The following is a 144179-nucleotide window of genomic DNA, read 5'->3' on the forward strand; positions in this document are numbered from 1 at the left end:
AGCTTGCAAAGTGCGCAGTCTCTCGCTACGGCTTTCACTATCGGTCGTAGATGCAAAATCCAATAATCTTGACGTAACTGATTTATCACGGCTTCGTTGTGTATGTGCGCTGATCGTCTGTGGGCTCTCTGAATCAGCAATCGAGTAAATGAGTCTCTGCCGTCCAGTATTATCGGATGTAGTGACGTGTAGAGTACTGGAGCGTTGCCCAATCTCGTTTTCATACGTAGCACGCCGTCGTCGCATAACTCTGGTGCTAGCGTATATAGCTTCGATTTCCTGTCGATTTCGCGTCCGATGTGCAGAGTACGTATTTCGTCTGGAAAGCTTCTCCGTTGACTATTCTGTATCCACATATGCTCTGCTCGCTTAATGTGTTGCACTTGTAGCTGTAGTCCCCTATTCTTGGATTTCAGCTTATCGATGAAAAGTAGCACGTAGGCTGTAGAATTAATCAATCGATCGTAATTACTGAAGCGACGTATATTGGGTAATACGCTTGATGGCTCCATTTTCGATGTCGTAGTCGATAAAACGATTCCTGACTTAACTTTCAGCTTCCTTTCAGGAAGATCTTCGGTGCGGTTTACTGTGATATCTCGGCTCGGCCACTCCACCTCGTCTAGGTAGAGAAACTGCGGTCCTCTGTACCAATCGTCCTGTATGTCGATCCTCCTTGTAGGCTTGCCTCGTGTAGCATGGTCTGCCGGATTAAGATCGGTCGGTACATATCTCCATGCTTGACGATTCGATTTCTCGGTGATCTCGGCTAATCGATGTGATACGAATGGCTTGTAGTTTCGTGCGTCGTCTTTAATCCATCCTAGTAGGACTCTTGAATCCGTCCAATAAATCACTTCGTCGATGTCGTATCGTTGCTCGTTGCAGATTGTTTCTGCTAACCGTACTCCGATGACTGCCGCCGTTAGCTCCAATTTCGGTACGGATAGCACCTTCAGTGGACAAACTCTGCTTTTGCCCGCTGCTAAACTTACTCGAACCTCTTGCTCTGAGTTTTCTATGCGCCAATATGCTGCAGCGCAATATGCTTCCGTTGACGCGTCGGTGAAAATATGCAGAGTATATTTCGTAGCAGCTCTCGGTGTCTCGTACTGTCGCGGTATGCGTAGCGTAGCTACATGTTTCAGTGCATTCAGCCACTGAAAAAAGTCTTCACCCTCTTGGTGCGGTAACGGTGCGTCCCAATCCGTTCCTTTTGACCAAACTCGCTGAAATATTATCTTCGCGCTTATCACGAATTGAGCGATAAGTCCCATCGGGTCGTAAATTGACATTATCGCGCTGAGTAACTCTCGTTTCGTCGGTGATCGCTCGTGATTCTTTACTGCGTCCGGTACGCGCAGCATCTTCGTATTGTATCCTAGAGTATCGGTGCTAGGATCCCAAGTCATTCCTAGAACGGTCTGTTGCTTCTCGCCTAGATGCGTCGGTTCTTGTGCGTGAAGCTCTGGCTCGATGCTCGCTAACAGTCGCTCGCTGTTGCTCGCGTAGCCTCGTAGGTGAAAGTTTCCCTCGGCGTGAGAGTCTCGTACCTGTGATGACACTCTCAGTAGCTCATCTTCAGTCTTGTAGGACGCCACATAATCATCCATATAATGATTATTGTGTATATCGTAGACCGCCTCTGGATACTTGTCCTCGTTGTCGGTTGCGTTACGATTGCGCACTGAATGCGCGAGAAACGGTGACGATACGTTTCCGAAACAAACTCTGTTTAGTTTGTAGACTTGCGGCTCCATGTCTCTTCTCGTACCTCGCTGGCTCTGCTGGTCTTCGGCTCGAATCTGGATTTGCAGAAACATCTCCTGTATATCTGCTACTACTGCGAAGCTCCATTCGCGAAACCTCAGTAGTATACCCAGCAGGCTTTTTAGCAGGTCTGGTCCCGCTAAAATATAGTCGTTCAGACTATTTCCTTGACTTTTCGCGGCACAATCGAATACGGCTCTTCCTTTGCCTTTATTTAAATTAAAAACACTAAAGTGCGGCAAAAACCAAGTCTTGTCGGTTTGCGGTGGTTCCATAATACGCTCGGCATATCCTTTTTTCAGCAACTTCTGAATCTGGGCTTCGTAGTCCTCCGCGAAGTCCTTGTCGCGACGCATTCTCGCTTCCAAGCTATGTAATCTTGAACGCGCCATAGCGTAGCTCGGTGGTAGCTTCACGTCGTCTGACGCCCATAGCTGGCCAACCTCGTAGCGATTTCCGACTTTTCTCACGGTTTTATTAAATATGTCGATGGCTCGTTGATCGCTCGGACTCACGTTCTCCTTTTGCGTTACGCCTAACGCCTCGATCGACCAATGTTTCTTCACTTGCTCGTTGAGATCTTCATTCCCCATACGGCAGTGTAGCACGGTTTGCTCGTTCGTACGAATGATGCGTGGCATTCTACCGAAAAACGCCCAACCTAGTGGTGTTTTCATAGCGCACGGCTCGTTCTCGCCGCCCTGCCTGATTTCCGTCGGTGTAATCAAGTGACTATAATCACCTCCGATTAACATCTGTGGTACGCCTGTTCCGACGTAGCATTCGTCGCCTAAGTCCGCCAGATGTTTATATTTGAGTAGTTGCTCCTTATTGAGCGACTGTGACCTGATTCCTAGGCCATCTACGGTCTTGACGGTAATCTCGTGTTCGGTACCTCCTTTCGCCGGTCTCACGGTGGCCTTAACAGTCTGTGTTATCGACGTGTGCTTGAGATTCCTTATTCCTCGAATACATAACGGCTCGTCTTGACCCACTGCACCTATCTCATCAGCAACGTCTTGATCGATCATCGACAATGTCGATCCGTCGTCGATAAAAGCGAAAATATGCGCTGTTCCTTGCGGGCCTGTTACCGTTACAGGCAACACTTTCAACAACACGTTGTAGTTCGGGGTCGATGACACGTAGACTCGTGGGTCGTTGTCCTCTCGTGGCGTAACTTGCGTAGATTGCGTCTCTTGTGCCGCCGTCGGCTCGATCGATGCCGTAGTAACTCGCGCTACGGCCGCTCGTTGCGTAGCATGAGTCATCGCCATCGCGGTATTATCACGGAGCTCCTGCGTCGTCTCCGCGTGGAGCAGACGATGATGCACGTGCGGACAGCCTGCCACACCGCACCCTTTCGCCTTGCACTGTATTTTGAGGTGCTTCGCGTCCATGCACCTATAGCATATTCGGTTGAGTTTTGCCCACTCCCATCTTGCGCCTATGCTTTGTGCGGCTAGCTTGCGACATTCCGGCGTTGAATGATTGCCGCCGCAATACAGGCACGTCGACTTCGATGTACTGGCTTGACGCGTCGCATACGTCACCTTCTGTGCTGTGGCGTATCGACCTCCGGTTGTGGTAGCGGGAATCGGATAACGCGGCGCGGATGTATTCGTACGAGTGCCGGTCGCGCGCGCGTTCGGTGCTGCTGACGGTACCTGCGCACGCCTCGGGGCTACGCGGGCATGACAAAACGCCATTTCTTGTTCACTTTCCTCCATCAGAAAGTCAGCAAGTTGCAGGATCTCGGGTTCGTCGGTATCACGATGATTGCGTGCGTAGTCGCACCACCTGCTTCGAATATGGGGCGATAACCGGTCCGTTACTTCGCGAATCAGCAACGGGTTGTCGGCGTAGTGTCTCCGATCTATATCCATAATAGTGGACACTATGTTCATAATTTTGATTGCGAAGCTGTTGAGATCGTTCGCTGTAGGTCCCAACGCTGGCAGCTTGCGCAAATCTTCGATTGCTCTGTCTAGCAATACTTCGCTCCGACCAAATTGCTTTTTCAGTATTCGTATAATCATATCTGGACGAGTTGCGGTCGATAGGACGTGTGACACACATGTCTTCGCGTCCCCGCGTAGCGCCATACGCAGTCTAGCGACGTTCTCGTAGTCGGTAAACTTGTATCTTCTCGACGTCTCGGTGTACGTGTTGTAGAAACTTCGCCACTCACTCACATCTCCGTAGAAGTGAGGTAGTTCGAAGATATCCTTCGGTGCCGGTCGAGCCGCCATTTGCATCTTCTCGAATAACTGCAACATAGACTCCGCTACGGTTCCTTCCTGAGTGAGCTGTGTACGCTCCGTGTGCGGCGTACATGGCTCGATCGGTGGCGATAACGATCGCCGACGGTCCTCGCGGCTCGGTGAGCGACGTCGAATATGCCTCTCTTCCCGCGTGGAGCGCCTTGGAGTCTCGTAATCCGGTGGGGGCTCGTTGGCTAACCTCTTCTTGGACTTGACGGGCTCGGTTAGCGTCTTGTCCTGCGATTCGTCCATCCATGTCAGGATGCGCTGGTGTTGCGGTCCGGTTTCGCTCCTATCGGATGCCGCGTCGGATTCACTGGCTTCTGCACGAATTTGCAGCTTCTGGGCTTCCAACCTCTTCTTCACTAACTCGGCTTCTAACTGCAGCTCCTTCTTCTGTATCTCCGCTAGCCGCTCGCTCGCCTCCAGCTCGGCTTGCGAGAGTCTGGCCTCGATGACGGTACTCGCTTGTGAGCGCACGGACTGCGCACGGGTGTGCACGTGCGGAGTGCTCGCTTCCTTTGGAGTATCCTTCGGTCGTTGCGATGTGGTAACGTCTTTAACCACTGTCTTCGAATGACGTAACGGGATCGGTGTAGGTCTCGCAAGACGTCGCAGGCGTTGGTTCAGGTCCCTCCGCCATAGCAACATCGTATCTTGCGAGGGAGACCTCGGTGGCCTCTGGTAGACGTCGTCGATCGATAATGTAGCCGCTGCGCCTAACGGTTCCGCACTAGCAGCTCGATGGGTGACCGCTGCTGCGTCGGCCGACTCGCCAGGGGGGAGGGGAGGGCGCTCCGCGTCGGCGTCCTCAGTCCTCTCAGCGTGTTCGCGGGCAACCTCACGATGTTGGGCCGCCGCCGCGCCTTCTTCTAGGAAACGCTGCCTGTCTTCGTCGCTCTGTACCGACGTAGCCTTCTTGGTCCGAATTATCGGCATCTTGACGATGTCGCACGATGGGGTTCTTCACGCAGAGTAGAAGCTGATCTCGACGGTCTTGATGGGCTGACAGTTAATCCGGCTCGAAGGACCAGGAAAATATAGCAGCCCGCGGCGCTATATCAGCCGACGATAGCTCAATGGAGAAGGCACCGGGCTGTCGCCACCACTCCTACTGCCAAGACCGTGACCACGGCCCTCTACGTCGCCGCGTGAAGAGGAGCGAATACGATGCGCGAGGAGATAGCTAAATAAACTACTGTTACGCACAAACTCACTTTTATTAAACGCGATACAAAGGTATAAAAATACTCCTACAATCCCTACTACGCGATTGAACCGCTTCTGGTTCTCTTCCGGTTGGCTTCTTCTTGGTTTTCTTGAGGCTTCTTGTTGCTGGATCACTCGACGACTGACTACCATTTCACTCCGTTCCTTCCTCGCTTATATACGAATTTCGTAGAAAAGGAACACCCTTACGATAAGGAGATAAGACGCGTTTCGATTCGTTCTGAATCAAGCCCTCTGATTGGTCGGTTACTTGATTCGGCTTTGTTCGGGTTAAATCGTGTTATCTCGTTATCGTTTACATAACTATAATTCTCACAAATATCTAATTATTGACTTAAATATTGCATAACACGCTAACTCGGTTTCTAGGTCAGTGAAACAAAACAATAACACCTGTCCGACTTGCTTACTTCACGAATACAAAGCCTATTGTTCGCCCGCGCTCGGAACAATAGCCCGTTTCTCGACGGTTTACGGCATGCTATTATCTAATAGCTAGGATTACGATAATATGACCTATATTAGGGTGTTAAGCAATTCACGCTCTACGATTATATGTAACATTCATTAGTCTAATTAAAGTAATTACTGCGATAATAACCTAAATATGTGCGTCTCATAGTACAACTGAGCGTAATCGAATTCTGTTCGGGAAATTGACTGACCAATCACGATCGAGATTTTCTGTCTCGCTGTTTCTTACCTTTCCTTGTCTTTATTTACGTGTGATTGGCTATAATTATGAACCAATGAATAAGTTTTCTTTATTTTCTTATTCCTTCGTCCATCTCGCTCTTCGAATAAGGATTTGGGATTTAGGGTTTGCGTGACCTAAATATCGAATAATATCTGATATACCTAACGATTACATACTCTTATGTCTAATAACAATCTAATTTTCTGCTTGCCCTACCTAACGGATAAAATCTTTATTTCGAATACAGCCTTAATCGTATTTCAACTTAATTAATCTTAGCGTCATCTAAGGTTTTTCAGTCGCGTCGCTAACAGTAGTCTTGGTGGAATAAAGTCGCATGTGGTTATATGGAGTGTTTTAATTAGGAAAAAAGACACGGGGAAATAAACAATTTGAATGTCAGACATTGTGATATACATTTAATCAATGAGGTATTTAATCAACTAGCTTCCCAAGTCCTAGGATGTTTTTGAATCCAAAACGGTATATCTAAGTAAGTCAAAATTTTCGTCAAATGTGTGCGTGTATGTGAAGGCACATTTGTGACATTTTTTCTTGGCCGTCTATATCTGCTTATTTCAGGTGGTTGTTAATTTAAAGGTCTTCTTCAGAATTTATCGTCATCGGGTGTCCTAAACATATTTAGTCCTTAGTCTCTTATAGTTTTAAATTTCTCTATGAAATACCTCTGTGACCACTATTCCACTCTGAATCCCCCTGTAGACTGAAGTACCACGCGATATTATTCTCGAGCTGAACCGCATTTACCTCGCTGTTGGGTGAAAGGTTTTCGTGTTTAAGAAATTTTAGAGCCATGTTGGTGCTTTGTAAGATACCTCATTTAAACAATACAATTTTATAATAGGTCAGTACAACGAATAATGCTTTTTAACCACTTAACAGATTGTCACTACTTAATTTATCGATAAGCCAAAGCCCTTAAAGTGTTTATTTATAGAATATTCACCGAATATGCCACAAGATATGTATGTGTGCGCTTGTTCTTTTTCATCTGCATCAAAAATGTTTAAAGATAAGATAACTAAGTATTTATTGCATAATTATAGGCATACAGAAAGGTTACATACTTGTATAATATTAGGCGTTTAATAGAATCACTATAATTTACCAGTTAGGCGTAGGTGCAGTATTAGTTCATTCAAATTTATAATTTATATTTTTTAAATTTATATTAATATTACTTTATTTCACTTTATTAACAATTATATTTTTTCCTGGAAATCTGTGCTTATGAATTGACTTTAAATATTGATTCGTTTCGTGATTGAACAATACCTACTCATAGAACAAATCAATATGCTTGTATTCCGTTAAAGCATTCTTCTCGAAATCCCAAAATCAATTTTCAGAAATTAATTCCTTCAATGAATATAAAGAAGCGGCCAGTATTTACGGTCGGAAATAAATCGGTTTGTTTTTCGGGTCACGTCGGGCACACACCACATCATATTACAGAAAGTCGCATGTGTACACGCGCTTACACGCACTTGTGACTTTTCGAAAAGGGTTGCATCAGAGTCGTGACAGACTGTACATCAAGTTGAGATAAAGCTCGTCTTGTTGGCTGAACGTAGGCCCACTCACGCTTTGCGGTTAAAAAAAGTTAAGCCTCTTTAGCACTTAGCTCGGCCGTGATTGAACGCTGTGAACTTTTGTTGTTCTCGTAGCCAGTAATGGAAACGAATGTTATTTATTTTCTTTATACTAAATATCTTGTGTAGGTATGGCACGGTTCCATGAAATCTATGTAGATGAGCTAGTTTTTTCTTCACGAAATTCGGGTCGCCCCCTACCTACCTACTCATGTAAATGTCGAAATTTTATGTCTTATCTTATAATATGCCAGTCAGAATTCGCCACTATTCTAACAAATAATAAGTCCCCAATAATATCATACCAACTGACATGAAGACCATGAACTTAGAGTGTATTTTCTTAAACTGCAAGATCTGTCCACATGTTGTTTGTTCTGAAGACTTTACGATTTTTCCCTCATAGAGGTGATATATTGTTGTCTGAACTGACATCATCTACAATACAATTAAATTTATACACCTACAAAAGTAACAAGACACTCATCGCGACGGTATCTTACAAAATCGTGCTCCGTTCTTTCGTAGGACTTATCTTCGTTCGCTTTTAAACTAAATCTTTCACAGCCGCTCTATCTCTTTCTCCGCCACCGTCTCGGGCGCAAGATATCAGCCGTATAACTCAGTGTCCGATAGTCCCCATCCCCCGCCCACATAAACTCTAAGCTCTAACTCACACTTGAATAACTTATTGTCTATCGGGTTTTATCTATGGCTTTTGAAAATGGACACCTATTTTCAAGTCTACAGGTAGTAGATTTACTAATGTGTAAATTATTTCTTTTAGATCATTTGTTTTCTCCTGGAGATAAATGTAGGGTATGTTGTACCCGCAGTCCGCAGACCAACCCAGATAATCCTAGATGGAGCACATAAGGCAATCGAGGTTACCACACATAAGCGCTCCAGTGCCTACAAATTGAGTATGGTCAATTTTTTTTATAAAAAATAAGATTTAGGGTTGTAGAATACAACTCAGTAGAAATGATCAAATCGTAACATTTTGTAAGTAAAATTGCTCTAATATGATGTAAGAGCGAGATGCATAGAAAGTAAGTTATTACGTACACCTTAGTGTATTGTAGTTATATGTCAGTGTTGACACTATCAGTGACTCGTCGTAAGGGTATTCGTATATATTATACTATTCTTTGGTACTCGTGCTCTTTGGCTATACCTAAGTAAATGATACACCGAAAACTAGAAAATGATACAGCCAGGAAGGAAGTATCATTTTCTAGTTTTATTTGTCCGTAATATGCTACTGCATCTTATCTTTGGTATCTTATATTTTAACGAATTTGCCATAAACGCCCTTGTATTGCTATATTTGGTTTACTCTTTCGATGTAAATAAGCTTTGTATCGACTTTTGGAAGGTATATGAGTTAATCAGGTGTCATACATCATACATCACACGCCTACATGAATAGGCATCAGACACAAACACATTTGAATGTATAATCCGTAGATAAGCATATCACCGATCGCATGATTAAAATTCCATGTGGTCAATCCGTTATTCCTTTGCTTACAAATCAAATTTAATTTTTGTTTCAATATATATACCTATACATAATAAGATACAGCCTTGTAGGTACTGTATTTTATTAATTTGTATCGAGTTTAGTCACATTGAACTTTCTCGGATCTATGCATTCACTAAAGAAGGAAGCCATATGTATCAGTAGTAATATGGAGTGCAAATGTTTGAAAAGCGCGCCATCGCCAGGCCGCAGAGTCGGTGCCAAACTGCCAAATATCTGCAGATGAATGATCTGGCAACTGCGCTGAAGAATACTTTACGTATGACCCACTCTAAAACTCTTAATAGCTAGTTGGTACAACATTAATATCATGTAATGCTAATTATCAACAAAATTTAGTTACACATTTTAAACAAATTTTGGAGGTAAAATAATAAGTGACAAAATTATAAATATAGTACATGATAACCAAACAATACAGATCGTTTCTTTGTCCACTTACCTATTACTGCATTTAAAACATTTTGTAGCCGACATTTACAAAGGTATATATTAAGCCTATCTAACCTCACCTAACCTATCACTTTAGATATATTAGATAAGTAACCTATGTATCTTATACCTTTAAACGAGCAATTCTTGTATATATATATGTATATATATTTCTGTGATCTCGGAAACGGCTCTAACGATTTCGCTGAAATTTGGTATATGGGGGTTTTTGGGGGTATACAATCTATCTAGATTAGTCTTATGTTTGGGAAAACGCGTGTTTTCGAGTTTTCATGCGTTTTTCTTTCGACGCAGAATATGGTCGCTAATTTCGTATTGCCGGCCACTGTCCGTCTGGTCCAGCGGGTTAAGACGCGGACTGCTAAACGAGTGTTCCGAGTTTGAATCTCGCCTGGTGACTAATTTTTGTTTTTTTTTAATATGTTCAAGTTTATATATCATTTTTTAATTTTTATTGTTTTAGACAAGTTTAATTTAGTAAAAAAATGTAGTTAAGATTATCACCACCATATTACAATAAATAGTTATAACCGAGCAAAGCTCGGTCGCCCAGGTACTATAAAGCTAATTCTGTCTAATAACCCGCTCGGCCGACACTTCACAATCTAGAATGCTCGAAGCCTAGACACAGTCTAGCCAGTATCAGGCAATCTGAGATAATTCCATCCACGATACATTGGGCGATTACGGAGATTGTGAGGCGTCAGTTATTAGAACACTTACCTTAGGAATTTCTTAGATAACAGGCATATCACTGGCAACACTTTGTAACGTATCACAGTTTTTTTAGCTTAGTTTTACACACATGTTTCGCCTATGACTCTAAACTCGGGCGTACGCTAGAAGGATTTTTTCAAGACTAAATTCCCGACAACAACTCAGCTCTAACACAATAGCCTCCAAACGTATATTTAGGTTCGATAAAATAAAACAAAAACCCAAAACAAAACCGTTCAAGCTTTTGTGTTGCCGCGTTCGCAGAAGATCGGTTAAAAAACGTAAGTTTTTGTTGAGAAAAACATTAAGCACAACCCTTACGGGCTCGGACAATGGATTTTTAAAAACTGTTGTTAAATGGGTTAACTTGCGCAAGCGAGATAATAAAATCTTTCCGAGATAATAGCACCTTTATATACGTGTTGCAAATGTTCGGAGTAAATCGCAAGGACCGCAATGTTTGGCTTGTCCGAGCAATTTTATTGCATCGTAAACCACTAAAAAGCACCTCACAAAAGACGTAGAAAGGTGTTCTGGCCCATTAGCGGCATTAAAGAAATTTAGACAAATAATTACACCTGAGTTAAAGAAAGTCTTTCGCCCATTGTTTGGTTTGTTTTGCACAAATATTAATAATCGCTCATAAATGTTTTGTCACGAAATTTCGCAGGTGAAATGGGACAATGGTCGTCTTTTGAAATATGTTTTTAGATTTTTTCAAAGCAAATGTGCTTTCTCGGTCAGTTTAAATGTGATAGTTGCACAGTTAGCATGATTTTGAAAAAGTTCTGCATAGTTTGAGACATTGAAGATATTATTATCTACTCATAATGTAATCGTTCAATTACCTACAATCTTCTCGCACTCTAATCAATTAATTAGAGTTTTTTTTTGTCGCGCCTCTCTTGGTGTTGAATACCCTTTATTGGTACCTCTACCACCCCGTCCACCACCGAAGGATTAAATCTAAAGATTGGTAAGTTATCTAACAGTTTTCTAATTTTGTTCTAAAACCTATTTGATTCATTTACATTTTATTCTATTATTTTAATAACCTTGATAGCCTAGTGGGGTAAAAAGTTTTCAGAAGAGCTTATGAACTTACTAAGTTACTACTGACTGATAGGTAGCTATGTACCTACTAGGTACTACAAATCTATTGAACAAATAAAACACTTATTCTTGAATATAGGTACCTAAGTAATACCATGCGATATAAATTCCACGCCAGCTTTAATAAATGATCCAGTGCATAACTACTTAAACGTTGTCACAAATTCTCTAATCAAACATATCCACTTACATAGAATCTCAGTCCATCGCACATACACATTGACCGTGTATGTGTGTAGGCGCGTCGCGAGCCCACAAAGCCGCCTAATGGAGCGACAATCGGCGCCACATTTCATAATTATCGCCTATTTTGACTGGACTATATCGGCTCTAGTGTGGTTCTCCTGGTTCTGTTGCTGCATTAGACGCTTCTCGCGTAGCATTGAAATGACACAATTGTCATTTGCGTTTTTATATACAGTCGATTTTTCTTGAGGAAAACATTTACTTTCTTTTGACCATATAACAACTCACATACAAATTAAGTATCTCGCATAAGTGAGTAGTAAAGTGTGTCTGTGGGCCTTCACATGTGGGCCTGTTTACAGATTGATTACTGTTTATTGCGAGTTCATATTTGCTACTTGTGTTTAAGTGGTCCAAAACTCGCAATATTAATATAGCTAAAAGTAGAAACCGATCTCTTGCATGCAGCCTTTATGCGGTTATCATACTGGACGTAATTCGCACGTCGCGTCGCTCCGATGTTTGTGCGAGATCACGCGCGTATTATTTAGCGACATTCCGCTCGCACATCGGAGTACGAATCGCTTGTGATAATCGCCTTAGGTGATTTAATGCGACATAAACAATATTTTCTCTAAATCTGCGGTAGTGAGTATCAAATACTCTCGCTTTAATGAGAGCGTCGCAAAGCCATCATTACGCCGGGTTTGTTCGACATATCGGGATCACAATGCCCTGCCAAATGCGTCGCGACTTACCGCCGCGTCACTTTTAACGGGCGCGTTACGCCCGCAATAGACCCGGCGGCGTACTGAAATATCATGTGGGAAGTTTGCTTCCGGGTTGAATATTAAGAGGGATCTGTACAATGATCATCAAGATTATAATGTTTGCTTAGGATGTTAAACAAAGTTACCAAATTTTTGTTTTGGAGCGATAACTGGAAGTCTGAAACTATGGAAAATACAAAGATGTATTTCAATGTTATGAAAACCCTAAAATAAGGCACATGCAATGCATTTAAAGGGTAAAAACACCTCATAATCTTGGAAACCTAATCCAGGCAAAGGAAAAATCGGGCTTCGTATTTACAGAAATTAATATACTTATTCATAGAGTCTGTTCGGAAAGAGAAGAGTCGTGGAATGTATTAGGCCACATACATTCCACGACACTTCTATGGGCCGTATGTCTGAACTAGGTACCTACTAGGGTTGCCACCTTTTTGCGCCCCAAATAAAGTATTTCTCGTCTGACGGTACAAAAATAAAAAGTACACGGCATAAAAATAAAGTATTTTATTATATTTTTTTAAATAAATATTTTTTGTTCGATTTTGCGATGGCTAACAGTTTCTTATCAGCTTGAAATATGTTTATAGCTTCTAAGCATGGCATGCACAAATTTAAATAAACTAGTAGTTCATTTCTGATAAGCTTAATGGAAGCTTTGTTTCTGTCATCCCGCCATTTCGCATTCATTACGGAAAACACCCTTTCTGTAAATGCTGAGGTGGCGGGAACTGACAGTAAACGTGATACCACTTTAAATATATTGGGAAACACTGTTTCCTGAGAAAAGATGGATTCCCATTTTTTGGCCGTGCAAAAATCCTTAAAACTACTGTTGTAAATTTTTTCCCTCACATCATTTAGAAGGTTTACTTCTGTATAAAGGCAATCCATATCTAATTTTGATTGCATATTCAACATTTCAACTATTTTAAAAATCTGTTGAAAGGATAATGCCGAATTTAAGTCAAAGTGACTTATGATGGCTAACCAGTTGTCATTATCAAAGTTAAACCATGTTTCTAGATAACTTACAGCTTTGTCTATAAATAAATCAAAGTTTTTACAGATTTTATTTTTCTGTCCAGGTGAAGATTGTTCCAGTGATTCTATTTTCTGTATTGTCATAAATCCATAAAATTTATCCTCTTTTCTTTTCAGTAAATCTTTTTTTATATTTGTCATTATATTGAAAACATCTAAGACTGTAATAGAATCACCCTCCAGGCTCTTAATAGTTTTACTGAATACATTTAATATATGGCTGCAAAAATTTAAATACACTTCTATTAAATCTTCACTACTATTCAATAATAATAAATTTTGTATTATCATTGGGCAATCTTCACCTAGACTTACAAAATAATTTCTTATCGCTGTCCAGTTTATCAAAACTGTGTCCACACAAGGTAAAAGTGAAAGCCAGCGTGTTCCCACATGTCGTTTCAATTCATGAAAATTACCATCAACTGCTTCAACAAATTTTTTTAATTCTTCTCTCCTTACTGCTGAATGTGCAAAGTGACTGTAAATTTTTAAAATCACGTTTTCAACATCATAAGAAAGGAAGTCCATGGCACGCTTCACACAATTGTGAATAATATGTGCATGGCAGTTGCCTTTTAACACATCCGGGACCTCATCTCTAATATTTGTAAATAGAGAGTGTCGAGCACCAAAGTTTGCATTTGTATTATCAGCACTAAATCCACAAACATTTTCAAAAGTCAAACTAAGATTTTCCAATGACTCCTTTACTGCATTAAACATGCCATCTGCAGTTTCATTACTATTTTCATAGAAATCAAGCAACTTTGTTTGAAGACCATTTTTTGCAGAGAAATATTGCACAACAAGAGGAAACAGCTTAATATTTTTTTTGTTAGATGCATCTGTTTGAAGGCTGAAGTATTGGTCTTCATTTTTTAAATCATCTATAACACCCTGAAGAGAATATGGCCCCAACACCTCAGTTACTAAAGCCTCCATTTTGGTTCGGCCTAGTCGAATGCTGGTTGCTGTGCTGGAATCTACATAGATAATTTTATTTAATTTCACTAAACAGTCCATACTGTTATATGAAAGATTGTGCTTTATGGCATGATATGTTAAGGTAAGCTCAGCAGCTGTAACATTCTCTGTGTTATTGTTAAGACATGCAGTTGCAGAAGTAGATGGAGTTGCAAGAAATTTATTTAAAATCCCTGATGTTTTTTTAATATTCATTTTAATTTTGTGTTGCTTTGAATCTTGGTGTTGTTTTATCTGAAAATTAAAATAACAAACCTTGTTACCTCCACCTCCTATCCACTTTATTCTATCACCAATACTAGTTAGTACATTACACACACACACAAATCAGGTCACAAACATATAAACAACACAAAAACACACATACAATGCAATTTATACAATACAGACAGTATAATAAAGTTATTAATTTTTTGGTAAGGAAATTTTAATATAATTTATTTATTTAGACTAATAATAGTTTGATCAAAACCAATAACGATATCAAAACTGTACCTATATGCTACAAAAACCAAAGATGAAAGGTTGTTTACAATGCATTGAAATCTGTACTGAACAAATGAATTAAACTGACTAATTTGGTTGATTTGATACATAAAGTGGAATATTTTTTACTGTTAAGTCAAGGCAATCAATGTAGCCAGTTGTTTTGTTGGTACTTGGCTTTGAAGTCATCTCGTTTATTATAAAAAGCAAGCAATAGGTTTTATTAGTTCAAAGCAATCTAGTTGAAGGTAATAGAATATGCTGTGATGTGATGTGATATAAATAAAATAATGCTCACTCGTCCTAAGCCACCTGATGCAATTGTGAACACAACGCCACATACGGTGCATTTTCCATTGAACTCATTGTTTGGATCGCCTTTCATCCATGGAAAATCAGCTTCCCAAGTAGTTTTATATTTCTGTATGCGTTTTTGCACTTTACGTTTTTTAGGCGTATTGTAGTTGTAGCTGTTCACACTAGGACTTGCCACCGAATCTTCGTCACTCAAGTCACTTTCCATTTTAATTTAAAGAAACTTCGACTGCTTCACACGATTCAAAGAAAACTAACAATTCAACGCAAAACTTTTATACTTAGCATTTACCCGCCGAGTTAAACCGCCAACGAAAACTTTATTGACAGCTGTCAATGTCAACCGTTGACTTGTCAAGTTCGAAGCGTATGATTAAGGTTGCGTTCAGGAACATTGTCAAATGTATTTTCCTGGTGAATATAGATATGAAATTTCCAAAATTTGCATGTTTCGCTTAAAAAAATATAATTAATGAATAAAGGTCGTAAATAAAGTATTTTGGCGTACTTTTAGTGCTTCGTAAAATATAAAGTACACAAAGCTAAAATAGAGTACAATACTTTTTATAAAAGTACGGGTGGCAACCCTAGTACCTACTGCACTGTGCCAAACAGTCGGGCTGTATGTCTGAACCACTCCACTATTTCAGTTTTGAAGATTCAGGAAGTCATTATTTGAAATTTAACATTGCTGTAACTGCAACGTTACAAGAAATCCGTTCAGCATCCCTCGCAAGGATCGTTAGCTCCCCGCAGTACCCGGTACCCGCCACGGGCACGCAGGTACCCATGTAACGGGCCATTACTCTTAATTGGGGGTCATTCGCGGACGAGGCCAGTAAAACGTGAATACACCGTTATTGTCGGTATTTTACTGTCTGTTTAGTTTTCTAAAACATATCGGTTTAAAATAAAATTGTAAAAGTTCAATAAACGGCCAAAGTGGAACTCGAATACGAGATCTTTGGAACTATGAATATCGTTCTAGCACCTCAAGCATTACTTCTCTATTCTATATCGCGCTAGACTGATCTTTCTTTTGAGTGTTTTTTTATTCCACACATATCATATCAACTATAGTTCGTGTCATCCGCGATGACACGCAGATTTGTCAAATGTAACCTTTAATAACTTTGCAATACGAGTCAAGGCACGCGTCTTCGTGAATGACACGATCTATACAAAAAGAAAATTTTATAATTCTGCCTGCATTTATCAGTTAAATATCAAAAATATTATCATTTTTCTTAAATGTCTCATAATTGGTACCATACATTTCTTTTTTACAAATCTAAAAATAAATAAAATGCAGGTACCCTTTTTGTGTACTTCTTTTCGTTTTGAAACCAGCCCGTTTTATTTTTAGCAATTTTCTTAAGACAGAAGTTAAGTTAAACTTAAGAATTTACAAGCAGTAACCTAATGTATGAATCATAATACTCTGTTACCCGTAAAATTAGAAAAGGCAATTTCTCGCGTACTTAACGATGAATCTGAAAACATGCATCCAATGTAATACAATTCCTAGATTAATCTTACACGTGTTATATAGCTGTCTCTACTTTTTGCCTTAGTAAGAAAGGGACTGCAATACTTTTCGCCCCCTCAAGTCGTTATTACATAAAGTCGCCATACAACCTTTGTTTCCAAGAAAATATACATTTTTCATAATAATGCAGCAGAGTGCCGCGCGGCGGAAAATTGCCTGTAATGTGTATGGTATAACGGTCATAATTGTTTGAATTATAATATTAAAGGGTAACCATGTAAGACGCAAAATGGACACCTTTTAGAGCAATTTACGACGATTTAGCAGATCGTGCCCTTTAGTGTACCTTACTAACGCCAAAGGATTAGGTGCTGATATTACAAGGAAATAATTAAATTTTTTTGGTTAAGGTATTATTGTATTTTAATTTTTAACATAAGTTTAGTTTAATGTTTGGAGGTAAACCTAGTATACCGGTAAAATTAATATGAGCATATTTACAAAAGGGTTGTATGACTTTTAAAAAATTTTGAAAATTAAAAAAAATTACTATTGTCCTTTTCTCTAAACTCTTTAAAGATTTCACTGATATAGGTAATACTTTTTTTATAACAATACAATATCAGAGCCGTGGTGCGAATGTGAGAGTCAATTCGCGGGCATAAACCAATCAGTAGTTTATTTACAAAGACCCGCACCAGAATTAAAACCCGGCACGGTATCACAATTGGCAATAAGCAATCTCTTATCAGCACATCTCTACAGCCGCTTAACATGAACCGAGAGCCGCGGCCGCGGGCGCGGACTAATCTCCATAACTTTAATCCTTTCCCCTCGTGCCAGGAATCCAATCAAACAGTACAAGGATCCCCCCAAATCCCCCCCACCCCTAGCCCACGCAGCCTGTCCCGGAGTAATTATCAAAGCTTTAATGACGTCATAAATCGAGTGTATAATCTAATCTGGAAAAGCCCCGGGCTCCAGCGCACGGCTTAATGGTGTGAAAGCTGCCTTATCTCCCTCCATGTGTGAATAGAGCTTTATACGGCTGAAAGCGGCGGGAAACTTTGGAAAAATATGTCGTAGAACGTTCTAGATAAGAATGTGGGCCGAGAACGCTTTCAAGTTTAATAGAAAATCGAACATTATCGTGCGTTATGTGTTTGCTAACAAATTCTTTGAAAGCCTGGCGCGAGTGCGGCGAACATGAGTGCTTCCTGAAGATGCCGTCAATAAAGCTGTAAACCTCGATTGGTTAGTGGAACTTCTTCCTGCGCATAACCCTTCGTTGGAGCGCTTTTCTTCTATTTGAGGGAATAAGAATTTTCCGAGGTGAATTTGACTTTCAGGATAGTTTTTACATTTTGAATTACCTTATACTTATTTTGCTAGGCAGTTACCGTTAGTCACTGAAAACTATAATAGCGAAGTCATCTAACGCCTCACCCATAAAATTTTGAAAGTAACTATCAAAACTTATCAAATTACCGACACTTCCTCAACGTCCCATCTAATGCTTCGCAATTTCTCGCGAGATTTCTCAGCGAGAGGTCAAACTCTCTGGAACCAATCGCTGATTACAGATAATAGTTGAAGCCAGTCTGTTAGTGCCGCCGGTCTTCCGACCCTATTATTGAATTACACGCCAAATCCAATTTATTACTTTTGTGAAACTGCTTTTATAAAATTAAGTACAATTTTATTACCATCAATCTGCTCTACTCGCTCAGACTAAACAAAATCTTAACCGAAGAGTTGTAAACTCCATGTTTCTCGGTTTTCAATGGCTATATAATTTTAGTCTGTGGCGATGTTTGTAGCAGAGTTGTTATAGGTAAGAGTTTCTCAGACGATTTGTTTTATATCGATCGTGTCGAATCAAGAGACTATTTTAACAAGGATTCGAATGCACCAAATCGAATTGTCGCATTGTGTGGTTCTCACGTTTTTGTTTCTTTAGCATTTCGTGTTCGTTTCGGTAAATTGATTTGTCATCGGTAGATTTCATGGAGATAGACTAGTGAGGTGAATATTGATAGAATTTCCTGATATGAGGTCAATTCAATTTAGATACCTGCGATCTTTATTAATTGTTTTGAACTGATATCATTAAATATTGCTGTTCAGAAATTCACTGAATCAAACGACAAATGGGAAACCTATAGTGAATTAAGCAAAGTGATTATTTAAAAAAATGCAGTTGCAACCTTCACATGTATTTATATTTTTTAGGATCATATTAGGCAAAGTTAAGTAGAGAACAAATATGTTGTCTTAAAAAATCTTCCTATTTTCATTGCTATTGATAGCCGCCAGGTCAAGTCTCAAGTGGTCATTAAAGCCGAATCCGTTCCCCAAAATATGACAAGGAAAGAAAACTTGGTAATGGAAAGCATCGATTCCCATACAAAAATGTGAGCAATATCCCAAAAAAAATCAGTAATCGCGACGTCTCCCGTGCCTACCGAGTTAATGACACAAAAATCCGCTCCTGGAGCGCACGGCGCCACCTAACGGCACTACACGATCCGACCATTATCCTAAAATTCATCTCAGCCCTCGCTCTTAATGAACGAATAAATAAATCGGCCCTCCGTGTAAACAACGATAGTACCCCTGCAAGGGGTAAGTGGGTTTCGGTGTACAATACGTATGTGTATGTAATGTATGTGTGGCATTAGCAATGTTTATATCTCCTGCTGTCACGGCTGAAGGGTTAGGTGAGAGTAGTTTCTATTTGAAGAAGGTTTCATGATACGGTTGAACTTCAATAGCGGAGTTGTACCGAGAATATTTTTTTCTTGCACATTCGTGCTATATAGTTAAAGTGTAATTGATAATTATGCAGTTAACTAACCTGCAGCTAATGAAGAAGTCTTGGAACGCCTTTAACCATTATTTAATAAACACCGCAATCCATCGTAGCTATTTGTAAAGTCCAGGACTTATAGAACTTTACTAAAAGCAACTACCGAACACGAGCCTACTTAGCACCTATGCTAACATAAACTGCCTATAGTTTGGACATTGGCGAATTCATAATAAATTTGATGGAAATCATTGTTTGAAACACAAGGTTTTATACATTGAATAAATTAAACCATTTTCTTCACTTTGTTTTGTAGTAGGTATTTGTGAGAGATCCCTGAAGTAACTATCATACTAAATAGGTATATACAACAGATCTTATTAGCACCCAAACAAGCAGACTGAGTAGGTATGTTCCCCACAGCTGGTACATATTTAGGTATATTTTATTGCTTATTACGCCTATAGTAAATAAATGTTTTTGATGTAAGTATTTACCCCGAGCATTTTGTGCAGATATACTGCCGCAACTTTTTTTAAAACATACCTTTGTATAAATATCATAGAAATTATATGCAACCGCAAACATAAAAAAAAACCTTTCTGTCATTTAAACTGAAGGAACATATACAACGTGTCCCAAAACTCAACGATAAGCCGGCACCAGAGGATGGAGCTGCTTATGATTAGTCGAGAAAAAATAAGGAAAAAAATATATCTCAATTATTTTAGAAATTACAGAAAAAAAATGAAATTCATCGAAAATCGACATCCCTAATGGTATTTTTAACGACCATGTCACAAATATTCAAATATTACTGTTTTTTTTTTTGTTTTTGGAAACTTAAGTAGCCCTGCTATCTAACACAGTTCTTAAAAATACCATAATACATGTAGTTTTTACACAAAAAATAATCAAAATTCATTTTGTCCCTACAATTTTGAAAGATTTTTTCTTACAGTCCACTTTCAATCATCATGGTGTAAAAAAAATAGTATCGACACCACTATGGCAATTATTTTCAAAAGTTGACGCAACTAACCAAGATTCCAAAATGGTATAATACTTTAGGAAACCTAGTCACAAAAAAAAACAACGAATTTTTAAACAAGAATCGACATTATTTAATGTTGGCGGTAATCACTTTTACTGTACCCAAAAAAGGATTTTTGTTGTTGAAAAATGTTGAATAAATGCAAAGAAATGGTCCAGAATACGGAAAAAGTCCAATACACAAAACACAATCACAGTCCAAAATAATGCCAGGTCAGTACAGTTTGCAGATCACCAGTCCAAAAAGCAAAGCCAAGAGTTGTTAGTATGAGAGCCACATCAATTAATACGGAACGGTGCACAGCGAACAAAGGATCAGAGTGTACTGACTTGAAAATTGTATTAACTACCCACATTTTCCATTGAAATTTTAAAACTTGCAACAACAACCCTTTTCAAAAGTGATTAATATCAACATTTAAAAATGTCGGTTCTTGTTTAAAAATTCGTTGTTTTTTGTTGTGACTAGGTTTCCCAAAGTATTATACCATTTTGGAATCTTGGTTAGTTGCGTCAACTTTTGAAAATAATTGCCATAGTGGTGTCGATACTATTTTTTTACACCATGATGATTGAAAGTGGACTGTAAGAAACAATCTTTCAAAATTGTAGGGACAAAATGAATTTTGATTATTTTTTGTGTAAAAACTACATGTATTTTGGTATTTTTAAGAACTGTGTTAGATAGCAGGGCTACTGAAGTTTCCAAAAACAAAATAAAAAACAGTAATATTTGAATATTTGTAGACATGGTCGTTAAAAATACCATTAGGGATGTCGATTTTCAATGAATTTCATTTTTTTTTCTGTAATTTCTAAAATAATTGAGATATATTTTTTTCCTTATTTTTTCTCGACTAATCATAAGCAGCTCCATCCTCTGGTGCCGGCTTATCGTTGAGTTTTGGGACACGTTGTATGTAAACTATAGACATATACTGGCGTCATAAACTCATCACCACCATGTAACGCGCACTCCACAAATTCTGTTGGCCTCGATATTTTTCACAACGCGATGGCTGGCCACTGTCTGTATTGCGTCAGTCGAAAAAGCTATCACCAAAAAACTCTTGTGTTTATGACACATTTCCAATAATACCTACGCGCTGCACTTTTCCCGCGTTTTTAATTAAGAGGGCTTACGCAAAATCATAGTTTTTATATAAAATGTTTATAGGTTTTAATCAAAGGCCATGAGTGAATTCACACGAAAACTAGACTACATTAGCGAAGACAAACTCCGACCAAAATCTTTAAAGGTTAAAGTTGGCTTGACAGAAAAAAAAATCACCAAAACACATCTAATTTTCATTCATTTTCAAATGTACATGTACCCTATAATATAGTAGTATAAAATACTTAGCTAGTTTATGCCCCCTCTCAAACAGAAATTCTGTCCATCCTCAATATTTTTCACAACACCGGTCAATTACGTCGGAGGGAAAAATATCAAAAAAAACCATCTGTATGTGTACGTACGTAACTTATACCATGAGGCATATTCTGATTATAATAACAGATTTTTAATTTGATCTATATTTGCTATTGGGTATGATCTGTCAGTTTCAAAAGTGACGTTTCTTCAACCAGAAATGTCATTTAAGACACTGACAGATCGTATTCATAATAAATCCAGGTCAAATTAATAACCAGTTGTTACAATCAGAATACGCCTCTTTGATTCAATAATATTCGCTGAATTTTTTCCTGCGTTTTCTGTTATGTTGGTATAGTGATAGCAATCCGTTGCTATTAATTAATTTTATTAACTCTATCTATTACTTACGAGTTACGAGAACGTGTAATAGAGCGTAACAGAGCGCGGTGATAAAACTATAAAACCCTGGTCTAAACGAGGCGTTTGTAGATGTAGAGTCGGAGCAAGAGAACTCTGTATGGTTGCAACATCGATGTAATATATATACATCGATGGGTATATTACATCGATGGGTTGCAATAACAAAGTGGGGCAGGGTCATTGTTAATGTATTTTTTTTAGACGACTGGTTGGCTTAACGGGTAGTGTGTAGAGGGTAGTAGGTTCGAATACTTCGAATCCCGATAGGTAAGGGCATTTATTTGTGTGATGAGCGGAGGATGTCATGTCATGGATGTTTTCTATATTTGAGTATTTTTATATTATATACATATATCGTTGTCTATGTACCCACAACACAAGCCTTTTTGAGCTTACTGTGAGACTTGGTCAATTTGTCTAAGAATGTCCCTATCATATTTATTTAATTTTCTTTGAAAATATGACGTTTATAATGCGTCACTTTCTATTGAAATAGGTGCAAAGTTAATGGTAACGACCTGATTCGAACTTTAAGATACGTCATAAATTTCCTAAAGATGTGATATGGATTGGATATGTCAGTGTGAAACGTGACGTTTTTCTTTGAAGAAACGTCATTTTTGATGCTTGCATATCTAATCCATATCGTATCTTTAGCAAATGTTTGACATAAGTATGTTAAAGTTCGAATCGGGGAGTCAGTAAGTTAGCTTAAACGGAATTAATGTAATAGGTACCCATCTCCTGTGAAATTATAAATCTTAACAATTTAAAATCCTTATTTAGGTATTGGTTAATTGAACCTGTATTTAACTAAGTGTCAAATATTGGCGTATTAGGTATGATGATTAGGCGTAACAGATTATTATATATGAAATTTGACACACTCTGTATACATACAATTTATAGCGTTACAATATGAAATAAGGCTTAATTTATAGTTGAATAGTGTAATATGTAAGTGCTTTGGTCTAGTACCTACTGTAAACTTGCATATATTGCTCAATAAATAAATAAATTGTAATTATGAATTTGAGATGGATTTATTATGATATGATCTGTCAGTGTCAAAAGTAACGTTTCTGGTTGAAGAACTGTCACTTTTGACAGAAATGTCCAGACAAGACCAGATCTAATTCATAATCTGTTAACAATCAGAATACGCCTTCTGGTTAGAAATTAATATGATAAAAAGCATTCTTGAAAAGAAATAAAAGAAAAATAGATTATGCTCTCAGAAAGAATTTAATATGACTGAATTTCATATGTTGTCTCTACACGCGGGAACGAATGCGAAAAGGGAAATAATGTGTGACGTCACAGTCAAGACAAATGCAACGAACGTGGCCAAAATCAGGTTCTTCTCATTTTAATGATGTTATAATAAAATCTGTATCTGATTTCAATTTAGTATCTTGCCCATTATTTCCAATCGAAGCTTTACGTCTATATTCACCCATCTCATCCAGAAAATTTAAACTTTACGACGGTCTTCCTTGCTGACTGTACTGTGTGGTCCTGGTCAATCATTCGGACTTTGTTGTTGATTTTTGACCGACTAGGTTCTTGGTTTGTTTGCTCGCTTGGACCTGTGGTGATAGTGCCGCCCACGACAAACCATGACTGTCTGTAACCTATTTTTAGAAATGATATATGGAAGTTACTCTACTATAAATACACTGCTATTATATTGCATACTACTGTAAAAGTATCCACCACACTGATTGTTGTTCTATTTTTTATTTTATTTTTTATTTACTACGTCGGTGGCAAACAAGCATACGCCTGATGGTAAGCAGTATCCGTAGCCTATCTACGCCTGCAACTCCAGAGGAGTTACATGCGCGTTGCCGACCCTAACCCCCTCCAACCCCTCGTTGAGCTCTGGCAACCTTACTTACCGGCGGCAACACAACACTATGAGTAGAGTCTAGTGTTATTTGGCCGCGATTTTCTGTAAGGTGGAGGTACTTCCCCAGTTGGGCTCTGCTCTAGATCTGGAATGACATCCGCCGTGCTGTGCCCTACCACACTGAGCGAGATGACATTCACAATGCCCATACCACTCTTGTGGACGTAGTTAAGGATCCTTTTTGTTGACCTAAGTAGTGTAGCTATACAACAGGACGGGCAACGTACAAGGCCTAAAAGCGGTATCCCCAAATTAGACTGTCTGTCTGTTGGCATGCGTCAAGCGTGAGGCCAATTTGAACTCGCATTCCGATGTCAAAATGATGCCATTTTGTTATCATTCGCCCGTGCTGCTTGCTCGCGCGAATACATTGTAATTTTTACTATCGATTACCTCTTTTAAGGACAAGCACTAAAAGTATCTAACCCAACAAAAAAATTCTAAGTGGACATATACAGTGAATTTGTAGGTAAGATTAACAGCCAGGCTGTTCTGTATAAACCTTTAACTATCTTTTAAACTAAATTGTTAATGTCAGTGAACTCGGATGAACTCTCTCTCTTCCTCATTCTTAGAAGTAACATATGTTCTGTTTTAGTTTTAGTTTTAATTTTCTATTTTCCTGGGTACCCTGAAAACCAGTGTCGTGTCTATGACATCCAATTTGGTGTATTGTGTATCTGTCATTAATTTATTTGCTGTGTTTTTTTGTATGTTTTACGCCAAATAAATATTTTCAATTTCTATTTCTACATGCACAAACAAGTACGAGCGAAATGCACGCGCGAATGATAACAAAATGCTATTTTGATATCGGAATGTAAGTTCGAATTGGCCTCCCTATCTGAAACGGAGATCCCAAGGTTGTTTATTTCAACTCGCTGAATCAGCGGAGAGTTGTTTTGACAGCGACTCTCGTACGAATGTAAAGAAATGTGTTTCCCTTACTATAGGAGATTTTAACATTTGGGATTTTTAAAAGGTTTGTTTGCTGAAATACAATGCAAGTCGACGGATAAGGACAAGTGATTATCAAGGGCTTAAACTTACCAGGCGTTTATGTATAACGCCATCATCCCCGTACTAATCTCGTATTTTTTTTTAATGTGCTACCTATGTAAGTGCCTACACTGAATCTTGTAGGCAAGTAAACAGAAATCGCAACTGAGCTTAACAACCAAATTATATAAAGCCTCGTTCATCTCCCAAAGTACGGACTATCTTAATGGAACGAAAAGTTTAGATTACGCAAGACACCCAATATACGTATCCAAACAAGCCGACCAGATAACGTGCGCCCGGGTATTTACTCATCTATTTAAAGAACCAGGGCCATTAATTTTCGGCCAGGCATTATTTACAGAGCTAAAGGGTGATGTTTCGATGGCCCATCAAGCGCTGGTGAGTGTGATCGCTGGGCCAACCTGTATAAAGAGATCCCTGGTCACGCATAGTTGTTACACGGATCCAGAGAGCGCGATATACTGGGAAGTTAAACAAGTCGGCTCACCCGCAATCGCAGTCAGTGAAAATACTCGGCAAGTAGACACGAAGCGAGTTCTTGTAACGCGAGAGTCGAAAGCTTCCAATAAATCTCCTGGAAACACGATAAGAATCGATGTCTCACGCAACGTAGGTTTTTATTTATAACGCCCTGTATATACGTACGGCAGGAAGAGTGGGTGTACGGTATTAATGCTTTCACTCGAAATATAAATCGAGCTTCGACGTTTTCGGCGATACGCACCAGGTTTTTTGACTGTCGAAAGTTGATTCGAAATTTGAGGGGGTAAAGCTTGGTCTCCACTTGCGAAAACTCCGAAAGTTTATTTTCATTATCTTTTTGACATAATAGTTACATAAAGTTAATGTAACTATTTTTTGTACCTTACGTAGATTCAAAATCGTAAAGCACTTTAAATCTTTAAAGCAAAAAAAGGGTATCAAAAAAGCTATAGTCCTTTGTATCTTAAATGAAGACACAGCATTATGTCGGCAGAGCGAGGCGAAATGAATGCGACTGAAATTTATCGAATGTGAAAAAATGCACCTCTACATGAGTGTAAATCTGATTAAACTTGAGTTAAGATAAGTACAAATGCAAAAGGATTTATTACTCGAAACTACATATTACAGGACCATATACAACTCTACCCTCGTTCCTCGTTACATAATTATTTTCTTATCATAAGATTGAGTTTCCGTCATAAAATGAAAAAGAATGAAAACTCATCATGGAGAAACGGAGACGGGTAGGTATCTATTTATGTAACAATAAAAAAAATATTAAACAGTTTATGCTTAGGTACTTAATACCTATCTTTTTATATATACCACGATGTGGCAAACAAACAGAACTACTCTATATAGGTATTTTACCACTGAGAAACTGAAACTTTACTTCATGTGTTTAACTAAAAAGAATTAAATAGGTTAAAAAAACAAATAAGTAACCTAGAATGACAATAAATAATTTTGTTATTACATTAAAAATAACCCTAAGCTGGTTTAGGTTTGATTTAGCATCTAAGCTCAGTTCGTGTTTATAAAAATAATGAATTACATAATTACAAAAGAGTGCCACATACGTCTATAATCTCTCCGCATTGAGTGATTGTGATAAGACACATGTTCAAAATGGCGGTCGTCGAACTCCGGCAGTGTGTCGGTTGGTCGAGGCCGCGCGTACATCATCTAACATATATCATCGTAGTATCTTCAATAAAACACTTGATTCACTTCTTGTTGTATTTATTTTAGTTGTAAGTGGCTTCTTAATATTAATTATAATTAAATTGATGTACAGCATATCCGTCCATATATGCAAGGGGTGAGTCAGAGAGAGCTGTCAAAGTGACAGTCATAGATAACATATTTTAAGGAGTGCGTTCACAAACGTCACTCCGCTACATCATCCCCTTTTTCAAAGAAAGTTAAAAGTTATACAGAACTACAAGATCATCTTAGCTTAACACAGAAGTACAATTTCCTAAACTAAATATTTATAACAAGGCCCAAGGCACTGAGATCCACATTATATATTTGCACTTATTTCACTTACATTACTAAACTCTCTTCATCCCCTTTTTAAAGGAATGCATCTCCACATAATACAAAATTATCACAAAGTATTCATAGAATGAATGCACAAACTCCACATTCGACCGATGGTGGTCCCAACTGTTAGAGTCCGGTGAGGCACCCAGCCCAGCTAAGGCGGTCTAATATGAAATGAGGTTCGGTGATAGATTACATTGTTCTTATCAGCTACACTATATGCTCTATTACCATTACAGGAAACAATTTTTCCTTCAAGCCAAACATTCTTATTAGGATCTTTCTTAAACCAAATGGATTGGCCAACTACAAATGGGCTTTTAAACCTACTTGTTTTATTATAATTATTAATATTCCTAATCCTAATCCTGTCAAACTCTTGCTGTACATCAGTATTCATTTTTGGCTGTAAATATTGGGTATTTACTATTAACTTTGTCTTTAAATTTCTATTTAACATTAGCTCCGATGGGGACAAGTTTGTACCAGATACAGGTGAGGCCCGGTAATTAAGTAGTGCTAATCTATAATCCGTGTTATCTTCATGACACTTAGTTAAAATCTTTTTTGCTATTTGTACCCCTTTTTCCACCATACCGTTCGATTGGGGATACCTGGGGCTGGCATACGTGAAAACAAATCCATTATCACGAGCGAAGTCTCTACATTCTTTGGAGTCAAAAGGTACATGATCGGAAACTATTTCCTTAGGAAAACCAAAGTTGGAAAATATGTCTGTTAAGGCCTCAATAATGTTCTTCGCGCTTTTACTACGTATGTATTTAATGTCCAGCCATTTAGAGTAATAATCATAAACTACGAGGTAACTTTTGGTTTTATAATCCATAATGTCTGTGGCTATCTTTGCAAAAGGCAATGAAGGTATTTTATGTGGGAGTAAAGGCTCCTTTATATTATTATTCTGATGTGTCTGACAAGGGAAACATCGTTTCACAAACTCCTCAATGTGTGAATCGATATGTGGCCAGTAATACAATTTCCTAGCAAGTTGTTTCATTTTTGTCATACCAATGTGGCCATCATGTAATGTTTTAATAAATGATAATCTTAAATTCTTTGGAACAATTAATCTGTCATTAAAGAATACTAAACTGTTATCTGCTGAAAGTTCACCTCTTAATTTATGATAGTCATGCAACCCATTAGGGATATTTTTATTATTAGTAGGCCAACCATTTTTTATAAAGTTCCTTAACATATCTAATTCACTATCAGCAGAGCTTTCATTAATTAACATTGTTTTTTGTTCTTCAGTACATTCTAAATTTTGTGCTAGGCCGACACTATGAATAACCTCATACATGTAAGATTCATCTGTGTCGTCATTGGAAGTCAAATACGAGCGTGATAAAAGATCAGCTATAAACATTAATTTTCCTTGCAAATATTTGAAATCCAAGTCATATTTTAAGAGTTTAAGTTTTAACCTTTGCAGTCTGGGTGAAGGGACTTCATGAATATGTTTTTTTAATAGGCTTTCAAGAGGTTTGTGATCATTTAAGACTGTGACTTTACGACCATAGATAAAGTAATGATACTTATGTGTGCTCCATACCACGCTCAGTAATTCCTTTTCTATTTGTGAAAAATTACGTTCGGCTGGTGTCAAGCTTCTTGAAGCAAAGCAAACAGGTTTGCCTTGCTGCAATAAGCAGCATCCAAGGCCATCTTTTGATGAATCACATTGGATAGTAATTGGGAGCTTATCATCAAAATTTTGTAATACTGGGGCTTTACTAATTTTTCTTTTAATGTTAGCATATACATTTTCATGAACCTCCGTCCAGATCCATTCCACATCTTTTTTTAATAACAACTGCAGTGGAGATGCAATATCAGCCAAGTGTGGTATGAATTTTCTTAAGTAATTAACCATGCCAAGAAATACTTGTAATTCTTTTTTATTATTAGGACTTTTCATATTAATTATGGCAGTGACTCTATCCGGATCAATTTGCATGCCTTTATCTGAGAAAATATGGCCAAAATATTTGACTTGTTTCAGTTTATACTGGAATTTCTCCTTGTTAAAACGAACATTATGTTCTCTAGCTCTGCTAAATACCTTGTCTAATATTGCATCATGTTCCTGCTCTGTGTCCGCACATATTAAGAGGTCATCGCAATAAACAATAACACCAGGAATGTCACCAAATGCAGTCTCGCTGTATCTTTGGAAGACTTCCGGGGCTACTGAAATGCCAAAAGGGCACCTTAGAAACTTGTAACAACCAAATGGACTGTTAAATGTACATAAATCACTCGAACTCTCTGTTAATTTAATATTGTAGAAGCCATCCGATAAGTCTAATACAGAAAATATTTTTTTATTACTTAATCTTGAAACAATATCCTCCAAAGTTGGTATTAGATGGTGATCTCTTATAAGTACTTGATTTAAGTCTTTTGGGTCAAGACAAATTCTGAGTGAGCCGTTCTTTTTCTCAATTACAACTAAATTACTAACAAAACTTTTCGGATGATCCACCTTAGCAATGACTTTGTGCCTCACCAGCGCCTCCAGCTTCTCCGCAAGACGTGATAGGAGCGCTTTAGGCACTCTGCGCGGGGGTCTCACCACAGGCTCCACTCCCGGTCGAATGCGTAGCTGCAGCTCTTTTTTAAACTCTCCAACACCCTGGAAAAGTTCGATATGTTTATTAATTACATGTTCTTTATTATTAATATTAGTTTTAGCACTGACACTTAAATCATTTACTTTTTTACTATTAATCGCCTCAATATTTATTAATTCAAGTTGGACCATGGAGGGTAAACCCAAAATAGGGCGTACGTTTTTGTTAATAATTATAAATTTAGTTTCAAAATAATTTTCTTCATTTTTAGAATATAATTTCAGTGTGACTTTGCCTAATGGTACTAACTTGCCACCTCCGTACACCTCAAGTAAAGCTCTTGTCTCAGACATTTTAATATTAGTATCATCATTGACAATTTTCTTAAGTGTGTTTAAGCTCATCACATTAATTTGGGCACCTGTGTCACATTTAAAGGAAACTCTCTTATTTTCTACTCTAAAAGATTCTGACCACTCAATATTATCGTCAAGATTGATTGAGTATACTTTATATACTAGTCACAAATTCTGAACATCATTGCAGGCAACATCGCCTCCATCCTGAGTTACATAATGAACCTTTCGTTTAATATAGGTACAACCAACACTAAAGTGATTTAGTCTGTTACATTTAGAGCAAATTTTGCCAAAAGCTGGGCACTGCCGTGGCCCATGTTCAGTATTGCACTTTCTACATTTATAGAAAAACTTGTTATAGTTAGTGTTACTATTATGTTTAACATTTGCTGATTGAGACCAAGTGCTATTGTTATTATTAAAATACTTAGCTTTATTGTGTTGTTGCTCGTGGAACACAGGCCTGCTAGACTGGACCGCATTCACCTCCGGGTTGTTGAGAGTCTTGACAAACTCCCTAGACAGCTCTGTAGACCGACAGATATCCACCGCCTTGTCCAGTGTGAGGTCCTTAACTTCCAACAGCTTCTGTTGTACCCTTTGGTCCCGCACTCCGATGACAATCTTGTCCCTTAGCATCCTGTCCTTCTTGTCTTCAAAGTTGCAGTTCTCTGCTAATTTTCTTATTGCCGTATAGTACGCGTCGAAAGATTCGCCCTCTTCTTGGTTCCGTTTATTCAAATTGTATGTGTTAATGACTTCATTCTGCTTTGGCCTAAAGTAATCATCGAAGATTGTAATGACGTCTTCCAACTTGTCCTTATCTTCTTTTTTTAACACGTTGAAATACAGCTCCTGAGCTTGTTGTCCTATGCAATTTATTAAAATAGCTGCTTTCCTGGCCTCCGACAACTTGTCAAAGCCCGCTGCTAGCACAAAGTTCCTGAACGATAATTTGAATCTTTGCCATTGAGACCAACAATTTTCGATATTGTCAAGATTTAAACTCGGTGGCATTTTATACTCTACCGCACACATGTTGTCCACTTTTAATTGTATAAGTTCTTCTTCTACAACCTTATCTTTTTCTCCCATGATGTCCGATGTACCAGTAAATGGGGAACCGGTAAAACGTGTACCTTATTAATCTACTTTAATCTTCGCAAGTTCGTCTTCGTTGCGGCTGCGCCATGTAGTATCTTCAATAAAACACTTGATTCACTTCTTGTTGTATTTATTTTAGTTGTAAGTGGCTTCTTAATATTAATTATAATTAAATTGATGTACAGCATATCCGTCCATATATGCAAGGGGTGAGTCAGAGAGAGCTGTCAAAGTGACAGTCATAGATAACATATTTTAAGGAGTGCGTTCACAAACGTCACTCCGCTACAGTCTATGCCCCCGGGGTTCTTATGTCGTATTCATTACGTTGATGAAAACATTTTTTCGTGTACGTTTTTACGACTCAGCAGGAAAACAACTTTTTATCAGACTCCTCTTATTCTTGAAATGTTTATTTTGTTTTCTTTAGATAATTCAAGTCGGAGGAAAGTGTTAAAATAGTATTTACAGTACATATGGGGCTACTTTATAGCACTAGTGCGAGAAGTAGCATATTACGTTACTGTGTCGAACATTTAAAGGGCTATATGTACTGTAAAACGTTGTACGATACATGTGCGAATAGGTAATTCGCAACTCGTGTCGATTTAAAACACTCCCTTCGGTCGTGTTTTAATTTATCGCCACTCGTTTCGAATTTCCTATTTTTCGCACTTGTATCGTAATGTACTATTTCAGCAAATGCCTAATAATAGTAGATAAAAGGGATTTTTTTTGTGTTGGTCGGGCGAGGCCGCGCGAAGGTACAATCATCGTCTATGCCGCGGGTTATTCGCTCGCAGTCATTTATTCGCTGATAAAAATATTTTTTCGGGTACGTTTTTTCGACGTATCAGCAGGAAAAAATTTAACTTTTTATCAGACGCCTCTTATATTCTTGAAATGTTTATTTTGTGTTACTTTAAAGTAAAGTAAAAGTAAAGTAAAAAAGACATTTATTCATTTTTTATTTTTTTTTTATTTTTTTTTTATTTATTTTTTATTTTTTTTATTTTTTTATTTATTTATTTATTTATTTTTTATTTTTTTATGTTATTTTAGATAATTGAAGTCGGAGGTCAGTGCTAATACAGTATTTTCAGCAAAAGGCTAGGTCAAATGTAGTTTGTAACAGGACAAAAAATGGCGGGCTGAGTTATTTATTTTAACTAAGTACCTACTTCACTGCATGTAGTATCTAATAAAAAACCGTTAAACCACTATATTAAAATATGAAATTGTGAATTTAATTTACTTCTATTAAAATGCCGATATCCGACCTGGCCATACCAGTAAAAGTCGTATTACGAATAGTGTTTGTAAATCTAGTAATAAATTTCGAAAAGTGTTTGTAATGTTACGTGCTGAACTAGAAATTCAGTCACTAATGATCCTGTAATACATCTATTAGTTAATAGCCTCCTAATTATACATGTAAATTTATGCAGATGAGCGCAGTTATCTTCAATCTAGATCAACCTATAGTATCAACCACACGGTATTTTTGAGCATTTTTCCCAGTGTAAGCATTTTGCTTTTTAATGTCCGACATTTAGATACTTGGCCTTTTGCCATTTCGGGTGCGGTGCGTGAGGTGAGATACGGGAGGGGCGACTGGAAATCAATACCAACTGCACACTACTCCACTGCTGCATTGCTCCAACATAAATCAGCCCCTCTGCCACCCCGTTCTAGTTTGCCAAACTAAGCGCATTTAAATTTCAATCTAATCGCTGTTTGGTAAAGTTGAATTTAGCATGAACGGAATAGAAGAATGGACGCGAATGTATTTAAAATATATTATAAAAATTGTTTGAGCTTTTATAACAATTGGCTTTTTGGCTACGTTTCTGAAGTTACTTTGAGGTTTTAAAATATGCAGAATTTTATGTTCAGTGATATCATGAAATTTAATTTTAACTGAAAAGTATCATTACCTTTTTCATTACGTAGGTATGACTACGCATTTGCATTTTCTTGAAATTATGTTTCCGTTGTTAATTCATTCGAAGGGTTTTTTTATGTTTTCATTAGCGTGGTTATATAAGATCTGTTTTATAAATTATTTTAATCAAAGTCGGACCTCTAAGAGGGAAACATAATTGACCGGTAGCTTTTTTGTTTATTTACCTAAGGGCCACTTGCGCATTCCAGGGTTAACCGTTTATACAGTGAAGTATGTAATTTCTAACTCTTTTCTCTATATATACTAATTACCACAAATCTCAAAGCGTCCGTCAATGTTTAATGTTTCAATGATTGATTAATTACGGTATAATTGTGTCAACATTGCGTAGGGGTCGCTTATTAATAACTTTGAAACAATTTTTTTGTTGGTATTAGTTAGGGGAACGTTCGTTTTTATTTTTCATTCTGTTACAGACGAGGGCCGGCCTGAGAATTATTGCTTTTCCTGAAAATATTCGCTCAACCCCTCCTATCTTCTGCTGGAAACAACCGAAGAACAGTATTCCAGTAAAACAAAATAAAAGTCCCATCTACCAATCCCTTTCTTTGTACTTTTAGGGCGCCTAGCCAATCTAATCTTTATATACAAGCAGCACATAGCATCGGACAGATAAGGAACAAGCTTTGCCAGCGGCGTGCACTAACTCTCTGCCTTTATTTATGAAGCGCTACGTGCCCCGAGCGAGCAATCCTTATACCAACTTACAAATACCATTATTAATAGCATCTTCCCTCTAAAGACGTCCTTATGGCTTTCAAATAAAGAGTAAAAATTTTCTGTCAAGCAGCAAAAGTAAGCTTGCCAAGGATGTCTAATTGATAACGCGCACTGTATCTGGTATTGGCATGATTTAGCTCTGCCTTTGGATTCCGAGGCGCGATTTATTTGGTGTGTGTCGGTACACGAACGCTTCTAGATGTTTTTTAGTCTCACGCCGAGACCAAGAGTATTTGCGCGGTAAATTCATTGAAAAATTCTTGCTGTATATGAAAGTTGGAAGAGTTAGATACATAATCAGTTTTTTTTTGCACCATTAAATACGAAAAAAAAAACTATTATCAAGAAATGCTATCAAAAATGTCTCGTAAAGCAATTCATACTTCTGTGCCGGAGGCGTCGAAGCCAGGCAGCACTACAATTTCGTTATAAATTATTAATAACCAACAAGCACACGTAAAATATTTAAAATTCATGCCATGCAAATTAGTCAAGTCCGAAGGCGAAGCAATTACGGGCTGAGACTTTTAACTTATACCTAAGTTATAAATCGAAAAATGTTTTATGTGGCAACAAGTTAAGAAATAAATAAAAGTTACGCGGCCGGTTTTTGGGGCCACCGCATGCATCCCTGTCTGGCTCGTGGGATAATACAGTGAGTAAAAGAGTAGGAAGACGTGATGAATTGCTATTCGGGCTCGGAAACCAGTTTATCATGGCAAAAGTAGTTTTTTTGCGATGCGGTAGGCGTCGATGGCTGCTCTGTGTTCGGCGAATTCGACGATGATGAGGTATCTTTTATTTCGTAATAGCTGTCCTTGGACGTAGCGCTGTGGCAATAAATAATATTGAACAAATACCTATTGCTAAAAGTTTGTTGATGTGAATAGAAGGATGGATTCCTGATTTTTAATAGTTTATCATGATCAAGTTATACCTACCGATAAGTGGTTATACCGATGTTGGTACTACATACTTACCTGTTTTTTTAAGTACCTATATTGGAAATGTGACCATTATATATCTTTAAAAGTAGACAAAATATTAAATACCTGTTGCAGAGGTTTCCTTTATTATTTCATTCCTTTACTGTAATTTTAAATTTATATAAATGGGTTTTGAACTTATGATCTACTTATTTCTAATGAAACATTTTGTACAAAATTACCACTTATATTATTACAAGAAATTGAAGGCTATTTTAAATTCCTAAATAAAGGACGCCCAAAGCTAAGCAGAGTTTGGCCTCCTAAAATTTCGGAGTAATACCTAACATTAAAACGATCGGGAACAATTTGAAAACTTTTTAAAGAATGAAGTTGGCCGGGCGTCAAGCGCTGCTAACACAGTGTAGTCTGCGACAGTGCGCCATCGTTATCAAACATGAAACCAAACAATAAATATTAATAACTTAAATTTTAATAAGAATAAATATTATATAATTATGATGTGATTATACCATACCTATCTACTTTACTTAATAATTACCTACTTAGTTGGGTCATAAGTTCTGTCACAAAGGTTTTGACTGATGTAATACAAACCTTTTAATAAAAAAAGTTTGCCATGAATTGAAAGCTTGTTTTATACTGATCAAAACGTAATTTAATTAGTTTAAAATTTAAATCGCGTCTTATTTTACTACTTGTTTACTCTGGGACGTTAGACGCAAATACGCGGCTAGATTGTGAAAAATTATACTTTACCAAAGCGAGTAAAAATCAGTGTCACATAAATAAAATAGGTACAATCGATTATTTCTATGAACCTACTTTAATAGAACGTTATTTTATCACCTGCAATTAGTTTTCCGACAAGTCTGTACTTCAGCTTATACCATTCAAACTTAGGATATTTTTCAGTGATACGCAAATTTTTGACTGCCTTCCTACGAGTACGACTGCCATCCTAAAACACTTACAGTTGCAGATTGGCAATACCAATACACATGAATTATATATTTTAAGGAAGATAAAAGATCCAGCTACAATTTCATGTAAGATTCGACCATGTAAACAAGAAAAATAAATAACTAGGGATCAAAATCACCTCGAATAAGTCGCGTATTTTTTGTATGTCTTTTTAATAACATTTTTATGAATATTACACAGAATTATGCAAAACTGAGGCAGCAAAAAACTTTAATTATGATGTAAGTAATTCAGCATTAAATAAGCTTTCAACCCCTATATATGAATAATAAGGAAGCGTAACCTATAGCGTTTTTATCAGTCAAAACCTTTTTGACAGAACTTATGACCCAACGAAGTACAGTAGATAGGTAGTACGGTATAAACATATTATAATATTTACTAGTATAGTAGTACTACTGGTAATAATTACTAGTACGTAAAAAAATTGCCTAGGCGTGATAATTAGTGGCCACTAATGTTTATTTACAGGAACAACCTACTTAACATTGCATAGGTATGGTTAACTGCACTAGCAGATGGCCAAGATACAGGCTCAGCCTATTTGGAAATAATAACGTGACTATTCGTAGCATCTACGATATTTAAGTTTCGATTACCGTTTTCTACGTAGTTTACAACGATTGTCATCTTAGCTGGACCCCTAGTCTCAATCAAATCACTTGCCTACTGTACGCTTCAGGCGACTGCGTGTTGTGCAATAAAGCAGGCGTCCGGTGGAATTTACTAGCGTTGAAAGTTGTCCGGGCGGACTTGCCCGCGCGGGTGAATTACGGCAAATGGAGACGAAAATTAAAAACCTATATAATTACAAAACGCTACGTTACGTATTCGTAAGTATTTTTAATTATCGTAGAAACTGAAAAATAGCAAATAATTTGATCCGAAACCGATTTTTATAACTGGAACATAGCCGCTCACTGGTACTACCTAGAAATTTAATTCGGCACCATAATAATTTACAGTACATATGGTGCTACTTTACCGCCCTAGTGCGGTAGCTAGCACTATACGTTCCTATGTCGAAAATTTTGGCCATATGTACCTATTGTAAAACGTTGTACAATACACGTGCGAAAATTTTCTAATTTTCGCACTCATATCGTAATACTACCTACGAACAACCAATCATGCACGCGCATGCACTATTAAACACTATTAAAGACGAACTTTATAATAATGTATTTATTTACATTATTACTTCTCATTTCTTTGAATAAAATTATACCTTTTTTTTTTTTTAACGTTGGGGAAATGCTTTTACGCATGCCACCTAGTCCGGGGGAAACTAGGGGCGATGACGGACTAACCAGTAAAGGACTACCGTCTAAAACCACCAACGAATGCCGGCTCCGCCTTAGATTGGGTGCCGCAGGGTCGCTATCAGCATTCGACCGCGTGCGCCCCGGCGGGCGGCCTGTAGGCCGCAGACATTTTGGGAGCCAATTGGTCAGGCACCCCAGTCCTGTGGGCTTTTAACCGCAAAGACTCCCCCGGAGCCCTGCGCAGCCCACTACGGCGGAGGCAGCAAGCGCGCATAGCGCCTGGCTCTGCCCCCAGCCCGTCGTCGGCGGAGTGGATGCGCGTCAGGGTCATTCTCGCGCGCACGCTCCGCTGCCTCCTTCTGCGACATAATTTCGTCACAAAAGGTGGCCATCGCCTTCCATGCCTCCTCGCTGTCCAGCATGATATTCACTATGCTCGGCAACGAAAGGTCTACTCCTAATTTTGCCTGAAGGGTGGCCCGTTGGAGCTCCCATGTAGGGCACTCCTCGAGAGTATGACGCGCCGTGTCCACCGGTGCGCCACACTCATGGCACATGGAGGATTCCTCCCTCTGTCTGCGGTGCAGGTACTTACCAAAGCATCCATGGTCAGTAAGTATCTGCACCATGTGGAAAGTTAGCGTACCTTGCCTCCTTCCCACCCAGCGTTCCAGATGCGGCAGTACGGCGTCCACCGTCGTTAGCCCATATTTTGCAGCGTCGAGCTCTGCCCTCCATCGGCGAAGTGTTTCCACTTGGGCTGTTTCCCGGATGTTCTGAACTTCTTCTCCGTCTGGGAACTCTGCCGCCGCTCTTCTTCCAGCTTTGTAGCGGTGAACCTCCGCAAGAATATGAGCTTGAAGGTCCCAGGGTGGGTCTGCAGCCAAGATCGTTGCCGCCGTAAACGATACCGTACGATATCCGCGCACAGCTCTCAAAGATATTGCCCTCTGTGGTCTGCGAAGAAGAGCCCTATTTTCGGCAGAAAGGGCATCTACCCATATGGGAGCGCCATATAGGGCCTGAATAAAATTATACCTAAGAGCTACGAGTGTGCCTTTGTGTATTTGGTTAATTACATTTAATAGTTGCAATAAAATACCTGATTATAAATAGGTATATTGTTGTTTTTAATTTACTTTTAGCTATCCAAAGACCATAATTTATAACTTTTTATCAATTCAATTAGCTGTAGGGGTACCTACTATTATAATAACTAGACACTAATAAATATCATCGATACAATGGAGTGCTGATCACTGGGTATGGGATCCTGGATGAAATGTGGCCAAGTGTTAAATTTATGTTCCAATCAATGGAATACCAACACGGTACCAGTGTCCCTTGTATGGTGGCCGGTATTACGTCTGCAGCTCTGGGAGCTTTTTATAAAATGTCACTAAATGCTTTTATGGCTTTACGACGCATTTCTGATAATTATCAACCAATTTGCATAACCAATTTACTGCATGAAGGTGAAGACACATTTGAACAAGCGATAGTTCCAAAATAAGGTTCAAATAAGCTAATTTTACGGTTTGATTCGCGTGTTTTAAGCACTCGCTCGACAGGTACCTATCGGAGAGCATAGGTCTCCCTTTTTTTTTTATACTACGTCGGTGGCAAACAAGCATACTGCCCGCGTGATGGTAAGCAGTTTGCGTAGCCTATGTACGCCTGCAACTCTAGAGGAGTTACATGCGCGTTGCCGACCCTAAACCTCGTTGAGCTCTGGCAACCTTACTCACCGGCAGGAACACAACACTATGAGTTGGGTCTAGTGTTATTTGGCTGCTGTTTTCTGTAAGGTGGAGGTACTTCCCCAGTTGGACTCTGCTCTAGATCTGGAATGACATCCACTGGCTGTGCCCTACCACACAAAGCGAGATGACATTCACAATGCCCATACCTCTCTTTTGGACATAGTTTAAGGACGTACCCGGGTCCAAGTTTAAGGACGCCCCTAGTTTAAGGTTCTCTCTTATTCAAGCACGTGCGTGAATACCGTTCAAGATGGCCGCGCGCCGAAACATGTCGCGCCAATGACTAAAAACATGCGAGTCAAACCGTAAAATCATCTTAATGTTACCCGATTCGAACTTACAATTGCCCACTTAAGTACACCTGGGTTACGGCGTTTGATACGATTTTATACTGTAACTCTACCGTGATTGTATTAGAAAAAAGGATACTTACGTCACACATTTGCTTAAGATACGATATGGATTAGGTATTATGACATTTATGACAGTGTCAAGAGTGACGTTTATTCAAACAAAACGTCACTTTTAGCGTATCCTTTTTTCTATCGTAATTCATATCGTAATATTAGGAATTTTTTGACGTATCTTAAAGTCCGAATCGGGCCGTTTGTGTCACGATCAATTTGTCGCAATTTGTAGTATCGTGGGATCGTTTCAGTATTTTATTGTTGTTGTTTTTGTGTTTGTTTTATATCCTACATAAATAGTGTAGGAGTAATTTTATTAATAAGAAAAACAAAAATACCTAGGTAATAAAATAATAACTAGGTCCAGCTGTATGTAATGTGAAGACGCAGATGTTATGCAGAACTCTACTATAATACTATAAATGACTAGTACCTAATATATATAAAGAAAATACCATTTTCGTCTTTAAATAAGGCCTGTGTCTATAAGTGGGACGTACACACTTGCCATAACGACGATCATATTGTTTTAATTAATTAAAAATACAATGCGAAGACCAAGACAACGATCTGTCAAGTAATTTAAGCAGGTCCCATATAACGCTTGCATTAACACAGTCGAGGTAAAAAAATGTTTACAATTTTGCACCTTATACCATGGCAATAAGGTGAAAAATGTAAACATATCTTTGACGTCGATATACAGGTAGGTACTTGTGAATCAATGAGCGGTCGACATTGGTGGCATACTTGGGCTTCTTTTGAGAAGCCGCCGCATTTTACTTTATTTCACTTAGGAAACCTGCCCCTCTGTGCTCCACTGTTACACTACAAGTCAAACGAAAGGGAATAATTAAGAATACAATTTTACAATTGTTTAAGGATTGTAATATTCAGTGACCGAACAACAAGTTGTGTAGGTAAATATTACGCAAATAATAATATTATGCCTAAGATAAGAACCAGTAGCCTTACCATGTGTGCGTAACTTACTACGACTATTGGCGAGGGAAGCTTCACCAAAGATGGAACCGGTGGTAGTTTTTGACATTCACATTCACTTAGGTACGCGTATTTTATTTTATTCACTTAGCATTGGTAGTGAAGGGGCTATATAATGCTATAGAAATAGAAATAGATCCACAGAGTAATTAACTAATTAATTTGTACGTAAATAATTTTAGATGATTAATAACTTGATTGTTTGTTTTATCGCGCCAAAGCAGCACATTATTAATTCCGGCAATCAAGTGGAACATGCAATCAATAATTGAAATACGCCTTATTGCGATAACAATGCACCGCTCAATTGCTAGTTCATTGAACCACTTCCCGCGTCTCTGTCCGCTTTGCAAATGTATATTAATTAGGCAAACATTACATGCACTTCCAATTGGTTCAAGTATTTCTGACACTATTTGAGCCATCTCCGGCCAGTCGTTGAGATAAGCGTCCAGGTCGTCTCGCCATCTCTGTCTGGGCCTACCCGATCCTCGCCCATCTTGCGGCACCCATACTGTGGCTATTTTGGCCCACCTCTGTGGGTGCATGTGACAGATATGGCCGGCCCAGTCCCATTTTAGCTTGGCGGTCTAAACTCCAGCATCAGAGGGCCTACCGCGAACCACGTTCGACGTGTTGCCTCCCTGTCACACTTACCTACAAATGTACAAGTGCGACAGAGAGGCAACACGTCGAACGTGGTTCGCGGTAGGCCCTCAGTAATCCGCGTTTTTGAGCGCAGCGTAGTTACGGATACCAAGATCAAATGTTTGTATACCTACCATTGTATTTAAATAAAAAGTCTGTTCTCAATACGGTAGTGATCTGGTGAACTCCAATTCTATAATACTCATAATTCCGACTTAGGCCTATGCCTGTTGATTTTCACTGTAGGTATGCTTCAGAGGAAATAAAAAGAGCAAAAACTTGTTGCGAAACGTGTCAAAATTAAAAACATGTGTAGGTACCTATTTTATTTGTCCTGAGGTGTATCTTACTCAATACCGGCTTTAATTCAGATCGAAAAGGTTGATGTCTCAAGTGGGTCAGTTTCAGGTCATCTTGAAAAAAGTGGTAAAAGTGAACATATTTAACGGCCAATTATCGGCACGACTTATAATTGGTCAAGTTATACCGGAGTTCTTACGATTGCCGATAATAACTGTTAATAATGCAATGATATGCAGAAGAACGTTATAGTACCTATTAAAGGTCAAACTTAATGTAACTGTATAAAGTAATGTTGCAAAATCATGAAATTTGCTTAAGTTGCACTCAACTTACAGTCGTACAGTAGTGTAAATTTATTCGATAGCGAAACGTGACGTACGCGTTTGTGTTAAGTCTCATTTAGTATGGGATTTAGAAACAGCGCGCCAAGCGGTACGTTTTGGAAACTCAAAATCCCATACAAAATGAGACTTATCGCAAACGCGCACGTCACGTTACACCATCGAATAAATTTACTCTAGGGGTACTGATCAATGCCACTCATCCGAGAACTATGATTTTTTTTCATTATTGAGATGCTTATTTTCACTAGGTACTTCTTCAAATTTCTTATTTTATTTTCGTTATTATAATACCATAAGTTAACTTAAATGTTGTGGCACTATTTAGGTAGGTAGGTACATTTCTTTATAAATATTTACTCATGTTTTTTTTAACTTAAGCTTGTTTGTTGCAAACCTTAGGGAATTAAGCCGTTTCGTTGTGGACATACTTGAAATAATCTTTCTTCTTTAAGATATTTTTAAATCGAATATTTTTGCCAATCATACCTAGGTAATTTTTTATTCTAACCACTCATCTAATGATAATAGCTTTGGCGGTTAATAGTTTCGATAATATGATAATTGTTGAATCTAAAAGCAATTTTGGTAGTTCAACGTAGATATGAACTTTTGACATTTTAACCTGTTTACCTATAAACAACAAGGATAAACATTTTAAAACTTTAGCTCGGGGAAATTACGTTTTTTTTTGTTTTAAAGAGAATTCTACCAATATTAAAAAAAGAAAGAAATATTTAAATAAGCTCTTTCGAAAATACACTTACATAAAATATTTGCGAACGGTCTAACATGATAATTGATAAACTTTAGTCGTTTAAATCTTACATTAATTTACGATAAAACTGCTTTCAAATAATTTATAATAATTATGTATTATGGTTATGAAATTATATGTATTTCAAATGCTACCTTCGAGGTCAACTGTATCTATTGTACGTTTGATCACGATTTCGATTAGTAACGGGATCTTACTTTCGAGCCCCGCACCACTGTTACCCAACTTGTAAAGACACTACTTGCCCTTAAAATTGCTACTAACAAAAGTTATAACTATTTAATTATTAAAAGTTGTATATATATCCGTATTATTGACATTGGAAAATTGATAAAAAATGCTTTGGGGTCCACCTTTATCAATACGATGCCTATACATATATTATCTATACTTATATAGCGGCAAGCCAGCAAAACCAGAGTTTCTGTTTTCGGTGGAAAACGCACTGTGTATATAGTTACTATTAATAATAAATGATCTACACTATATATGAATGATCGCCTACATTAATGAGCTTATCGCAGCCATTATTTATAAATAACGAACCTAGAACAAAAAACAAATAAATCATAATATAACGAGAAAAATAAATAAAGCAACATTGTATCACTAGAATGATAATTATTATACCTCTCGCGTGGAATGATAATCCCTATCAGAGTTATTTTTTATATGGAGTAGCTGTAGTTTTGTCGTAGGTACTCTGTAAAGATTTTTTGGTAGTTTAGCCCATTAATTAATTTACAAATGTAACATTTTCGTTATATTTTTTAAATTAAGCCCAACCAAAAAGAAAACACATTTTAAGGAATTGTAATAGGGACCACCACTCGACGTGAGAGGTATGATCAATGTGAGTTTTCTGACTATTACTCTTCTTTCCGTGCTTCTTCCCATTATTTGGGGTCGGCCCTCTTCATTCTCAACCTCCAGAACGGTGGATTCTGGGTTGTCCCTTTGATCGACTGGGTCTGGGCCTGGGCCTGTTTTAAATACATTGATATGGTTGACTACCACGTAGCAGGCGGGCGAACTCTGCCTCCCTTATTGTCCGGCAGTACAAGGGCTTACCTCACCACATGGTCTTCGTGGCGTTTCATGATATGCCCGTACCTCTTACGTGTTCGTTACGCACTTTATCGAGTTTCGTTACACAGGCTGTCTTCTAACTTTTATTGTTTGATATAAATTCCTACTAAAATGAAAAAAGAATATCGAACTGGATAGAAAACAAACAGATTTTATTTCTTTCAAAAACTGTTTCCGAGTATCTATTCTAGCCCAAATCCAAAGGGATTTGATAAATCACCGTACACTATACATCTGCCTAAACTATATAGATCGCTTATACGAAAATTATTCATACGTCTCTTGACGCAAAAGGCTCTCACCGCATGACGCCGTACAGACTTACGGATGAATACATTTAAATAGTAAACGCGACACTGTCGGAGATTTAGTGTGGCATAATGTAGCTAGCTACATAAGTTCCATTACTCACGGACATAACTCGTTCTGTGTTATAAATACGCGTGGACGCGGATCGTGGTACGGCTACAAAGCTGCCGAGCTCATAGAACTGATATAGGTACCTATGTTTTGGAAATAACTATCAGATGAGTGTAAGAATTAATTCCCAAAATGGACAGGGTCTGCAGGGAAAAGACGTCAGTGAATACCAAAAAATAATATTTAGTCTCAATAGCAGGATCGCACTACTGAAAACAGCCCAAGATATATGGTGAGACTAAATTTTCGCTTTAAATCATTTACTAATTGTAATAATTTCAGTCAAAATCATTGCGAGTATATTTGGGTCAAATAAAGCGGTTTTAGGCCTCACGGACTTTTGCAACTTATACCTCCAGACAATTAAAGCAGCGCCTTCTTCATAAGTTGAGGCATTGCCTCTCACCTCGAAGATTGTATGAAGGTTGGTGGATATTTTGACCGGATTATATCACACGACACAAACATTTTTCCTTATATTAAATCAGAAAATTACAGCCCTAAACTTCAAGACAATCTTGATAGGCTAAATTTGTATTGTTTAAGAAATAATAATAAAAAAAACTGAATATCGATAAATGTTCCGCATTTGTAAGGTCTAATCTGGAGCATCCACCTCATGGAATCCGTTCTATTCGGTACAAGTAAACTCTTTAGAATGCATACAAAATAAATTCATTCGTTTCCTTAAATATAAATCCAAATGTTATACCTACTTGTGAATATCTTGAAAGTCTCCAGACACGAAGAAAAAAAAGGGATGTTACATTTTGATTTAAATTGTTGAATAATATGATCGATTCCCAGCATCTCTTGGGGAAGGTGCCGTTCCGTTGTCCAAGCTCTCGAACTAGATCCACTAATATTTTTTTGTATTCCTTTTCGTCGTAAACGATACTTATTTATATCAGATATTATGTTAAGCCTATCTAGTAAGAGTAAGCAAAAATTATAACAAAAAATATTCATTTCTGGATATATTTTCATTTGAATTTCTGTCAGTTTGTTTCTGCAATGAAAGCACCAGCTAAATGATCACATGAAATCTATAACTGTTTTATAACTACCTTGCATTTAGGAGTGCAAACAACATTTCTTCATTTGGTTAAGTTAATTAACGTTAAACTGGAACTATTATTATCATTTGGAACTTATAGTCTACGCACATTTGTACATTTATTTGTAATATGTTTTAAACCTAGCTCTTCTCCATTCTTTTCTTTTAATTGTGTTACACCTATGTATATTTGTATTTCATATCCAATCGCATGTTGTATTCTCAGAACATAATTGTATGTATTAACTTCCAGTTGAAACAGTTTTGGCATTAGCCAAATAATACATTAGTATTAAAATACCTTACTTAGGCTATAAGAGTGCTGTTTGTTTTCCTAATCAATAAAATTAATAAATACCGCGTATATACTTTTTTCCAACCTTTGACCACGAACGCTATGCTACGCTACGCGATATAACGCGTAAAATAGTTTTATTTCACGAGTAACTATCGCGGTCATCGAAGACAATATTTTAATCCAATTTACTCGGCGCATCTCCACGCATGCAAAGTATTCGTACCTCGTACCTACTTGTACGTCAGCAATGCTATTCGCTTAGCACCTTTGCATACAAACTTCTATGCAGAGGGGGGGGGGGGGGGGGGGGTCACTTCTGCATTAGCATGTACTTGGCACCACCGCAAGCGCACCGTTATAAATACGGTGCGCACGGACATGGTTTAGGGTTCCGACGGCCATTACTCCGGCACAAAGGGTTTGTTAGCAGAAGTTATGAAGAACTACCAGCGCTGTTTGCCTTGAATAGCCTAGCACATGCCCTGGCCTGTAGGCTGTAGGTATATAAAGCTAGGGCTATATATCTGGATTAAACCCTGCCTTTGTCCTGTGTATGAGGCTCGAGTAGGTAAGAATATGTATAAGTTAAGGTTTTAGGAAGGTGACTTTTTTCGAGGAAGGGGGGGGGGGGGGGGGTCGTATTATGCCACGCTGACTGCGGAACCAAACAATAAGCTAAAAAATCAAGTAAGATCAATAAATATATATATATTTCCCCATAGTTGTATAGTTCATTTAAATTTGCCCCCAATCACGGAATAGATTCGTATACTGTACCTATGCCTAAATATATACAAATCGATTGACGTCGTGATCGATAGAAACATAGAAATTGTGTTGATAGTGCTTATCAGAACAATTTTTGATGTTCCCATGCCATGTTCTCATGTTGTAAGTAGGTATTATGTTCTCACACTTCCATGAAGTCCATATCCCAATGTCTCCAAAGGCTGCACACCATTTCCTTATAGTAATTTCCATAATATAAATCTTCATTAAAACTAAGCAATTACCAACATCTTCAGGGGGCGTATTCCGAGGGTGCTGACATAATTTCAGCTCAGGTGGTCCGGAGGGTGCTCCGGGGTCCTTTTTGCTATACATTACACTACGCACCTGCGGCTCGACCTTTGCGTTTTCGATCACAACATACATGGTATAAGTACAAAATATTGGGGTTTCCGTTTGTCATTTTTATATAAATAACGTTATTATTGAGAAAGTTACAACCTGTTATTATCATAACGCAAAATAATAATTTGTGATGTCATTTGTCATATAATGTAATTGGCTACGCAATGGTTAGGTACTGTACAAACAGCAATACTCTTAACTGTCCATCGATGGATCTTATGGGTATCGATGGACATTTAACAGTATAGTATAGGCGATGGTACAATGATAGGCTATTCTATTATTTTATTTGTTTATAAATGCTTCGATAGCCAACTGTTATTTTTATTTCCTGAAAATAATATCGCTATATGCAAAGATTTTTTTTTAACTCGCGACAAATATGCAGCCGCCATTCTTATGACGTCATAATAGCAGTGCAGTAACAAAGAAACGTCAAATGTGCAGTGCAAAAGTATGAACTTAATTTTGAAAATAAAAATAAAGCTTGTTTTAATAATAAAATAGTATTATATTTGTATATCTTCTGATAATAACTATAGTCTGACAAACAACTTGTCAGTGGAAAAAGGCGCGAAATTCAAATTTTTTATGGGACGATAAACCTTCGCGCCAATTTTTTTTTAATTTGTCACTTTTTTTCTACTGACGGAAATGGCTTGACAAACTTTTAATAACATACTTGCATATTAAATTTTAATGTTCATAGATATTTGTTCCTGAGTCATGGGTGTTTTCTTGTAATTAAGTATTTCTATATTATATTTATCGTATTGTATACCCACAACACAAGCCTTATTGAGCTTACCGTGGGACTAGACAATGAGTGTAATAATGTCCTATAATATTTATTTTATTTTATATTTACAGATCTAACTCCCATATTGTTATGGCTGAGCATTTCACGGTAAGGTGATGGCAAAAAAACTTCAATTTTAAATACCTACCTTGACATGGGAAAAAAAATTTAGTCCTTTATGGTATGCAAGTCGAGTACTTAGCGTAGCTTATATTTACCCACTTTTTTTTAGGCAATTTTTTTCACCTATATATAAGTTAACTAGCACAATAATTGCGTTTTATATACTATGACTATATAATAAGCATTAGGAATACCTGATTTGAATGAATACTATATTATTCAACGCTAATTATACTATTTAAAGAGCAAGATAACTGTGAAGATAACGCCGTGTTTACCTTGTTAATGATACCCAATCAACAAGTGTAATACTTAACGTTCTTTTTAGTGTAAATGTAACCATCATTTAATCATTTTCTTAGTAAGAACTTCAATAAAAATTAATTTATGCATGTAGGTAAAAACGTATCTGCATATATCACATAAGAAGTGCTGCAAGCAATATTCCACGCTATGATTTCGCAATAAAAGTACCGGAACACCTTTAAGAGTTCGCCAATGCGTCGCTTTACTCAGAGTTGGTTTCGAGAAGGCCTCACAAACCATACACACAGCACACAGTTATTTTGTCATGTCTGACCACACGCTCGAGGGGTGAATATGTAAGGTTATATAATACATATTAACAACTTTCACTATGCGCCCAACATTTCCGCGCCATAACATCCTACTTTTTTAAAGTCGGTTAAAAATGTTCCTATAATATTAACAGGCGTATGACACCTTCAAAAGAGTACTGTGTTACTCAAGGAAACCGTAATTAACTTCACGCCCTTTGATCAGTGCGCGTTACATGCGTGAACGCATATGCGCGATGTGCCGCAATTTATATGCAGGAGCGGTGCACGCTTTCATATCTATCAAGTGCTGGGAAATCTGTACAATATCAATACCCAACAATTACCTGCTTTATGGTTGATATTTTACAGGTTTTACAAAGAGCAAATGCTATGAAAAAACATCAATACTTACTTACTTACTTAATGGTGCAGCGACCCAAAATGAGTCTTGGTTTCCGACACGAGAACAGGCCAGTTGTCTCGATCCTGCGCCATCTCCCACCAGTTATCGGCTTGAGTCTTGAGATTGCGCAAGTCCACTTCAAAAGTATGGCTCCAGCGATATAATATACCTGGGACGTCCAATAGGTCTCCGCCCTACCGGGCATCCCAGGTATGCCCTTTTAGCGCCGCGATAATCTTCCATTCTCCAACGTGGCCGAGCCAGCGGAAACGGTGAGCTTTTGTCTCACCGATAATATTGGGTGCAGCCACAAGATCTTCAATCTCGACGTTTTTGCGGAGTCTAAAACTGCCATCTTATCTTCTCACGAGGCCCAGGATCTTTCAAAGTATCCTCCTTTCTACCAGCAGGAGATTATTTTCTTCTTTAAGTGAAGTCCATGTCTCGCATCCGTACCTGAGTATCAGCCGTTTTTCTGTCTTGTATACCTATGCGTATTTTTGTGTTTTTACTCAGGAGTTTGGATACTAACACTTTATGAAGGGCGTTATGGGCTACATCGCAAGGCGTTCTGAATCCGGATCGCAATTTCTTCCCCACGAGTATTGGTGTCGGTCACACACCAAATCAAATCACATCGATAATATATCATAGTTACAAGGATAGACTCGAACCTTAATTGGTTATAGTTGGCTCGACTGCTCGATATTCTCTTCTCGCTTGATCTTAATGACCGAAATGTTCAGCAGAACTTTAATCATACGCTATTTAGCTTATTATAATTTAACTACTAAATTGTGAACAATTTAGCTATATGCGACAAAGTGTGATAATCACACTGTGATTATTTGTATGAGCCTAGATTATAATATTGCTCGTTGAGCTTTGCCGGCAAGGTGCTGGATTTGATTTTGTAGGTCGTTGTTTTTGGCTAGGACTACTTGAAACATCAAATATCTAATTTAAATACGTAGCAAAATATGTTTAAAAGGTGTGTTAAGTAAAGGTATGTTTACGCTTTCCTCGCTAATTTGAGACAAACGCGAAGTTAGCCACGCGACATATGCTTTCCGTAACTCAGCCGTATAGCACGACAGCTCTTTAGATACCCACTAATAATAAAATCAACAAGAGCCTGTACTAAATAAAATATAGGTTGGTACTTTTAGAAATCCTTCGTCCAAAAACAAATAGTTCAAGATCGAAAATTATCATGTTTGTTTCGAAATTCTTTATACGAGACAAATTTAAACATACAGGCCAATTCGAGTTTTAGTTTTTCGATCTGCTTCCGATATGATACTAATCTGTATGTATAAGAAGACCTCACGTGTAGTTTTATACAGTAAACAAAACTAAGAAAAAATATCTGTCACAATGAGTAGATGCTTTTTCTTGGTTTTATTAAACATAAATCTTCATTTTGGCTTCAAAAGAGAGACTCTATTTTACGAAATTTTAGAGCACGTATTGTAAATATACATCACGTTCATAACGCACATAGAAAAATAAAGAAGATTTACTATATACAATATTGTTTATCCTAAAAGTAGGTCGAATGAAAAAAAAAAACAAAAAAATACACGTGAGGTTAAGTGGGGGCGGGAGGGTAGCCAAGAACCTCACCAAACTAAATATCATCAAATTAGTCAAAAAGAAGCCTAAAGAACCTCTCGTGATTTGTGCATAAGCCTTTATAAGCCAATGCAGCATTTTATGAATAATCAGATCTACTTAAATGCGAATATTGTTTCAGTTACAGCGATAGTTGACCCATGAAATAAAACGAAGTATTTTAACTAAGTAATTTAGCTTGTCATGGATTTGATCATGATATTTTATCTAGAAGCTAAGCTCCGTTGTCATTACGAGGATAGTGGAGGACCGCTTCTTCATACAAACCTGTTCCCCATTTATCTCTCTCGATATTGACATCTTGGTAAAAAAATACACAATTTGATATTTACTAACCATAGCTATGCCCCTTGGTTTGACTTTTTTTCGATGTTATTATCCCAGTAACTTAATTGAACAAAAACAGCAAACACACGCATGGTACACAAACAAGAGTAGAACAGTTAACCATCTCAGTAAACCTCTTCTGAAGCTTCCTATTGTATAAGAAGGCAAAGGTCACAGCGTTCATCACGATTACGCCTCGTGCCTCTGTTCGCCTTTTATGGAAATTGTACCCATGATTTTGTCCTTGTGTCATGAGTACATGACATACTTATGTTGACATTGCTTAAAGATATTTTAAGGACAAGGAAGTAAATTAACTAGGTATAAGTATCTCCGTTGCCTTTGGTAAAATAAAATCCTTATAAAAATATATTTTAGCGCTTAAGCGTGTCATATACGTATCTGTCAATATCGCTCCCTATACAATTAAATGAGCTAACACACATAGCGCAGATAACTTATATTTTATCGTATCTGTGGGCACCGACATATATCGAAAGATGGTAAAGATATTCTGCGTGTTATATCTACTCACTGCGAATAAAGTCTACTCAGTTTGAAGGATTTAGACTGAATGTATCGTCTCGTATATTATCGTATCTGCGTAGTGTGTGATAGTTTCAGATCATTAAGTTATTATACGCAGATAAAATATTATCGTATATCTGCGTAGTGTGGTACACGCTTTAAATGCTAGGTGATACGGGATATGTAACCAAATTAAAGTATCTAAGTCAGTTCTTCCCTATTATGAGTGTGTATTTCATGCAGACATCGCTCTAATGTTTTGATAAAATAAAAAAATAGGTAAAAACCATAGGTAAATTATAATAGCTATGTGACCCGCGTATTCCACACGTTGACAAGGAAAGGAGCGGGCGCTACGCTAACACCTCCTAAGTAGTTACTAGAGCGTCTTAGAGACCTATTGGAATCGAAAGATTAGATGATAGGAAGAAAAAAGGTTATATACAATTTTATTTTCCAGCGAGTAGGAAATCATCAGCAGTTTTTTTTTTTATTTCGAGGGGTTGATGACGAGTTAAAAAAATCGTTAAGTTGATTGTGGATTTGGTAATTTTGGTCCAATGCGTACACATAATTGTCAGATTTAGTAATAATAAAGCAGAATTATACACTCATATCAATATACCCATTTTACCAATCAACTCTTCTGCCAAACTGCGGGACAGTTTGTTGGCAGTGGGACTCCCTTAAAACATGAATGGGTAGACTTAGCTAAATGGCTAATTACTTGTTAAGTACATCTTATTGTCATGGTGGTAAGTTCATTTTGATTTTGTTTAAGAGAAACATTTTCATTTTAACCTTAAACATCCATCCCAAGTGATTTACACTCCCTTATATCATACGGTATTTCATTATACAATTTGGGGACCAAATACTTCTCCATATTTATATGAATAGATTTGAATAGTAGTCCGTACCGTAGGTAGTACCTACGGCAATGCACAACCTACCATTCCACATAATTCACAGAACTGTCAAAGCTCCCATATAATTGCTTCATCCCACAGATAATATCAGGTAGCATTACCATGTGGACCACGTAACTCCGTGACCCGTGGTCACCGCGTGTGAGGGACGGACGGGCTATCCGTCGCACGGTTATCCGTGATCTAGCCTTGGCCAGGGGACGTGAGAAAATTTGTATTTTATTTTTATTTTTATACGTTATGACTCATTATAGTAGAAAGCAGGTATTTATATGACCTAAAACTATAGTAAAGCCCGCCTAACCTAACTTTGCAGCGACTTGAATATAACAAAGTGGAGGATTGCCATTATAAAAACGTCACATTTTCGCAAAAAAATAGACATTAACGATGACATTGGCACACTAGGTTATTGCATTAGCTAGGTCCAATTCTACGTAATCACAAAAAAGTTTTTTTGGCCAGTAGGTTTGATTAGGTAATTTCCTTAGATAAAATTTATCATTTTTGATAAAATAATTTCCAGTATAATATTTTCTACTTACTGAATACCTACTTACGTCGAAATACTGATGATGTATCATTAATGACTGGATTTGTCTCATTATAAATATGATTATGAACCCTTATTAGATACATCAAAATAAATAGAGCTATAGATAATTTGCAATGTGCGGCAGAATGTTACATTGAGTTTATTCTAAATAACTAACCGATTTATATTCACCTTAGATCTTTGCGGGTTTAATGAAAGACTATTAATAAACGTCAAACAGATATTTCAACAAATACACACTGTAAATATGTGAATTTTCATTTAAATTATCATGTCAAAAGTAATTTAGGTCAACATTACGCTCTTATTGCGCCAAAGTATAGTTAAATTTGTCATATAAATGTATATATCTGTCGGCAGACATGGCCTGTAAATTCCGAAGGATTTATTCAAACTTGTAATATACAAGATATACAAGTGCTATAATTTGCTATTTGCGCGAGTGCCAGGATTCGTTTGAGCAATAAAGTTGAGTATTAAATGTTATGTGTCAAAAGAAGTTATGTTTCGAATTGACCTTTACGGGAAGATAATGATTAATCAGGAATACAGAAATGAACTTTGGATGCTTTTAATGTGTTGTAAGTTATGTTACCTACACGACACTTTAACCATTTACTGAATTTGGCGTAAAATAATAAAATAAAAGTTAGTTGCCACTGGTGACAATTCGGCTGCCCTTTACCGTAAAAAAACACCTAACCATGTAATGAGTAATTAATTTAATTTTTTTAAGACCGCCTTCATCGGTTAGTTTCACTTCAGAACCTATTTAATTGTTGTCTATGTATAAGTACCTATAACAAAATAAGTTAGAGGTTATCGGTGACCGCAGAGCTGGCAGCTTCATCAATCAAACAATTAGTTTTGCGATATAGCAAGGAAATGCTGCATCTACGGCACCAGGGGGGTAATTTTTAGTATTTTATTTTGAGATCTAGGTTTTGAGTTTTGTAGTTTAGTTTTTAGTATAATAAGTATTTAGGGAAGTAAAATATTAAATGAAAAAGTGAGTTTGTAGGAGGAAGTATTTTATTTTAATTTGATATGAACTGCGAAAATATTTCACAGATAGTATTTTAATACAAGAAAAAGGGTTAAAAGATGTTCTATAACAAAAACAATTCCTATTTTCGTTTCCTTTGATATAGAGCACGCATAATAGGTGCGCGAGTCTCGTTAGGGCTAAGCCCCGAGCTCGTATATTCCAATTTGCGTTCTCGTCGCAGTAAATACAACCGGTGTGGGAGTGAATCAGCATTGCGCTGATCCAGCTTTATACGAACATATTATAATCGGCCCTTTTATGTCGAGCTGGGGTCTGGGTTTACTTTGCGTATATAGAAATTGTCTTAGGATGGAGCTGAGACATATTTTGAAGCGATACCTGTATGTAGTTGTAATTGTCTGTACTGTATAACCAGCCTTTTAATGTCCAACTCCGCGTTGGGCTCTAGGTTTACTTCGCACACTCGTAACTATACATAAGCTAATCTTTAGAAGATGGAACTGACGGCTCGATACGAAGAATGAGATACGATAACGATAAGTTCTGGTTTAGATAAGTTCTCATTTAGATATCGTTTGTATGTCGTATAATTGACAGAAGCAGCTCGATTCGGGCAACCAATGTCACTTTGACGTTAGAAATATCTTAGACAGATCTTATTGGGATCACAGTTTAATCGAAATAAACGTCAATTTTAACATGTCGTTTAGTTATCGATCATTTAAAAATCTTTCCGAGATCTCTAACGTGTCTTAATCATTCTTCGAATCGGGCCGTGGGACAGATTTTGAAGCGAGTTCTTTGAGTTTTAGCATAATTCGTTTTTATAAAGTGACATTCTTGGTTTCATAATATTTGAACAAGAACTACGGTAAAAAGTTGGCGATTTATTCCACTTGTATGTTCTTGCTTCCCCGCATTCTACGAAAAAGAAGTTGGAACTTCTAGTTTTGCTTACGCGTGCGATTTTATTCATATCGGCATGCGTCCCCACTTATAATTTTATATTTTTTGTTCGATAATTCTACTATTTCTTAGATATCCGTCATTAAGGTGTGGATCGGGTGATTAAATAAAAACTAATAGCCCTTTAGAAATTGCGGACCAGTAACACCAGCTCAGGATGGCTTATGAGCCATGTATTTTGCACGTATTTATGACCATTTAAAATAACAGAATGTTACTGTCTTTTCCGGTTTTTAAGAATTGCCGTGTCGCTATTTCATAATTCTAAGAATTGCTTATCGTCATTGTTTTTAATTGATTGTTTTTTATATGAAAATGCAGTTCTAATTATGCTGCATGATACCTGTTAAAAGTACGAAGTTAATTTCTCAGTTATAGTTCGTGTAAATATTCAATATAGGTAGTTAAACATGTTATTATATGTACTTAATTACTCTTTTTCTTTCATATTTTTTTAGTATTATTTTAATGGGACGTGTTGTGGTTTATTCTGCCTAGAAAATCCAAGAAACTTGCAAGTTTCGCACAAATTATCCTAAAAATATGTCCTAAGTTCAAAACTGACGCGCAACTGTTCCCAAACTTCCCTAGCTGCGGTAAAACTTACGGACATCCGACATAAGCTAAAGCGGGCGCAGCGCGAAATGACCAGTGTCGCGACACAGTGACTAAACCTGTGTAGTCATGCCTTGTTTAGTCGGGGAGTGCGTGCAGTTGTAAACACAGTGCCACTAGCTGGAAAGGTACCGCAGTGGCCGGTTGAAACAAGGTGGTGTCGGCCAAACTTATTTGCATTTACACGGGCCGAGTAATTGCGCTGCGCTTCTGGGAGAAGTTTAATTAAACTGGAGTGTCTTTAACATGAGATATAAATTATGAAAGTAATCGAAAGTTAGGCAAAGCACCTATAAAACGTCTAGACTGTAAAATATTGTGTATATACTTAGCAGTCTTCATAAAGACATTGTGTTAAAAAACACCTATGGTTTGAAGAATGTTTACTATTTTACTACAACGTCCTGTTAAATTAAGTACCTTAAACATTTTTTTATAATATTAATTTTACCGTCAGAAATCTCTATAATTAAATATGTATAATAGGCAACATTTTACCAATATTTTACCTACCTGCTATTTATAGATTTATACCTATATCTTTTTGATAAGGGTGCCAATAAATAAATGCCTTTTAGTGTACATCACACTTAAACGGGAAGACATGTTTTTTGAGATACCTACATTGAATATCAATTAATTACATAGGTATGTACCTATGTAAAACTTCCAGTTACTGCGATCTATTATAGTTTGCACAATTATTGAAACGCTTTTCAGATGAAACCATTGTTCAGTAATTTATGATACGATGCAAACAATAGAAATTGTATTGAGCAATGAAACGAGTTTAGATAAAGTGGTTTATTTTGCATAACCTTCATCAATTCCTCGTGGTTAATACCATCAAGAATTTATTTAATAATATAAGAAGTACATAATAAGATAAATATAAGAGTTTTGTAATTTTATTCTAATTTTAAGTTACTTATTATTTTGGTTATTTTCTTTTTATAAATGTCAGTAATGTCAAATATTTCCAAATGTCTATACTGTTTTTAATTTATTTTGATTTTGCTTTTTTACATTGTAATGCGATTGTGTTGCCCTATGTTGTCTTAAATAAACGGATATTATTATTATTAATTACAAGATCTTTTGCCCTATTGCCCTAACAGGGACAAAGACTTTTATATATATTTTGGGATTTTTTCAGTACCTAAATAATACAGATTTTCAAATACGTATGATAAATATAATATAATATAAACATAATATAAGTCTGATACCATTTTATTCATAAAATTATTTTTTTAACATGTCTTCAACGTTATTCATATTAACAAATTCTGCTTTATCAAAATAGTGAATCGGAAACTGAATCGTTCTAAACCGTAGGTAAAGCACTGGGATGAGAAAAGAGTTTAAAGTGTCATAAAATAAAAATAAAAATTTTTCACTGTGCTATGGAAGTCGCAACTATAAGACACACATACCTATTATTCTGTTAAATAATTTTTTCGCAAGTTTTTAATCCCTGAAAAGTTTCATGACCTATCTACTCGCCCTGTATATTCCTCTCATGTCAAACAGTGACTTGATTAAGAAAGTTCAAAGCCCCCAAGGCTAAGAGTCCGCTGATCAAAAAGCCACGACTCCGCAATCCATAACACTCGAGATATCGCTTCCGTGCCTCGTTTACATTTCAAATCAATTGCTTTCTTATTGCGTAGTAGTCGGTTAAAATGCGTTTTTTTTTTTAATCTATGAGCGTTTAATTTGTAACTCTCTTATAGGTGAGGCGACTAAACAAAAACTTTAGTTTTCGTTTTTGTCTAGTCGTTTTTATAATCTATATGTAGAATATAAAATTTTTAAACGATGGATGATAAAAAAACGTTTTTATTGCGTTTTTTAATTTTAGATTTTAATAAATGCCACATTGTCCACAATAGAAAACTGTTATGACTGGTTGCTTGTTTTCTTGATTTTTTAGAAGGTAACATATGGTGCTTATATATATTATATATGATAATCTTTGATAACTAAAGTTTATCTTTCGTTTTAGAACAATTTTTAGCCTTTCAGTATTCATCAAAATTATTTATTTGATTAAGTATCATTTTAGTGCAAGATCTCTCTTTTAAAGATAAAGATATATCTATTGCATAAAAATAATACGGAAAAAGTGTACGGTAAGTATTTTTAATAGGTAAATTAAATAATAAAATACTTATGCAAGTACTGGCGCCACCAGCTTAACCACTCCAAATAGGCCACATTCGCGTTTCATCCCGTGCCATATATCAATTCGCGCACCACACATTAATGCCTTTAGGAAAAATATAGAATGCAACGCACATAAATACTTGGCAGAATGCACCACCATCGACTTAAGCAAGCTCGTATCTCCCCTTTGAGAGTTTTTTAACATGCATTCTGTCTCAACGTTGATAAAGTCTCATTTACAGTGATCCAATTTAACAAGTTAGGAGCTTGTTAAAATGGAGCATCGATCAGTATGACCTTCGTTGTGACGTCAATTAGTACCAATCGTAAATATGTACAAGTGCATTGTGTGGTTTAATTTATATGTATAAGCAATTTCTCATTGAAAGCTACCGAGTTGAGTGTTCAGATCCGACTTTTTAGTCGTTGATTTAAGTTTAAGAGAGAAGTAAGTACTTAATTTAGTAATGCTCTTAATTGTGCAAAACACATTACATTAAAAAAAATTGTTGCAAATTTATCTATATTAAATTTTACTCATTATTTTATTTCAAATTCCTTAATTAAATGTAAGAAATTGATATTAATTAGATAAAGCTCTGGAAAAACTTGAAAGTTGCACTTGTTTCTTCAAACAAAAACGTCACACCTAATATTTGACGTACAGTCAACTACAAAGAGATGTATCCACGTTAGTCTTACAAAATGAAGTAAATTTTCATTTGCCACAATGAATTACCCTTGGTTCGTGACATAACTAGTAGCAATCAAACCTTACATTATCATCGACTCGTTTAATATCCAACAATGATGTATCCCACTACGTTTCCTCTTAATTTACACTTACAAGCCTCTTTTATTATCTATCTATATGTATTGACAAATTAAGGTAAACTCCTAATATTACAAAGAAATGTAACCAATATCTTTAAATTCAGAACAGAATCCAAACAAAACATTTTCAAATTTGTAAACAAAAAAGTCTTCTTTACGTCGTTTGATACTTCAATTCGCCATTGCTTATCATATCTGATAGGTACTTCATCTATTATTATTATCAGAAAATAATAGTAAATACGTAATTGGTGCAATTGCAAGGGCATTTCTTGTCGATAAGTATGACATACCGTATCGATGACCACACAAAACATCGCATTGTGGCGATGTTAGAGACTGGAGCATCCGTGACGGACGTTTCTGAAGAGATAGGAGTTACGGTGAGTTTTACTTATTGAACCTAGATACACAAAAGTTTTATTTACTTTACTCGATATCAAGCAGGTAAAGCCTGACAAGATTCTATTTAGCCCTGAGAAAGTTACAAACAGCATAGCTTACTTATTAGATTGGCAATATTTTAGTGTCTTCTTGCTTCATATTTGTAGAATATCAAAATGTAGTCTCGAATTAATCCAAGTTCCAATTTTTGTTTTTCAGAGGAAAACTGTAACTTTATGGTGGAATCGTTGGCGTGGAGAAGGAACCGTTCAAAGCCATAAATCTACAGGACGTCACCGCGTGACCACGGCAAATGAAGACAGGCGATTAGTCGAGGATGTTCTTGTAAATCGTTTTGTGAGCGTACCTACTTATGCGGCTGACTTAAATGTGAGCCAAAATACAATACGTCGAAGATTGAAAAGTGCAGGACTACAACATAGAATACCAGCCAAAAAACCAATTTTGAATGATCGCCATAAAACACTCAGATTTAATTTCGCAAATAGATACAAAAACTACGATTTTGAAAAGGTAATTTTCGTAGACGAAAAAGTATTTTCTACCAATGAACAAGGGCGTGTATCACTTTGGAGGTTAGAAAATACCCGTTATGAGGAACCTAATATACTACCGACGCAACAAAGTGGCCGATTGACGTTAGGGTTTTGGGGTTGGATGTCATCGTCTGGACCGGGAGAACTAATTGAAATACCTACTCGCATGAATGCAATAAATGTGTTGATGCCTACCGCTAAAACTGTATTCGGAGACGAATTAATAACATTGATACAGGATAATTCGTCAGTGCACAATTCACGTATTGTCCAAACTTGGATTGAAGACCAGGACGACCTCCATCTAATTAAGCTTCCACCCAAAAGCCCAGACATGAACCCGATTGAAAACTTGTGGGGATTGATGGTGCAGAATTGGAACCCAACAGATATAAGAAATAAAGAAAATTTAAAAGAACACGTGTTCCAGTTATGGTATTACTATCGAGGGAACGATTTCTGCGAAAACTGTGTTCGTTCAATGCCCGACCGACTACAGTCGGTGATTGATGCTGGCGGTAGTTATACTAGATTTTGAGTTTTTAAATCGGAATTAAGAAGACATTATTTTAAGTATTTTTTTGTTAATTTAATGAATAGATTTTTTGTTGATTTGATTGTTAAAGAAACAATGTTGATATACATAAATAAATATCTTCCTCTTCTTGCAAGCTTTTCGTTGCATTTTCATTCTGTCATTTAAGAATAAACTTATAAAACGATATTAAGTAAAGTAATCATTACCTATTATAAAATAAGTTAAAAAATACGTTTAGACGAAGAACTAGCTACGGAAAAAGGTATGCAGTTTATAGAGCAATTTATATGTTTAATTAGTGTAAGTATGTTCAGCGGTGGGTGTGAGAGCTAGCTACGAAAATAAGTTTGCAATTTATATAGTTAGTTTGTTGAATTGAAATTTTTGCAATTTAAATTGCAAACCTATTTTCCTAGCTAGCTTCCACACCCACCGCTGAACAGCTGCCAAAACGCCCGGATTTATTGATAATGATAGTAAGGTGTATTAACAAGACGGATTTTGTGCATGCCTTTTTCAGTAGCCAGCTCTTAGTCTAGTATCTCCCTTGGACTATGTGCCTAGGTAATCTGTTATAAAGAATATTTGAACCATATGCGATGACAAGGATCGCTTTGACGTCTGACTGACACTGACAACTCACGAAAGCAGTGCAGACTTCTCATTGCATGGAAATAATACTTCTTAGTTGGCGTGTGGCAAACTATTCAAAATGGATACATTTCTATAGAATATTGAAATATTACTTATATTTGTAATAACATATTGATAGATAATAAATGAAAGATGCAGGACTACATTCATAGGAACTTTGGTTGAATACATAATAATATCACTTAAAATGAATTGATGATAGTATAAGATTTGGTGGATACTGAAAATGTCACGAAGCAAGGGTAAATATTTTTTGTATACTAAAAGTTCCTTCATTTTGTAAGACTAACATGGATACATCTCTTTGTAGTTGACTGTACCTATCTTAAACTTCGAATCGGGCCATTAAACAACAGTCATCATGTCTCGAAGTTGGTATTCAGTATTCAGATTTAATTGTATCATGTTGTTATTTACATCATGTATTACATTTATAGATCAGACACGAACTCTGTTAGGACATAACAACTTAATTACTCTGGGGCTCTAGTGCAGCGCAGATGAAAAAGTGTATGCTCCATATATAACATTGGTACCCTTTTCCACTTGATCTACGCGAGACTTGTACCCTTTTTCACTAAAACCGAAAAAATATATTTTCTATCTAACAATCTATAGAAATACCTACATATAATTCTTGATTTTCAGGTTTCCAATAATTTATCTAACATTAAGATTTTGTAACAATAGTGTTTTAAATTTATTGAAGTAGTTATGTGAGTAATGTAGGTGTTTACATACTTAACATAATTAAGTTCTTGTCGTCTAGAAGCAGTCGCAGGCGACCATCTGCAGTTCTGTAGTTTCAATTACCATCAATCGTCTCGGAATTAGCTTTGACTCATTTCAGGTCATGAAATGCTACAGTGGACCTAAACGATGTCTGTGTTTTGTGTCAAAGCGTGTTGTAAACTATAGTAAAGTTTGTAAACGAATAATGTGGAATGGTTCAAATTATATCATATAGAAAATGGACGAAATTTATTTATTTTTAACTTTATTGCACAAAAGAAAGAGTACAATAGGGGGACTTAATGCCACTAGGCATTCTCTACCAGTCAACTATAAGGCAAAACAGAAAAGCTTCAAGGTGAGAAATAAACAAAAAACCGTAACTTTGACGATAGGACGACACACTGTTTTACCACATGTTTTTTTAAAAATTGTTTATCGAAATATTGTTTCATAATCTATGTGTGGATAACTAAAAACTCGCTGTGTGTAAACTGTAACATATTGTGTGCAACGTTACGTGATTAGGTCTTAAGCTTCTCAGGCCTGTTTTTACAAAACCGCCTACCTTCTTCTCGTTTTGGAACTTCAACCCTTGTGTCTTAAGAACCCTTTTCATATTCTTGTTGAATAAAATACTATTAATATAAAAGCGAACAAAATGGTATTTAAGTGTATATTTTAAGTATAAAAAATAATAGCTAACAAGTGCACCTGTCATGAAACTCGTAAACGAGTTCTCCTTTGTTCCATTCTGGATGCTTCGCGCTTCTAAATTCAAATCATAAACTTAACACAACGTTATTGCGCAATAAAGAAAGCAAAGCCCAGCACTGGAACCTTAATCACTTAACGCCCAGCACTGGGATTAAAATTCATGAACTAATTACTTCAGGGCGTGAAATGATTACAGGGCAACGCTGGCCGACCAATTACCGCCGCTGATTTATCAGTGTTGCCTGATCAAATAATTAAAAATATGCCGGCTGCGTTGTAAATCGTTCACACATTCAATTTGCTGAATGGAACTGCAAGCATTGTCTGCACGTTGCTGGATTTGTGTGTATTGGTGATCTTTTATCAAGCGTATTGGTTTTTATAGCCGTTTTTTATTTGTGTATTAAGTTCAATTGCAACTTTAACGAACGTTACTTGATACTCATACGCCTAGTTAGTTACTCATTACTAAAAAAATATATTCCAAAGATAAACGATTTTCCTTTGCTATAAATGAGTATGCTCTTTATAATTGAGGGGATAAATTCTGTAAAAAAACAAACGTATATATTACAGAACGGCTGTTTCACAATATATTACCTAATTTATTCTATAAATACATAATGAGAAGATACTGTAGGCAGGTAAAAAAATAACCAGCAATATTTGTAGATAAATATTTTTTCGTTGGCAATAAACAATTAATGACCACTATAATGTTTTTCACATAGCTTGGGTTCTGTGACAGCTGTCATCTCAATACAATTTAGCATTTTAAGGTTAGAAATTGTATTGAGATGACAGCTGTTACAGAACCTATGTGAAAAATATTACAATATATAGTTGTCTGTGGAACCCTAAAAAGGTTTGCTGTAAAAACCTGAAGGTGATATATTTGTGGCCGGTACTGTATTAAATGACTAATTAAAAAAATATAACTAAACCTTTGTTAGACGCTATATCTTCATAAAGTCCATACTAGTCCAAGATCTGATACAAAAAAGGCCATTAAAAATAATAAAACATGTACCTAAGTTTTATTATTTTTAATGGCCTTTTTTTGTAACCAATCTCTTTAAGCGCTAAGTTCACGGGAATGTCCACTCGGTTCTTAGCCAACGAATCCTTTAACGTTTATAGTTATTTGTTTCACAAGTGGGGAAAGTTGTTGTTTAACCGCTCATGATAATATTGATACCCGAGCAAGCGAAAGATTCAAAAAGTGGAATTTTGAACGTTGCGGGGGTTTCAAGGCACGAGCGTTAATAAAACTTTTCCACCGAATGAAACACATATTATTTCAGCAGACCAAGGCGAAGAAAACAATAACTTTAAAATATCAAACAAAATCAAATCCAAATAAACGTTATTAAATACTTATCATTCCAAAATAATCATTTGAAAGCATGCAACTTTGTCATCAGTTTTTGAACAATCAAAAGAGCCTTTACCAGCTGGTGTGGTGTAATAGTTATTTGTTTTACAAGGGGGCAAAGTTTGTTTAACCCTCGTGCCTTGAAACCCTCGCAACGCTCAAGATTACACTTCTTGAACCACTCGCTCAGCTCGTGGTTCAATTTTGGAATCTTTCGCTTGCTCGGGTATCAATATTAGCACGAGCGGTTGACAAACTTTGCCTCCGAGCTAAACAACATTTTTCACCACACCAACGCGAGGAAAATTCTAACTATGACATACCAAAAAAAAAAAAAACAAACCAAATCAAATCCAAATGAACGTGCTAAGAAATATATCATTCAAAATCATCATTTAAAAGTCAATTCCACCAACTAACAAAAGGAAACAACTCAAGTTTGATAAAATGCAACTTTCTCATTCGTTTTTGAACAATCAAGAGGGCCTTTACCAGTTGGTGTGGTGAAAAATATATTAGTGGGTTCTGAATTAACGTAAAACTATTTAAATAATCCCCGCTTATTTTCCACTAAGTACGACTATTTCCTATCCCCCTTTCTTGTCTATATAAATACACTTATTTTTAGTACAGACTTAAAATATATCTTGAGCAGGCGCATAAAACAGTTTCCCCGCGTGGCGGTGACACAGTAGGGTATCCACAAAGCGGCTAATGGCGTGGAAATATCGCAGACGGCAGACATTTTGTTCCTTCTCGCTAGCTACGCTCATTATCTGTCGTCCCGGTGTTTCTTTGTCGGGTTAGTTGCTTTATTTACTCTGCAGGTATCCGCTTTTGAAATTGCTTCTAGATGATGTTTTGAAGTCTTGAAGCACATAGAATTTGCTAGGTGCATTAACTCATTCCCACATAAAATGATTTATAATGTTGATGCAATCTCATATGTATTTGATTCCTAGTTTCAGTATTTTCATTGTTGTAATAAGTAAATAGTTAGTCCCAGTTTGTAATTATCAATCATGAAATATTTGGAAAACACATTTTTCGGTTTAGATATCTGTTCATGTTTTTGGTACAAACTGTTTTTCGTATCTAAGATGCGTGAGAGATAAATAATATTGAGTTACAGAGCAATCAATTTGAATATAACTTTCGCCTTATTTCAAAATTACATGCTTATATACCTTACAATCATAAAAGATTGTATATATTACATTATAATTCCAATTCAACTATTTATGTACTTATTCACTTAATGATATCACTAAAAATAATCATCAAATATGGGGACTGTTCAAAGAATTATCAATCACTATCAAAAACATTAGTTACATTCCCACAATAAAATGTTAACTACAAATTTACATTACAATTAAATTATCTTGTCAATGATTTCCCTGTGCATGAAATGCATTAATGACATTTATAGATACAAATACGCATCGCATCATTTATTGCTTTTCGCACGCACTCGAAATAATCGAGGGTGCCATTCAATTCTATAATTACGCGGAGTATTGCCATGTCCAAAAATAAAAATAAAATAAATAATCATCCCCGGGAGTCGTAAATAATTCCGTGCTCTTCCGACGTGGACTCGCGCGAATATCCGGTAGGGGAGGCACCCTACCGCCGCACCGCCATTTTGTATTTGGATTTCGATTGTCATTGTTGATAGAAATATGGAAACGATGAAAATAACTGTTGCTTACCGAATTGTTCTTGGGGTTTATACTTTTTGATTATGATTAATGTTTACCAGAAATCTATTACTCGGGCCATGCATTTTTGAAAAAAAAAAACAACTGGTTATTATGAAATCTAATACTTACACAAAAAGTTTTGTATGCGTGAATGGAATCATAATACGTTTGTAGGTGTTTAATCCATTATTCAATAGTTTTTATAGGTACTATCTATTTATATCGTGTCTTCAAATATTACAACCTTTACTCTGTTTTATTTTATTTTTATGTACAGGGATTATTAAATCCACTTTTGGCAGGATACTTCCTTTCTTTTCATCCTTTTGCAATTACAAGTACCTAGGTACTTACCTGCCTACCTAAAATTTCGCGATGTTTTTCTGCAGAAAGTGTCCTGCAATAAAATTGACTTAACACCATAAGTGACTTAACACATGATTATAAATGGCGTTTATTCAAATAAAATATAAATTAATTAGGTAAAATTTGAATCGAGGCTAAATTTATGTTTTCCACTCATTTAATACAGAATCATTTTACACGAAAAAAATAAATAAAGGGCTTGTTAAGCCGCCCTGCAATTGTTTATTTATTTTTTACTATGAGGTCCTTATGAAATTAAACTTAGCCCTGCGATACAAACTGTGACTTTACAGAAGCATTTCGCTCCCACATTACTTAAAATTATGGACATCCTATGGCCAGCGTATCCTGGTCCCTCGGATCGATCTTTTGTGAGCAAAACGGGAACTTTGTATGGAACCATATGGAGTGCTAAGGGTCTTACTTGTTGGTTTAGTAGAAAATGAATAACACGAATTACGCGGGCGCTGATTAAATTAGAGAGAAGGATTTATGTTTGTTACCAATTTAGCAATGATGTGAAGCTATCACACATAGGGGTTCGTCACTTAAATGGAAGTTACGATTTAGTAAACAATGTGTATGTGTCGGTACTGAGGGTTTAGTGCGGTCATTTTGAGCCGTTAAATTGGCGTATTATATGCCTGTTAACATATTAATAATGTTTGTTATTTAATGTAAAAAAAATTCAATTACTGGATAATTTATCACTTATATTACTTTGCCTCGGTCATTGCTACAATAAAGAGCAAACATTATTATCTTGACTCGAATTTTAAAACATCACTACACCTAACACATTATGAACCAAAGTCCCCCGCCGCGTCTGTATGTGTGTATGCAAGTTCGCGATAAACTCAAAAACTACTGAACGCATTTTCATATAGATCTTTCATAGCACCTACCTACGAGTACATAACATGATATCATTAAGATCGATAGAAATTCTCGTTGCAATTTCTTTCGAAAAATGTTTAAAAATGGCATAAGCAGTCTAAAAACTATTTATAAGAAACAATAAAATATTATTATTTTAATTGATATGAAATTATTATTTCTTTATTTTAATTTGTATTTATTTCGATGTTTCCTAAAAGTTGGTATCCAAAGGTTATCTCGAAGAGATCGTTCATCTGCCATAAAGGCTGCATATTGTTTACTTCTACTCGTAATCATATTTTACATATTGTATTCCGAATTTATCGATACACATATGTGTAATCGGAAGTCGATAAACGAGAAGTCCCTATGACAGCTCAAAAACGCTACGAAAATTCTGGACTCTGATTATGTCATTTACAACCTATAATAAACATTACAAGAAAACTGAAAGACTTTAGGTGCATTCTTTGATGGTGATTCAATGTTTACTGTTTTGTCACAGGTTTGTACCTGTATAACACGTAATAACAAAGCATCTATATTCCAAAGAATTTTATTCTCAAGATTAAATTGTTCAGTTTTCTTTCTTCTAATATAGTTTTTTTACACAATATGTGAATAAGCCTTTCATTTGATGTATGTAGCGCCACCTATCCGCGCTACGACGAACTTCGTGGTGGCGAAGGCTTCTACACTCTCAAATTGGTTTTGGACACGAACCTTTGTGGTTCCGAGCGCCACGGAGACTTCGTGTTGAAAACCAAAACATCAGAAAATGTACAAAGTTTATATAAAGTGTAATGAATATTTGGTGTAACTAGAACTTAACAAATTTTGTTTCTTCTAAAAGCTATATATAAGTAAGGGGGCGTCCATTAATCGCGTCATACGTTTTTGGCTTGTTTTAGACCCCCCCCCCCCATCCAATATGACGTGTATTTTTTTCGATAACTAAAGAACAGTTTTATAACAAATGAACCTAAGTACACGTGTTTTGACAGTTTGGTTAATTGAAGGGCGGAAAACTATTATTTATATTTTATTGACTATAATACAGTATAGCACAGATGAAAAAAAAATACACGTGATACGTGTCCATACCCCCCCGTCCCCTGTGGTGATCATTGGTGATTTTTTGCTGACCCCCTCCCCCCCCTATACAATATGACGCGATTAATGGACGCCCCCTAATGTAATGTATTTATTTCTTACCCTTAACATGTTAGCGTCTTGTAATTCAACTAAAACTATGTGTGATTAATGAAAATCCATATCTATGATAATCCAACATTACTACAATACAATACAATACAATACAAATCCTCTTTATTGCACAACCTCAGAACAAATGTGCATGGAAACACATATAATACATGAAGATAGAGGTAAACAACAGGCGGCCCTATCGCTACAGAGCGATCTCTCCCAGACAACGTTTAGATAGGGTTTAGTACCTACTTATTTGATATTTTAATTCTATTTTGCGTCATGAAAATAAAACTGTAGTAGTAACTAGTAAATAATAACCGGCCAAGAGCATGTCGGGCCACGCTCAGTGTAGGGTTCCGTAGTTACTCTTCCGTCACAATAAGCTAAACTGGAGCTTAAAGTGTAGTAAATGGTACCTTTCACCCGAGTTAAACAAATAGGCAAATTTGCATAATCAGTACCTAATTAAAGTAAGTCTTTTTACTATGAAGGGAAAACTTTTTGCGATAACTCAAAAACAGCTAAACTGATCATGTCCGCTATAGTTTTCATTTAATGTCTTTCTTAAGCTCTACTTCCACGATTTTTTTTCATATTTTTTGGACCTATGGTTCAAAAGTTAGAGGGGGGGGGACACATTTTTTTTTCTTTCGGAGCGATTATCTCCGAATATATTCACTTTATCAAAAAATGTTTCTCGAAAACCCCTATTAGTTTTGAAAGACCTTTCCAACGATACCCCACACTCTAGGGTTGATGCGAAAAAAAAATTCACCCCCACTTTACGTGTAGGGGAGGTACCCTAAAAAACATTAAAATTTTTAGATCTTATTGTACGACTTTGTCGGCTTTATTGATTTATATATCCATGCCAAATTTCAGCTTTCTAGCACTAACGACCACGGAGCAAAGCCTCGGACAGACAGACAGACAGACAGACAGACAGACAGACAGACAGACAGACGGACATGGCGAAACTATAAGGGTTCCGTTTTATGCCATTTGGCTACGGAACCCTAAAAAGGGACTTAGGGACTTAATCATAATCTTTATTTTCATCATTTTTATCACTTTCGACGTCCAACCGCCTATCTACTACTAAGCATATAGTCTACTCGATAAACTGAAAACGAGATACTGCTCCTAAAAATACGTGTGACACCTCATTAGATTCGTAATGATGTCTAAAAAAAATGTATTTGAAGCGTTTATTAGCACACAAAAAATATCAAAGTTATTAACAAAAAAGGGGGAAAAAATTTGATATTTCTTATTTCCCTAATATCTCAAAAAAATTTAAGATTTAAGAAATCAAAATGAATATTGTTAAAGAGGAGGGCGGCACGTCTGCAAGTAGGTACTCACTTATCCCGGTCCCGAACTAATCCCATCCAGATATAAACCGCAATTTTCCGGACGTAATCCACTATAAGCTACACGACAGTTTGGTATAAGTAGATAATTTGGTAGGTAACTGTAGAGTGGAATATAAAAATAGTAGGTATTAATTGGGCATTCATTGTAGGGGGCAATCTGATCTAGAATTCACCTGTTACTTTATCCTTTTATAAAAATAAGCCTCATATATACCTATAATAAACTTACCGCCAACAACTCAATTGCGTTTGAAATACGCCCCCGTGCCTAAGTGACTGCCGTCCCTGATAAGAGCGAGGTCAGTCCACAGTCGCGATAAGTCTCGATTTAATACAACTCGTTTACTTTCACAACCACCTATCCTACGCAGCTATACTTTTCAAAAGCCACCTTTGATATAATTAGAATAAAGTTTAGATTCTTTCAGAAAGTAAGCCCAAGGCAAGGGGTGGATTAAATAAGTGGTCGATACGTTAAAAGGTGGTCTAATGTGGTCGTTTCCATTCGTTACGACGTTAGGCCGGTACCTTATTGTGAGCTTATAATACGGCTTTCGGTGATGAAATAGGAATTCGAGCTGGTTTTTAAGCGACAATTTCATTACGTGGTTAGGTTTATTGCGGGACTAAAATCCGTTTAGTTTAGGGCCTTAAGAGGAAACGTTAATGGTCATTTTTCTCCGAATTATGGCCCTAAATAAATATTTTTTAATAAGAACTAGGTTACTTCAAAAAACGTTAAAAACGGCCAAATAAATGCGCTGTAAACAGACGCTTAGTACCTATACAAAATCGCAACAATCATTTCTTTCTCGTTCCGTTCTCAAAATTCGTTTGTTATGTTTTGGAGGAGTAAAATTTGGAGAACATAACAAACAAAATCTTAATTCCTGAGATTTTTACGCACGATTTTTCGCAGTTGCAGCTTATAAGCTGCAGTTGTCCTTATCGCTCTTTTATATTTTATATTTTAGGAGCCCCTCCCGTCAGCGCGTCGGAGATATTGAACCTAAAATTTTCAGATTTTAGAAGTGGCTTAATTGGTATTTCCTCTTAAAATAACGTTAGGATTGCCCTCAAGTAGGTAAATAAACTGTGTACTGTACCCCTAGTGTAAATATTTTCGACAGCGAAACGTGACGTACGCGTTTGCGTTAAGTGTCATTTTGTATGAGATTTTTGACTTTCCAAAACGTCCCGCTTGGCGCGCTGTTTAAAAACCCATATAAAATGAGACTTAACGCAAACGCGTTCGTCACGTTTCACTATCGAATGAATTTACACTAGGGGTACAGTACCCCTAGTGTAAATAAATTCGATTTTGAAACGTGACGTACGCGTTTGCGTTTAGTCTCATTTTGTATTGGATTTAGAAAGAGCGCGCCAAGCGGGACGTTTTGGAAACTCAAAATCCTATACAAAATGAGACTTAACGCAAACGCGTTCGTCACGTTATGATGTCGATAAAATGTACACTAGGGGTACAGACAGGTATATTCACAAGAGCTGACGCGATATTTGTACTGAGGTGTAAAAGCTCTCACAATTTGTACCAAATATTTCTGCACCAGCTTTCGTTAATTTATATTTTTAATCATCTTTTAGCATTTTTTAGAGATTTTTTCTGCTTTATATAGCTCCACCAAGGACACCAAGGTAAACCAACCATTTTTGACTACCTACTAAACAAATATGAAAGATTTAAAAAAATGCAAAATAATTATACCAGGGTCCTCGTATCTGTTATTCGTATGTCGTATTACGATTGATTTAACATGAAGTATAATAATAAAAAGTATGGATAAATCAATAAATTTGTTTTTGCTAATTTTAAACTGAAAGTCGTGGAAGCTAGGCAAATTTATATCATCACGGCGTATCTAATATGAGTGACGGCCGGTACCGCTAGCGCAAGGCAGTCACTCTGTTCGATGCCGCTGTTATTTTAATTCAAAATCGCGTAAATAAATACGTCTTTGTGATTGTGTAATATATCATTTTGAAGACAGTGAGACAAGGAGTGCAGTGATAAAAACCGCATCAAAAACTATAGTGTACTTTAGAAGTTATGACGAAAAACATTTTAAATATCATAATTTAACGGTCAAAGTACCACATACGCGAGTGGCGAGCGGTGAGTCATCCGCAACCCGTTCCTGACGTACGCTGCAGCGCGCGGCCGCTGATACATGAACAAAGTGGACACATTACAACACTCGAGTAAAGAGGACATTATGGCAAAGTGCGCAAAATGTCAAGACGATATCATAGACAGACGCTTTCTAAACTGCTCCCAATGCAAAAAAATGTTTCATGTGAGGTGCACAAAAATATCCGAAAAATTATTTGACCTAATGAGAGCAAAGGAATCAAAAATTTGGAGATGTAATGATTGTGTACATATGTTAGACAATCCCAACTCCTCATTGACGAGACCATTATCCGAAGCAACTTCTTCCAATTCACGTTATTTACATACACCTTCAAATTATGTGACAGAACGTATTAAACCAAATATACCAACGGAGAACTCTTTCGATTCCCTGCCGTCGGATGTTAGCAGCAACGAGGACTACTCTTCAATATTGAACCGAAGCTGTCCTGAGAATGGGTATAGTATGAAAGAAGAGTTAGAAGAATTAAAAATTAAAATTAATAACTTAGAGATGCAATTACAAATCGCTGAAGCTGAAATTGAAAACTTGGGATTAGAAAATTGTTCTTTAAAAAAACAAATTTTGGCTTACGAAAAGAAAACCGAAAAATTAACATATATATGTAAATCGACACCGACTAAAAATACTAAAGGACACAGAAGTACAAATAAAACGAAACTCAATTCCACGGACGCGGAAACATCGGAACAGTCTAATATGGAACAAAAGGACGACTCGCATCATGGAATAAATGTAGCAGCCGAGACTTGCACGTACCCTGAAGGACACAGTGACGATATTTCAGAGAATACAAAAACTATAGATAAAAGTAGACAAATGAAATCAACACCGGATACTGAAAATGGATCGGAACATACCTCAGAAGTTTCAGAACATACCAATTTTGAGGTGACAAAGAAGGCCGGGTATACTTTGGATACCAGTAAGACTGACAAGGAAAAGAAGGTAAGGAACAAGAAGTCGCACGTACAAGACAAGTCTATTTTGAAGAAACATGTAAGAATTTTCAGTGACCAACATGGTAAAGGACTTCGTAAAGAACTGCAAAATCTACTGGGTGACAATTATAGAGTGTCGGCTTTCATAAAACCTTATGCATGTTTTGATCAAGTTTTGTCATCATGTGAAATAATGTGTAAAGATTTAACAATGTCGGATTACGTGGTGGTTATTGGTGGTTCTAACGACCTGAACCCTCTTAGTTTTAAATCTTCTCTACACAAAAATTTACCTTTGTTAGCACATACAAATGTCTTGATTGGCGAGATAAAACATAACAAATACCTAAATGTAAATAGTCTTAATGATGCGGTTCTTATGGCTTGTTCGGAGTTAACACATGCAACGTACGTACCTTTTGAATATAATAATATGCTGCAAAATCGTAAACTCACTGGTGGTTGGTTGTTAAGGGAGATTATACGTATTAGTTATAAGAACAATATTAATGAGTACCATACCATGTACCTAAAAAACAAAACGGCTAATAAAAAACCCCAAGCACACACACGCCAAAAACTTATTGCAGATTACTTCCCAACAAAAAATAAAACAGACCCAGCCAAAAATAACACCACCAAAATAACTAAATGGCGAAACACCACTATACCGCAGATGTTTAAACAGATTAAATTAAAACAACAAAAAATAGCATATGTTGACGGGGCGAGACATGTATCTACAAATGAACAACAACAAAACCAGGCTAACTTTTTTCGTACATAAAGATGAAAATGTTCGTAATAAAACACAACATAATCTAGTCATACTACATCTTAATACGCAAAGCATAAAATCGAAACAAGACGAGTTAGAGATAATACTACATGAAAAGGGTATAGATATTTGTTGCTTCACTGAGACATTTTTAAAAGATGAAGAAGTTCAGATATTACAGATTGAGGGATATAAAAATGTTTCTCACTTTTCTCGTAAGCTTAAGAAAGGAGGTGGAGTAGGAATTTATGCAAAACACTCAGTCGAATGCCGTGAGCTCGACTGGGTGGCTAAGATGTCAGTGGAAAATCACTTTGAGTGTTGTGGTGCAGCAGTATGTGGACTTAATTACTTGATTATATGTGTATATAGAACACCGAACAGTAACCTAGACATATTTCTCGTTAACTTGGAGTTCCTATTAAATAAGTTAGTAACTAGGCAAAGAAATTGCTACAAAAATATATTTATCATGGGTGATTTCAACGTAAATATTCTGGAAAATAATAATAAAAGTGAGGTATTCTTAAATACTTTCCGCTCATACAAACTTAAAGCCAAAATTACAGTACCCACAAGGATAACCTCACATTCCCAAACGTGCATAGATAACATTTTTACTAATGCGGTGAACTCCCAGGCTGAAGTACTGGACCTCGGACTATCCGATCATACGTGTCAGGTTATCACTGTTCCCACTAGCCTAGGTTTTAAAGAACAGTATTGGCACGTATATAACAGAAATCCCGATAAATACCTAGACATATTTTTGAAATATATCACAGAAATCAGTTTTTCAGATGTGTACTCCTTAACAGATCCAAATAAAGCTTATAAAACATTTATTGATACATACAGTCTTATTTTTGACCTCTGCGTACCGACAAAAAAAATTAAAGTAACACATAGAAAGAAACCTAATTGGAAAAGTAAAGGAATTGTGATTGCTAGTAAACGGAAAAGGCAATTATACTTACAAACTCTGAAGTCAAATAACGCGAATGTTAAATGTGAATACAAAAAATATTGTAGGATCATGAAAATGGTGACGAAGCAGTCAAAGCGTAACACAAATAGTAACTTCATTAACCAGAGTACAAACAAAAGTAAGGCTACATGGCAAATAATAAAACAAAATACAACACACATAAACACGATAAAGGATACAATAGAGGTTATACAGAAAGATAATATTATTTTGGACAATCCTCTTGACATTGCTAATTCAATAAATGAATTCTTTTTAACATTAAATAAAATAAGTAAAATAAGTGACTCTCCTCAATATAAACCAATTATCCAGCCAGTTGTTTCTAGCATATTTATGAGACCGGCGACAGATAACGAAATAGTAAAAATTGTAAAAGAATTGAAGAATATAAATAGTACTGGACATGATCAAATACCCTTGAAATTAATTAAATCAAGTATTGAGCACATAGCGGGGCCCTTGACCCATATTATAAATTTAACTTTAGAAAGTGGCATCTTTCCTGATGATCTAAAGAAGGCCTTAATAAGGCCTTTACACAAAAAGGGGTCCAAACTAGACATGAATAACTATAGACCAATTTCATTACTGCCAAATTTCTCCAAAATATTCGAAAAAGTAATATTAAATCGCATGACATCTTTTTTTGATAGACATAAAATAATAAATGAATTTCAATTTGGGTTTCAAAAAGGAAAAAATACTACATTAGCTATATTCAAAATTTTACATAAAATTTGGATAGACATGGATAAAAGGAAAACTTCCATTGGATTATTTATAGACATGTCAAGGGCGTTCGACTGCGTTTCACATGAAATTCTATTGAGACAGCTGGAGCATATCGGGATACGAGGAGTTGCTTTAAAGTTAATGCAGAATTATCTTAATAAAAGAACACAAGCTACGTTATTAGACTCATATGATAAGAATACAAAGACCGTAACAAAAGTAATATCTAAATATGACATGAATTCGCAAGGGGTACCTCAAGGCAGTGTCTTGGGACCTCTCTTATTTCTAGTATATGTCAATGAGTTACCCTTGATAATTAACCACCTGTGTGTTATGTTTGCCGACGATGCTACTATTTTTGTGTCTGATGAAAACGGGTCAAATATAGTCGATGAATTAAAAAATACCTTAAAACTTGTAATTGACTGGTTGTCAACCTTGAATCTAAGTGTGAACCTGGACAAGACAAAAGTTGTACAATTTGTTAACTATAAGCAGACATCAAATATTTTAAATGTAGAAATAAACGGTAAAAGCATTGAACAAGTAAATAGTACAAACTTTTTAGGTATTACAATAGATAGCAACTTAAACTGGAAGTATCACATTGAAATTGTAAACAAAAAACTAGCCAGAACAAGTTATGCACTATCCATACTTTCTCATATAACTTCAAGCGATGTCGCAATGAAGGCGTATTATGGAAATGTTTATCCCCACTTGACGTACGGTATAATATTTTGGGGCAATTCGGTAAACGTTGAATCAACATTTCTTCTTCAAAAGAAATGTCTCAGAATTATATTTAAGCTGAGAGATATGGAATCCCTAAGAGACGTTTTTAAAGACTATAAAATATTAACTCTGACGTGTATTTATATATTAGAAATTTGCGTATTAGTTAAGGAACGAACTGATATTTTTACCAAAAAAATTGACCTAAAAAATAATATACGAACACAATATAAATATGATGTATGTACAGTTCGATCTTCTAGTTTTATACTTACAAAGAGCTCTTATGTTTCCGGAATAAAGATTTTTAATCATTTACCTGAATATATTAAGTCGGAAAATGGCATCGCATTTAAAAATAAGCTCAAGAAATGGCTATTAATAAAAAGCTTCTACAATCTAAATGAATATTTTATGTGTATAAATGGTTAAAATTATTTTGAAATAGTATTGGTGTTAATATTTTGTTACTTTTAGTATATTTGACTAGTTTTAAGTTTATTATTGTACGTCCGAAATGGGCAAGCTGTTGGACTTTATTCTACCCACAACATCTACATGTACACAGTTCTGTCAATAAATGAATTTTATCTTTATCTTTTATTTTGACATGTCTACCGGATTTCTATATAAATCGTACTTAAGATTCATTGTATAAAATTGTTTGAAAAATTGCTATTAATGTCCGTTTATATCTTGATAACATTGAAATAGATGCAATAAATTAAATTAATTGTGAGCAGTTATGCAAATGAGTCAATAAAAGTAATTAAAACATAGATATGGCCAACAAATTCATGTTAATGTCGCATTTAGAAAATTACTCTGGTTACATTATTCATAGGTATTTGTGATTCTTATTTTATTTAATGGTTACCCCCCCCCCCCCCCCCTAACTTTAGTCATGGTATCTGACAGTATTTCGTCTGTAATGTATCATAAAAAACTAATTGGTAATAATCTATTCACGTCTTTTATGATCCTGTCAAGAAATTAAACGAAATGGTGTAGGTATTAAACATAATAATTGAGAGACATGGCTTTAAATTATATTTCACTTTTTTTTTTTAATCAAATTTATTTAGGTAGGTGTCTACTTTTGATATAAACCCGGAATCACAATTAAGTATAAAAACAATGATAAACATTACTTCTCATTTGCAATCTTTTTTTAATTAAGTACGAAAAAATAGTTAATGTTGATTTGTTATTCAAAAAAATATTGAGGTTTGTCAGTCAGTCTTCCATTTTCATGAAAATGGGGAAAACGGAGGGCGAGTCCGACTCGCACTTGTCCGGTTTTTTTTTAATGTATGTCCCTGTATGTAGAACAATTAGCCTGTGACAGATAACTTAGAACGTGGACTGTAGAAATATATCTTTATTTTGAAAGTAATTCTGGGATGGCAGATAATTTTGGAGGAAAAATGGCTATTTTGAGGGTCTTTAACAGAAGATTATATGAAAACTGAATAATTGCTCTGGAAAAGCCTCGGTTTAGTTGTATCGAGCTAAAAGATATGTCAAAAATAAATGAATTATTCATTTCGGATATTTCTCAACCTACTTTCGTATTATTTTATTTTGTACAATACAAAATAACATAATACAACCTAAGCTCAATTTCATCGTATATCCTAAAATACTCGTATCTTAAACGATTACTAAAATATTTTGTGTCCCTAAAATGGTTTGCGTATTTATTCCACGAGAAGAAAGTTACCAAGTTTTATAAAAATCTTTCGAAAAAACGACATTGGTAAAAAAACCTATAAGCTTTCTAAAAATAGTTAATTAAAATATCCGAAACGCCAATACCTAATGTCAATTTTGCCGCTTGTTCCTACTCTCTTAAAGAGTCATCGTACAATCGTTTACCAACAATTCATTTTTACTGCAAGTTGCAACCTCGGGCTATAAAATGAGCCATTAACTCACGTCCCGGGCACTAATCTTTATGGATCGACTTGTGTCAATTTAACGGGCAAACGGTTGGCTAATGGATAATAAAACGGAGCCGGTAGATGTTGAGCGCTGCTTTTTAAATGGTCGCTTAATAGCGGTGTAAGTGTTTTGCTGAAGAGGCAACTCAACTGCTTAGCTGACAGTATGAAATCTTGTGATTGTCACACGACCACACGTAATTGACCGAGCGTTAGCAAAGGTTTCTGTGTGGGCTTGGGCAAAAACGCTTTCGTAATTTCACGACAGGTTAGATATATTTTCTTGTTGACTCAGTTTTTTTTTAATGGCGGAGCTATATATTTATTGAGTTTTAAGCTATGCTCTACAGAGATCTACAGCTCACAGAGCCACTGGTTTAATTTTACTGCTAAAAAAATTAACAGGAAAGGGGACCGCATGGAAATTTGATGTATATTAATCATAGATAGCTATGCCCTTACGTGTATTTTTAGATTTATTGATTATTGTAGAAATTTGGAGCAAAAAACAGGTTTTATACATTTTTTAATACCTACTCATAACAGTCATAACTCGTAAAATAATAATAAAAAAACAAGATCCATAGCTAGGTACGGTTGATATGCAACAAACTGTGTTAAAATATTTCCGATAATGTTAATATCCCGAAAGGAAAATGAGGACTACGTTTGTATGAAAAGGCGATTTCGCGCGGGTCTTCCACTTTTGTCTCAATATCATGTGACAAATAACAGTCGAAAGAATAAAAATGGTTTAAATTTTGTTTGGTAATTTTAATTTGTTGAAAAAGCGTAGCACTACTGCATTATGCAATATTATACCTTACATTTCTAAAAAGCAAAAACATCTACGGCAGAAGTAAAAACAGCACTCAATTAAATTTTCATAAGGACACTCATTCGGCAGTGTATAAGCAGGACCACGACAGCGCATTTTAATTAGAGATACATGAAAATGCTTTGGAGAGCACCCAGCGTTCGTGAGCGCACATTTAACACCAAATTATATCACGATATCCATACTCACCCCGTTAGTTTACATTAGCGCTGTTTATAACTGACTCGTTTTGCCGCGTTATTCCAAATTTAAACATGAAATCGCTAACTATGTTTATAAGTATAGCACGTAGTACCTTTGTGTTGTTTAAAAATATTTTATGGTGTAGGTACCTTTAAAAAAACTATGATATTTTTACATAAGATGTGGCAAATTCTTTGACAGAAGATTTCACCTGTAATTTTTCAATCCGAAGGATCTACAGAGAAGAGTAAACCTGAATCTGCGCAAAAGCACATTAACGTTAGTAATGAATAAGAAAATCGAAATTCCACCGTTTAATTACAGCGACACAAGTAGGCATTTAAGGTTTCATTCCGGTGAATTTAACAATCCTAATTAGAAGCTCAGAAATCTAATAAAAGATAAGTCGAAACTCCGAACGAAGCCGCATTCATAAGCCGAAGTTTCCCGATTAAAATTCCTCTAACGAGCGCGAACCATCTCCTTTAATAAATACAGGCCCTTCTAATTTTCCTCGGAGAGATTTAAGCGGCATAAATTTTGCAGACTGAAAAGAAACTCTCGGAAAGAAGAGCTTGTACATTTTTACGACGCGAATCCCATTCGCCCCTCCAACGGCGAGTTGTCTCTCTTTTAAATTAAATTTTCACTCCTAATTTGAAAGTATAATGTTATTTCACTAGAATTCCGTTATTAAAACTTTTAAATCATTCGGAAGTTTCGACTTTATATACGTTTGGGGTGCGTTCCTGTGATTTTTTAATCAAAATGGGATCATTTCTAGTGATTTTTTACGAGCGAGCACTTCGGCGACATCAAATCGTCATTAGCCACTTGCATCCGATATTACTTTTCTTTCGCGAGCTCCGTCGACTTTATGGAATATTTAATTTTCAACCCTCCATTTAGGGGCATTTTTTATGTTGCTAAATGTGCCTACATCTTGGAGAAATGTCTCTGAATTTCCAATCACGCGACAAACATAAAATGTTGTTGTATATACATATGTATGTATTTTGTAGAGGTAGCAAAAATGCAATCATAGATTGTAACTTATTTGCCATGTTTTTGATGTTGTAAGCTGCGAGTAGATAGATTAATAGAGAAGATGGACGACTTACCAGTAATGAAAAAAAAATTGATTAACAAATAATGTTTAAAATGAAAATATCATCTAAAAAGTGATCCCAGTTCATCGAAAAATATATCTATTTAATTAAAAAAATTAGCCGGTTTGGGGCTATTCTTAATAATTTAATTTTATACATGTGTAAATTGGTAGATACTACACCCAGCAGTATGATAGAATAATAAACATCTACGATACTAATAAGCCAATAACATCTTAATCAATCTCTTCAATTATTAATCAAAAATAAATTGAGCAAAGTGCCAATAAAAATTCCCAACATTCTATTCGCGAGTGAATCATGGCTCGTCACAGGATGGTCAATAAAATCCGTCTGGAGTCCTTGACACACAGACACAGTAGACGACTTTATAGTCCATAAACATTTTACTAGCACGACCTTGTAGGGTCTGCAGGTCGCTGCACTCCGGTTTATGGTAACGTGTTATGGGGGTTGGTGATCACGGCTTATTTTTATTAAGGAGGGCGAAGGGTTGATAGATAATGAATTGATACGGGAATAAAAATCATTGTGACATTTTAAAACTACTTGTGCTCTTGTGGGTTCTCAATAGATCTATACATATCAAATATAAGCTTTTTAAATTCCAGTTTAAGTACAATTAAAATTAAATACTTACTAAAAGTTAAAAAAAAAAACCGGTCAAGTGCGAGTCGGACTCGCGCACCGAGGGTTCCGTACAAACCTGTAGGTAGGTATATAAGTAAAAGTTTACCTATCACGACAATCGAGTCATTTCAAATATTAAAAATATTTTTATTATATGATGTAACTAAAAATTTACGTTTTATCTATGCTATAAGACGTTGTTTCGTACCAAATTCCAAGATTCTGAGTTCACGGGAAGTACCCTGTAGGTTTTGATTCCCCTGCGAGTGTCGAAATTTTGCGGCATAAACGGCTGTATCTTTTGATTGCGTTGGCTTAGAAGTTTGATTTTTCACAGTTTCAAGGGACAGTAGACCTGAGTATTTGCTATTAATTTTAGCTTGATACCTCCACGCGTTTCTGAGAAAAAGGGTCTTGACAGACAGACAGACGGACCGACGGACAACAAAGTGATTCTATAAGTGTTCCGTTTTTTCCTTTCGAGGTACGGAACCCTAAAAAGCAGTAAATTATAACTACACGTATCTATCATGTCATTCACAACAACGAGTGCCTTGACTCGTAATACCATGTTATTAAAGGTTAATAGATTTAACGAATCTACGCGTTATCAAAAACGTTTTAAAAATTAAATCATTGTATTTTTCCCATGTCTAAAATTTCGTGCCAATGCTAAGAGCCTGGACTATGGAAGGTAGAGGCAAGGAACAGAAACTCCTTAGACAGAATTGTTGCAAAAGTGTCCAGCTGTCGGCTATAAATAATAGTTCCAAATCTCTCCAGATTAGCGCTAGAGTAGCTAAGAACCTAGGCGTTATTGACGGAGTGAAGTGCGCTGTCTATGATTAGATTTTATTCCCAAGTATTCTAGGTATTGTAGCGCCACCTATTTATGGTCTTTTGTCGGACACTTTTTGGTATATGGAGATTTTGTTCCTTGCCTCTACCTTCCATAGCCTGGACTATAAAGAAAGTGCTTTATCTAAGATTTTGTGAATCCAATCGCACCTTATTTTAGACAATAAGAAAGTACCTGCCTAAATTGCGCAAGCCGTTGCGTAGGTGGATCATTGTATTACTTCCCGGGAATTTGCAAAGCGTTTTGTGTCAAAATAACGGTCCTTCCAAAGACAAAGTCCATTGTCTCATGAATGGAAGGGTTGTTTTTCTTGCAAAAGCAATAAAAGGGTTCGAGCGTTTGTCACCCTTTCTTTTCTTTGTTCTGAAAGAAAGAATACATTGCACAAAGCGCCCGTTTTGTGTTTTATGCAATATTGTTTGAGATGTTGGAAGTAAAAACTTAGTGGTCAAGCTAGCGAGACGAACACCCTTTTATTTAGTTATTCTTTTAGTATTGCAATCGATGTCTCGTAGTCATATTATCGAACAAACAAAACTAATGACAAAATCTTGTGAAAACAGTGTTTCTACTCAAACTCAGCCTCTAAAGTGCATTGTACGTAGTGTTTGTATTCGTTAACTAAGTGCGCACTTAGAACATTTTGTGAGTGTATTTCAGTGAGTGTTGACAATCTTCCTCGCATGCAGTAGGTATTCATTTAATTAAGTATCATAACGTCAAACTTTATAATTTATTCACAATGAATTTCATATGTTCTTGGCACCCATCAGAGTTTGCAGCTAATAATACTATACATTTTAACAAGCTCTCGTTTCCAAGTTTTGAATGAAAACAAGAAAAGCACGTCGGTATCACATCTAAATTTAAAAACCCAATCTCAGGTCGGTCCCGACATTCTTTTACCCTTATCCAGAGGTTATAAATCCACCTCCGGCGCACCGATAACTCTGGTCGGCCATTAAAAAGATAAACAACTTAATATAAGTATAATAATAAATATCGTGGAGTTAGTTAGATCCCGCGGCCATAATTTTATTTATTCACGAGGCGGTAAATATCTGTCTGTGTAATTCCGAAGGCTTTTTGCGGGGATTAGGCGAGGGGGCGATGGGTTGTGGAGCTGCGAAAATTATATTCGGCCATAACAGTAATCATGCATCACCTGGAAGCAGGATACGCAATCTCGAGGGCGCGCCGCCGGCGCGAATTACTTTTTCAGAGTATTTACATGTAAATAGAGCGAGCTTAGCGAGCGTGAACTGATTCTACTCTGTACAAGAGAATATGCCAGGTCACTAAAAGTAACATCTAAAAATTACGGCTCCCTATTATTTTTAAATAGAAATTTGAATTATTGCATATGTCTTGAATACTATTTTAGGTAGTTACTATTTTATTATTTTATGTACTCAATAATTTAACAGAAATTTGTCTCGTCAAAATGAATAAGTCAAAGGTTTTTCGAGTTTATCATCATAGGTACTTAACATTCTCAATGTAGGGAGGTATAGTTATTATGCAAAATGGAACACTTGTCCGCCACAAAACCATTTTAAATTGAGATATATGCAGAACTTTAGTAAAATATTAATTTCTGTTTTTATTTTTATCACTTTGATTTGAGGTTCCTTTTGGATATTCGTACATAGACATATCAGTTTCGTTTCAATGAGAACAATTTGAATTTTTTGAACAGTTCGAAGACTTTCCGCAGAAAATAAGGCACAGGTTTGAATTCCATCTTAAGAGCCGCGTCGTTGCCAAATGTAAATGAACAAGATAAAGCTCAACTTAAAATTCGTCTCTGCATTCAAATTTCGCGAAATCACCAAGCAGGTGATATCGTTCAGAAAGCACGCCCTATACATAAACCGTGTAATAATTATCATCCATTCTACTTATAAACTTTCATAACGGCCTATACGTCGACTTAACCTCTACTTTCGGGAGGGGGTTGCGGGTGGTGCCTCCAGGGGGCGCCCTCGCCTTATAATGGCGCCTAAGAAAAACGGGTGCACAGCTCGGAATAGAAAATGCTACGGGAATCGCTTCGACGGAAAGCTGCCGATTTATTGGAGCTACGGGGTGTTCGGAAAATATCCGAGAGCGGATTTTTAATGGGCCCATTGTTTCTATTTTAAATGCGGCGTGCGAATGGAATACTTAAGCTTGAGTACCTACGAAGCATAAGGGGTTGGTGGCTAGGAGCTGAGGCTGCAATATTTTTTAAATATGCGATTTTAGGTACAGTTGTTAGGTCTCTACTAATATATACCAATTTATTTCTTCATATATCTAACAACACAAGACTATAGGTAGATTAGGTAGGTAGGACTTCTGGACGAAAGGTGTGGTATTGCGACGGTTTCGTGGGAACCTGCAGAATCCTGGAATGTGACATGTGACACAAAATAAATAATTTGTGGCTTTTAAGATTTTTATTATTGTATGTACAAATGTTAGTTTGTAGGGTACGTATCTTATCTATGGGCCTTAGTTGCCTGATAATAAATGATATTTAGGTATATTAAATGTATTTTCATCTACTTCGCATTTTCATCTTTCTTCTTTAAATATGTTAATGTTAATGACATGTTATTTCGTCACTGCAAATTAATTAATTAATTTATCATTTTTTCCTGCTATTCTTTTAATATTTGTAAAATTTTATTAATTAATTATTTAAGTCTAAAGGTCCTACTGTACCCATTTGCATCTATATTGTTTTTCCTAAGATACTGCAATAAGTTCTGGTTACCTATAATTGGACAAATATCTACTTACCCTTAATGTTATGTAAGCTTCCGATTATTTTTTCATGATTTTCTGTCGGTGATCCGAAATAAATAAATAATTTATGTATACACTACTAAATTACAGGCAATAATTTAATGTAAGGTGTTTTGGTGTTGTATTGCAGATAAAGTTAACGAGATACCTACTCAAATAAAATATTTTTTGTCTTGTTACCGAAAGTACCTATGTACGACTGTACGTAAATTATATCTAGCAAGTAGGTAGGTACGTAGGTGCGATGTGGGTGTAATGGCCGGCGTCTAGTGCCATTCGATCTTGCTATGAATAAATGTTCTTCACGTTTCTAACGCCTTTCAAGGAACATTAATTCCATAAACACGCCTTTTGATATGTCAATTCAATCTTGATATAAATTAATAGGTATATCTGTATACATTACCCACAAAAATTAAATAAGTTTCGTTATTTCCATTTTGTTTTTTATTTAACGTACACTCCACACCACCTACTACCTAAATACCTACTACCTAAATGAATTTATCATTCAAATAGATAGGTATAGTCATTCAGTGCTACATGCATTTATGACAGTTTTAATATCCTGGCAGTGGTTTCGATTGCTGCCTTAATTCAGGCTCTTCTGTAATTTTTGTTAGCTCATACGGTTATACCTACCAATTAAACTTTGCATAACCTACTATGTATTACCTATAGATTTGAGGCAACAATTAAAAAACACGCCAATGCTGTAAAACTGCATACATTTATTAAACTGTAATACGTAGTTTTATATGACACGACATAATACCTTTATATTAACCAAGTGCCTAAGTCCCATGCTCAGTATAAGCTATCTGCCGTCGCCACGCGCTCTTATTGCGGCGTATATTAGCAGTATAATTCACTTCTAATTCAGCTTATGGCCAAGTTGCGTCGCTCGGATTATTGTAATATTGCCAAATAGTCACGTGATGGTGTTGTGTATATATTTCATTTGTTTCGGTCAAAGTTCGCTCATAACTACATGTTGCTGAACATTACCTACCTTAAAGTTTAAGTACCCATGTACTTCACTCACAGGAGTCGCAGGATTTTTGTAGCACCAAATTATTACTAAATTATTGCTTATATTGCGATTGTGGAATTATAATTTATATGAAAATCATAATTTTCTTGATTAAAAAGCTATTAATTCAAAGACGCATATGGTTCCTAACCTACCTCGTTACTTTATTCAGATTAAGTAAATTATATTTTATATTATTTGAAACTATATTCGGATCGAAATTAACGTACAGCATTAACGGTTACAAATAATTTTCAAAAGGTAATCTGTAGCATGTATCACCCAATATATATTACCTTTCGAATTAATAAGAATTAGTAACGGCCCATTACAATATTAATAGAGCCATAAACACAATAACCTGTCTCACAAACATCTCCAAAAATTATCCGACGGCGAAACAAATTATGGCTTTAAAAACAACCACTGTCTCATCTAGAAACGAACCTTAATCGGTAATGTGTCATTTTTTATCTCCGGAAGAGATAAAAATGCTTAAAATAATGAACTAATAATAAACCCGCGCCGAGTATTCGAAACCAAAATATATTAGTAGTCGACTAGTCCGCTAACACATTCTCTCGTCCTATAATGAACATGGCTTCCCTCTAGAGGGAACATTAATCACCCCTCTCCCCTCGACCCCCCCAAGACTCCCTTCAAAAAAGTCCCCCCTCTCCCCAACCCGCTCACAATGTTTTCCAATTCATCACTAGACCCCGCCCTTGACAACTCTATATGACACAGCCGTGGGCCAAAGTCCCTTACCGTCGACGCTTAGAAATCTCCCTTGCAAACGCTCAGGGACTTTTAACCACCCCTGAATTAAATTCCCTGACCGACCGTAGAGGGAATTGTTTGGCGTAGCGATCAGGGACTTCTGGCCGGGTCAGTGTATTTTCTTGTAATGCTGACTGGTGGTACGGCGGCCATTATAGATAAATTTTACTTTTCCTTTATTTTATTTTTTAACACTGATTCTTATGTTGCATTTCGTTATAAAGGTAGACTGGTTTTAAGTTTTAATGTTTTGAATATGTTTTTGAATTCTGTTTGTTGTTACGACTCCAAATTGTTCTTAATTATTTTGAATTGTCTATTTTAGTAACTAGATTTTTTCAAGGTAAGTATGTATGTTTTAAAATCATAGAAAAAATCCTTATATTAAACACAAGTAAACATATTTAATTTAAGGCGCCTCATAAAGAGAAATTAGGCGCATTTTATATTTTGAATATCATTGTATTTTTTTAAAGTAAATAACATATTGCCAGGCGAAACAGGTACTTTTATACTAGTGACTTCTGAGATTCAATTACCAACCTAAATACCATTTAGCAGCTCGTTATCGCCCACGCACAAAGTTCACACCTAATGAATCTATGATAATCTATACAACCCGTTATTCTATAGCTAGGTAGGGTCAGCATAGCGAACCACAGTCGCTGTTTAATTGCTTGGCACATTTAACGCTTATACATATTCATTGCTCCCCATTCGGCGCCGTTACATATACGTGGCTATATGTTAGGTGTATACGAAGGATGTGTTGAGGGCTGAACGGGTATATGTGGGGTTATGTAGGCTTAACATAGGCTTGTTTAATTAGAATTAGTATTTAACGGGCGGGGAAGTTAGGACTAGTGTACTTGAATTATTCCGTTTTATGGAATAATAGAACGGTAAAAGCAAGAATATGATTCTAGGTGTATAAAAATGCTTCTCTGTTTGGCCTAAAGGTTGACTGGTAGAGAATGTCGGGTGGCATTAACTACCTTTTGTCACTGTATATTTTTTTTAGTGTGCAATAAGGTTTGAAAGAAATCAAAAAATAAAAAATGGGACAATCTTTTGAGACGTGAAATTGTATACCTATACAAAATAAGGTACCTACACATATTTGTACTGAGAAAAAAAATACCACGCTCAAAAAGGGTTATGTTGAAATATTTTAAAGAATTTATACATAAAATACTTTTGTAACCGTGATTCGATATCTCAATAAACCAACTTGTTTGTCCTTAAAAATGACTGCTTTATTTTCTTTTTCAGGTCTTACGCATGGACTTAATTAAACCGCCAAGACTTATGGATGCAGGTGACAAAACAAAGGAACGTATAACCATAAACCAGCTCAAGAACAAAGAAATCAAAACAAAATATAAACAACACTAAAAGTACGAGTGACACGGGAATATTTTTACTCAGAGTTGAAATGCCGGCGGCATTGACGCGCCAAGTCAAGTACTTGGTATTTGTGTAATAAGTATTTCTTGGCAGATTGAAGATATTTAGTAATTGGAACGTGTTGTCATTAAAAGTGGTAGTAAAGGTGCAATTTAATTTACCTATCAGATATGGGTCTCTAATTTACTAACACTAATTACAGTTAGATACCTACATGGCTAATATTCAAAAACTTTGTTATGATTTCACTTTGAATACTTATTAATTTTTTACTTGGTATTTAAGGTTATATTTTATTTTCAATTTTATATATTTGATAATAAAGACTACAGTAGGTAATTTTGAGATATTGTGTCGCATACCTATGTTGTATGCAATTATGAAGTAACTATTTAAAAAACAAATGCTATTTATTTATAACAAATGTGAACTTATGACTTATGTGCATAATTAAAAAATGAAACATATCTCACTTATTTTTATACTTTTTTTTCTAATGCTCTAACATAATTTTGCTGAGAATATGACAAGTGCACCATTCTGAATTTTAATACGAACTTTATCTGTTATACTAGCTTAAACCACAAATCGTGCAAAAATCTGATACAAACATATTTGTGGAGCTTTAAGAGCGAGTTATGTACTTCGTTATGCAAGACACAGAATTACCAAAAAATATGTTGTCAAAGAATCTTTAGGAATATTTTTCTTTTTTACACATCTTTTACAAAATGTAATTCAAATTAAAACTGCAATCATTTAACTAAAACAAAACGCATTAGGTATCTTCAGAATATACTCCTTTAGCTTTGATACACAAACGCAAACATTTGTTAAACTTATCAAACAATACATCGCAGTAAAAATGTTGACAACGTATTTTTGGGCCATTCTGTAGAGCTATAACAGAGGTATAGATACCTTTACGCGCTTCGTTATGCAAGATATTATTGCGTTTGGCTGTACATAGTGCACAATAAGCACATTGCCTCCAGAGTTTATGTAAAAGTGTACTTACTTAACTCGGGCACTCGTCCAAGTGTCTTAGACAATTTCAATTGCAACATATTTTAGAAGAATGTAGAGAACAATTTAATTTGAATAATCAACTCTCCGTGTGTACAGTCAGCATAAGAAAATAGGCGTTTTTGTATGATTTGTGTATACGATGCATTTTGTTTTTTTTTTTTTAAATAATTGTGACAATATTTTATCAACCTATTGATTTCAAATTGAAGCTAGGTATATGGAAATAGCGCCGTATTTACAACCGACAATAGATAGATAGATAGAATACTCTTTATTGGCACACCTCAGTAAAAGATACAGCTTAAAGAAAAACAATTGATTAGTGTTAGAGGCAGACAACAGGCGGTCTTATAGCTAAAGAGCGATCTCTTCCAGACAACCTTTGGATAGCCTTTGGGTTTGGGTTGGGTTGGGGACAATATAAGTACCCTTTTGGTTACGAATGACACAAATTGAGAGTTCTCTAAAAACGACTCTCTAACAAGTTAAAAAAGACTCAAGTATTTTAATTATAAGAGTCTTAATCACCACTAGGCCAAAGGGGCCAAGTATATCGTAACACACCTTTGTTACCATGGAAATAATTAGGATGTGTTTCGATAAATATCCACTTTGGCCGTCACTATTTGTTTGATGCTGACTGTACAAGTACGGATGCAATGTACGAATCCGGGATATGCCCGTTAGCGTCCTAGAACACTCCCTGTAATGAGAATGTTCGTAAGTTCAATCGGTAGCGTAGTTTCCGCGGCGCGGGCCCGGCGCAGGTCACGACATCTAGCGATCAACCACGATCAGTAATCGGATCAAACACATTTTAGAATAAAGTCACTTATGTGGACATTTTGATAAATGTTAACGACTCTGGTACATGTATCCCATTATCTTGTTTGAGTCCCAAGTACTGAGAAAATGTATCCCGCCTGTAATGGTGCAGTTTAAACATGATTATATTATTAAATACTAAATATAATATTTGTATAAGTAACCCAAGCTATCGAAGTACAAGACTAGTTTTCTAAAAGGGTTTTCTTGTTGAGAATATGGTTTTCTTAAATATAGGAATAAGATGAAATCAATTTCTTAATTTGAAACTACACTAAGACGTTAGAAAATGTATTTATTAAAAAGTATAATTCATTAACATGTAAATAAGTATATAATTTTAATACCATAACAAAATAAGCCGTGGCAAAATGCCGGGACAACGCTGGGAAGATGATGATGTAATTTTATTATTACACGCATAATATACTCATATTATAAGATAAATATTATTTTCTTTGACCGACCCTCCAGCTCATCTGGGGCGAAACGATTGAAAGAAAATACTCGCTGTCACCCAAAATACGCGCCAAGTTTCAAAAACGGCACCAGTGCGGTAGTTTATTCGCAATAAAGAAAGTGGGATGCTGGCGCTCCAATTACCGGGATATACGCGGCCATCCCGGTGACGGGCGCCCGGGACCGGCAATTATACATATTGCGAACTGCCCGACGATAAATAACGGACTAAGTAAAAGTAACAGGTATAAAATACTACAAGTGCCCGTAGCAAATTTTAATCAGGATACCTACCCTTATTTTCTACTCGTGAAGCGAAAATGCGATGTATGGATGACAATACATCGCAAATAGCCAAATTAGTTTTATTTTTGTATTTTTCCTGAAACAGAATAAAGGTTTGGAAATTATAACATTTTAGGTAATTATATGAATCATCATCATAGTTTATTGAATACTAATTTTAAGTGAAGTGACTAGGTAGGTACAGGAATTAGTTTGTAAACTTATAAATAATGAAGTAAGAAATAAGCCTAATAAGTTTCCATCGAAACCAGTTATGAAATGCCATGAAACGAGGTAACTTGTAAATCTATCGCCACTGAAAACTCTATTGATTGAAGCTGTATTTTTAAATTTTTATCCAAAGTCGATAAGAGTGGCCCACAAATACGTTCACAAAGAATTTTTAGGAATATTTTTCTTACATTGAGTACATAATATGTCTTTTACAAAGTGTTATTAAATAACAATAAGTATTATATTCATTTAACTACAACAAATCTTCAAAAAACTCGCCTTTAGTTTTGACACACAAACATTTGAACGCATAAAAAATCTTTGAAAACGTATTTTTGGACCACCCTGTAAATACAATGTTACAGTAAGTACAATACATCGCTAGAGTAAAAGTTCAATCAATAGATAACTATGCATTCTCACTTCACCGAAAAAAACTAGAGCAACTTGTAAATCGATAGCCACCGAAAACTTCAGAGATACCATCGATTGCTCGTAATTGAATCAAACGGCGTTCTTATTACAATGCCGCAGTAGGTACAATATGTCGGTACAGGGCTACGGGCTGGCGGTGAAGCGATGATTTCGGTACATTTGCCCGACCGTAACGGCGCTCCGAATAGTCTTGATGGACGCATAGAATGAGCTCTCACAACATAAAGAAATCCCCTTAAAAAGGGTAGCGCTGGGGTGGAATGAACGCGGGTGCTCAAAGTGTTAAGATTCTCAAATACTACTTAGACTGATATCTGAATTCAGTTGTTATCATTTATTTAAAGTGTAAAAAGTAAATAATTAAGCGGTTGTTGGGAAATTGGATTGAAAATCCTAAAGTTACGTACTAACCAAAGATCCTGAAATTTATTACTAACTAACCAAACTAACTATTGTGGCCCATGGATCCAAAGAGGGTCTTGGCCTCCAAAACGAGAGAACGTCACCTGTCTCAATCCTGTGCCACTTCCTGCCAGTTATCGGCTATAACAAATAAATTAAATTTATTACATTATACCTTTATAATAATACGATCATTTTATTTCTAATGTATCTACCAACGTAAACTAGACCAACTATACGCCAGTGTAAAAAAAACCTACTTAAATTTTAGCAAGACGTAGGTAGACATTATTGGTCAACTGATATATGTTCAGAACTATGTTTATTATTTATTATTTTGATTCGCCAACTCCGTTGCCGTAGGGATTTGTTTAAATAATATCGTTCCTACGATAACCAGACACTTAGACTCAAGAGCTAGGAGCCTTACAAATGAAAAAATAATATATAAATAAAAATTATAGGATATTATTACACAAATTGACTAAGTCCCACAGTAAGCTCAATAAGGCTTGTGTTGTGGGTACTTAGACAACGATACATATAATATATAAATATTTATTAATTCTTAAATACATACAAAACACCCATGACTCAGGAACAAATATTTGTGCTACATTTGAACCCGGGATCATCGGTTTCATAGACAGGGTCACTACCACTACCGACTAGGCCAGGCCGGTCCTAATAGAACCTAATGGAAAATTAGTAAGCCTAATGAGAATATTATTTCCCAAGGATAAGAGAAAGCGTTTTATTTTGACTTCACAACAGTTTGAAGGATTAAGGTCACAGTTTGAGAGCCGGTGGCGGCGATAGCGTTGTAAGGCGGAGCGGCTTAGCTGAGGGTGCCGTTCCACTGCTCCGCCAAGATACGCTAGGTCTTACTCCACTCTTATCTGGGATACGTAGACACTAGAGTACATACAAAGCTTGCAGCTCAGGGTTGAAGTGTCCACACAATGAGGGTATTTATAAGAAAAATATACCAAAAAATTAAAAGCGTTTTATTTTGACTACACAACTACAGTTTGAAGGATTACGGCCACAGTTTGAGAGCCGGTGGCTGCGATAGCGTTGTAAGGCGGAGCGGCTTAGCTGAGGGTGTTCCGCTTCGCCTAGATATGCTAGGTTTTACTCCACTCTGGATATGTAGATACCTAGACCAGGAAGTTTGCAGCTCAGGGTTGAAGTGCCACAGAAAAAGCCCTCATGGAGGCGTGAGAAAGACAGACAGTACCCTATTTCTTACTGGCTATATTACCTGTATTCACCCATTTTTTAAATACTTTGCGTAAACTCTCTTTGTTTGACAAAATAGGAGACATTTGTTTGTCTCCGTTTTTTCGGTGTTTTACAATCTTTTTCATTTGGTAATAATTTTACGGACGCACGGTCCTATAAAATCTATGTCGTCGACAAAAAAAAATACAAACTCATTACCTATGTGTGTCGTATGTATGTGTTATGTTGCGCATGTACCTCCTCTGGAGTTGCAGGCGTACATAGGCTACGGAGACTGCTTACCATCAGGCGGGCCGTATGCTTGTTTGCCACCGACGTAGTATTAAAAAAAACTTAAGTCTTCTCTATATAAATCGTAATGTTATCTTTACTTACCTATATGCTAACAACATTTCTTTAAGCGAACATAAGCAGAAATAAAGTAAATAAATGGAGTAAGTTTGCGACCTGACCTCCCCTCTATCTGAGAGTAAACAAAACAACATTTTTTCCTAGTCAGATGAATAAATAAGACGGAGGGCAGAGGGAGCCAACCCTATATTATATTGCTTGTTTGATTTGCATGTTTTAATCCTTCCCCGGACTCTGAAGTGAGGGATAAATCTCTTCAGCGAGTTTAAGTTTGCAAATGCATTTAAATTAGGGGTGTAGGAATGTTATATTTTCTAGGATTAGAAGTACATATTTATTTTATTTCTCATGATCAGTGTAATCGCAAGAATATAATTTGTGATAATTGTAATACAAACATCTTGCGAAGTACTTTTCTTTTTCTTGAAGTCCACGTTATTTTATTGGTAGTAGTACGTTATATTGGCTCATACAAAAATAGCCAAAACCGAAGACAGAATCTCTTTCTTCTTGAAATTGATGTCGGTAAATAAATTTAAAAAATGGATGTAAGTACGAGATTTTCTGAAATGAGATTGTACGTTAAAATGGTTAGATATTTTTCTAGTGTATAAGCCAGATCCATCAAAGCTATATTAAAAAATTGGTTATTTGTCTTTTATTCAAAAAATAACGCGTTATTGTATAAAAGCAGCTCAAATTATATAATTATGCAGAAGACACGTGGACACTAAAACAACAATACGGCAACGGCAAGAACCTTGAATATATTTTATCCCAGAAAACTAGATATTTGGAGACAAACAAAACTCGCAAGTGTGTCAACTAAACAACAAATCCCACTAAAACTTAGAACAGCTCCTCCAAGACATATTCCCCTAAATTCGCGAGATAGCGACCCTGCCCCGGGCGATGAAACTAACGGCCCGGGATCACCGGAGGGGCAATAAGATATGCTTGGAAAAACTAGTGGATGTCGCCCCGGGGGCAGCCTGTTCCGGCAGTGCGTCAGTAGCATCAACTATTTAACCAACGTTTTAGATAGGTTTCGACATGATCGAGCGTGTTGTTTGGGCCATATACAAGAATAGGTACATGTCACCAAATTGTTACTTATTTAGATTTTTACGTTCCATAGTAATTTATTATGCTACGGATAGTTAATAAATAAATATTATAGGACAATCCTTACACAGATTGACTAAGTCCCACTGTAAGCCCAAGAAAGCTTGTGTTGTATAATTAATATAGATTTTTATTTTTAGTTTTACTCCTTTTCATTTAATGGATGAATCAACTTTTTTTATTGTTATTCTGTCCTGTCAGCCAGGCAACAATAGCAGTATAGTTTGTTAGAAGAAATAATATGCTAAGTACACGACCCATTATAGAAAGGACTTACCTATAACTGCCATACAAATATGTTTGGTTATTTTAAATACCATCAAGCAAGGATTTTAAGAGTGACCCTGGCGACCGTAACAATGGGAATGAGTGTTAAGAAACAGTTGATTCACCCAGTTATCTACTCGCTTAGTATCTACATTTCATCCTTTACAATACCTATATGATCAATTTTATTAGAAATCTAGCAATGGAAGCATGTGATAAAAGTGGGCGGCTACATTTACTTACATCGGTCTAGGATTTTCGTTCTACTTTATGGAATCTAGTGCAGCAAAATTTTACAACGACACCTATTTCTCTTCAGGTCAAATGGTTTTCTTCTCTTCTCTCAGGTATTAAACATTTTGAACAAGCATTTCTACACCGAAATGAAATCGGCTTCGGCACAATATGCGGCTTGTAATTTTGTTTTAATAAAGGCGCCGCAGCCGTCGCCCCGCTCGCCAATCCGGCGGTCACCACTAATGCCTTTTCATATATTTTTGAAGGGTTGACTACTGCTGGTGTTATAGTGAAAGTTTCTTGTAGGTATGAACTGGCTAAGTAAAAGATAGCTTAAGAAAGGTACTTGCGCCTAAGACGGTCTGGTTCTTGAGCTTGCCTACTTTCAAAATATCACACTTTTATTTGCGTGAATGGGTTCATATTTTGCATCCATGTTTGCTCGTGAGATGAAAAAAATGAAATAACGACCTACCTAAATTGAAGAGAAAGCCTTGAATCTCATGCAGTCTAAAACCTTTTTCAATATGAATTAGTTTGGTAAACACTTGTATTTCTGTGTGGTTTGTCATTTACAGACGTTAAGGTAGAAACAATAATATGATTCTCTTTGCCTACGCTCCACTAACAAGTGAATCTTGCCAAACTATGGGTAAGTACCTAATACTAGGAATTTTCGTGCATCGCAAACAATAACAATGATGAGCAGAAAATTCTTGGAAGCTGGATATTGTGACACACTGATTTCAAATGTTAAATGATAACTTTTAGCTTGAAGTAAGGCTATCTCATAGTTGACCCGTTTGAAAATAAAAATCAAATCTATCATAATCATGAATTTTCTTCTCCAGCTTATTTTCATTTAATTATATATGCCTCTGCCGCAGACTTTTATGCTATTATGGATGAGGCTAATTTATCCTAGGGTCCTCAACCACTATGAATATGTAACATGTCGTTTTATTTTCAAATAAATCTAGCCAAAGTCAAGCCCCCTAATGAGCAGTGCAGAAACAATGCTGCACGGTCCACCCGCGCGGAACGCGACAATTAAGATCGGCCACTCCCTTCGCAGTTAATCCCAAACTACGTGAGCTGGGTGTTTATTCTGTTTATCGACTCCCGAACTGGCAACGTTTGGTTTGTGAGACAAATAGCCTTTATTAGACAGTTGGCTGGTTTGGATATTACGTGCCCGTGGATTTAATGGAGCATTAATGAAAGTCGTGCAAGACGTTTGTGCTTGTTAAAGACATGCTATGGATTTACTTGTTATTAGCTTTTTTCTTTAACAACGTTTACACAAACATTGTTTTCTTGAATCACATCTTATGCTGCTTATCATTATTCTGCCGTCATTTAACAACTGCAACCTTAAAGAAATATTAGGGAAACTGAAGTCCGTTATATAGATAATATGTCGATTCAACCAATGCCAGTCCTAATTACATGTACCCCAAAAAAGTTTAGAAAACTTTCAACAAGCATACCTACTTGAAAGTTAACAAGTAAAATTCTGTTGAAACGTCAAGTAATAAGCATGGAGTGGGACCCGGTCCGGCACATCGGCCTTATGGGCCGTTAGTGCTACTGAAATCAATAAAAGTACCGGAATGTACTGCACATGCGCAATGCCCACGCTCACTGACTCAGCTACATTCATTTTATAGCCACTTGTATTTGTGTGTATGGCCGCTTTATACTCTTTACTGTTGACGGGGTAAAAAAGGGCCGAAATTAATTGGGTTCGAAAATACTCGCGCAGCGGCGGGGTTAGCGTTTAGTGTGATTGTTGCTATAAATTTTACTCGCAATACAAAGGTCTGTTATCACTTTCAAAAGCTTTGTCAGTCCCTCTTTGTCCCGCGTTGGTCATACTCGTAGTCTTTCTGGTTAGAAATATATTTCAAGCAAAAAACGGTTTAGAATTGGACACATGCAAATATAGTCAGTACCTACTTACTGTAATACCTTTCGTGATGTTTTCTGTTATTTATTTAATAATTCCCTTATTTTGGTATCAACGTACCAGATTCATAAACTTTTTAATCCAGGTTCAAGTAACATGACATTCTGAGCCCGAGCGTAGGTATTCTATATATTTCACAAATTCTAAATTTAATTTGTCTACGTTGTGGTCTAAACCTCATAATTACTTTATAGTAAAGGTAGCTCAATTTAACATAAAACACCACTTCTATAAGTCTACAAACAGTACGGGAACATGCTGCGATAATATTAACTACGGTCAATGAAGTTCTACAACTGTTCTACCGGAACATTTCCAATTTGCGATCATCGCAAAGCATTATGTACCTTATACTTATGAAGATAGATTTCTCCTTTGTGTGAAAACGTTGCCATAAACTTTAAGTTGGTATTGAGAAATAATTTTGTGAAGGTATTATTTATAATACGATAGCTATAATAAGTTATTTCTAATAGCAGGTATCGTGCTGTGACTAATGCGACTGTCGTGCTGCAACTCACGTCGGGCCCTTGGCTAACATTATATCTAATTTATAATAGGATGAAGACATCGAACCCCGCCTACTGTAGTCGGTTAATTGGGTGTTTCAACTCGAAATGCCGACGTGATTAAGATATTAGTATTACTACCTGTTTTGGTGCCATGCGTAGTAAGTATCTAAAGTTACGAAATAACAGGCTTAGAAACATAACTTATAATTCAATTTTAAATTACTTAAATAAATTAGCAAATTTATAAAGGAAACATTAAATTGATAATCAATACGCATAAATCTGTCCTTCGATAAAACTTACTCGATTTAGGGTAAAGGCACCTATTACCGTGGTAGTTAAGGAACTTTTCAAAAGAGATCCAAAAATTAAGGGTATCAATGCTGTCTAACAGCCAGGAATATTTTTTTTTCATCAGAGCATTTAATGAATTTTCGGTTTCACACGTTTTTGGATTCATTTTGGGTTATTATATGTATTAAAATATTTTTTGAAGCCAAAATGACCAAATCTTCTATTACCGTGGCAAGGGCCAGGCTGTGATTCTATTATCGCGAATTGAGCTTTCATTACCGAGGGTACAATTGGCATGATTTTTCTGCACTCGTTAATAGAAACCAAACTCAAAATTCGAAACCTAATACCGAGGGTTAAAACAATAATAACGACGTGGGTTCTGTATATTATTTTTGTGTCATTAAGTTTAATAATGACACAAAAATAAAAAATAAAACTATAGGAGTATGTTTAAAAATAAGAGATATATTCGAAGAGATTATAATTACACTTTGGCACAATCAAATACTATTAAATAGTTAACTTACCAAGTACCCACGAGTACCTGTATAACAAGTTATAAGTTGAATGTTTTACATGTAAAACAACAAAAATTATTGTTAGTAAAGTTTTACTAAGGACGTATATGACAAATAGGCCTGCCTGTTATTAAATAAAGTAATTTTTAAATGCTATAAAGATTGATAAGAATGTGTCTTACTGACAATTAGCTGCACAAAAAAAACAAGTAAGTAACATTTTCTCATAAGGCACAGCGTAAATTATAGTCAAAATTTTATAAGCTGGACGTTTACTACCTGTTGAAAGTTTACCACAGTGAAATGGTAAACGTCCACCTCATAAAATTTCGACTATATATAAAAACATGAAAATTTTTAATTCTAATATTTTTGATAAGGTAATTAAGTTAAATAAAGTCTCTCACATATTGTGTGTTATAATTTACCCGTTTATAATTAACAAATCACAGTACTTTTCTTATTGCTTATTCTTATAGCTAAAAAAATCATGTCTGAGATTTTGGACTACTGTATAAATAAAATAATTATATAAAAAAAAATTAATCGGAACTGTCCGGCAGTTGGGTACCCTTCCTTGTCAGAGTAATAACTGAATCAGAAAACAGAAGAATTTCTAAATTTTTCTAAGAAAGAAAGTCTAAATTTTATCAACGAAATCTGTACTTGCGGTACCCTAAATGCGATATTTCAATACAATACCAAATAGTCACTCGGTAATAGATAACTCTTTAAGAGCCTATTACCGACCCATTCGATATTTCTCTGGGTCGGTAATAGATTTCTATACATTCTATTACCGAGGGTAATCTGATCATACCATCGGTAATAGGCTTAATTTGGAGTTTAATTAAACCTAATTCCGACCCATAAAAAGAATAAAACAGATGGTTTTTCAAATCAAATCAAACACGTATATTACAAGCTTCTTGTAAAGACAAAATCACATAACTGGCAAGTAAATTTTAGGTTTTAACTCAAAATAAAAAAAAGTTGACAGATTAAGGGTTCCCATAGAAACAAGGAAATCGGTGCTGAAGTTTTTGTCAAAATTTAAGGGTTAGTTGAATACTTTCTATACCACGGAAATAGCTCTTTAATAGCGTGAATAGATCAAGATTGGAATAAATAAAAGAAATTATAAAATTGATAATTTGTACCAAAACTAAAGAGTAAATAACAAAACTACCACTTTTTTTATTACCGTGGCATACCACGGAATTACTTACCACAGAAATAATTGGCGCCTATCACCGCTGTATTTTATTTTCAATTTTAAACGTATTTTCCGGTCAAAAACTAAGTTAAAAGTAATTCAAAATCGTGTAGAAAACAATACACAACCTCTTAAAAGGCATTGCACTAGTTTATTTGCCATAACTATTACGTAAAACACTAAGTAAGATTGGAGTGCACTTACCTGTGGTGTCACGCGTCAGTATGGAACAACCGGTTCTTGCGCCGCCGTCGCACAAACTGACGAATCGCGAGTTTTTGTTACACTCACACAAATGCACACTAATGGGCACGATAGACCAATGAATGAGCTTGTTTTGTGTATGCTTTATTTCTTAGGGAATAGATCTGTTTGCTTGCAAAATGAGTATTTGTAAACACCGCGGTGTTAGACGTCGATTTTGATACCCGCGTTAATAGCCGCCGTTACCCTACGAGTTTTTTATGCCTTTTATGTTTACTGCCCATTTTTTTGTTAAATCACTACTCGGTTAACAATTTTCCGGCCATCGGTGTCAGCTACAAAGCTGATATGGCATTTAACGACACGGCAATTAATTAAAAAGGCATAAACGCCACTTTTATATACGGAGAGACTATAAAGACTAACTTTTATGCGCCGTAAACGCGATTGTCTGGACCCTGACGACGTCGATACTGGGCTGTCGTTCCAAACGCCCATCGAACAGTGACAAAGCGAATGCTCTTTCGAACCAGTATATGTGCTCCCTACGATTATGCAACTATGACAGGGCAAGAAATATAGGTTTCCTCCAGACCACGGCTCGCCATAGCTTATGCACCCAATAGGAATACTCAAATTGGGGTGTCGATTTCAACGCCTACCGAGTAAATGAATTCAGTGCTGTGACGAACTAAAATAAATCTGATCTCCCACTATGTGTAGTTGTCATAGTTCTACGGACCACAATAACACTGGTCCTTTTATCATCCACGGTTTTAATGTGCAATCGGAATACATGACTAGCAGTATTTGCGCTACCAACTCTTACATTGTGCCATGAAAAAGATTTTGGGGACGTAAAATCACGAATGTGACGATAAGTGGAAATTTAGTCGTGATTTTGGGGTGGCGATGACAAAAGGTAAAGCGTCTTAGAGACCTGTAGAATACCTATTCGACTGACTGAAAACTGTAAAGCTGTTGATAATCGATTACCTATCCAGATATAGACGAGCAAGTATATCTATGGACGTAAATATATATTAAATGTATCTTCTTGAATTTACAAAATGGACGTCTGAACAATACAGCGTTCAAAACACGCCTTTAAATCACGAATAACAAGTTAAAAGCGCAAACATCGCATAAAGGAAACCGGGAATGTCTCAGACATTATAAAAAGCGATTTATTCGAAGACTCGGAATGAAAACTGTGAGATTTTTAAATAAACCATTAGAGAAAAGTTCCGGGCCATTTACGGCAGTTTATTGCGGCACTATCGGCGCTATTGTTGCCTGCAGGGCTGTTATTGCCCAAGGAAAACCAGTATTGTGTGATATTCAAACGTCTACCAACTATGCGGCACTCGGGATCTTGTCATACTAGATTGGTTGAGTCGGGCAAAGCCCTTGTTCAGAAAGCGACAGGAATGTAGGGCTAGCGTAGCTTAGCCAGCTGATCCAGGAAATATGGAAGTGGCTACGAGTTTGATATGAATATGAATAGGTCAGCAGACCTGTTCATCAAGCTAGGGATTTACGTACAGAGATATCCATGATAAATCAGTCTGGTCGTCGTATATAAATTTTCTGCAAATTTTATTCGCGAATGTTTTTTTTGTAAGTTAGTGTTTACTAAAGAAAACAGTAAACTTTTGATTACTTTTCTATTTATTTATTTAATAACAAATTAAATACTTTACAATTGTCATCAACCTTCACGTATAATCAACGAGTAGTTCCGAATGCCATCTTTTGGCAGACATAGACTAATTAGTCGAGTGTACAATTGATTTCACTTATTCTCGGATAAAGATGAAACAGGTATTTAAAAAAATGCAGTATGACGTTCCTATCAAAGATAAAACGTTTTACCAACAAAATAATTGATTTAACTATGTACTTTAGATGAGACGAATTAGGTATACCTAATTAGTCTCTAACTCATGCATAATGTAGTGTAGGTACCAAGCCTCAATAGACGTGTAGCGGTGATTTTCGTTCACTTCCAGTATATTAGACTTTAGATCCTTAATTCGAGATTTTCCCCCGAGTTATGTCTAGTCATAATGGAGTGTTTGTTACCATTAATTTTTATTTCCCGCATCCTCTGATACCCAGCGCTATCTCCCGCTTGCTTCAAAGTAACTTACCTACATAATGTGAATCTTTTTCACACGTGTAATTTTAATTAGAGTTCTTTGAATTAATAAATTTATACAATTTACATAATATGAGTAAATGTGGACAGTGCTGATTATTTATAAAGTGTTAATTTTGTTGTTAATTAATGTGTGAGTTATTTCAGAGGTGATATTCAAACGTTGTGTTAGTTGTGTTTATGCTGTTTCTGCAAAAAATCAACAGACATGGATTAAATAATGAGTACTAATTTGTAAAAGTTGTAATCAAAAAATGTGTAATACACTCACTATTTAATTCATATTTACGGTAAAAGATTTTAATAGATTTTGTTTTATTGGAATTATTTACAACAGAACACAGATACCTGTCGCGGGTATCTATACGGATCTCTTACGTAGAAGATCCCAAATGAGATATTTTACAAGCCGTATACTTTTTTTAAACTAACACAACTTTTTTTAAGTCTTACATACCCATGAATCCTTTTCACAAACTCCACATAACGCCGCAATAGTAACTTGTTTTACAGCCTTTACCTACCCGCGTCCCATAAAAACAAATAAACGTTCTTTTTCGAATCAACCAGATTTATTCTCGGGGGACAATGTATTTATTTGTGGAAGATAGGGGAGGAAGGGGGAGGGGACGGCAAACACAGGAAACGGATCTGGCAAACTTTTCCGTCGAGCCTGCAAAAGGAAGATCGAGTATCCGTTGGGGTGACTGCAAAATTGGACGTGGGTAGGATATGGTTTTTTCGTCCTTAAAATGCAAAAAAGAAGAAATTTTTTGTTTAAGTTTTGCTATTAGTACTAGAGTTTTTACTTACAGCGAAATCAACGTGCCTAAAGAGCAGCTAAGTGCTCTTTTGGCACGTTGATTTATTGTTGAATATCAAATATTTACATGTTACCTACTTGCGATTTAGTTTGCTCTTTAACTGTAAGTATTTGGATTATTTTAATACTAAATAATTATAACTATTATATGACTTACGCTTATGCAATTACAAAAATAAAAAGGCAATAAAGGCAGTGTACATATTTTTAAAATTAAATTTCAAAAAAATTGTATCCTCTTTGGTCAAATCACGCCCTTCAACATCTTTAGTAACATGGTCAACATAACAACAACCACAACAACAACAATGAACAATGAATTTTGAACAATGTTTAAAAAAATCTCACAAATCCACGACGGATAGCCCCACTATTGTCTCTTGATATGTTTATATGCATTAATACCACTTTATGGGTCCAAGATAAGCATAAAGCTAGCGGTAGGCGGCGGGACCATGATGTATGTACATCCCACTTTATTGTTATACCGTTGAATTTATTTATGAGAGGCCAAATTGTCTGTATAAGAGATAGTTTACTTTTTCGGGTCTTTACTGGGCTTACGGTGATGTTTTTTTTTTCATGAATAATGTGTTGTGTCCCTAAGCTGTGAATGTAGATGAAAATAAAAAGTGAAAACAAAGAAATGTAGTAAATGTACCTATTTTATTTATTTTAATAAAATTATAAAAGGCCCAAATTAAACCTCACAATTCCCCCGTCAATTGAGCTATGAATTAAAGTATTTACATAGGTATACAACGAATACATGGTGTTACTTTTGCTAAACGTTAAGGAAAAATACCTCTAACTACACCTACAAAAACAGTGTAGCTAATACGCCAAAAGCCAACCTACAAGCAAAAATAGTGTAGTGTGTGTGTGTGTGTGTGTGTGTGTGTGTGTGTGTGTGTATCTGTGTGTGTGTATGTGTGTAAATACGTAATACTAATCGGTAAAGACCTATTATTATTAGCTACACTAACTTAAGTGGCCCACTGACCAGTTCGCCGGACGATATCGGCCTGTCAGTTATTCGCTAAAGCTGACAATCGCGAAAGTAGATAAGTAAGTGCATTTATTTTCATTAAATATAAGGTCTATTAATCGTTTTACTATTGATAGTGAAATATTCAAAACCTCTCAAGCGATACAGTATCGTGTACCGCCCCAAGTTTACCGTGTAAAGCGTTACAAAACTCATAAAGTCAATAAAACAAGCCCTCACCCATAAAACACATGCTTGCTTGTTTTAAACATTCCTTCAGTTATAAGAAAAGCAATTTGGGTGATGAAACGCAGCATCAGTTGTACCATTATTGCGGTACGTGAGGAGAGTTACTCGCACTGGTACGTGGCGAGATATTAAAGGGCTGCTTTACATTGGCTTTGTGGAAATTGGTTTGTGTAGAAAATATTGCGTATGACAGAAAATGAACATAGTTACCTACTGCAAAAACTACAATTTTGCTGTAAAAAGAATGGGATGCTGCCGACGTGCTTGGTAGATACTGTTTACTGTTAATTTATTATTACTTTATTTAGGAGAAAACATAATGTGTATTTGTATACATGTAGGTATTATATTTTGTCATATTGGTTCATTTGTTAGGCCTAGGAATGTACGTTCAGAAAGTTCATTATTACATTTTTAAATTATGTTGTCTTCCATATAGATTTATGATTAATGTATAATCTGTATTTTTAGCCTTAGAATTTAAGTGACCATGTTTTAAAACTAATTAGACGAATGGTAGACTGAAGTGTTTAAAAAGCGCTGGTGGACTAGCGGTAAGAGCGTGCGACTTGCAATCCGGAGGTCGCGGGTTGAAACCCCGGCTCGTACCAATGAGTTTTTCGGAACTTATGTACGAAGTATCATTGGATATTTACCAGTCGCTTTTCGGTGAAGGAAAACATCATGAGGAAACCTGACTAATCCCAATAAGGTTTTACCGTGGGAAGGTCAGATGGCAGCCGCTTTCGTAATAACTAGTGCCTACGCCAATCCTCGGGATTAGTTGCCAAACGGACCCCAGGCTCCCATGACCCATGGCAAAATGCCGGGAACACGCGAGGAAGAAGAAGAAGCATAACGGAGACGACACTGACATACGTGTTCACCAGCGACTGCGTCAACTAACTTACAATGCATATCCCTCGTACTGACACGAAGCATGAGGCACTAAGTTTGAGTTAGTCGCTAGCGTTTAAGGCCGCGTAAAACTCATGTAGGTCTACATTTCCATCAAATAAAGCGGCAGTAAAATCAAGCCACCTCCCATTCCCAATCTTACAATTTCCTACACAAGTAAAATACAAATTCTTGATCCCGGCAATTCCGCGCACACGTTACTTGTTTATCCTTCTAAGGGCAACTCATTTCAGACAACTGCGATGATTGCTGCTTAACGACCATCACACCAGGCATACCCCAGCCTCCGTTGTCTTAAGAGGAAAGAATAGCTTTGCGATCTTAAGGAAATAACGGTACATTTTCTATGAATTTCGGGGGAAAACGGTTTCCACTAACTTAATTTTAAGAAATCACTTTGATTTTTATATCGTTCGCTTCAGTATAATAAATCTAGGTTTATAGGTTTCACTTTAATTTTTTTTTTTGGATTGAAACATTTAAAGTGTTAAACCTAGTTTTTTATTACCATACTAAAAAATCACGGAGAATGGAAAATATTTCGAAGTGGAAACACATTTTTTTTCTTTTTGTATGGACGAGTAAGAGTTCTTCCCTCTTAAGAGGGGGCGTAAAGGCGGGAAATAGAAGGACACAAAAGATACGGCGCGCCGCACAACACTTGCGACGGGAGATCTGACGATCGCGCGGGTTTTGACGTTTTACCCCAATAACTTTGAAATTATAGGTACTTCTGTTTAAAATTTTGCTTGTCAAATCTCAATTATGCAATTGTTTATTTTTCTTGTATCTTTTTACTGAGGTGTGCCAATAAAGAGTATTCTATCTATCTATCTATCTCTCGGCTATATCGCTATTTTATACAAGTTTTACATGTGTTCTTGATTTTTTCAATTAAACTAACTTTAACCTTATATTATTTATTATTACTATTAATTAAAACTTATAGAATATTATAAAATATAAGTAGTGAAAATGTAAAATATTTTTAATAATATTGCATGCGCTAGGCAGCTATAATTATTGTACGTCGCAAGACATGTTACAGAGAACAAAAATTGTTTATAACATCTGTATTCATTACCTGTAATGCACAATATATAAATAAATGATTCTATAAGGTTTTGGCTTGACTCTGTCCTAGAAAATATAGTCCAGCTTCCATGTGAATTTTTCATGCATTTTAGTCAAGAGCATTTTTCTCTCATTAAAACAAATAATAAATAAATTACACGTCAGTTAGCCTTCTCTCATGAAAAATATTTAAGACAAGGCGGAAGTACGGGAAAGGCTTTTCTTTATTTTAAATGAAGAAGAATGAGAAGAGAAACGAAAGAAAACAGCTCATTCCACGTTGGGTGGTTTGTAAAGCGTTTTCGTAATGGCGTTTCATGAATGAACGCAGATTTTCTGATTATGGGCCTACACTTATTATTATTAATATTAGTTTCACGCGTTGAAATGTTTTAATTCTATTTATTCAGATAAATATTGCGTTCTTTAAAAAACAGCAATCTTAGGCTAATGAATCGCAGGCGTACCTCCCTGGGGCAGGGATCGGAACCGGTTTTTTGCAAAAACAACGAAATATCCATATATTTCGGTTTATTTTATACTCAAAATGTAGGACTCAGTTGTGTTTTAGATAACGACTTCGTATTATTAGATTGCCCGATTAGGAATGAAATAATTAACAAAGAACGAAAAAATACCGTTTTCGTTCCCATACAAAAAATACCGGTTTCCGATCCCTGCCCTGGGGGACCTGCAATATGTTCTGACTGCATGCAGCATGCACAACTCTTCTAGTTTTGTGGTCAGAAGAAACTTTTAATTTTGTGGTCGCTATCCTCATTGTTTTAGACATAATTAATGCATATACTAAAACACGTTTAAGGGTAGGCACTACGCACTATCAACATGCACCTACAGTACCCCTAGTGTAAATTTGATCGATATCATAACGTGACGAACGCGTTTGCGTTAAGTCTCATTTTGTATAGGATTTTGAGTTTCCAAAAGGTCCCGCTTGGCGCTCTTTCTAAATCCAATACAAAATGAGACTAAACGCAAACGCGTACCTCACGTTTCAAATCGAATTTATTTACACTAGGGGTACAGATATTCATAAATGTTCGACGAAATAGTGAAATAGTGAAAAAATACTTGTTTACATTCCAATTTGTTTAACTGGGCTAAATGACGTAGCTACCCGAGTAAGATTTTTTAATTCATTACTGTTGACATTTATGAATCCTAAGCATATTAATTTTTAATTGTTATTATTTTTATTTTGCGTTTATTTTATTTTACATATATGGTATGCCATTGTGTCGTTATGTGTTTTTATTTTTTTAATAATAATGTGTCTTTTATATTGTTTATTTGAAATATTGTGTTACGCTTCGTGCTGTATGCGGTCATGGTGCATGGTGTACGCTAGCACCATGCTGAGTCGGGACCACTTTGTGGCTTATATATGTTATGTTTTATTTATTTAATCTTTATTGCACAAAAGAAAACCTTATAGTACAAAAGGCGGACTTAATGCCATGAGGAATATTTTGTTATTTGTTGTTTTCCACTTTTCTTTTGCCACGAATTAATTCTCTCTACTCTACTCTAAATAAAATTTTATTAGAATGCCGTGCTACTTTTACATGTATGAGTAAAGGTTCCTGATATATCAAATTCGTATTTTTAATGATGGTCAAAACAAATATTTGCTACCCAACAAATGCATCACGCAAACTCTGTCGCCAAACCCATTTCACGCACGGCCATTACAAAAAATATATATTCCCAATAAGCGAAAAACAAAAAGAAATAACGCCAACAAAATTGAAAACAGGCCGTTGTTATGTTATACTGTAGGTTGGAAAAGGCAATCTTCCTGGAGGGTTCGCCGGACGCGATGAGGAAATAAGAATTCATCCTTCCGCGCCCGGGGAAGGGGGGGCAAGACGGACGACGCCGTTCCAAAAACCCATTATACCAGCTCCGGAGCTGTTTTCTATCTCACGAACCCGCGCCTCCCCTCAGGGTGAGGGAGGGGGGAGGGCCGCATCCTCAGGGATTCTCGACTTTGTTTATGAAAATTACCCATTAAAGTGGCTATGAAAGTAACGGTTTTTGCCACTCGTGGAATTAATAAGGAAATTGATATAGATTATTATATTTGAAATTTTCGGGCTGCGTGATAATGTGGCCCGTTGAAATTGGAATTTTTGAATTTCATGGTTTACCTCGGCGTTTTCATAATATTATACATTAACATATCGGTTTCTGCAATTTATTCATATCAGGTGTGTATATCAGCTCAGTGAAGTACCAATATTATTACAGCTACGCTAAAAACTTAATATAAAAATCTAGGAACGACTTCGCACCGTATATATTCTACCACTTTTGTTAATAAAACTTCAAAACTAAAGCTTTAAATAACTTTTATTACAGAGTAGCCAATCTCAAGTTCGTGCATAAATTCCCATGCAACATTACCCGAGAGCTATCACCCCAAGTTTTACATTGCCATTAGAAATTAAATTAAAAAAGCGAAATTATTACACTCGAGGCCAAATTTAAATACACATTACCGCTTAATGCACCCTCCTTATTGAGAAAGCGTGCTTTCTTCAAGCCTAGGCCCATCTCTTTCGGTTTTCATTGTTAGAAATTGGTGGGAAAGGGATGAAGGAGCGACGTAGACCGCTCGTAGCTCGATATAAAGAAAGATTATCCGAAGCCCCTAAGGAAGTTTGAAATTGCTATTGTAGCGAAAAGGATTATATGTTAGTGCTACGGCGTAGAGGGTCTACGGTGCCGCGGGGGGTCGGATTCTGGGAGACGGTATTTATACGTATTTCTGTTGTCATATCGGTTTTGTTCCATTTGCAACTTTAAGTGGTTTTTAAGTTTGAATGCTCTTAGAACATGTATAATTAAGATAAAATGTTAATTATGTAGCTAGGTTCGATATCGACTTCTACTGGAAGAGGCAAAACTTAGTGTATAATTTTATAATGAATACTTTTAGGGTTCCCACGTCAAAAGGAAAAAACGGAACCCTTATATATTTGTCCGTCCCTCCGTCTGTCTGTCAAGACCCTTATCTGGGGACCGCGTTGAGGTATTGAGTTGGAATTAAAACCATATACTCAGGTCTACGGACCCTTGAAAAAGATCAAATTTCTAACTTAACGTAAAAAAAAGCGGCCAAGTGCGAGTCGGACTCGCCCATGAAGGGTTCCGTACCATTTATGACGTATTACAAAAAAACTACTTACTAGATCTGGTTCAAACCAATTTTCGGTGGAAGTTTGCATGGTAATGTATATCATATATTTTTTTTAGATTTTTCATTCTGTTATTTTAGAAGTTACAGGGGGGGGACACATTTTTTCACTTTGGAAGTGTCTCTCGCGCAAACTATTCAGTTTAGAAAAAAATTATATTAGAAACCTAAATATCATTTTTGAAGACCTATCCCTAGATACCCCACACGTATGGGTTTGATGAAAAAAAAATTTTTTTTTAATTTTTATGACGTATTAAAAAAAAACTACTTACTAGATCTCGTTCGAACCAATTTTCGGTGGAAGTTTGCATGGCAATGTATATCATATATTTTTTTTAGATTTTTCATTCTGTTATTTTAGAAGTTACGGGGGGGGGGGGGACACACACTTTTTACCACTTTGGAAGTGTCTCTCGCGCAAACTATTCAGTTCAGAAAAAAATGATATTAGAAACCTCAATATCATTTTTAAAGACCTATCCATAGATACCCCACACGTATGGGTTTGATGAAAAAAGATTTTTTGAGTTTCAGTTCTAAGTATGGGGAACCCCCAAAATTTATTGTTTTTTTTTTCTATTTTGTGTAAACATCATAATGCGGTTCATAGGATACATCTACTTACCAAGTTTGAACAGTATAGCTTTTATAGTTTCGAAAAAAAGTGGCTGTGACAGAATCGGACAGACAGACGGACATGACGAATCTATAAGGGTTCCGTTTTTTGCCATTTGGCTACGGAACCCTTATATATTTGTCCGTCCGTCCATCTGTCTGTCAAGACTCTTATCTGGGGATCGCGTTGAGGTATTGAGTTGGAATTAAAACCATATAGTCAGGTCTACAGACCCTTGAAAAAAATCAAATTTCTAACTTAACGTAAATAAAGATATGGCCGTTTATGTCGCAAAAACGTATATTTCGACACTCTCAAGGAAATCAAAATTTGTAAGGTACTTCCCGTTGACCGAGATCTATGAAATTTGCCAATTTTTTTTTTTTTTGTAATATCGTATTATACTACAAGTGCAGGGAAAATCTGAAAACTAAAATTTGTAAAAAGAACAAAATGAACAAGAAATAATTTAATTTTCTACGGAAGGGTTTTTTTTATATAAATCTCAATAGCAAATGACAAACAAAAAGAATGTAAATGAGAAAAAGAATACATACACACAAATAGAAACAAACAGCTGAAATATCAGTACAAAAGTTGTGCTATTTCGATTAATTTGGGAATCCAATAGATATGTTTTACGATTTTTTCTCATTTGTTCACAAAGCAAAACCCTGGCTGTCGAAACCAACCCAATCTAAATATTCGCCAACCAAACAGTTAAATACACCCAATTAACAATTTAAACCGTAAAATAAACAAGTCGATATCGCGACAGCGCGCAGGCAGACCGGCGGGCGTATTAATCCGGTTAAATCCGCTTTAGGGATGGTGGAGACTCGATTTCGAGTCTATTGGATCTTTATTTGTCAGTCTCATTGGCTCAGTTCTTTCGACTCTAGTCGAAGCTTGAGGTCTTTTAGACGTCTAAGCTAGTGATTTCAGTCGAGCTAAAGAACCTGACAGACAGACAGTGGTTGTAGTGTAGACACGTGCTGTAAGTCATGTTAAAAAGTGCACAAAAAATAATATAAAAAAAGTTTATAGTTTAGAACTTTAACTTGGACACTACAGTATATCAAGAACAATGCATTTTTTTTAAATCTCAAAAGTTATGACATTACGAGTGTACATATTAAGTATAATATCGTTATTCATAAACGCCTGTCATATCTAACAAGCTGTTGATAATCCTTTGTTTGGAGACAAAATTTAACAAAAACTTTCTGTTTTATGAATAAGGTTGTACAACTTGAGTATTTGAATCACGTTAAAACCAGATAAAATAAGTAATATTTAAAAAAAAATATTATGTTCTTCAAATGTAGACTCATAAGACTCGAATCGCTATTGTAATCAGCAACACTACCGGCTAGATCCGGTTATATCTGGTTATGCGGGTCGGGGCCGGCGGCGCGCGATACGGGCGCCCCCTGGCGGCGTGTTAATCCGGCTTATATCGTGATGAAAGCCTCACCTGTATTACGGACTGGACCTTGGTAGCAATCGTATGAATTACGCTAAATGTGGTCGCTTTGGGTGATATCTTAGGGATTTAGAAAGATTATTCTATGATTTTGGATGTAGTTGGAAATGATATGCTTAATGTACCCGCTTATATTTTAGAATTTAAATAGTTTAGGCAGGTATCTACCGAGTTAAAAGAGACATAAATATAGTTAGTTCATTTGCTCGTAACTATAAAGTATCATTTCAATCTAGATGTTTTCCAGCTCTCGAAAATTAATGGACACTGTGAAAATTCGAGGTAGAAATAGAGGGAAGAAGATTAGCGCCACAGTAGTAATAAATACTAATCGGTACATATTTAAGGTACTTAGCATAATCTTTATTTATTTTAGTAGAAGTACATTTAAGCTTATTTATTAATCGTTAAAACTTTCAAGCAAATATTGCCAACTCACCAACAATTAATTATATTACATATAAACGTAAGGTAAGTAAATAAACGTAACTTCCACGTCCTACCAATTCCAACTACGCCAAAACAATACCTACAGACAAATAAATACACAAGTTACAACCAACCGAATACGCTCGCAGTAACAGCAACATTCTAACAATTTAATACGACATAAACAATACAATATCGCGCGGTACGCGAATCGGCATACGTACACAACATATTTATCGGGTATGGTATTGTGGCGCGACCGTTACTGTATATCAGGGGGAAGGGGGGCGCCATGGATCTGGTGCGGGCCGGTGTAATGGAAACTGAGCTGATAAAAAGGTTGGACGTTTTGAAATTTGTTGTAGGTTGGACAGTGGTATATATAACAATATGGATTATTTTCATTATTGCAAATTTTAGTAGTTATCTAATATTAATTTTAATTCAATGAGATATGTGACTGATTTGCACTTGTGTCCACCTGACAAAGTCTGAATATTATAAAACAATTATAGATCATATTTCACGTATTTTTAATAAGAGTATTTTATTAAAATGTATTAAATATGAGGCATAGATTAAAGTTAATGACATATATTATACGTGAATGAATAATTAAAGAAAAATCGCGTAAATATCAATATATAATATGGAATTTACAGGTCACGGGGTAACTTGGAAACTGGTAAGAGATTTTTTCTGTGCTAAACTAAATAAGTAGGTATTTTGAAAAAAAAAAAAAACTCGTGGCAGAGGGGAAGAGACGCCGACATTTTCCAATAAATGCTTTGCATTTCCCAATGTCGGTCAGAAATATTGAAAACTATATGCTTAAGAGGTTATCAATACGGTAATGACAAGTATGTAAGGAAAAGCAGCTTTTGCTGCTTGGATTTTTGTCGTTGCACTACGAAGAAACGGGAAATTGTATGTTAATGTTGTTAGCTATTTTTGATTGGTAATTTCCTTATAATGTACGTAGTGGCTTCAAATTTGAGTTTAACTCAATATTTTAACTTTTACCTCTCAATTAAGAAGATTAATAGTAGACGTGTCCTAATAAAATGAAATCCTCTATTCCCGCCCCGCCGCAGGTCCACTCTTGAAAAGAAACAGCAAATTGGGCTATATGGGCAATTTGCTAATGAAAAATTATTAGTAGAAAGTTGAAAATATAGACCATGAAACCGACACGTTTATGTTTTAATCTTCGAATAACTCCCTAAGGGGAGGTCTAGGTACGGTGGGGCGCAAAGGGTTGTTCATTGGACGGCAGAGGGCCGAAGTGACCCGCTGTTAATGTACTTAATCGTCCGACGCGCGATTTATGTTTCATTTCGGACATTATGCACGCCGGATCATGCGTGGGCCCTTGATGCTATAGATTTGTTTACTGATCTGTATCTGTGAACTATGCACATATTTATTTAATACGCATATTGAGATACGCTTATACTTAAGCTTAAAATGGGATTTCAGCTGATGAAGTGCGTAGTTTGCATTTGATAATAAGGATTAGAATTATATTACTAGTTTTGAAGACTTTAGTAGGTAGCTTGCGGAGAAGCGAACGGAGTGGCGCAAGTGCGTTGGAGATGGTCGCAAGTTCTGCGACGAGACCTGGTTTGTGGCACTGGGAGACAAAAGGGAAAAAAGGCACCGTAGCGAAACGTCGCAGTCCGTCGCGAACTTCCCTTGCCAGCTCTGTGGCAAGGTATGCCGCTCTTGCATCGGTCTTTTCAGTCACCAAAAAATATGTTTTGCGGACATTGCACCATAGATCGTCTGAAATAGACGCTAAGGCCAGTATATAGTAGGTAGCTATGTATTTCATAATCTAAACAGACATAAAAGCTTCCCAAGACAAATGCAATTTTGATTCGCTAAAGTCAAAATTCAAAATTGGATGGATACCTTTTTATAGACTTCTTTAAGTGGCTAGAGGTTATAGATGTTGTTGCCGTCCTATGGTACCCAATTGCTGGTACAGAGGGCCTTCGTGAGATGTCGCCATCCACTCATGTCCTGCGCCTCGCGCTCCGCGTCTCTTCAGCTCAGTGCGGCTGCCCGCAGCTCGTCGTCGACGGTGTTGCCACGTATAGGTTATAGACACCTGGGTAAAAATTATTTTCGATGTCTTGTTTCTGTCCCCAAAAAATGTGATGGACTGGAGATTCTTGTACGCGATTCAAAATTTCTTATGTTAAATATAATCTATAGCTACAAATACAATACAATAGCAGTCGTTTTTCTTTTATTTATACAGATAGAAAACATAAATACAAGCGTGACAGAGTGGTCAGAAACAATACAACGAAAAGAATTTTGACTTACCTAATAAGCTGACGTATTCCATGCAAATGTCGTAGGTACCTATAAAATACAGAATAAATACAGTATTTGATAAATAAATACCTACATCGTAAATGTCTGTGCTTACTAGATAAGTAATATTTATGTATTTGCAGCAACCAGTATAATTGCTTTTGGAAAAACTTTCCATTGGATTGTATTCTATTCAGTCGTGAAATCAAATAAGAACATTGTGAATAAAAGAGTAAAAACATAATTAAACCCATACAAGCATATGCTTTTAGCCGACTTAAAAAACGAAAGCTTGTGTATAAAGTAAAAGCTCCCTCATTAACAGATTAAGCTCGCGTGACTACCGGCAATATGGACGGGCTTCTGACATGCGAGCCTCCCAAAAGCTATGTTTTAATTTAAATTGAAATATGCTATCACTGTAATGTCTTTATGAACGTTTATAGGTGGGGAATCGGAAATAATAATTAGGACTTTTAACTATAATATTTTTGTTGCCTACGCCTTCGGCTCCGGCTCACATCCGGCGCCACTCGCCTTTTTTGACCCTTCTTATACAACTGTTGAATAAAATACTATTTCATTTCTCATGCTCTAAAAGTGGGTCATTGTTGTTCTAAAAAGTATGCAAAAAATGATACGTTTCTGCTATAGCACTGTACTTTATAATTAGGTTTTTTTTTAAATTAGGTAAGCCATTTATATGGTTAAATTTTCATAAAGACATCGATCAACGATGCAACGATTAACGCCATCTATGAAGTGAGTCTTGAATTATCCATGGCAAAAAAATTGCGCTCCTATTCGTTCCAATGAAAAATTTCCTACTTAAAATTTGTTCTAAACTTATTAGTACCAATAGTACCATATTCACATTCTTAGTTATAGGCATAGGTATCTACTCTACTCTACTTATAAACTTACTTTCGTGATAAGTCAAGTTGTCTAGTTTTATTAATAGGTAATAATCTAGCTCACAATGACAAGCAAAATAGGTATCCCACGCCGCCATTTTGTGAATAAATTATTTGATTTTATGAGTGTTCTCGTCTGTTCTTCATGAATGCCTGAGCCTACTTGTCTTGTCGTCTATTGTGGGGTCTTTTGCATTAAATATACGGACAATAATTTCAATCAATATTATAAAGCAGTTATTTACTACGTAAAGTAAGAGTACCAATACTAAACGGTAATGTTAACGTTTAACTTGACTGGCATTCGAAAAACGGTAAAAATAATTCGCACAGGTTTATTCTATTCAATTTCGATACTTAATTTAAATATTTTAAATTTAAATTTTATTGGTTGTATGTTTGTTTGTTTAATGTAAATAGGTACTTACTATTTGAATTATGTAATTATGGGCCATTATGGTACGTGAAATAAATGAATTTTAATTTAATTTTTAATTTCAGCGGTGGCCGCATGGTTCCATTTTTATCCCTTGTCACAATGCCCGTCACTCTTTCGCATACTTGTTAGAACGTGACAGGCATGGTGACAAATGATAAAGAGCCGACCATCTTAGCCCTACAGGTTTGGATATAAATGAAACATAATATAAACTGGTTATCAACAAAATAATACAAAGGGCCATTTAATGAAGAAAATAATTAGACACACACTTTATGGCAACGGATCACAAGTAAATAAAAAAAAATATGAGGGCTGAGTGAGTGAGTGGAATTATGAGTTACGAAAACGTATAGAATTTTTGTAACTCAACAGACATTTACATACAATTATTTGTCCCAAATTGTGATTTTCTGTTTATTCCGGCCAAAATGAGAAGCTCTCCAAAATCACCAAATTTATCAAAAACTGACAAATAAACAACAAAATAAAAAACGACCCATTAAACATTTTTTTCTCTTGCATTCGGTATTAAAAAGCGAAACTGAAATAATTAGAATTAATATGTATACAGTCGTATATAATGGGTGTTATTTCGTTTGCAGTTTCCGTAACAAACGCTAAGTGCCTTAAAAGCCATTCCGGAGCACACGACAGATTCAATTAACTCTGTATACTTAATTTAATTAAGCTGTGTCATTAAGTGGCTTTACTTTAAATCGAGTTAATATATATTTAATTAAATATCTGGTGTATACACATTTTAAATAAAATAAACGTGTTTAGAACATAATAAAAGTATATAAAACAAATACGTTGGATAAGAAGTAGGTACACCGAATATGGTATTTTCAAATTAGGTAAATACAATCACGTTATAGCATTTTTTATTGTCAATCTAACTTTTTTTTTTTTTTTATTATTAATCACAAATTATAATATTAGATATATCGAGGAAGAGAATGACTATGTAAATATTACTTTGTTCGATAATGATGGTCCCGAAAAATGTTTATAGTTTATTTTTTTGCAAGTTGAACACATTAATTGATTTAGCAATGTAACATTCAGATACATTAACATAGGGTAAAATATATTTCTTCAATTTTTTTTTTAATTTAAGCCCAACCAAAAGAGGCTTGATGGACCTGTCATATGGATCATCATTCGACGCGAGAGGTACCTATAGAAAACAAGCTAAAATTTTACCTGTTTTAAAATTTCAAAGTACCTGTTTTAAAGCTTCGTAAGTGGGTACGGGTACGAGAACGCCTTGCACAATTACTTTAATTTCTGATCGCCACAATGTCGATCAGACAAATGGATCTATCTCAGAGCATTTAGACTGCAGGACATGCCACGTCTGTCATTTTCTGTACAAAACAGTCTGCCGATTTTTTTGGGGGAGGGGCACGTCAAATGTATAGTTATTTGTACGTAACGTAAAAATAGACAGATTAATTTAGTTTTTTACAAAGTATGCACAATTGTGCAAGGTTTTCGGCAGAAGCGTAAGCTATTAAAGGCGACTCTTGTCTAAATGCTCCAAGGAATCTACTGATTTTCCGTCGGAAACTTTTGTACTGAGATCGAAATTTTCCGTTCTCAAAATGAACATTTCTTTAATTTCCTAAAAAAAATACCTAAATTTTTTAAGAAATTTTCCAGTTTTTTCGAGACTTTCCACAACTTGCACATCCATAACTTGATTATAATAAAATGTACCTAACCTAACAAATATACTAACGGCTACATAGAGATCCATTGTCCAGTCACTTGGGAAATTTTCCAGTCGAGATGACCCTCTAATATCTCTGGGATCATATTTGCATCTAATTGAGAACCATTGTTGCTCCCTGGGAATGGGCAGCCGTGTTAATGGGTTTATGTATCATATTTATGATGCCGTTGGTAATTCAATTGTCTTGTTTTTCGGTGTACATTGGCTGTTTGAATGCTGGATAGATATCCCTCCATTGTTGAGGGTTAAGATAGTCACGTGTAGGTATTTATTTGCGCGATTTAGACGCAAAACTTAACGATTTTATATCATAGAGCACTCCTACATTAGGCTTTTTAAATTTCTGAAATAAATGTATACTGATTTATTGTTTTATCTATTGTGGTATATACATATAATTCAGCAAAATTAGGAAGAACTGTTCGTTCAAGATATATTTATTATATACATATACATGCATTAATAAATAAGGTAAAAATACAATATTCAATGTGGCAAAGTTTGTTTAAGATCCTACCTAATCCTCCTATCTAATAAAAGGCGTTATGAAATCAAGAACTAGTTAATCACTGTAAAGTTATTAATGTTCATCAACATCTATATACGTATATCTAGCAAATAATTGTCTCATCGAAATGTAAAACAAACGAGGATCCAATCTACTTATACCGAAGGGCGAGTGACCGATCCGAGGCGAGAGGGCAAAATGCGTAACTTCCGTTTTCCACGACATTGGGCACAATTTGAAATATTTTACTACAGTTGTAACGACTTGATGGTGCTAGAGGGCCACTTGTATATCTCTTTTATCTTTCGGCCCCTTGCCCTTGCCCGGGTGAAACTTTCAGGGATGGTTTTTTAGCGTCGAGTTGTTGCTGGGTAGTTTTCGTTTTTCTTTATGGTTTTTATTACTAGTAAGAGATCGCGAATGTCTGAAGTAGTAATAGTTGCATGATACTTGCAAATTCATGACAAATTGCTTAGTAAACGTACCTTCAATAGTGACAGCTATAGTGGCCAAATATATCGGAACACGTCCTTGTTTCTATGTTAATAAAGGCGTGTCAGAAGAAAGAATCATAAAAATTGACAAATCTCTTAGAAAACTAACTTTATTCCTTTGTTTCTGTTTCAAGTTAAACGTGGTACATATAAATAGGCACTCCATGGATTTAGCGGTATCATTGTATACATTTATCAAATAAATAGGAATGTCTTTACAGATTTCACATAAATAAGTGTACACGCATGTCACATTATAAGGATAATCACACTCAAGAGCATTAAATACGGGCCGCTATTGTTTTTATATCCATAGAAATGTCCTGAATTCATTACTTTTGAATTTTCCACTCAAAATTTTTATATTCAGACTTATTTTCAGGTGTCTTACATTAGGTAAACAGTAGTTTAATTTATAGTATGTAATGCTCCAATGCCTATTTAGTATAGACCATTAAGATCTGTAGCTCTGACATTCACAAGTATATATAAAATTCCAGAATATCAGTCCGGTGGTGCGATGAATTCAGCTCCGCCGCGCATAAAGTTAGGGGGCCATAAGATAAATCCTGCGCGGGAGATGACTAAATCAACGCACTATCGGCCGATCGCGCGCAGGTACTCCGCCCTACAAGAATTATAGCGACGAGAAAATGTTCAACGTGTTTTTATGGCTTTTCGTAGGTAAGTAAAGCTAAGCAATGTATTTTCAACTAAGAGTGCTTGGACATAAAAATAGGAGGTACTTATCTTTCTTTTGTTATTAATCTAATACTGTTGTAATTAGTACTGTATTGGCTCAAATAAACTGTATATTTTGTCACATCCTGAACCAAGTATCTAAGGTACGGTGGGGTAAGACGAACATAGTTTATTTTGCTCGGGGCAAGACAAACATTATAAGGATTCCATACAGTGTTTGTCTTGCCCCGGTGATAGTATTACCCCCCTTACCTTATCTTTTACCTATATTTTTATTGCTCGTTTATCCTGGATTGTATATTGAAATAAAACGATTTATATTGTATTTTGTAATTAAGTTGTCAGATATGTTACGAAAAGTTATTGTTGAATACTCATAAATCCGTTTGAATATGCAAGTAATACGCACATAAAATTAGTATTTGTCCAGATCATTAACAAGTCGTAAGGAAATATTATTGTCCAACTGGTTTCCACTGTGACTCGCTTATTCATTGCTAATGTATTCATTACGTCTTTCCCAAGCATTAAAAATGTTAAAATACCTTATATAAATAACTAAACAAAGCCGACTAGTCCCGAACTCGCGTAACTTATGGCGGACAAAAGTTTCAAGGTAAAAAATAATATATCTACATGTTTTTTTTTTTCGTAACATCTTGATTAAGTAGGGACCACCTGCCCGTGCCGCTTCTTAGGGATTCCATAAATAAGTGTTGAAAAAAATTAATGGCGGCATAAAGAATATTCTTAGGTGGTTGTCTATGGCTTTTGGATTGGGAAGGGTTGGAATACGCTTTGGCCGAACCCGAATTTATTTTTTAATTATTTTGTTTTTAAAAATGTAATATTATACTCGTATCTATACCCAACAATAGTAATGAGTAATGACGAAATACCTATACATTTTTATAAACAAATACGTGCCATCTAAAATCGCCAAAAGAACGGTAATCATTATGGTTACAATAAAAGTGTTATATGCTTGAATAGTATTGATCATTTTAGTATTATTTAAATATAGCAATACCTACGCCACAATTGTGCTATTTTTTAATTTTTTTCTTTAATATTGCATGACTACATTGTCGGCGTTAACAAAAGAAATAACGCATCCATAATGTCCTTGCAAAATCGCATTTCGCACGCAACAAAAACCTTTTTTTGCCGCATTGCGGCCGACTTTAAATTATTTCGAAACCTTTTATTATCCATAACCCATAACACTCAGGTAAATAGAATGCAGTTCAAGATGGCGACCACATAAATCTAGGGACATGCGCTTGCGTTGCATCTAATCGCGAATTTATTGTTCCGGGGCCAACTGTGGTACGAATTAACAATGAACAAAATATTATTAGTGCATTTCTCGAAATAGGGTCTCTAAATCACAGGGGCATTGTCGTCTGAGCTTTTACGAGTATACAGTGGTAATGAAGCCATTTCGAGCACCGCATAATGCCTGGAATGATGCTGTAAATTGATTTTTATACTTTGTTTGACATCAATGATTGACATGAGAGCGTTTGGCGCTATAATCGCTGCGTCTGCGACACTTTTATCACCTGCGCGACAAGGCGCTATAAATTTATCGTTTGTGGGACTTTGGGCCAATTTTATGACTCATTTGGTGGTACTAAACGTCCATATAGATTGTTAGTGTATCAAGTTGCGCCTTTTGATTGCGATGAGTGCTACTGGATATAAATGCTCGACTTGATGGTGTTTTAAGTTAATCCTTATGTTTATGGGCCAATAATATGCGGTTGTTTTGGGCTTTATGGCCAGTTAAGTGCTCGTAAATATTATTGTACAAAGATAATGTTTACAAGGATGTTATGAAGCAACTAAGTAGGCGTCGTTGGACAAATTTTAGCATAGTCTTACCAAAGACTCGATCGAGATCGTAGGTCTTGATCTCTGTAATATAATATTAGACTCCCTTAATTGGTATTAAGGGAGTCTAATATTACCTACGATTCAATTAAGCAATTCAACAAGTAAACCTTGTCTACCTTGAGCTTGTGGGTACCTCTACTATAGTCAATGTAGATAATTCGTAAATATGATAAGTTCTTAATAAATCTTGCCTCGATATCAGTACCTCCAATAGTTTGTTACATCGACTTTATCTGATGATTGATGATAATGATGATCCAGCCAGATGGTAGATGGTGGAACTTTTTGGTAGTTATAAATTAAAAGTGAAATACTTTCATCGTCTCGAGTGAGAGATCCAGAGTCACGCGTTATTCCTAAGCATCGTTTGCAGGCGTTTGTGCTACTTAATACAAAATTATTTTTTGTTAGTTATTATTGAACCCCTAGAATTGTAGTGGTATGATAGGATTTATCCGGGATTTCTAAAGGTTTTCACCTGTTTTTGCATTCCGTATTGTGTTTTGCCATAATGATCACTCGTAACCTCTAACCTCCTAACGCTCATCTCCCCTAACTACCTATGAATTTTTCTTAACATCGTACGGGTTATTTTATTTATTTTACATTATGGCAAATGAGTGCTATATACTACTGTAAATGCTCCGGGCTGTTACCATATTAGGACAAAATTGTTAGGCACTGTTAGGTATTTTAGAACAGGCGTAATCAGGGTTTGCATGCGTGACCCGATATGATACTGATACTAATTCGTATTAACGTTTCCAATACATACTTTGCTGGTGTATTAGGTTGTAAGAAAGAAATATACTTCAAGCAATATAAAAATGCTATAAAAAAAAATTGACTAAATTTCATTTATTTACCTAGAATATTAAATCAGCAAAGGAGATTTTTTTAAATTTAATTTTAAAAACTGTGTAGTTTTGCTGCGACTGCTACAAATTTAGTAGTAGTAAAACGGCTTCGGCTAAATGAAAATCAACCAAGCCAAGCCCAAGCGGAAAAATCTTAATAGATATTTTTATCTTTCAGAAAACCAGTTCCGCTGCTTACCGCGCGAAGGCTTCGCGGCTACAACATTACTTTCCCATACGGCGCCGCCCCGCCGCCGCCGAAGCCTCCGATTGGACCAGCAGGCCCCGCCTACAAACACCTACAATTATATTTATAATGCACACGCTGAAATAATTTACATTTGAGCTGAATTTGCGAGCGGCGTGGGTAATTGAAAATTTGTTATATTGGCCCAAACGGCCCATGGCGCGGATTGCCGCGTCTAAGTGATTAGTTTGCTTCCCGCTTTTGATTGTACTTGATGAGTCTGTGGGTAACGTTTAATGCGTTTTGTTGTTAACGATGGACAATAATGAACGTAATGTCATGGAGATGTTTCCTGAGAATCTAAGGCATTGTCCTAAATCGAGCGACATACGCAACCACGACAGTTACCATATCAAAAAACAAAAGATAGGTACCGTAAACTAAGGTACCTACATATTTATGAAATTTCCAATTTCCAAATACCTGAATGTAACGAGTATAACTCAAGGTTCGACCAAAATCTAAGTTAAAAATTGGACCATAGAGTGCAGGATTACTGGCCTAGTCGGTATTACCCGAGTATACGGTATTATCACATCGTAATGGTTATTAAAGTATAGGCATGTATATTGATGTGCTGTCAGAAAGTTCCTAAAATTGCGAAATTCTAACATGGAAAAATTTCTGAAATTTCTCATATTTTTTTAATTACCATACAATGGTTTTCTTTGTTTCCTGAAATTTCTTAAAACATTTCCAAGTTACAGGAAATTTTTCGCAACTTGCACATGTGTAGGAAGGTATGTATGAGCTGTGGTCGTGTAGATGCTTGAGTTAGGATTATTAGGACTATTTTCTTACTAGTGAAGTTTCTAAATGGTCCATCCTCAATCTCACTATTCGTATTAGAATTTCCACTTAATGTACTGTAATTATTACTATTTATTACAAATTAATACTTATGTACATAGGTAGTTGCAATGTAGATAGTACTGATTAACAAAAAGCAATTCCATTACACATATAATCATCAGCGTCAAATACTTAAATAATGACGGCTATATAGTAAACACCCCTATAATGAAACAGGCATCAGTAATGGAATGGTATAGACAAATCCTATAAAACAAATATTTACCATCAGTTTTTAATCGCTGGCAATATTTTACCATAAACAAGAGCCAAAGAGCTGCTTAAGTTCAATTTTTCATTGATATTTTTAAGTTTGAAAATGAATGGCGCCATACATCCCATGACTGGAGCAAAAAAACATAGTTTTAATTGGTTAATAATATTGAAACCAATTGAAGTAGCTTTCATTAAATACATAGAAAACATAAAAGACGAATTGGATATTCAAGTTGTAAAGCGTAAAGCGGTAGAAATTTTACAGGTGTCGATGAAATATCAAAAATACTCCAAATTTTCTCTTAAATTTCCCATGATTGGTGCCGTTAACATATAAAGCCAATATGGATAAGTGTGGTATACGGGTAAGTGTGGCGGCCGTCACATTGGACCTGTTTATACATAGACTAGTGCTTATTGCGAGTTCCTGCATTTACCACTAAATGCAAGTAGCAAGTGGACATAGTATAAACAGGCCCCAATGTGAAGGCCAGCCACACTTGCCCCTATGCCACACTTATACGTATTGATCTTATATATCGTAACACACATTCGTTACCAAAGAAATATGGATGTGCTTTGATGGGTTTTTTTGGCCATTTAGGCTGTAACTCTCTCTATTTGAGGGTGACTGTGTGATATATTAATTAAGTATCTACCGTACCGACACAAACTTGAATATAATGTACTTATGTAATAAAAATACCTTGAACTTGCTCGTGGTTTTTGTTTAGAGTCCGTAATAAACCTAAGTATAGTTCGTGTCATCCACGATGACGCTTGGATTTGTCAAATCTAACCTCTAATAACACGACATTATGAGTCAAGGCACGCGTCTTCGTGAATGACACGATCTATAAGTCTGTAAGCGCATGGTCTAATGTAAGCGTAACATGACGGTAACAAGTTGATGATCTATAATTAAATGTTAAGAGGCTGTCAATACCTAAAGCGCGCACACTGTCTATTTGTATCGGAATAAATGAGATAGCACTGTCGCATGTTACTGGGCCTGGGCAAGGGAATAATAAGAAAAATATTTAAATAAAAAAAATGGATTATTAGTGTAATATTTTACTCAACAGCGGTTTAGATATAAATGTTTTGAAATTGTGATTTTAATTGCAGACCCATAAGTCAAAACAATAAAGACATAGAACCGTTTAATTGTGATTTTAAGACCAATCTTTGCAATTATTTTCTATCGAGCCGATTTCGTTCAATCATGTATCGAGTACAACCACGGTCTTTGAAATATAATTAATATGAACATATATTTTTCTTACTTGACTAAAACAAATAGTCTTTCTTAAAAAACTGTTTAAGTAACATCAATTTCAAGGACATTGGGTGTTGACAGCCTCTTAACGCAAAACATTATGGAGGTATCAAGTTTTTTCACAACTACATAGACAAGGGTAATTGATGTTTGTGTCCATAAAGCAACAAAGTTAGCAGGTAATAAAGTGTGAAGTCCAAAATGTCATCATTAATTCTGTACCAGAGTAAAATACGCAAGCAGGCCTTTTAAAATATCTTCCGTAAATTCCATGTAGAACAAGCTCCTGGTTCATATTGAGTACATTTTAATGACAGCTCATGACATAGCTGAATTAAGAGGAAAGTGGACGGTCGGTTCTCCATACAAACGTAGTTCCCATTTTCCTCTCTGAATATTGACATTTTGGAAAATATGTTTACATAATTTGATGTATATTAACCATACCGTTTGATTTTCTGCGATTTTTGTATTATTATAAAAAATAGGAGCGAAAAACAGATTTCATAGAAATAATTTGACGCTTTTAACTCCTATAATATTAAAAATTTCGAAAAAAATCAAAAGTATGCTATACCCCATAGCTGCGGTTAATATACTTATACAAAAACTATACTTGTGTCAAAATATTTTCAGTAATGTTAATATCCAGAGAGGAAAATCAGGACCACTTTTGTACAGCAATGCAGTCGGTACCAAAGTTTTCCCCCATTCCTAGTTTTTTTTATCGTTTCCGAAAATATTAGGATGTTTTATTTTTTTGCGTTACATAATGTTTCTTCATCACCAATATACCTACAATAAAAATAATAAAAAACACCAAAAGAAACAAAACAATGTTGGTACCATAATTTTCGCCTGGAGTGTAATAGGCATGTCACAAGCTGTTACTAAAACATCCTGAAAACGTATACGGCCCATGTTCGTAGACACAGCTAGACCGATAAACAGCAGCCGATAATCGCCCGCCGACTAAACCGAGCCGCTTAATTGGCTCCCTGTATGTTTTAATTGGCTATAAATCGGGCGAGCTTAATGCCCGGCTGTTGTCGACGCACAAATCTTTAAGGATTCAGTTTCCATTATCAGTCCGGGGTTATTTAAGGAAATGCATGAATTTAAATACATAAGTCGCATTTAAAGGTGAATCTATAAAGGTTTTTATTTATTTATACTTAATGAGGATTTCACGTTAAGTATAGGACATATCTGCACAAAGACATCTGCCGAAATTGTAAGAATCCAAGAGAGGTAAGAAAAAATAAAAGAGAATTTCAGTTGGTTCTTTGCTAACGCTGCCACATACCGCCTTATATACTTGATAAGTACCCATAAAGGTACCTACTCGTTAGAACTCTGTATCACAAATGAAAAAAAAAAATGCAATTAGTGTTCCGTACTATACTAAAGCTACGATGACTTAAAAAAATAGAACTTTATAATGACTAACTAAATTATGATATCACTCAACTATTCCGATCCGAATCCGAGCTACAGAGTCGAACGTAAGTTTGAAGAGGAAGGCAATAACTAATACTAATAGTATAACTGATAGATACCCAAAATTCGGTCAACGAAACATATGTAAAGTTTTAAATGTTAAATTAGAAGTTCAAAACATTTTATTACAACGGTTTTTAGAGTATTTTGCAGTACGAGAAGTAAACTATTAACAATTGCACATGGATAACTAATAATTAGATGACTTCAAAGTGAATTTAATTCTAATGAGTTTTCATTCTGAGATTTTATTTTTTCACACCATTCGTGACCCAATGCCGTGGATATAATAATGTTATTATACTCATGCTAACATTCGTTTTTTTTTTAGGTACGAGAAGAAAAATCATTTTGTCCATGAGTTAATACATAATTATGCACGGGACACTTATAAGAATTAAATCTAAACTAATCTGATTAGTCTTATAATTAAATAAAAAATAAAAAAAACGTTTATAATGAATCATCTATTTATATTATTTTTCTTTATTCCCATAGTAGTACGGTCACGTCTGAAAATATTGATACGGACAAAGTACCAAAAATATGTAGGTATACACTACCTTAATAAATGGGCTATAAGCTCGTGTATGCATATTTTTGGCACTGTTTTCGTATCGATATTTTCAGACGTGACTGTACCTATATTAACCACACGGTAAAATTCTACAAGGTAGAAAAGGCTTCAAATTGGATGAAGGCGGCCTTCGTCCAATTCAAAGTCATGTAACGTACTAATTGGAAACACGTAGAATACCTAATTTTTGTCAGCATAATCCAAAGCACAAGATAACTTAATAAAAACTTCTAAATTATGAGTTATGACCTATGTTTGGCAAAAATTTTAATTTAAGTACCATTCTTTTGTCCGAACTGAAACTGGATTAAGCTTCTTATAGGTACTTATTTATCTTGGCCGACCTGATTTACTTTAGCAAACTAAAGTTAAAACTACCTGTAATATCTTTATCAATCGAATGAAATGCTGTAGGACTAAGTACATATAATCTAGCACGAAAGGTGCTGGGACCTTTGGTAGGCAGTAACTCTATATTGATACAAAGCCAAGTAAATTAAAGAGACATTCAGAACGATCCGAGTCAATAACGATCCCCTCCAACCTATCTACGAGGCCAACAATTTAAATAAATCCCGAATACAAGTTCATAAAAATTCAACACACATAAAAATACCAGTTAAGTAAATAAAACAATATAAGAAACACCTATGTCGCTTATCGGGCAGTTTGATCCGAAAACAAATGCCAGGAACTATTCACGCTGAAGCTATAAAGGGGTAGCTAGAAGCGATTTAATCAAGCGATAAAAATTGTTGAGATCCCGACAGATGGCGCGGGCGATAGGTAGCTATTGCGCGGAAACTGAACTTTACTTTTTAAATTAAACGGATTGTTGGAGATGTGGGTTGTAGACCGCAAGCTTGCTTAGTTTGTAGATGAGTGAAAGAAAAATATTTTAGTTCAATTACTAATTTAAAAAAATGTTGAGATGCCGACAGATGGCGCAGTCGATCGACCGTAAGCTGATTCGTTTTTGGATAGATGTAAAAAAAAAGTCTCAGATTAAGTCCTTCGCAGATTCTTCAGATTAAGACGACAAATGGACTATTTTATTTAAGACGACAGTGGAGGACCCGTGCGAAATCGCCTATTCGTACAAACGCAGTCCTCATTTACCTCTCTCGATATTAACATTTTTGAAAATATTTTGACACAGTTTGTTGCATATCAACCACAGGCATGCCCCTACGTTTGATTCTTTTCGAATTTTTAATTATTATAGGAGTTATGAGCATTCAAAAAAAATTATGAACGCTCCGAAATAGTTTTTACAATAATCAAAAAAACGAAAAAAGTCAAACGTAGGGGCGAAGCTATGGTTAATATATGTCTAATTGTGTAAAAACATAGTCCATAAAGTAATTTTTCAGTGACACATGTGATGGACAGGGTCTGGAATGAACATATCTGTGGAACGTTCAAGGTTGTGCAACCTTAGAGCCGACCCCAAGCCCTAGGATATGGGATAGAAGCTAAGTTGATGATGATGATGTGTAAAAAGATTTTTCATAATGTCAATATCCAGAGAGGTAAATGGGGACTACGTTTGTATGGCGAAGCGGCCATCACCTAGAATATATTATGCTGAACAGGTCGACATCAAAATCAAAGTGATTTGTTAAGATTTAGTTAGTGGAAACCGTTTTTTCCCGAAATGGAATTATATAGAACAATTACCGTTATTTTGTTAGATTCAAAAAGCTATTCTTCCCTCTTAAGACGATAGTTTGGACGACCGCTTCTCCATACAAATGTAGTCTTCATTTTTCTCTCTAAATATAAACATTATAGAAAATATTTTTACGCACTTTCATTATATTAACACAGCTTTTTTTCTAGTTTGTTTTATTTTGTTAGGTAACTAATTTTTTATTGAAAAATTTGAGTGTAATAAGTTTCTCGCTCCTAACTCCTATAATAATAAAAAAATCGAGAATTGACAAAAGGGGCATAGCTTTGGTTAATTTACTATTTTTTTTTATCTTTCATAAAAGTAACATATTCAGGGAGGAAAATGGGCACTGCAGTTTGTATATAGATGTAATTAGTAGATAGATGTTTCTAAGCAACGGAAATTTTGTTTTAGGATAGGTAGTAGGTACCTCAATATTGATTCCTCCGTCCATTTCTCACGCTGTACTGCAGGTACCTGAAACAATTAAGAACTGATTGTGAAGTTAGGGCTTGTAGAGTTAAAAGCTTGGCTCTACAGGAAATCTGATAACTTTTTGACAGTGCGAGTCTTATGGTTTCGTCTTGAGACTTGACAACATTTTACATGAAAACGTTTTTGATGGGATAAACTATTTCTTGTTGTTATTCTGTCTCGTCAGCCAGGCGACAATAAAAGAACTTTGTTAGAAGAACTCTTGTAAGAACTACGTTATGTTCTTAATCTTGGTAGATGGCTCAGTGTGGTAAGGGCTTATAACTACCACAAAAATGCATGTTTGGCTATTTTTAATGCCATAAAACCATGGCATCAAGTGACAAAAATACGCAGACTCACATCACATCATTATGGTGTAAGATTTAATTGGCCTCTGAGTCAAAAATTGTTCGTGGCGTTTTTTTTTTTTTAATTTGGCTCCGACTTTGTGACTCAGGCGAATTCAATCGTACACTGACATCATAATGATATTATTATACATGTACGGACAAGTACAAGCGAAATGCACAATATCTGAATGACATCATTTAGATGTTCGGATTGGCCTGTCCGCATCAAATTTTTACCCACGCCATTTGCTTTCTTTGATTCCTTTGATGCATAAAATATTATTTTGTTATGTTATCAAATGATATTACAAAAAAGGGTTATAAGTTGTACAGTCAAGTGTAAAAATATGGGTGTACACATCTTACTCAAAAATATGTCCCATAGCATCTTATTCCAGTGTAATAAGAGCGTAGTACCATATTTATGAGACGATTCTTTCGATACATATTTTTGCACTTGACTGTACTACGGTTGTAGTAAAAATGTAGTTAGGTTTAATAGCTACTCTTATACTTTTTGGTAGAAAAAATTTGTAAATGTTAGCTATATTGAGATTACTTTATTTTTGTAATATTATTTTGAGTATTTTATATTGTAATGTCTAAAACCTAGTTACCTAATACTTTTAATAAACTCATCACAACACTTTAAAGAATCGGCAAATTAGTATCTTGCAGGTCATCACTAAATAATTAAATATTTTAAACTTCACTCAAGGTAGTTGATAGAAAACTTATATTACCGTTATCCAAAGATTTTATGGAACTCCTATTTTAGGCGGCATACTATAAAGGTAATAAAACTTAATTTGTGCAATAAAGCGTCAAAACACCCTTCGACGTCATTGTTTACATTTATACCCGTTAACTAACGGAACAGATTATCAATAGCGGTCACTTTGACGCAAAAGAACTGAGGTGAATGTGGTTTAGTTTAGATTTTGAGTGTGAACACAGTGAGTGTTTTCATTACAAAAATAAATACCTACAACTACCCACCAGTACCTTTGACTTGAAATTGTGACTAAATATTATAAAAATAAATATTATATGACAGTGTATTTAAAATATGCATGTAAGCATAGTGAATTTTTGTTGAGAAGCGTCAATCGCATAACTTATAGAAATGTAAAATAAATGTATGTAATATGTATCTTGTGACAAATGGGAATAATCACAAAATAAGTAAAACATTAGTCTTTGCTAAGTATCAATATAGTGCTTTTTATTTATTTATAACATCATGAGAAAAGTGTAACCGAAATATGTGAAGTGAAAGTCTATTAATCAAATTGGAGGATTTAAAACTTTATAATTGGTAAGTTATAATTATAAACATTAATAATTTTTTACGCGGCAATGATAATTTAGGTTTTAAATGCTTTAATTTAATCATTGCAAATTAATAAACAATATTGAAATCAGCTCCATCTATCGGTGTCTCGCTAATTCACGGTGACCACTACTTAGCATACGGGAGATGATAAGCGCAGCGCTTGTCGCGGTCCCCCCAGAGACTGCACTGCCATCTGTGTACGCAGCGCTGCAATACTAAGCCCTATAGCATGCAATGCACTTGGATGCGTGTAGGCTGACTTGTTAGTATGCAAAGAAAACGCGAGATGTAGTTTTGAAAACATTTTGCACTGGAATATTTTATTGCGTTTTGTTCTGTAGATTCATATTTAGAGAAAAGTTTGAAAATAAACACAAAAACACATAGCCAAGGTCTTATTTAGTACCAAAGATATACGTGTCTGATAAGACTTACTACAGGTACTGTAGGTACGGTCAGCATGAAATAGAAACATAGATAGATAGTGACCGCCAAAAAGCCTAAATTTAACGTAACACACCTTTGTAACCATATAAATAAGTACATATCTGTTCCGAAATAACCTTTAGAGGCTGGCAGATATTGGCGCGTTGTTCTATCGGCACAATATTATAAACCTTAATGCTAGGAGAGAAGGTCTACTCGTAGGGTTGCAATACGTCTGGATTTTTGGTCCTTTTTCAGGATTGCAGAGGACTTGGTGAATGTCAACATATTAGAAACCTCAACTGACTACTAGGAGCTACCTTAGAGCAATAATTAGAGTTTGGCATTGGGCAGAGGAAAGGGAAGGTAATGCTGTAAGTACCTACAGCATATGGTGGCGAGTTAAGGTAAAAGGTTATTTTGGAGAAATTACCCTCCAGGAAATATCACGATTTTTAGGGTGGATGTCCGGACTTCTGTCAGGATATTCCATTATTTCATATTTTCATGGCCAGTTAAGTGTCTTAGTATTAGTAAATACACTATCTTGAACTTTCGTCCACGTGAGTCAAAAAGATAAGATTTATTTTATTTTATAGACACTTCTCAGGTAATCAAACTGCCTGATAAATCTCTGAAAGGAAATTCAAGGGCCAAATAGACCGAAATTGATGCTTTGTTTACATTGAGCCAATAAAATAGTTACGAGGTGTTGAATAATCGTTTCCAGTTTGAGTGACCATAAATTTGTATATAGAGCGTATAAAGAAGAAAGGACGTATTTTGGGCCAAGTTGACGTCGGTTAAGACGTTTGTTTAGTAAGATTGCGATATTTTTAAAGTCACGCAGTTAGAGTCAATAAAAGTTTAACGAGCGGGGGTGCCCGAATAAAAATGTTAAGGATTTTACGGGACTGTTCTTTGTTTCTCAACTTGAGATTTGTTTGTGGATTACGAGGTCAGTGGTAAGATGGGATGTGGATGAGGGATGAGACAGATTCAGTGTAAATAAATAGAAATGATAAAAATGAAAATTAAGACCATAGTTACCTAAATGTCAATTTTTAACATTATCTTTTATGATTTTCGGAAGGTAGTCCTCAATGATTTGAGGTTGTTTAGTTGTAAACGATAGTTTTCTTGGTTAGTATGATGAGTCTAAGCTACCTAACTATATTAGATATATTTAACTTGTCATACGATCGATTTCTTTGCGTAAGTAACTGACACGAGCGATTATTGTCCCAAATATTGGGACCTTTCTACCTTGTTTTATGGCACCTACAAAAATCGGTGCCAATAAATATTATTTTGGGTACCTAGTTTTAGTGTCGCTTATTGTCGTGGAAATTTGGGGGTGAGCCTTTTATCTGGCAACTTTTACTTGCGACGTCCCGACCTAACATTACGGTTTTACAGTATATTACACATTTATATGTAGTTCTATTATACCAAACAGACAAAACGCGAACGCAAAAAGTAATCTATCTTCAGGCCTCGCAATATCGGTTTCTGAACGATTAACAGAGGGCGCGCGTGCCCCTCGCTTTTACTACCATCTTTTACGACATCGTAAACTTGCCCATATAGGCCATAATCTTTTTCTGCGCTTCCCCGCCCCGCGGCTAGATGGCGCTTATAACAAAACTTGAAATCACTGTCAACCACTAAATGTTAAAGTTTTATTGTGTGTTTCGCTAATGCGGTGTGAAATTAATAGGCAATAATGCTTTTATGGGTGCTTGTGACGGTTTATAGGGGTGTAAAGGTAGGTAGGTGACTAGCGTAGTGTTTGTTTTAGGTGACCACAGGTGTTCCGGTATCTTTTAACGACTTTTGATGGAATAATTTGGTTTCTTGGCTACTTAAGTGTTTTTAAAACACTTTATTGTAGGTGCAATTAACGCATAGGGCTGATTGTAGCCGGAAAGGTCGTTGACCGGGGAGGGAATATCGAGCGGCAGTAGGGGTAATTTTGGCGGTGCGGGCAACGTTTTGATAGTGCTTGCTGCTCGTGTTCAGTTAGTAAATTAACTATCTTTTGCTGAGGTAATTAAATGCCAACTATATGAAAGCATATATTAAGAATATAGTAACCACTAATTGCAATAGATAAACCTACATCTTCCAACATAAGTAGGTACCTATTATAAACTTACGGCCCGATTCGAAAAATGAGATACGATAACGATAAGTTCTGATTTAAATAAGTTCTCATTTAGATATCGTTTGTATGCCGTGTAATTGACAGAAACAGCTCGATTCGGGCAACCAATGTCACTTCGACGTTAGAAATATCGTAGATAGTTTATATGTTTACATTATATTACGGCAACTCAATGCGTCATGAAACTTTTTAATTTACAGTTATTAAAGCACTAACAAACAGGCGTACAGACCGCAACCTTGCTTGGTACGGTCCGAGGCCTATTCGACCGAGTGGAAAGTGGTTCGCCGTACGTCCGTCAAGGACGCAGCCATGAATGTAAGCGAGAAAGAGTCACGGTGCGGTACGGCCGTCTGTTAGCACCAATAAACAACGCAATTCAAACATCTTACATATGGTGAAGCAGAATATATAAATGATACTGATATGTTCAGCATCCAATACTTAAAAAAAAAAACCGAAACCCTATCCTATTGATTTATTTAATCCATACATTCACATAAATCGCCAGCAATCTTCTTAAATGTTCATGATGAAACACATAACTTCCAAAACAAATGGACTTGATAAGCACAATCGCGAACTTTTCAAATGGAGACAATTTTCCCCATACTACCCACTTTTAACCATAAATTTAGCTAAGCGCGAGCTGAAGTGCCGTTACAATATATTTTAACCGGAGCTATAATTTGAAACTTACAACTTACTTTTACAGACTTAACTTTACCGCTAAACGAAGCCTTACTTTCACACAAAATCACAAAAAGTTACTAGTTTTACATTTCTCCGCCCGCAAATTTAAGTTGGCAGCGGTATACCCGTCTAGACTGAAACTATTCTATAGTACCCTCAATTACCTTTATCGGAAGTCCCATTCTAGCTTACGCTGGGAGCATTGGTGCGAAAGGGAGGGAAGCAGAAAGGGTGGGCCGGTGAAATCCCTCCGATTTTCCATGCAATTGAATAAAAGACGTTACGGTGTGTTGACGTCATAGTTAGGATTTTTATCGCGGCTTCGCTCGCATACGGTGAGGATAGTTTCATTACGATGATACAAAAGGAAATAATGAAATAGCTACAGATTTTAGGCTAGAAATAGGTGGTAACGGGAACCTAAAAATAGGCGGTAACGGTATATCAAACTATTTAAAATCTATAAGGAATTCATGTACTTATTTAAATCTAATCTGATAATCTGTAGGTATCTTAGGATTTTTAGGAGCAGAAATCCTAACAAACGTCTTTTTAGACCCAGTGGTTGACTGGTAGAGAATGCCTTAGGGCATTAAGTCCACCATTTGTACTTAATATTTTATGTGCAATAAAGTATAATTTTTTTTTATACCACGACGGTGGTATACAAGCATACGGCTCGCCTGATAGTAAGCAGTCACCGCAGCCTTTGGACGCCTGCAACTCCAGAGGTGTTACATGCGCGTTGCCAACCCTTTAAAAACCTACACTCCTTTTTTGAAGAACCCCATACTGTAGACCCTCGGGAAAACTTCGGAAGGGAGCTCATTCCACAGCCGGAGCGCCCGCGGGAGGAAATTCCACTTGAACCGCACAGTACGTGACCATTTAGGTTATAATTCTAAGGTGTGAGGATGAACACCCTGCCGACGGCGAGCGGTGCGGTGATAGAAAGTGGCCGTTGGCATCATATCAAAAAATTCCTCAGAGCACAGCCCATTGTACAGTCAGCGTCAAATACTTTGTAGCAGTCAAAGTGGCCAAATAGTTCGGTACACCATACTAAATATATGGTGTACTGAACTATTTGCCCACTTTGGTTGCTACAAAGTATTTGACGCTGACTGTACAAGCGGTAGAACGCACACAAGGAGGCAAAGTCTCTCCTTAGATTTAAAGGTTCAATACCGCTTGTGAGTTTGGGATCGTCAACGATTCGTACAGCGCACCTTTGGACTGAGTCGAAGGGTCCAAGCTGGCATGCAGGTGCTCCTGCCCAAAGGTGACAGCGATACTCCATATGGGGTCTGACTTGCGATTTATATAGCAGCAGTCTTTGCCCCGAAGTATCGCCTCGCTTTATTGAGCACACCGAGTTTTTTGGATGCCAGCGCAGCCTTCTCTTCCAGGTGGCTACAGAATTGGACGTCACTAGAGATGTCGACACCGACGATCCCAATAATCCCTGACATGGTAAGGGCTGTGCCTTGGAACTGTGGGGCCACAGTTAATGGGGTAGCGGTAAACGCGCAAACTTGTGTCTTGGTGTTGTTGAATCGGACTAGATTGTCCCGACCCCACACAGAAATTCTGGCTCAATGTCCGACACAAGCTCTTCACGACTCTCCAGCACCACGGAACGAGGGATGTTGGCACGGCCTGTGTAATAGGCATCCCCAGTACTGTCGTCTGCATAGCAATGAATAAAAATAGGAATATTTCAACACGAAAAATAATAGCCGAACACATTGCGTAATCAAACAAAAATACTGAACTTAAGTAAATACGCATTAAATAAATTAATTACTGATTAATATCCTAAAACCGAGGGTGAATCACATACTTCGTAAGTTCCAATTTTTGTGTAAACTAGTAACAAAGTATTTTTTCATATGCAAACAATCCTTTCAGTATAAAACATGGCAATAGATATACATTATTGGCCTGAATTAACATGGCCAGAACTATGTTCACGGATGGTCTAAAAAACTACGTTATTTTTTTTTTCAATATAATTAAATAATAGCATATGCATAAATACATAAGCGTACCTACTATAAGTTTTGTATGAAAAATATACCTATCTAACTAAATGAATGATTTGATTTGCTATTAAAGTGTAACTTAGTATAGTTAAGCAAATTAATCTTGTGTTTCTGACTGGCTGAACAAACAAATACTAAAGCCAAAATTTAAAGTAATAACTGTGACCTACATTACTTTCAGACTATATCTGCTTTCAGAATTGTGTTAGGTACTTCTGGTTCACTGAAATTGAAAACAGAGTATTACAAGTCAAACATAGATTAATAAATGGGATAACATGCGCTTCAATGTTGACAGATAGAGAGTTACTAATTTTGTTATTTCGTTGTCTTGTTTTTGTCGCCAAAAATGTGGAGGAGTGGAGCTTTTTGTATGAGATGATAAGTTTTTAATTTCTCTCATATAAAATATAATCTACAGCAGAAAGACATGCAATAGCACTCGACTTTTTTATTTATTTGATAGGAGACACAAATACAAGCGTGACAGAGTGGTCAGAAACAAGTCAACGAAAATAATTTTGACCGAATTATTGTAATGAGTTGGCTACGAAATCGTAGCTCTGGCGTAGCACTGCTACGACAGCAGAGACACCACCTAATACTGGCCTCATACTGGCACTCCACATACAACAGACGTTATAGCCACATAGCGTAGCCTCGTAGGGCCCAGGACCATGGGCCTAATTACTTCAAATAAAACATTTTCAATTGGAACAGTTGCAATTCTTTTGTTTCATTCGATTCAAGACTAAACTAATTCAACCATAATTCACTATTAATTTCAAATTCAAAAAATAAAAATAGAGCCACTTGCACCAATCACTAACCCGGGGCTAACCGATTAAACCTGGAGTTATCATGGTTACCGGTACAATTTGACACTGGGATAACGGTTTAACCGGTTAACCCCGGGTTAGTGGGATGGTGCAAGTGGCCCCCTTATTGTAGTAACTAGTCAAATAATATACCTACTATTTACAAAATGTCAAAATGATTTGTTACCTACTGGTAACCATACTGGTACCATATTATTTGACTAAATTCATAGAAATGAATTTAAGAAACAAATATCACGATGAAAACACCTCATTTTAACAACTTTAATAATAGATAATAATTCAAATGCACATATTCATATCTACCATGTTTTTTCCGATGTATGTTCATACAACTATTTTCATGACCGCTATGAACTTATTTAATTTAACCGTACCTAAGTTCAACCCTATTTAAACTCGATTATAAGGAATTTGTACCTTTATAGGTACCTCGGTTCCTTATAAATATTCATTTGAAAACAAATTTTCATTAAAAATGTGCGCTCACGTATTCAGAGTAAATAGGCAGATACATTAAATACCTGCGCAAAGCACCCGATGCGCCGTTATTTTAATACCCTTATCAAAAAACAAGGCACATTACAAAATGGCTACCATTTCCCGACTTGCCGGGAAACTGGCCTGGAAAATTATAACAAAAGGCATCTCTACCGTATCTTTGTAATTATAGTAAATCACCTTGCTACAGCGAGATAAGGCTGTATACAACTGACTATAATACAAACGCTGTAAGTACTGGGTTTGCTAAAATACTTGTTACATTTTGGACTTAAAAATGAGCATTTGCGGCGAGCGGGAAGAAAAGAGACTTAACATTACAACTTAAAGACACACTTACGTCCTTTTACGATTGCAGTGTTTCTAGATTGAACGCAGAAGCAACAAGGCTTAAATGCGTTGATCGTGCATGTAGATACGTCGTTGTGGCATTGAGTTTTCAACTCGTTCGACGAACGGACTACGGACCCTCGCTTTGTACAATCGCACCGAAAAGTACTTTTTATTCTCACGGCGTCGTAACGTATTTCAAGCGTTGGCTGAAAAGGCAAGGTATTGATATTTATAGGTAATGCAGAAATAGATGTATTGTGGTCAGTGATTAAATGAACATGTCTGGGAGACCGAGCTTTGCTTGGAAAACATATAAAAACTCAAAAATGCGCGTTTTCTCAGAGTTAAGACCGAGCTAGATCGATTTTTCTCCCCCGAAAACCCCCATATGGCAAATTTCATCGAAATCGTTAGAGCCCTTTCTCCGATACCCGAAATATATAAATAAACGAGAATTGCTCGTTTAAACGTATCTAAAAGACCTAATACGACGGCATCGTAACTGTAAATTGTAAGAAAACTGTGCATTCCTAGCTGTTTCTAATTACAACAAATTGTGTATTGTATCTGTTTGTACACCTCATTATATGACAAGTGTACGAACAGACAGGAAACTAGACTGAGGAATCTATGACACAAGTTCAGAGTACGGTACCTGTTTAAAATTTCTGTATGGTATAAAATCACTCATTTTATACACATTAATTTTCTCGTATTTACTTATTGGATGAAGAGCAGCCTCACGGACCTTTGCCAAAACACAGTAAGCTTAGATAACAAGTAAAACAATTCACGGTACAACAAATTAATTAATGATGTACGGTAATTAGTCAGGCAGTCGAGGCCTTCACGATGCACTGGAGGACAGCTGGAGCAGTACCAAGCATAATGGCGGCCGAGACCACGGACCGCCGAATGATGTCCAAAGAATTGGCCATTGAAGTCCTACTCTTCCCGTATTTATTGACAATTTGACGTATTACGACCAAAGAGCATATAATCACTACGTTCTAATTACGACATGACAGCGATTTAATACTTTTCTTTTTTCTATTTTTTCCAGACATGTGTCAAAGGAGGAAAAGATGTTGTCACAAAGAATTATAGAGTTCGTCTAAGCTAACTTTGCACTAATTTGAAGAGAACTAAGTGTGGAATGTGATTAGTGTTAGACCAAGATACGTCTGCAACGATTTCTAATCGTACGCAGTGCACGTGTTATTTATACTTCTAAATTCTATAGAAGTTTGACGTTTAAAATAACACTTGTACTGCGTGTGCTGTCAAAATCGTTACTAACTTATCTTTGCCTCAGTTTCAGTTTCTATTTTTGCTTTCATAAGATACAAATATCATGCAAAATTGTACACAATAAAATAAACTTACCTAAATCATGTATAATATTCAAGATGAAATTCAGAATAACATTTGACAAGACTGATGTCCTAACTAACCTAAAGATCTGCCTACCTAATCTAAATGACTAACTCTATAAATGTCATATTTTCCTATAAATTTTACATTAATGATAATTTTGCCACATTTCGTCGTTGTAAATGCCATGAAGAGCGGACTCTAATATGCAAGTATTCTTTTTCGTATCACCTGTCCTCTGTCCTTGACAACATAGCTTGAGCTATACAGAACGGTGCAGCGAGCACACACACTTCCACTGCTGTAAACTACACGCACACATAAACCTTGCCCAAATAGCCTGGACCCACTTCGCCCCCCGTTTTGGAACCAAAATTGGACCTCTCGCGAGAGATGGGGTGGTTTATCGAAGATCAGATTAACTTGGTCTAGCTACCGCTGATGGACTGTTTGAACAATTTGTTCTGACTTACATTTTACTGTACTGGCTAAAGTGAAACCTACTTGCAAGAACTTATTTATAATTTGAATGAACTGACTGCAATGAGCAGAAATATTGCTTTAACGGTACTTATTAAGTACTAAGCTCACATTATAATATGCCACGCCAACACCACAAAAACTTTAAAGTTAAATTAAATTACCTAATTAAATAGCAGAAGCCAAAAATTAGGACACACGAAAAAACCTGATTATATTCTTTTACCACTTAACAAAAGAAGAAAAATGTCTAAAAAGAAAGAGAACCATTAAATACTTTTTAAAATTACTAAAATATTAAATAAAGAGTCTACAACGATTTGACGGGGGAAACGTTTGGCAGGGTCACGATCCATGACTTTTTTTGAGTAGTTTTCATTCTATCCCGTTTTCACCTGGTCTTCATATTACTCGCCCGTGTATTTGAGCCTTTCACCTGTTGCCCGGAGCGGATATCAACTCGTAACTCGTGGATAATTGGCTGTACAACTAACGCGCTATATGGCCTGTTTATTTTCTATGCAATTGTCACCTTCACAATACCAACTGACTTATCAATTCCCTGTTCCAGTGCCCTCGCCCGTGTAATCGAGCCTTTCACTCGTTGCCTGGAGCGGGTGGCAGCTATTAACTCTCGTAACTCATAGATACTTGTATACTTGGCCGTACAACTAACGCGCCATATCGGCTGCTTGTGTTTTATGCCATTCTCGGCTTCAAAATACCAGCTGACTTATCAATTCCCTGTTCCAGCGCGCTCGCCCATGTAATCGAGCCTTTCACCCGTTGCCTGGAGCGGGTGGCAGCTCGTAACTCTCGTAACTCGTGGATACTTGGATAGTTGGCCGTACAACTAACGTGCTATATACTTGTTTTCGCAATGTAACTAATTGTCCAGTTGAAAAAACGACTTAGAATTTAACTCAACAAAGTTGATTTTTCTCCAATATCTTTGCTAAGCGAAAAAGTTATTGCATCATTGAAATAAATTAACACATGGGGTTGTGCTTATTTACTCAATCTATATTTCAATCTATTTGGTTTTGTTAAAAAAACAATGGATAAGTGCAAATTCGTATTTTAGGTACCAACCCCTACATACATGATAACATGATTTACCTACAAGACCTACATAGCCCACGTTTAAAAAAATAGAAAAGTAGACTTCTTGATCCAAGAATAAAAAGAACCCCGTTACCAAGTTACCAGGAATCAATAGAAAATTATTTTCCTTAGAAAAGAACTATGAATATGTTCTTACACAGTTATTAAATTGGAATAGCGACTATCACTTATTGGAATTAGGCTGTGAACACTAGAACGTTGGCATTATATCAAAGTAGCTTGGTTTTTATTTTGTATTGGCCTTAAACTGTAAGGGTTCATATTCGAACTTTAAGATAGGTACGTCAAATATTAGGTCCAGATACGATATAGATCGGATATGTCAGTGTCAAAAGTGACGTTTTCATCTGCGAAGCTCAAAGAGGGCAGAAAAATTACAGTACCTATTACAATAATAACATTTTCCTTTCCAAAGGCGATTCGTCGTCATTGAGCGTAAAGGAAACGGTAGCTTCACTCGAATATACCTAATAATGTTATAGTTATTGTTATATCTGCTCACGACTTAACTTGTAAAAGTTTCATCCGCCCTCGAGATGTTTTCTAAAAAAACATATCCATTGATGGCTCTGACAGGAATGGTTTCTCTTGCTTGCAGCTGCATGCTGCTTTGGATTACGTGATTAGCGATTTGTTGCGGGTTTGAGGAGACGGGAATTGGTGTTATATTGCTGGAATGAGAGGTAGGTTTGCTCCGACCTGGCTTCTATCTGCAAAATCAATGTGACTATTAGCACTCGCGACTGCGCACAGAGAGGCGGGTGATTCTCTGCGATTATCCGGTCATTTCTGTTGATTCAATAATTTGTTTACCGCTAATGTTTAACAAGAAGTTATTTCCTTTTTTTGTTTTTCTGTCCGCTGAATTAGATACCGGACTTTTAGCATAGGTGCTTTGATAACAATGCAAGAATCTTTGATGTTGCAGACAATAGCAACTCTGCAATAAGCAGCCTCTTAAAAGTTTTAATCACCTGTTCGTCAACCGAACAAGAAAAGTACCTATACCTGTACGGTTAAAATGTACCAAAAATGTCATTAACAGTGTAAAGGCAAGTACTTATATACTATAGAATTGCTATATCCGTGCGCCCGTAAGAGACAGAACATGCGCAATGCTTCGAAATTAAAAACACGTTTTAACATTCCGCACAATATACCAAAAACAACCCTTAATTATAACGTAGGGTCCATTAATACGTTATAAGGATTATCTACCCTCATCTGTTATTTATTTGTGATAAGAAAAAGAATTCAGATTATATTCACATTGACGCATTGCTAATAGGTTGCTTAGTTAAATTGCGTACGGGCAGTTTTTTTACTTTTCTTTTTTTGTTATTTAATCGAATAAAAAAAAATGGCCCAGTTCATGGTTGCCTAGATTTTAGGTAAAAATGAACTGGAACAACTTTTTAATAAGGCAAACTAATTGCAATGTGTCAATGTGAATATTATCTACCATTTTTTTCTTAATACAAATAAATAACAGATGAGGGTAGATATTCCTTATAAAGTATCTCCTGCCGTCCTGCTATAAGATGTCTACTGTTTTTACATGATAATTAGGACTTTTTAGAAGTAGGCAGAAATGAAAAGTGAGACTAAGACAAGAACTTTTTGAATTGGTGCCACCGTCGCGTTTTTATCACCTCACCTCCTGCCAAAGAAACAAAGTTCATCCTCACTTTCTCGACACGTGGCAAACCAAGAACAAGCGGGAATCTCGCTCGTTTTTGCCCTGAACGTGCAAGTTGTGGAATGAGCTACCTTCTGAGGTGTTTCCCTTGCGCTATGCCTTGCGCTATGGGGTTCTTCAAGAAGCAGGTATTTAGGGTTATCAAAGGTCGGCATCACATTACTGGCTCCTCCGATGTTGCTTATGTCCATGGGCGGCGTTGACTGCTTCCCATCAGGCGGCGCGTCTGCTCGTTTGCCGCCTTTTACATAAAAAAAATAAGAGCGCTACTACGCCACCTGAAAGTTGCATAAGACCATCTCGTTCGGTCGTCTCCTCCTTACCCCTTTCTCATTTCTAGAGTTTAGATGCTAAGATGGCATATAGTCGAGAAATTGGGACCGGTTGCGCCGTGACGTGGCGGCCTAGGGGTTAATGGTGTTAGCCCGGTTTGCTAAAGACGCCAATTCGAATCCGGCCTTCGCCACTGGAGGGCTTCGTCACTTTTTCTTTAATATATGAGATATATTTTAGTTTTGCTCTTCAGAGGTCAAAAATGCTAGTGTTACAGAATAGCCCTCCGGCGTTACCGGTCAGGAGGCACTTGCCGTCCACTTCCTATGCAGATGCCATCATTACATTTGCTGAGTTATTGATTAGTTACGTTTCACTGTCTGTATGGCGGCCGTAACGTTACGTTTAACACTTCGGAATAATAGCATAGCATAGGTACGGATTTATAATAAAACAGTTGCAATGATTTTGCACTAATGTCTAATGTTGTGAAAACTATATATATGGTCGGACCAATCTAACTGGCATTTGAAATGATAAAATATGGCCATGTCACCATTATTGTGATATTTCTGTATACACGGTGTAACACGAGGAACCCGAAAGATTGTAAGGCATTTCTGAGGCCAAAAGAAGGAAAAAAAAATGAGTTTATGTAAATTTTGACAAAAATAATATATTTTTTAATTAACTGTACTAAACAGTAAATGTTATTGGCAAAATTGGCTCTGAAATTGATTTTTTTCCTTTACGTTTTCGTAAAACCTAGTTTTTGCATAGTGTTAATTGTCACTATTTGATATCTATCAATAAGGTTATTTAGACCACGCCCCATTTAATGGCATCATCGCTATCAAAAAAGCGTTTTGAACTAAGTAACAATACGAAGATGTGTTTTTTTAATTGTTATTAACTCTGAAACTAGGCGAATTCCAGAAAAAATACATGACGTTTTATTCTTTAAATGTGATCAGGAATACACAAATTTTCGGGTTCCTCATGTTACAACCTGTATATTCCTTTTTTTAAGTTTTTGTCGTGGAATAGTTCAAATCGCTATTTTATGCCTTTCTTAACCTCAAGAAAACGACAGAGAGGAATGGGATGTTAAAAATTCAAAGACGGAGCGGCCGAGGTACGCGAAAGTTCGCTGAGGTTTTCATATTTTTATATCACAACCTCAAGGAACTAAGAAAGTCATAGTATAGATGTGACCCATGTATTTAGGTAATTAGGAAACTCTGTATTTACTTTCGTCATGTCCGTAAGTATATCTGTTCAGACGGACGTCTGTCCGTATGTCACATCTATTTTTTTTTATTAGCCTATTTGTGTGTCCCACAGCTGGGCAAAGGTCTCCCCTTTAGCTTTCCAATCCTCCCTGTGCTGAGCAAGGTCCCGCCAGTCCCGCTGAAACGCATCCAAGTCGTCCCGCCATCTCTTCCTCGGTCTGCCTCTGCCACGACTACACCGGGGATGCCAGCTAGTGGCTATTTTAGCCCATTTGTCATCATTCATCCGGCAGACATGTCCAGCCCAGTCCCACTTTAGCCTGGTGGTCTTCATCCCAACATCAACGACACGGGTTTTGGAGCGAAGCTCTGTGCTCCTCACCCTGTCAGATCTTCGGATACCCAGGATACTCCGCTCCATTGCCCTTTGACAAACCTTGAGCCGTGATTTTTGCGCCTCAGTTAATGACCAGGTTTGGGCACTATAGGTGAGGATGGGTAAGATGCATAGCATATGTCGACGAGCTTGCGCTTTAGTGCAATTGGGAGTTTACCTTTCATGAGTTCCTTCATAGACCAAAAGCTACGCCAGGCGTTTTCGATCCTTCTACCAATCTCCTTGTCCTGGCGATCTGTGAAGGAGACTATCTGGCCTAGATAAGTATACTCGTCGACATATTGCAAAATGTTCCCATCCACCGTCACCCCATGCTTCTTGCTGTTGGTCATTAACTGGGTTTTAGATTGGTTCATCGTCAGACCAACCTCAAGGCTTGAGTCGCTAAGTTCTTGTAGCATACATTGCAGGTTACCGAGGCGATACAAGGTTTGTTAACCTCCTATCGCCGACCTCGATACCCTTTGTCTCCCAAGAGGCCGCCAGTTTTTTGAAAACTCAAGCAGCTGGTGAACAATTTAGGAGAAAGCGTAGATCACATCCATATTTCCCGATAATTATGTATGAGCTATATTTGAATGAAATTTGGAAGATTTGTAAGCTACTACATGTAATTAGTTAAAATAGATTTATTAATTGATTAATTTTATAAATAATAATTATTGTCCTAGATCTCTATTTTATATCAGCTTTGCCCGCAAGAATTACTCTCGGCACACTTTTTTCAGACGAGTCCCTAGTTATTATAATAAGTACCTACTTGATATTGATCCTTTTCACACTTCATTGTCTAGTCTCAAAATGATACTTAAACGTAAATTGTTTTAGTTCAAGTACCTATTTCATATAATTAAATATAATACAATGTACACAATGTATAAATGTAACTTTCCGGTTGTCCTAATACCTACCAGATATTAGTAAAAAAAAATACAACATATCCGATAATTAATGAAACAGACAGTAATGTTTGCTGCTTACTGTACTACTACTTATTGTATTTTTTTTTTCTCCTCTGAAGACTAGTAAATAGATTTTACTTAAGTATGGCTCATGATTTCATTTTCTTTATGCTGTTAATATGTATGTTAACATTATGTACTTAATAATGAACCTCCAGGTCTATGATTCTTAAGTATGTTAAGTACTCTACATTGTACTTCAAATTCATTTGTATATGTGACTGTTTGTGTTCTAAATAAATAAAAATAAATAAATGTTTTGTACATATACCATTGTGAAAAGTCTTTGTTAACAAATATACAGACCATCACAAATGATCGAAGGAAAAAGCTATGGCTGTCTATAAGGTATTTGACTGTATTTAAAATAAATTATTTCACACCATGTACGAAATAAACGACCACAACATTAATAAAGAAACGTAGACAGCAGTCATTTTTAGACACTATTTATATTTTATAATTCGTCATTTGATAGTGTTTCATATAAATTCCATAGTGGCAAATCGTTTTGACAGTTCGTAAAAAGAAACTGATTTGACTAGTAGTCAAATACCCTATTATCAATTTATTCTATATTCTAAAAATAATCAGCTTTAAATAGAAGCTAGCTACAATTTTAATATGGGTAAAAACTAATATCCATATATCATACGAGCAAAAACTATAGGACTAACAACTTCACGACAAGATTAGCGTAGCAAATGGCATGTAACGACGAGTACTTGCCTAATCGCTAGAACATAGGTACAGGTCATACTAACTCACTTTAAGACAATCAGTGACAAATAACACAAACAATCTCTGTAACTTTAGACCTTATATATATTATATCAAGGTTGAAAATTCAACAGAATTTTCAGTTTTAGTATGTTTTTATAGTCGATGTGGTGGTTTGGGCGTGATGCCTCATAAACGGGCTTCAATCGATAGATGCAGCGCACTTAGCGCTGACTGGCAAATAGGTTTAGTAGGAGGCCTCCCCATAACGAATAAATAGCTAAATAGCATTGCATAACTACAATTCTCCTATGTGCAGGGTGTCCAACGGCAGATTTCCGATTTTAAATTAAAATAGGTAATTTTCGAACGCGAAGTGTGCGGAATACGCGCTCGAGCGTTTTAGTTTTTTGAGTGTTGCGGCACAGAATAAATAATAGTACTACCGTAGGTACAGAAACGACACTTCCTACAAAACTGAAGTTTGACAGCGATTCAGGGACGAATCATGCTGTCCCTTTCTAATGTATGGCACTA

At 36.2% G+C, this 144179-nt stretch overlaps 1 long non-coding RNA gene across 1 annotated transcript; it reads left to right on the forward strand.

Moving 5' to 3' along the window:
• The first annotated feature begins 11175 nt into the window (after positions 1-11175).
• On the forward strand, positions 11176-86878 carry LOC133515981 (uncharacterized). The gene is made up of 2 exons (XR_009799155.1): positions 11176-11266; positions 86277-86878. It is a non-coding gene; the product is annotated as an uncharacterized LOC133515981 (long non-coding RNA).
• The last annotated feature ends 57301 nt before the right edge of the window (positions 86879-144179 follow it).

This window comes from Cydia pomonella, chromosome 3, assembly GCF_033807575.1.
Source record: "Cydia pomonella isolate Wapato2018A chromosome 3, ilCydPomo1, whole genome shotgun sequence".
NCBI classification, from domain to species: domain Eukaryota; kingdom Metazoa; phylum Arthropoda; class Insecta; order Lepidoptera; family Tortricidae; genus Cydia; species Cydia pomonella.